Below are 120,446 nucleotides of genomic sequence, written 5' to 3'. Positions count from 1 at the left end.
GATTGTTTCATTCTCAGTTTGTGTGTATATATATAAGAAACTACTAATATGGATTATAACCTCTCATGGGAACCCATTAAGTATTAATTTACTAGGTATCTGATTGATGAATTGGAACTAGTAAAAAATTCTTAGATAATGGGGATGTGCCCATAAATATTCATTTACAATTCGGTAATTTTCCCAGTATTTGAGTATTATCATCATGGAGGATGTTTGGCTCTCTCGAAAATCAAAGCTTGATCTATATAATATAGTAATATACACATAGAAGAGAAATTCTATAAGAACAAGAAGAGGCTAGGGATTTGAGCGCACCCCATTTGTTAAACCAAGCCGTAATAATCAGAAGCACTAATTAAAATGTATATGGTCACCTTATGTTGCAGGACAAATGGCATTGCAGTAAGGGATGAGTATCCAAATTATGAAGATACTCTACCATTATATATAATTATATATATATATATATATATAAAATGACAATGTGCAAAGCTTACCTTCTTGGCTTCTTCCTAGGATCTCATGGAACCTCAATTGAATTTGCCTAAGCGTAAAATGAAAGAAAGAATCTTTGAGAAAGAAAATGCTTTCAAATCTTGAGTGCATAAAAGATAGAAGCATAATTTTTATTCAATCTCAAAGAATAAGTTCTCTCTTTTAAGAACAGCATAACACCTTGAGTACAAAAGAACCCAAGGTTGCAGTAAAGTAGGAATTCTACATCACAACTCTTTTTTCTTGGTCTGTACTTCATCTTTGATCATCTTTCGCAAACTAACTTTAACTTTACACCATCATCAGGGTCATAGACCAATCCCACCACCAAATCAAGATCTAAACCCCAGAAAGAATAAAAAAAAGAAGAAGAAGAAATTACAAAGAGGAAAAAAGAGAGAATATAGAACCAAAATCAATCTCAATTGCACGATTATCATTCATGGGGGTAGAGCCTCATTGTGCAAAGTTGATCTCTTACCAAATAATTATATCTTAAGTCTCTCTTCGTCGTCTCTTAGAGGCCGAGCTTTCTTGATCTTGCAATGAAAATCAGAGAGAAGAGAGGGAGGAAAGAGTGATTCGACTTCTTTTGAAAGATCAAGTTGAAGACTTGTACGTACGTTTTGTGACACTTTTCTTTTCATTGATGCCTTGGGTTTTCTTGGAGCAGGTGGGCACTGTTTGATCACTGGGACTTTGTGATCCAAAGATGTTGGAGTTTTGAAACCATCATCGTCCTCTTCGACCTTGAATTCACCTAGAGATGGCCTTACACTTTCACATTCATCAGAAGGAACCGTAGCCTCGCGCTTTTCTTCTTTCTTTTCTATCTCGAATTCTTCTTTTTCTTCATGAAGCTCGGGCACGTTTGAGGCCATGGCTGCATAACACTTATCTTCATTTATCAACGTGGGTTCCTCGAAAATGCTGAATTTAACACTTTCTTTATCGTCTTTGATGAGAAAGATCTCCGAATTAGACATACCTAGGAATGATGTTTCTTTCAATTCCGAGAACATGTAAGATATACTCTATATAAAACTACAAAGAACAAGTGTGTGTGTGTGTGTGTGAGAGAGAGAGAGAGAGAGAGAGAGAGAGAGAGAGAGAGAGAGAGGGTTTGAAGAGAAGGGTACTTGTTATAGAGATCCTACATACATAAGGAATGGAATATAATGATCAAAACTCTATCTTTTTCTGTTTCTGCTGAGCTTCTTTGGCTATACTTTTGGTGAGAGAGAGAGAGAGAGACAAGTGGAAGCGGTTTTTAACTGTGCTCATGAATAGAGAGATTTAGAGGTTTATGCGCATTGGATCCTTCGCCAAGAGTTTTTGACAGCCACCAAGTCTAACTTCATTGCTTTCTCTCTCTCTCTCTCCCACTCATAGACAGAGAATTTAGAATTTAGGACTAGAAAATCTGGGTTTCGAACTATACTTTTCTTTTCTTTCTTTTCCTGATCTCTACGAACTTTGATGCATCTATGCACGTGGTCTACCTACGTGGGGACCATATTAGTTGGATAAGACTCCGTATTATCATCTCGTGATATTTGACCTGGTTATCCCTGTATTCTTTGTTTATCTTGCAAGCAAGGCCATTAGAAATTGACTTTACCACCACGGGTACACATGGGTGTTAGTCCAAATTCGGTTCTTGGAATTATTTTTAGGGTGATCTAGGCCATATAAATTATATAAAACTTAATAAAGAAATAATTTGAATATATTAATGTTATAAAAAAAAACGTAAATATATAAAATATTACATTTTTTTTTTTTTGTATTAACAAAAAGAATAAGAGAAAAAGACTAATAAAAGATAACATGCAAATTGAAAATATTGATATTCGAATAATAAAGTGACCACAACAGTTTCATAATAAATCTTATACAACAAGTTGTTAGCCTGTTATTAGTGGATAAAACATGTCAATACGAACTTGAATTAGAATTAATAACAGCTTACCACATAAGATTTATTGTGAAATTATTGTGAAAATGTTGTGGATGTAATATTACTCTTATATTTATTGAACTTAAATTCTTATGATTCTCAAGTAAAGGTATTCAACATTCTTATTAGGATAATTAAAAGAGGTTAATTTAGTATATAGTATATATATTTTTAAAATATATATATACATCTCTTTTCAAGTCAGGGTGGTCATAAAACATATTATTTTAAAATGATTATTTATATAATTTTTTTTTTTTTTTTTGCATATGTATTAGGACCACCCTCACATACAAGTAGAGTCCCCAGTGGTCTAAACTTGACATAAATTTTAAAAATGTTTTTGGTTCAATACACTACATGCACTATTTGTCCATCAAATTTTTCCCTCATATATATATATATATGAGGGAAAAACACATCACAAAAAAAAGTTGAAAATTGCATTGTTGTTTTCTTATATTATATTTGTAATTGTTATGATTTTTTTGGATTTAACTAAAAACATATTGAATTGGAGGTATTTGCTCATTTTCCAAATATAAAGGAAGAAATTGGTTATTTAAAAAGTAAGAGAAGAAAATTGTGAACTACTTCCCCCCAAAAATAAAGGCAGTGTTAATTATACACACCAACTTGGAATCACACACATGTACAAAAACAACTAAAATTGTGAGTTGAATACATGATTTCAAGTTGAAAATTGTGTTTTCATCTCATAATTTTAGTTTTTGCACACCTATGTGTACGTACAAGCACGTGTGCAACAAGTTCAATCATTACAAAAAAAAAAAAAAAAAATTCGTGCTAGGGGTGGCAATTTGTGTTAGCAGGTTAGTTTCGTGTTGTGTCAAGTCATAAGTATTCGGGTATATGGATTAACCTAAACCTGGCCTGTTTAGTAAGCATGTCAGTAATCCTCAACCCTAACATGATTTTTTTATTAAACAGGTCGATTTAACATGACATGTTTAACTTATTTAATTAACAAGTTATGTAAATGTCAATACATATGACTCGTTTAATAATTTGTTTGATTTATAGGTCATACCTAACATAAATAACTTGTTATCAATTTTTATATATCTAAAATTAAAATACAATTACTGTAAGCGCACAATTGCACCTAGACCCAAAGACAACTACGGGCTCAGGCCCAATGAGCCTTAAACAATAAAATTTGTAGAGTGTGGGCTTGAAACCTAGATTAGGAGTACTGAGAACTTGATAACAGGTTAAGAGTTACAAACACATGTAAATAACAAAAGATAATTGTAAATTGGCCTCATCGGACGTAAGCCGAGGACTACTTCTGTATTATTTCTATTTCTTACTTAAAAGTTACAATTCTTAGTTACAATTCTTAGTTTCTTTCTTTGTTGCAGATCCCCCTTTCTCTTTGGCCTTCACCCCCCTTAAATACTTCATTCCCTGATACTTTTTGGAAAGTGACTAGAAGTTTTCGCCCTACTGTTCAAGGGTCACTTCCCCATTAATGCGGCCAGGGAGGTAGGTGCAAGGCCTTTAATGCGGAGGTGACAGCCTTTACTCTTGATATTTTCTTTAACACTGGTGCATCTAGAAGGTTCAGGTTGTCCCCCTTTAACCATTAGTCTTTCCAGAGTTGTGCCTTGACCTTCATAATGAAATTTTGAGTTCTCTCGGATTTGTCCGAGGAGAAGCTCGCCCTCGGCTGTATCCCCGGAACCTCGGCGTATGGGCCAATTCGTAGAGTTTAATTCTGGAGCAGGTCGGCCCTCAATGCTACAGTCCAAAAGCCCATATGCCCACTTGGGTCCTTTTACTCCCCACAATTACAACCATAATATATATAGTAATAAACATATAAATACAACCATAAATTAAGCAATTAAAAAAAAAAACTCTATAAGCTAAAAAGGTCAAATGGGTTCGCATGTTAAACACAAACACGTCATGTTTATTAAATAGGTTAGCCGTGTCAACTTGAATATGACTCAAACCTGTTTAGCCTCAATCTATGACCTGTTTATAAACAGGTTAGTTGTGTTGAGTTCGCAGTATATTAGATTTTGTTACGCCTACTTTGTGCTAGCTTCCTATACCTTTTCATGAGGTGTACATCATTGTCATCCTTAATTGCCTTAGAGCATTGGCTTAAGAGTTATTTTTAGAAACATTTTATTGGGAGAATAATAAAACAATAAATGTTGTTGATAACTTTTTATATTTCCCACAAAAATTGTGTCAAAATTTTCTTATTATGATTTATTAACAATTGTTCTAAAGACATCTATTAACACAATCCATTTACAATAGCCAACTGCATTACTGCGCATTATGGGGGAGGGAAGTATGGATCCGTGTATCAATTATTGCGTCTTAATGTAAACATGGTTTTAGGTAAAAGCTTGAAGAAAATAGTTTTACATCCAATGGGAGTAGTTGATATTCTGGCATTAGTAATGGGCATTGTTGAATTTTGTGTACGGCATGGACGAGCTTCACAAGCAATATCATTGTATCTATAATCTATGCCAGCTCAAGACAGCATTGTGTCCTTATTAATGGGCATTGTTGCATTTTGTGTACGGCACTATTGGTGAAGATTGGATTTCACATTTTCACCTTTCTTTTTCATCCCCATCCCCATCCCCATATTATGTTGTTCTCAGCCTTTTCTTATTATAAACCAATTTCTTTCAATTTCTTATATCTCATTAAAAGAGATTTTTGGTATATATACTTACCACTAAATTATAAAGACTTTTGAATCCTAATTTAGCACAAATAATACTTTTTTAACCACTCCGTGAAAAGTTTAGTTTAATTAATTAAACAATCCAATACAATAATGAGGACAATTTGGGTTCTGGATTAGGTGGTAATTAATGAAAGAGGTGGACATTGAATGATTATTAGGTCAAAATCTTGCCAACCAGGAAAATTTGTCAATTTGTTCATTTTTAGTATCATATATACACTACGAGTTAGTTGTTTCATACATCAAGATCGATGCGTGATGTAAATTTAAAAATTTGAGCATTATACCATGCATGAAGAAACTAGCATCTCTGAGTCTGAGCTAGCGTTATCATGATCATGTGGTTGCCATTTTGCTAAGACCATTAATTAACCACCAAAATTCTACACGGTAATAACTGTGACCTATAACTCCATCGTCCTTATTGAAGGACCATCATTAGACTCATGCCATTGGCTCCACGTTATCTCAACATAAAATGCCAATCGGTTGCATTCAATAACCTCAAAAGCTAGCAAGGCCAAACCAACATTTTTATTTTGTTTTGTTTTGTTTTTTGAGTAAAAACGACAGAAAGGCAAACCGACTTTGGTAGCAGTCTTATCTTTCTGATTATTAAGGCCACATGAAATGATCAGCTACTGCCACACAAAGCCATTATTTTTGGGGGTAGAAAAGGGGATTTTCATCAAAATTAAAAAAAAAAAAATACTAAATATACTTTTCAAATTTATTAGGTTAAATTTTTTGCTGAAAATGTGTTAAAGTATACTTATACTTTGAAAAAAAAGAAAAAATATAGAAAAAATGTGAGATTTTAAAATGTTGTACATAAAAACAAAAAAACAAAAAATGACTTTTAGCTTTATGAGAGTAACAATCTTCAGCTGTTTAACACATCTGGTAGTACTAATAGCCAATATATGTTGTATTTGGTCCTTGCTTTACCAAGGTCCTATTTCTTTCTCAATAACTAGCGTCACAAGACTCACAACAATGTTCACACAAGGATAAGACTAAAATATAGTTCATTTGCTGCACTATATATATATATATATATAATATTCCTCAATTAAATAAAAACATACTTTGCTGTACTATATTAGATTCCTCAATTAAATAAATGATTATGCTAATGAGTGCTCTTAGGGTAGTGATTAATAATTTATTTTTAGAAAGTTTTGACACCACTTTTATGGAAAATGAAAAAAGTTATCAAAATATTAATTATTTTTTTTCTTTTCTCATAAAATTTTTCTTTAAATGAATTATTAATCATTATTCTAAGAGTATCCGTTAGCATTTTCTTTAAATAAAAAACATAGTTTGTATTTAATTGTTTTTTAAAAAACATTATTTATATTTTATTGGATCAATACAATAATGTGTTTGGATTTAATCGAGGAACCTACCGTGTTGCATCTAAATTTTACCATTCACACAATATTTTACAACAATCGAGGTGATCCGTAATTGATGGTATATAATATAGTAATATATTTATAGTGGGTGTAAATGCAAACCAATAAAAACCTACATAGTTATTGTTATGAAAGTTTTTGTGAATATATATAGTAAAAAAAACCTTTGGATTAGCAAATTCCTCCACACAAAAAGCGAGTTAAGATCTAATGAAATTCCTTTTCTTGTTTCCTGCTAATATTACATAACTAATACTAATTTCTTAGCATTAGAAAAAAAGAAAAGAAAAATCCAAGTACTATCAGTCCTAAAGCGAGATGATAAATTGACGATAAAAAGGGAAAAATGAGAAAATCCAACTTTGAGTACAAAGCGGTGGACCGGTGTGTTAGAGTGCATGGTTTTCATCATCAAACAGTGAGGAGAATTTTAACTTTTACAAAAACCATCCACGCTTCTATAACTACGTGTGCATCACGATCCAATAATATAGTGCCAGCTCAGCCCCAAGGAATGGTATACTCTTCTATGAGTGGCGGGTGCACCATACCTTAATCTAAGGCACGTGATAATGAATTAACGAACCTTTTTACTTTTGGGATTAAGTACAAATTAAGTAATTTAAATAACGTTGTTTATTGGAGTAGTGTAAAGAGAGAGTACGTAAAGAATAACATTTTTAGGAACAGAAACACACACAAATTCACGCACTCTCTCATGGAGCATCATTGCAACTCATGCACATGCCTCATTATTTTGCCCCCATTGCCAACCATCATGTCTTATGTCTCAAAATCATCTCCCACCCCCCCAATTTCAACTCATACCTCACATTGTGGTTTACTTTCTTATTACCTTCTTTATACATATGGGTGCTATAGATCTTGAATACCCAAGAGTATATACTAATTAATAATTAAAAATAGGGTAAAATACATTTGATATTTTTGAGATTTGGGTTAGTGTTAGTCAGGTCTAAGACATTTTAAAAAATCGACTAACTTGGTTCCTAAACGACGAGAGAGAGAGAGAGAGAGAGAGAGAGAGAGAGAGAGAGAGAGAGAGAGAGAGAGAGAGAGAGAGAGAGAGAGAGAGAGAGAGAGAAGTAACGAGTAACGGTTTCTAATAATGTTGGGTTTAGAGTTTAAGGGGCCATTTGGTAACGTTGTTCTAGTAATATTGTTTGTATTTTTTGAAAATACGTGTGGGTGAAAAAGTGTGCGAAAATACATGTAATGTTATTTAAAAACTGAAAACATATGTTTAAACACATGTACCAAATGACACTTAAATTTGTCAGTTTTGAAATGTTTTGAACTTGATTAACATAAACCCAAACTGCAGGGTGTTGCCTATAGTTTATCATAAAAAATTATTACTTTATATTAATAGTGTCCACACTCACCATGCGTAAAACGCATGGTGTAAACAAAGTGGAGATTTTTTTTTTTTTTTTGGATGTGAAACAATCGGAGAATAAATAGTGTTACTAGATGACAATATCGAGGCTAGATTAAATTTCAATCAGGGAGATTCTTTTTAAAGCAATATGTAACAAGCAAAACATGAAACATGTACATATACGTCTAGAAGTTCATATTCGGAAAACGAATGAAACAATTCACTAACCAAAAGAGCATATTCTTTTACAACCACAAATTTCTGTTGGCTCAAGGAGTTGTCACATTCACATTCATATGTTACCAAGCAGAAGGTAAATTCGAGTCCAATCATTCAGGAGGTAGTACTTTGATTTGTACCCAAATACGTATGAGGCTTACTATATCTCGCAGTCACAAAGGTTATTTATGGTTTATCTTGACCATTCTTGGTGTTGTAAAAACTAAAAACTTGTACTAGATTTCACATACTGTCCTTAATATTCCAAATAAATTCTAGAAAATAATTGCATTATAAAGTGTGAGTGATAAATGTGTGTGTGTGTATATATATATATATATGTGAAGCACGTAGAAGTATATACTGGCCTGGGATCTGGGTCCAGATTCTCTGATCTGTTGCACCATTCGCTAACTTTTAGCAGATGGTTGGTTGGTTGTACAATACAAAAACTTTCTTTGAGTACAGAGGTCATGCTGTCCACTATCTTGTGTCGCCTGCTAGTGACTTATTATGTCAGGAACTCAAATTCACATAAATTTATCATCTTGGTTACTCAGCTTTTTCTTACAATTATCATATATATCTTATACTTTTCTTGAAGATCTTGGTCACGTCCTTGGCTATAAGTCAGGAACCATCATGCTGGGACAATTGAAAATCAACTTGTTCCTTGAAAATTAATGTGGCTGACCCAAACATATCATGAGGATGATATGTGTCTATTTGGGTTTGGCATCCTCTTTTTTAGCCTGATTTATTTGCGCTATCCTCTTTTTATCTCGTTGTTTAATAAATAAATAAATTTGTCTTTTTTGTTGTTGTTGAAATTAAGCTAATTTATTTGTTTAAGGCCACTTTTTGTTTCATCTTTTAGTAATAAGCTAATGGAAAATATGGGATTTCAAGCACACAATTCTGTTCTCTATTGTGACATGTGAGTTTGGATGATATGCACAACTTGAGAGAACAACAATGGATTCAACTCAGCCGATTGGGTTGATTTTTTTTGTTTTTGTTTTGGAAATAACAAGTATTTTTAGGGCGGTTTTTGTCCATGTGAGAACCATTTATATGTGATTAACGAAAATGATAAGGAAGTTAGTAAATTATTATAAAAGTAACAATAATCAAACTTTAGTACCAATTTTTTAGATTGACTAAACCTTCAACGTGTATCTACAGTGAGTTCATTTGTAATACAGAGGTCAAATTTTCAATTGGATGTTAAACATAACCCTTCAAATGTGATATACATCATTGAGTACAAATATAGGTGGAGTTAATTAAAGTTGGTAAGACTATACAAATATGTTTTAATTTTTTTTTCTCTTTTATCACATGTAGTGTGCGTTTGGATGTGAATTAAAATTATATATTATTTCACTATTCAACTTATTTTTGGCACTATTTATGGGTTCCACTGTACTTTTTGGCATTATTTATGGGTTCTACTATACTATTTTAACTAATTTTTACATTTATATACAATACTTTCAGCAAAAAGTTTTCAGTTTCAACAAAATAAAAGGTACTTTCAGTAATAAATTTTCAATTTCAGCAAAATAAGCGGTATCCAAACAGATTCGTAATCTGACTATTATAGGACTATACAACTCATATCAATATCAATGATGTGGATAATCAGTGGACCATGAGTTGTGGGTTGGGTCCAATTCAACCAAATTACTAACAAAATCCCACCATCTGGGCCTTCATGCAACAAAACAACAAACACCTTTGATTTTAGTCAAATTTTATTATCACATATAAGACCCAAACTCTAAGATAAATGCATTGAACTTCTATAGGGCCTTAATAAAATAGGAAAATTACAATTTATCATATGCGATTTGGTCAATCATAATTTAATCCTAAAATTATCAATGGTTTGGTTTGACTCATTAAAGTTTGTATTAACAAGAAATTGACAAGCTTTCAGCTAAATTAACGGACTATATATATAAATTATAATTTTAGTCCCTTGTGGTTTCACTCTATCACAATTTTGTTCTACTAAACTTTTTAGTTACTATATGTTTTTCTACCTAAAGTTTGGATTAAAAAAAAAATCTGTTGTAAAAATTGGTAAAATAATTTGTTTACACAAGATTAAAGAAGAGAGAAGAAAATATGATACAAAAAATTTACGTGGTTCGACAATATGCCTATATCACAGGAGGTGATAGAATAAATTTTTACTATAACTTTAGAGATTACAATAATGACTTGAAGACACTCTCTCATACACCCAAACCCCAAATACACCCTTAGTTCCCTCACAAATAAATAAAGAACTACCTATTGTATTTAGACAAAATTTGCAAGACACTAACTTTCTACACTCTGGTGCGCACACAGCAGAAGTTCTAATTGCTATCTCCGTAGCTCACACACGCAGCTCTCATTTGCACCACCTCTATTTATAGCTCAACTTCAGCCGAAATATCACCATTCATGAAACTTATCAAGTCAACAAAAATGACCAATATTTACTGCCAATGGAGTCATACATTTCGGCTAGCATGTATTTGGTTTGCTCTGGTGTAGTTCCTTGCCCTTCTTGACAATTCATGAATGCCAATGGAGTCATACATTTCGGCTAAAAGGTGAAGCATGTATGCATGTCAAGTATGCAAGACTTCTATTAACAAAGAAGTCAATAAATTCGGCCATGAGTCCATGCAACATTTAATGCAACTCCTTGCATTTCTTCACCCATGCAACTTTCTATGGTTTGTTGGCTAATGTCATTTAATGATTTGTTGGCTAATGTCAAGCCACCAATTTGACAATTCAAGCCATTCCAACAAAATCCTTAAGGTCTTTACTTAAGATTTTGTTACAATATTTTGGGGATCAACTAAATCAATTGAAAGTTTGTGAATTAAATTGTAATATGACAAAATCATAAATAAATAAAATGTAATTTCACCTATTGTCAACTTCATTGGATAAACAATATGAAATTTCTCTTGTTTTGAAATTCATTGGATATCGCCATGAATTAATCCTAATGAAACTCTCCCATGTAAATTCTCCTATTGCCAACTTCATCACTATATAAATAAAATTAATTTCTCCTGTTATCAAATCCATAGGATAAATAAATATGCATTGATCCGTATCAAACTCAATTGCATATCCAAAACGGGTGAAGGACTAACATCTTTTAGATGAAGTATAGGACGGATTTAACGTTTATAGTGTTTGGGAATTCACTAGAAATGAGAATTTAGCAAAGAACATATATTGTTAGTTGGCGGACTTCACAATAACTTACCCAAATATATATAGCTTTCAATTCCTTCCTTTTATTAGCCCATTTCTCTCACACTTTGAGTGAACAACTTTAACATTTTATCTAAGACCACAGGCTCTTGGGAGAGTTCGATCTCTGATGAAAAGCCAAACGTCTCCATGGCTAATCTTAATTTGCCTTACTTGTACCCTGCTTAATTCCTGTTATGGGGCGATTGATGATGATCGAAAGGCAAATTAATATCTCTCTCATATTTATTTTGGTGCTTTTCATTTTATTTATTTATTTGTTTGCATGATTTGGCAAAATTTTGTGAACACAGGTTTACATTGTGTACATGGGGAATCTACCAAAGGGCGAAATCTCTGCATCATCTATTCATGCCAACATTCTACAAGAAGCTATTGGCAGGTTAGTAACTAAAAAGACATTGATTTTGAATGACAATTTAGATTATGAGTATTTTTTGTGTGTGGTAACAATTAGAAGATAGGTACTTGCTTGGGCAGGCGATGAGTGCATTCAAATACCATAACTTTAAAATTGGACATGATAAATGCTGTTTGCTATCATAGTATATTGGACAACCAAATGAAATGTTTCTTCTACTTTTTTTTTCTCTTTTTTTTTTTTAATAAAATTTTTTAAAATTTTAATTTTTGGAGGAACAAACACACACACAAGGGATGGAGAATGATGTTCTATCTCAAAGTCACACTATATTCTCTACTCAAACAAGAAAACAGTACCTTTTTTTTTTCACTGAATAAGTGATGCCATTGTACAGTGATGGAGTGGATTTTTTGCTATATAGCTACACGAAGAGCTTTAACGGGTTTGTGGCTAAGCTAACCATGGAGGAGGCTCAAAAATTAGAAGGTTGTTGAACTATGAATTTCTAGATATTGCTACGGATTGTTCCTTGATTTATCTATCATGAAGTCATATATGAAAGAAGAACGAAATTTGGTACTATAGGCATGGAGGGAATAGTGTCCGTCTTCCCCAACGAAATGAAACAACTCCACATGACAAGGTCTTGGGATTTCATGGACTTCTCCCAAAATGTCAATAGAACAACTTATGAAAGCAACGTTATCATTGGAATGCTTGACATAGGGATTTGGCCAGAGTCGGAGAGTTTCAATGATCAAGGATTTGGTCCACCTCCAAAAAGATGGAAGGGCATTTGTCAAGAATCATCCAGTTTCACTTGCAACAAGTAAACCATTATATCATCATTACATATAAACGTAGGACAACGTTTGGCTATAAACCAACAACTGGAATATGACACATATCTCTCTCATGTGCAGTGCATATGACATATTAAATCACACTTACGGTATTATATACACATGTTATCTTCTTACTATTGTTTGTAATTTTAAGCTACAAATCAAGTTTGACAACCAAATTTGTAGCAAAATTTTGTTCATAATCATATATATATATATATATATATATATATATATATATATATTTGTGTTGGAATATGTGTGTTTCAAATACTTAACTTTTGCTTTGTGTCTCACATTGGTTAGGAATAAACCTTGTTATAAGTTTATAATCCTTTGCATATCTTAAGTAGTAAGTTGGAATACAATGAGCTAGATGTTGGCTTGGGCTTGGGTTTGTCATATCTTTCTTGGCCTCACTTTTTCCTTTTCTTTCTTTTAGCCCAAATTTGATTTCATATGTCCGTTGATGAGTATCTGAGCAGCCCGGATATCAAATCATTGCTAATCTTTAGGATTTATATTGTTGAATCAAAACTTGTTTTTTAATTATCTCTGTATTTTCCAACAATATATATAGAGAGAGAGAGAGAGAGAGAGAGAGAGAGAGAGAGAGAGAGACACACACACACACACACACACACACACATGCGCGCGCACGTGCAAATACTTATAACATATTATGCTATTCATGTATATTTTTTAAAACTTTTTTTAGATGGGTGGTCATGACATGTAAACATGCATGCATTCAGAAATAAACATCTATAATTATTTTAGACATTTTAACTAGAGGTAGAGAAGGAACATGACTTGGAACTCAAAATGAGATGTGTATAATAAATTATTATTTATTGATCTTAAAAGTTTAAATTTAATCACTTAATCATTCCTCCAACAATTTTTATACGTACAGCAAAATCATTGGAGGTCGATATTATCCGAGCCAAGGAATAATAGGTCCAAATGATTTTGCTTCACCAAGAGACTCCAGAGGCCATGAGACCCATACTGCATCAACAACAGCTGGAAATCTAGCCAGTGGGGCAAGCCTATTTGGCCCTGGCTCAGGGACAGCCCGAGGAGGAGTTCCCTCTACTCGCATTGCCATTTATAAGATATGTTATCTTGATGGGTGCTTAGATGCTGACATTCTTGCAGCATTTGATGATGCAATCAGCGATGGAGTGGATATAATCTCTCTTTCCGTTGGAGGGTGTTAACATGTATAGTGTTGTGGGCTTTAGGCCCAAACTAGTTTACTTGTATAGCACTCATATTTACTTGTACTGCACTCATATGCCTACTATATAAAGGCACTCATGTATATTCTTTCTGTGTGAAAATACAATACTATTGAATTCAGTATTTCTAACATGGTATCAGAGCCACTGCTCTGACCTTTTCTTAGCAGTCTTGTCTTTATTGGTGTAACTCCATTCTCAATATTGCTTCCGCTGTCACAACAACTGCCACAGACTTTTGCCGTTGAACCTTCGAGTCTTCCAGACATCATCCTCAGGTTCCGGACCTGTAGCAGCCGCCGTTGGGGAGTTCGAACACTGCAAAGACCACTGCCTTTTTCGGCACCGCCGTAAATATTGCTCTGAAAAATTTTCCGAAGGTACCACGAAGATCGTCTTGCTCCGATCTACCTTTTCGTGAAAACCTCACAGTCATCGGAGCCTCCACGCGCCCTCACGCACCGCTCAAAGTTTCTGCACTGAAGGTCACGCTCCCACGCGCCGAACCGAGCATCCACGCGTCGAACAGAGTCGCCATGCGCCTCCACACGCCGAATAGAGTTGCCACGCACCTCCACGCGCCAGACTGCTCCTGCTGACGTCAGCCCTACACGTCAGCCTGCCACGTCATCGCTGACGTCATCCAGCGCGCTGCTGACGTCACCCGCCACGTCATCGTTGACTGACCGTTGACCGCTGACTGTTGACTTTCTATTGACCGTTGACCAGCCGTTGACCGTTGACTTTTTCACAGAGTTGACTTTTTGCAGCCCAGGTGCTCCTTACCCAATTTTTCGCATAGATTTCATTTTTGCAATCCATTTTTGCATATTTTGCTTCTAAATGAAGAATAAGGACATGTCTTCTTCCTTTTGCAACAATCGTCGCCGACAATCTAGCAAACATTTTTGCAATTTTTGCAAACGTTTTGGTCATAATATTGAGACTTGCTTTTAGCGCAATAAACTAGCTGTTTCAGTTTCTTCTGCCACTATTGCTAACATTGAAAGTGTCCAACCAATGGCTCCCGTCTTTGCACAGTCTAAGTCTTCAGGTCGCACTTTCACCATGACCACAGATGACCTTAAAAACATCATCGCCAATGTCATTCGTATGGTTGGTAATGTATCTTATTCCTCTTCTCTCTCAGCTTTGTCCGGTATGTCTCCTTCCTCTTGGCTTATGGATTCTGCTTGTTGCAATCACATGTGAATTCTGCTTGTTGCAATCACATGACACCTCATTGGTCTTTATTTTCTGAACTTTAACCTGCACCACACCCTCTTACTATTCGCACAGCAAATGGTTCCACAATGTCTGGTCATAATATAGGTTCCGTTTCAACCTCCAACCTCTCCGTTTCTGGGGTCTTTAATGTTCCTGACCTTTCTTACAATTTATTTTCTGTGGGACAATTAGCTGAGTTGGGTTATCGAATCATATTTGATTATTCTAGGTGTATTGTGCAGGATCCAAGGACGGGACAGGAGCTAGGGATCGGTCCCAGAGTTGGGCGTATGTTTCCCGTGGACAACTTTCGTCTTCCACTTGTTGCTCCTGTTTCTATTGCCGCAGCTGCTGCAGTTTCTTCTATTCCTTCTCTTGCTCTTTGGCATGCTCGACTTGGTTACGCATCTTCTTCCCGTGTACAACAATTGGCTTCTAGAGGTTTGCTAGTTTCAGTGTCTATAGAAAATTTTGATTGTGTTTCATGTCAATTAGGAAAATAACTAGCTTTGCCTTTCAATTCTAGTGAATCTATATCCACTGATATCTTTGACCTTATTCATTCTGATGTTTGGGGACCTTCCTCTGTCTCTAGTATTGGTGGATCTCGATATTTTGTTGTCTTTGTTGATGATTACTCTTGCTATAGCTGGATCTTTAATATGAAACATCGTTCTGAATTATTGCAAGTGTATTCTACTTTTGCAAAAATGGTTGAAACTCAATTTTCTAAACGTATCAAAATTTTTCGATCTGATAATGCTCTTGAGTACACTCAATATGCTTTCCAAGCTGTTTTGCATTCCTATGGCACTGTTCATCAACTAACTTTTCCAGGTACCTCTCAGCAAAATGGTAGAGCCGAACAAAAACTTCATCATATTCTTGACACTGTTCGTGCTCTTCTTCACTTTGCCAAAGTTCCTGCTCCTTTTTGGGGCGAAGTTGCTCTTCATGCTGTTCATACTATTAATCGCATTCCCAATCCTGTTATCCAAAATCAAACTCTATATGAGCGCCTTTTTGGGTCACCTCCAGACTATCACCACCTACGCTCATTCGGCTCTGCTTATTTCGTTCTTCTTCAACTACATGAGCATAACAAACTTAAGCCTAGGTCAAGACTTTGTTGTTTTTTTGGTTATGGGAAAACTCAAAAGGGATATCAGTGTTATGATCCTATTTCTCATCGTCTTCGTGTCTCCCGCAATGTCGTCTTTTGGGAACATCGCCTCTTTGTCGAGCTCTCTCACTTCCGTGCTTCTCTATCTTCCTCTTCTGTCTTAGATCTATTTCCAGATGAGACGCAAATTCCTTCTGTAGTTGCTCCTGACCCTCCTATAGCTGATCCTAATCCTCCTGTAGCTGCTCCTGATTCTCCTATTAACTTCTCTGTCCAACCACTAGAAATCCTTGATCCCTTTCCTAGTTCCCCCTTTAATGACCAGGTGGAAGATGAACAGGTCAAAGACGAGCTACCCAACCTTGATCTTGGTTCCCCTGCTCCTGCTCCGCCTGAAGATCATGTACAAGACATTCCACCTCGTCACTCAACCCGAGTAAGGTCCATTCCTGCACATTTACTTAACTATCATTGTTACACTGCCTTTGCTACACTGCACGAGCCTCACACCTATTGTGAAGCTTCCACTGACCCTTTATGGCAGATTGCAATGAAAGAGGAACTTGATGCATTATCTAAAAATCATACTTGGGACTTCGTCACTCTCCCCCTTGGGAAATCTGTGGTTGGTTGTAAGTGGATCTACAAGATTAAGACTCGCTCTGATGGGTCCATTGAGCGCTACAAAGCTCGTCTTGTTGCAAAAGGTTTTACACAGGAGTATGAGATTGATTATGAAGAGACCTTTGCTCCGGTTGCTCATATCTCATCTGTTCGTGCCCTTTTAGCTGTGCTGCTGCCTGTAAATGGGATTTTTTCCAGATGGATGTCAAAAATGCATTCCTTAATGGGGATTTAAGTGAAGAAGTTTATATGCAACCTCCTCTTGGTCTCTCTATTGAATCAAACAAGGTTTGTCACCTTCGACGTGCATTTTATGGCCTTAAACAAGCTCCACGTGCTTGGTTTGCCAAATTCAGCTCTACCATCTCTCGTTTGGGTTGCATGGACAGTCATTATGATTCTGCCTTATTTCTTCGTCGCACTGACAAAGGCATTATTTTACTTCTCCTGTATGTGGATGATATGATCATAACTGGTGATGACCTTAGTGGCATTCAAGAACTCAAGGATTTTCTCAGTTAGCAGTTTGAGATGAAAGATCTTGGACATCTCAGCTACTTCTTGGGTCTTGAAATCACTCATTCTACAGATGGACTTTACATTGCTCAAGCCAAGTATGCCTCTGAACTCTTGTCTAGAGCTGGACTCATTGATAGCAAGACTGTTGACACTCCAGTCGAACTTAATGCGCATCTGACTCCCTCAGGGGGGAAACCATTGTCTAATCCCTCTCTTTACAGACGCTTAGTTGGCAGCCTAGTTTATCTTACTGTTAGTCGTCCAGACATTTACTATGCTGTTCACTTGGTGAGCTAGTATCTGTCTGCTCCAAGATCGACTCACTATGCTGCTGTTCTGCGCATTCTTCGGTACCTAAAGGGCACTCTCTTCCATGGTCTTTTCTACTCTACTCGGTCTCTTCTTGTTCTCCATGCATTTTCTGATGCCGTTTGGGCAGGAGATCCCACTGATCGTAGGTCCACCACTGGTTATTGCTTTCTTCTTGGTTCTTCTCTGATTTCTTGGCGAAGTAAGAAACAAACTCATGTGGCCGGTTCTAGTATTGAAGCAGAATATCGTGCCCTTGCTGATACCACATTTGAGCTTCTTTGGCTACGATGGCTTCTCAAAGACTTAGGTGTGTCTACATCCTCTGCTACTCCTCTTTATTGTGACAACAAGAGTGCCATTCATATTGCTCACAATGATGTCTTCCATGAATGGACTAAACACATCGAGATCGATTGTCATTTTATTCGTTATCATCTTGTCCATGGTGCTCTCAAGCTAATCTCAGTCTCCTCTACAGATCAACTTGCAGATATCTTCACCAAGTCACATCCTAAGGGATGTCTTCGTACTTTGGTTGACAACCTCAAGTTGGTCTCACATCCACCTTGAGTTTGAGGGAGGCTGTTAACATGTATAGTGTTGTGGGCTTTAGGCCCAAACTAGTTTACTTGTATAGCACTCATATTTACTTGTACTGCACTCATATGCTTACTATATAAAAGCACTCATGTATATTCTTTCTGTGTGAAATACAATACCATTGAATTCAGTATTTCTAACAGAGGGTTTCCTAAAGATTATTTTAAGGACTCAATTGCTATAGGAGCTTTCCATGCAATGAAGAATGGCATACTCACATCTAATTCTGTAGGCAATTCTAGTCCTTATCTTGCAACAATCTCCAACGTTTCACCTTGGTCACTATCAGTGGCTGCTAGCACCATAGATGTAAAGTTTGTGGCCAAGGTGAAGTTGGGTAATGGTCAGCTTTATGAGGTGAGTTGGATTCTCTCTCTCCATGTTGATAATTTTTTTTTATTGTTGTCTTCTATACTCAAAATTGTAGGTTGCACGCCTACACCAATGATACTTTTCGAGGTTGGACATTGTCCCTATAATCATACTAATCATTGACATCTAATTACAATGTGATGTTAAGAATACAAATATAACAAATCATAGAAAGTTTGAAGCTTTATCAATGGAGGTTATGAACCGAGAGAGAGATTTGGGAGATTTGTGTAAAATGCTTCATTGAATAGTTGATTACAGGGATCTTTGCTTATATATACAAATGCAGAGAGCGAGAAACTAGGAGAAAATAATTAACTTACAAAACTAACTTCCCAACTAATAGGGGGCCAATCACATAATGACCCCTGTCAACCAAATACAAACTAACTCTTAATATTAAATATAGCTTTAGGCTCTATGTGCTTTAACACTTCCCCTCAAGATGGAGTGTATATATTGAGTATGCCTATATTGGAAAGAAGCTTGAAGAACTGTGCATGCCCAAGTGGCTTTGTGAAAGGGTCTGCTATTTGGTGTTTGGTGGGAAAATGAAAATTTTTTATTGTTGCAAGGATCTTCTCTCTAATGGAATGACAGTTGATCTCTATATGTTTGGTGTTTTCATGGAAGACAGGGTTTGCAGCAATATACAAAGCCGCCTTACTATCACAATAAAAAGAAGCTAAGTGCAATTAATCATACTATTTCACTTGTCATAGTATTTATTGCCCGATTCCTACAACTTTGATTCTTGCATTTCCACTAGGTCAGTGAGTCTTCTAAGAACGCACAAAAACCATAAATTGACCTTCTAGTTTCAGGACATTCTACCTAATCAGGACATCCTACCTAATCAGCATAACAGTAACCTTTTAGGGTGTGTTTGGTTGGGGTGAAAACAGAGTGGATGAAAAATAGGGAGAGAAAAATAGGGTGGAAAATGATATTTTCTACTATTTGGTTGAGAGGGGGGGGGGGAGAAAAAAGTGGTGGGGCCCACAAGTTTTCTCTCCTCCCCCTTAAAAATGCAATCTCTCCAAGTTGGAGTGAAAAGTGAGAATTTTTTTGACAAAACTGCCCCCACTTTTTTTTTCCTTTCTTTTGTTTGATCAGGTGGTGGGTTCTTCTTTTCTTTCTTTTTTTTTTCCTCTTAATTTTTTATTTTTATTATTTTTAAGAAAACACTTTTGGAATTTTTTTTGAAATGTCCACTTTCATCTTTAAGCATTTTTTTAAAGTATAATGTATTATTTTCTCTTTTATTTAAGAGGGATATGATGGTTAATTTATACAAACTTTATTTTCAACCAAATCAAAAAAATTTCCATTCCTTTACTTTTTCACCCTCTCAACCAAATACAACTGAGGAAAACTAAAAACTTTTATATCCTCCCACTTTTCCATCCTTCCTCTATTTTCTATCCTCTCACTTTTCCATCCTCCCAACCAAACAACCCTTAATTGCAAACAGGACAATATAGAAAAGAAAATGCCTTGTCTTGAAGATGAGGAATTTTAAGAGAACCCATGTATTGTCTCAATTCATGAACTGAATAGCTAATGTCATAGCTAATGTCAGATCTTGTTAAGGTCAAATGTAGAAGTTTTCCAACTAATCTTCTATACATGAAAGGATCTAGGACATTATCCCCTTCTGTACAATTGAACTTAGCAAATTGTACCATATGAGTTTGCATATATTTACTACCCAAAAGACCTGCATCCGACAACAACTCCAAAGTATACTTTCTTTAACAAAAAGATATTCCTTTAGAATTTCTAGCAACCTTAAGACCTAAGAAATATTTCAAAGATCCAAGATCCTTGAGTTTAAACTTGTTGTCTACAAACTGTTTGCAACTACAACATCATTACTTGCAATTAAAATATCATCAACATACACAAGATGACAAAAACAATGATGACTGACAACTTCTCAACCTTAATACCTTAATGAACACTGAGTAGTCTGATTTAGATGGTATAAAACCATGTTGAACATTAATGATGGCAACTTGGCAAACCATTGCCTACTAGCTTATTTAAGCGCATACAAAAACTTTGTCATCCTGCACACTTGTTGAGATACTACAAACTTTAATACATTGAGCATACTGAATGACACACACACACACATTATTTAATTATCAATGTTATAGACACAATTTTTTTTTATAAGAAATTTCACAATTGCTAAGTTCGTCGATTGTGGGTGGTGGTCACAACTGACATTCTCCATCATCATTGTTCATTTATTAGGTGGTTGAGTTGAAGTTCACCAATTATATTCATTGATATATCAATTTGTAAGATTTATGTAATGAAATTTGTAATAAATCTAGCATTTTCCTTACTAATATATATTTTTTCTTTGTATGCAGGGACTTTCTATAAACACTTTTGAGCTAGAGAACAAAATGTTCCCTATTATTTATGGTGGAGATGCCCCAAACACTAGTGCAGGTGTTGGCCCGACCCAGTCCAGGTTAATGAAGATTATAATGTTGGTTAGGAATGTATTAAAAAATTTGCTAATGTGTTCTTAATCATAGAAAAAAATGGAAAAAGTTTTCCTTCAAATTGGGTTGAGCTTTGGAGAGAAATCACCTTTGACACAATCCATTAAATAACAATTTATATGAAAATCTATGAATGTTAAATCACATTATTCCTTAACTCATTTAAATAAATCACATGACTACTAAGTAGCTCACGTAATTAAAATACACATGGATAATTTTGAGTTGCCACACAGTGGATTTGAGGAACAGAATAATATCAAAACTATTTAAGTATGTTTACATGTTATTAAAGAGAATTACATAAAGCAGTTCGTGCTAAAAAAAGCACTAGTGTCTTAAAATTGAAATAGCTTTAAGCAAGCTAAGAGCATCCACATTAGTGGAGCCAGAAATTTAACTATTTGACATTACAAAAAACTAATTTATTTATTTTACCTTCTAACTTTACAAAACATCCAATATAAGTGGTTTTATTTTAGTTTTCAATACAATAACATAATATAAACACTATAATAAACAACCATCATAACCACTATTGCAGTGAGTTTGGCCTTTTATTTTTCTTCAGACCTGAACACACTAACACACAAATTTGCCCCCAAAAAAAAAAAAATCACAAAATTCCAATTTGCAAAACCCATAAAACAACCCAACATACAAATCTAAAACTGAAGAGAGCTGAGAGTCATTAAAATAGGCAAAAAAAAAAAAAAAAAAACCAAAGAAGAAGAAAACAGCGTGCAAGGGAAAAAAAAGAAGAAGATGATGATGAGCAAGGGAGAAAGAGAGCATGAAAGTGTAATAAAATAAAAATTTTTGCTTTAGCTTTTTGCTACTGTGCAGATGGCTGTGCATTGTAGCAAGAAACTAAAAAATTTTAGCTATGACACCACTATTGCAGCATGCTTTTTAAGTATTGGTGATGCTAAAACTAACAATATACTGTACTTTTTTAGCACCACTAATGCTAATGCTCTAACGTTGAAACTTGAAATTTTCAAAAAAAATGTCTGCAATTCACTTTAAAGAACTATATATTATAATTAGTCAAACACTCTGAAAAAATAAAGAGCTTTATAATTAAAGCACAAGGGTTAAATCTCTATTTCGTACAACAATTAATACCAAACAAGTATTGATTTTGAAATGCAGATTCTGTTATATCGACACATTGGACAAGAAATTGGCAGAAGGAAAAATTGTTTTTTGTGATATGGAAACATTTGGGGTTGATGGGGGGCAACTGGCTGCCGGTGCAGTTGGTACTATAATGCAAAATACTGGATTCACTGATGTTGCCGACTCTTTCCCATTACCTGCTTCCTGCTTGAGCTTGAAGAAAGTAAGCGAAGTCAAAGACTACTGTAACTCATCTAGGTATAATGAGACTACCCTACAAGTTTTCTCAAATATTGATGTATAATACTCTATACTAATGAGACACATAGCATATACTAAGTTAATTACATCCTTAGTTTTTGAAGTTTTGTTAATTACTACTAATTAATAGAATGCCCACCGCAACTATACAAAAAAGTATTGAGGAAAATGATGAATTGGCCCCATACGTAGCTCTTCCTTTTTTTTAAGGGGGCCTAACCCAATTACAAGGGACATTCTCAAGGTAATTTAAGTAAATCTCTATTTCCTACATAATGTCCCTCCCTTCTTCTTAAGTTTTGATTTTACAAAGTTTTATACAGCCCGATTTAACAGCCCCTGGAGTAGATATTTTGGCTGCTTGGTCAGAGGCTACAACTGTGACAGGAGTAGAAGGAGATACAAGAATAGTTCCATATAATATAATTTCTGGGACTTCAATGTCTTGCCCACATGCAACTGCAGCAGCTGCTTATGTGAAATCGTTTCATCCAACATGGTCCCCTGCTGCAATTAAGTCTGCTCTAATGACAACAGGTAATTAAGTATAAGTGATGCCAAAGGTATAAATTTTCCTAATAAACGTTACAAACTAATGTTTCACCAATCTCAAAGAAATAATTCAGACAGTCATATATTATGTTGTTCAATTTTACCCATTATATATATTAATTGCCACATCAATTTATAAACTTTATGTAATAAAATATATTGTATCTTTATCATTTTCCATTATCAAATTTAAAATCTTCCAGAGGTCATTTTATAATAAAGAGGAAACTAGATTTGCCTTTTCTTTTACTCTTTAGGGAATTTGAAACTACGTGTTTTTAGAGAACTAAATTAAACGACCTATATATATGTATAACTGATACCCTTATGTTGTTTACAGCTTATCCCATGGGTGTTGACAAGAGCACAGATGCTGAGTTTGTTTATGGGACAGGTCATATAAATCCCACAAGGGCCATTAACCCTGGTTTAGTATATCTGTATATGATGCTGGAGAGATTGATTATGTAAATTTCTTGTGTGGTCAAGGCTATAGCAACCATTCTTTAAGACTGGTTGCAGGAGATAACAGCAGTTGCTCTCAAGCCACAAAGAAACCTGCTTCACATCTAAACTATCCTTCCTTCATATTATCTTCCACGTCAAAATCTGTATTCACTCGCATTTTCCCTACGACTGTGACAAATGTTGGGTCACCAGTGTCTACATACAAGGCCATTGTGAATCCACCAACTGGACTGAAAATTGAAGTAATACCAAATGTCCTTTCATTTGAGACTGTTGGGCAAAAGAGATCCTTTATTGTAAGGGTCATAGCAGAGATGGATGAAGGTATAATCTCTGGTTCCTTAATTTGGTTTGATGAGGTGCATCAAGTTCAAGTGAGGAGCCCCGTTGTTGCTCATGTTTCCTCTTAAGAGAATTTTTTTTTTTCATGCATGCTGTTGTTTTTTCACTCAAGAGTGGAAGTGATTAATTATGTTTTATCTAATAAGCAAATTAATAAACATGTTGTTTAGTTATTATTATGTTAAAGAAATAAAATCCTATTTTACAATACATTGAATGTTCCTTTGTCTATCTCTTCCTCTCTCGCATAGTATGGTTTGGGAGAACAATTATGAAATGTTGAAAAGAATAAAAAAAAATTCATTTAATAGATTAATTTTATTTTTAGAGAAATTTTTAGTTTATTTAATTACATGGGATAATTAAATCTGCATGGAATGATGTAATAGGTCTAATTGGAACATATCGTAGGCTTAGGTGTAACTTAATGGACACATCAGCATAGCCATTAATGAAATCATGGTCAATCAAAACTAATCCTAACGTTAGTTTAGGGTGCGTTTGGATATCGTTTATTTTGCTGAAAACTGAAAACACTATATCAAAATAATTTTTAGATATGTGAGTAGTGCCGTGGTATTCATTTTTAATAAAAAAGTTGCTGAAAAAAGAGGTTTGTGGATTCCGTGAACAGTGCACGGATCCACTGGTATGATATAAAGCCACTGAAACGCGCTTTTCCAAAAACAAAAAAAAAACGTAGACTTGGATACCGCATAAACAGATACTTAATTTGTTTTTTGGAGCAAATATAGGCACAAAAGTGTTATATCTTAACGATTTAATTTTAGTGCAAACTTTTGGGGATCAAATATATCAATTCAAAATTTGTGAATTAATTAAATTGTAATAAGACAAAACCATAGGGAAATAAAATGTAATTTCACCCATTGTAAAATTCAATGGATAACACAATGCATTAATCCTAATGAAACTCTCCCATGTAAATTCTCGTATTGCCAACTTGATTGGTTAACTAAAATGTAATTTCTTCTGTACGTTTTTAGACCCCTTAAAACACAATCAAATTAACCTAATTATCTATCCAAGTGATTAACTTAGGTAAATTATGCAGATCTAGGTTAACACATATAAATCATATCATACAAAGCAGTGGAAAAACAAATAACACAATGATATGATGACCTAGGAAAACCAAATCGGTAAAAAACCTAGGAAGGATTTAACCTAGCTATCCTCAAGGTAAAACTGAATCCACTATGAAAGAATTGAAGTTTATACAATAACGACTTAGACCATTAACATCTTATTGTTACCTTGAGTAGAAAACTTATTACCACGACCATGTGACAACTTCGAGTCCACGGACTGCTTCCTTCTTGAATTCCTAGCAAGCACAAGCACAAGCACTCCTGCTTGTATATCTTTAAGCTCTTAAATCTACAACTAAATTGATCACCAAGCTCTTGACATCAATCTAGATATTGATAACCCTAGTATGTGAAGGCAAACACCTCTAGATCTCACAAAATATTCACACACACAACATAAAAAGCATCCATAAAACGTGGCTAGGGTTTTCCTTTTTATACCTAGGGCAAAATATAAAATCCTACGCGTAAAACGGGCTTGGGCTGAGTTGAAAAATTCTGCAGAAAATAATCTGCACGAGCTTCAATCGATCGAGTCTAATTTTCGATCGATCGAGCCAAGCAGATTTACACAGTAAATCCTACAGCAACTCGATTCCAACTTTACATAAAAGACACATACTTTGAGCAAGTCTAAAACAAGACTAAATTTTTTTATCATGGTTTGCCAGCATTACAAATTGAAGTTCTAATACATTTAAACTTAAAGTCTTAGAACCTAACATCTTAAATTATCAATTCATAGGATAACAAAATGCATTAATCCTAATCAAACTCAGTAGCATATCCAAACAAGAGTGAAGGACTAACATCTTTTAAATAAGGTATAGGACAAATTTAACGGTTAGAGTGTTTGATAAATTACATTAATAAAATTATTTGAATTGTTTATCCCTATTTGAAAACTAAATTGATAAAAAAAAAATTTAGACGTAAGAATTAACAAAAGAGGTTAACTAGCTTTATACAATTCTATTTGTTGGCGGGCTTTAAAAATAGCTGTTTGAGAACCCAAAGACTTAAAGCTTAGGCTATGTTTGGTTCTATGTAAAATGTTTTCCAAGTGTAAAATATTTTCAGGTGTTTGGTGGCATTTTAAAAAATACTTTGAAAAATATTTTTTAGTGTTTGGTTATGTTCTTGAAAATACTATAGAAAACACATTTTCTACTTGATACTCACATTTTCTTAGCTTCCAAACAAATATATAATATCATTTCTCAACAGATAAACACAAAAGAAACAAAACAAAACCAAAAAATATATCAAATCTGGTCAAATTGAGAGAGAAGAAGGAAGAGAGAGGTGATTGGGTTCGATCTAGAGGCGGCGGAGGCAAGATCGCACGATGGGTCGCTCGTCTTGCGGTGGTCTGCTCGACATGGGTAGAGAGAAAAAGGGTAGATTGGCGGTGGAGTCGAGCGAGGAAGGAAGAGGGAGGAAGAGAGAAACTGGGTAGATTGGCAGTGGAGTCGAGCTTCACTTGATCGGCGATGAGAGGCATGGCCCAGACGACGATGGAGTTGATCTCAAGTTCTGGTAACTGGCCTTTCTCTCTTTGACAGTGGGCGGCTCTCTCTCTCGGTTCGGTTCTTTTTTTTTTGGAAATGGTTTGAAGGTAAAATAGAAGTGTAATCTATTTTACACTTCAAGCCTTCATAATTTACAGTCAACAAAAATGATTTTCCGTTTGACTTAGTTTTCCAGCCAAACCAAATACCTCTGGTGGTGGAAAATATTTTTCGAATTCTACTTATACCCGAAACAAAGGCAACCTTAATCTCAATTTCATCCTTATAAAGCCCATTTCTTTTCACAACAAGAACATTGCTAGTTCCCGCTTTGGAACTTTTGATTTTTGGCGTGCTTCAACATAGCTTAGAGTACCTGTATCAACTCGTGTAAAATGGCGTAAGGGTCAACTTTTGCCTAACCAATCCTTGAAATCATACACTCCAGCCTATGCATTAATTGTACAAAATGCATTTTAGTCATAGTACTTGCACAAATATACACAAGCCCTATATTTTTGCATTTCAGTTTTTTATTCTTCTTTTCTGTTTTCCGAAAATGAAGGAAGATAATGAATAGTTGTCGTGGTGTGTGAAGAGAGAGAAACAATTAAAAAATCAAGAAAAATTAATATTTAATGAAATATAGGTTAGAAACTTGTAATAGATAATCTGATATGTATGTTTTTTAAAGTGGTTAGATAATATATATATATTGTGCTAAAATAGACATAAATTTGCTAAAGTTCAAAAGAAAGGAAAAGAAGAGCTGAAGACTAAGTCTGGAGATAAAAGACAGAAACAATAGTAAAATGACATCAAAACTGAATAAAGCTAAATGTAAATACGCATTTCACACGTGCTATAACTAACTTAGTAGAATTAGTTAGTTAGTTCTGCTCTTAGTGTATATAACAGAGTATTTGGTATAGATTCATTTCAATGCAATATACAGATATTTTCTCAAATATCTGTCTAGGATTCTATTTGAATTTCTGTTAAGATTCTGTTAAAATTTCAACATGAGATGATGTGAATATTCTTAGCTGTTTGAAAACCAAAAGAAGCAAAGACAGCTTTCAATTCCTTCCTTTAATAAACCAATTTTTCTCTCACGCTTTGAGTGAAAAACTTTAACAATTAACTAAAACACAGGCTCTTGGGGGGAGTTTTCTGATGGAAAGCCAAACGTCTCTGTTTCCATCGCTAATCTTAATTTTTTGCCTTACATGTACTCTGCTTAATTCCTGTTATGGGGCGACTGATGCTGATCGAAAGGCATGTATATCTCTCTCATAGTCATAGGCCTATTAGTATTATTATTCCTATATCTTTTTTAAACTGAAAAACTCATGGGCCAGCATTGTGATCAAAGCAATGACTAGATAGGCAGCCATGCAGGTTGCAATCAACTCATTGATTTTGCGAGAATCAAAAAATTACTTTTGGCTTAGACTAGGGCTTGTGTTTTACTTTGAATGGGCAAAAGCCTATACAAAAAAGTTCCATACGTTTTAGTATTTTATTTTGAGTTTATAGTGGTATGGGGTGATTTGAATTTGAGTGTCCATTTGGTTTGCGTTTTGGATTCAAGTTTTTTTTTTTACCAGTACCTCTTGTACTGTTTATGAGATATGAACAGTGTATTAAGGCAAAGCTACAGTAACCCAGCAGTGAATAGTAACTCAGAATTTTTTTTTTTATTGTTTTCAGTTTTCAGCAAAATAAGCGGTATCCAAACACACTCTGAATGTTTTTATTAAAAACATCAAGAAATATCAATCTATTGAACCACAAGCTCTTGGCCATTCTATAACTATTTTGGTGCCTTTGATTTTATTTATATATTTTGCATGACTTAGCAAAAATTTTTGAACACAGGTTTACATTGTGTACATGGGCGATCTACCAAAGGGCAAAATTTCGGCATCATCTATTCATACCAACATTCTACAAGAAGTTGTGGGCAGGTTATTAGTAAAACAAACATTGATTTTGAACGATAATGGGTACTTGGGCAGACGGTTGTGAGCATTAAAATACCATTACTTTAAAATTGGACATGACATATGCCATTTGCTATCATAGTACGTTAGACAATAATTATAAATTTAAAATAAAATGTTGTGTAATTAAAAAGCAGAAATGCGAATCCAAATAAACACATATGCATTTCTAAAGAGTTCACCAAGCGAAACCATGTACCTAACTTGTCTAATGGAATGCATTGTACAGTGATGGAGTGGATTCTAAGCTACATAGCTATACGAAGAGCTTCAGTGGGTTTGTGGCTAATCTAACCACTGAGGAGGCACAAAAATTAAAAGGTTGGTGAACTATATGTGATTTTCTAGAGATTGTTATCTATCAAGCGTTCCTTGTTTTAGTGTTCATGAAGTTATATATGAAGAAGAACAAAATCTTGGATTATTTATAGGCATGGAGGGAGTAATGTCCGTGTTCCCTAACGAAAATAACCAACTCCACACGACAAGGTCATGGGACTTCATGGGCTTCCCCAAGAATGTGAATAGAACAACTTTTGAGAGTGACATTATCATTGGAATGTTTGATACTGGGATTTGGCCAGAGTCGGAGAGTTTCAATGATCAAGGATTTGGTCCACCTCCAAAAAGATGGAGGGGCATTTGTCAAGAATCGTCTAATTTCACTTGCAACAAGTAAACCACTATATCATTGTGACATATATACATACATGCATGCGCTTTCACACAATTACTTATATCTCAATCTGAACTATGTCCCCAATTGATGAAGTTTGAAGTTTAAATAATTGTGTAGGTTAGGATATTATTTGAGATTGTTTTAGCCTTTGTTTTAATTTCAATTTGTATTTAAATAGGAGTTAGTTCCTATTTTTTAGGATTAAATTGTGATGAGGTTATCACATACTTGACTATTTATGTAAATTGAATGCTTTTTTAAGTAGAAAATGAACTAAAAAAAAGTCTATTACCTCTCTCAAATTCTAGAGGCTAGTCACCTTGAATAGAATAATTTATCACATCACAATCATATTTTTAGCTTTTTAAAATGGGTGATCATGAGATATAAACACACATGCATGCACACAGATGTACTTGATATGATATTATGATAAATTATTATTTGATCGCACAAGTTTAAACTTAATTACTTATCCATTCTTCTAACAATTATAATTCTTACAGCAAAATTATTGGAGCTCGATACTATCGGAGCCAAGGACAATTAATAGGTCAAGATGATTTTGATTCACCAAGAGACTCTGAAGGCCATGGGACCCATACTGCATCAACAGCAGCAGGAAATTTAGTCAGTGGGGCAAGCCTATTAGGGCTTGGCTTAGGGACAGCCCGAGGAGGAGTTCCCTCTGCTCGGATTGCTGTTTACAAGATATGTTGGTCTAGGGGGTGTTCAGATGCTGACATTCTTGCGGCATTTGATGATGCAATCAGCGATGGAGTGGACATAATCTCTCTTTCAGCTGGAGGGGCTCCTAAAGATTATTTTAAGGACTCGATTGCTATAGGAGCCTTCCATGCAATGAAGAATGGTATACTCACATCTAATTCTGCTGGCAATTCTGGTCCTTCTCCTGGATCAGTCACCAATGTTTCACCTTGGTCACTCACAGTGGCTGCTACCACTTCTGATAGAAAGTTTGTGACTAATGTGAAGTTGGGTAACGGTGAGCTTTATGAGGTGAGTTGGATTTCCTTTTTCTTCATGTAGATTAGTGTTTAATGCTGTCTTCTATATTTGAAATTGCTGGTCATATCAATGATACTTTTCTAGGCTAGACTTATCCCTGTTATCATACTAATCAATGACATTTAATCATAGTATGATGAAATACTACAAATTTTAATAAATAATTCTTACAAATTAATATATTATCAATAATCTTTAAAAAAAAAAAAAAACTACAAACAATCGTTTATCAATAATGCTATAGACAATTTTTCTTTTCAAGAAATTTCACAATTCCTAAGTTAGTAAACTACAAGTGGTTAATACAACAGACATTCATAGACCCACCACTTTTTCTCCATCATTGTTGTTCATTTATTAGGTGGTTGAATTTCATCAATCACATTTATTGTGAAATCAATTTATAAGATTTATATAGTATAATTTGTAATAGTTATAGCATTTTTTTTTTTAATAACTGTTTTCTATATACAGGGGATTTCTATAAACACTTTTGACCTAAAGAACAAAATGTTCCCTATTATTTATGGTGGAGACGCCCCAACCATAGGTTCCGACCCATCTGATTCCAGGTTAGTGAAGATATAGAATGCTAGTTATGAATGTACTGAAGTTTTGCTAATATGCTTGTAATAATAGAAAAAAAGAATGGAAAAAGTTTTCCTTCAATCTGGGTTGGAAAGAAATCCCTTATGATCCAATAAAAACTATTTTAACTAGGTTCTTAAAATTGAGAACAGTTGTAGGCGAGCTAATGTTGAAACTTGAAAATTTCTAGAGAAGTGTTAGCAATATAAACTCATAATTTTAAAGCACTAGACATTAAAATTAGCCAAATTCTCAAAAATTAAAGAGCTTTACAGTTAAAACTCTACTTCGAACAAAAACACCAAACGGGGTATTGATTTTGAAATGCAGACTCTGTCTTGCCTACACCATCGACAAGAAATTGGTTGAAGGAAAAATTCTTCTTTGTGATATGGCATTAGATGGGGAGCAGCAACTGGCTACCGGTGCAGTTGGTACTATAATGCAAGATACAGCATTCCCTGATGTTGCCTTCTCTTACCTTTTACCTGCTTCAAGCTTGGGCTTGAAGAAAGTAAGCGAACTCAAAGACTACTATAACTCATCTAGGTATTTTCTTAAGTCACAATAGTGATTTACTAATGAGATTTCCCTATAATTTTTCTAAACTATTGTTGCATACTACTGTGTTCTTATAAGACACTTAGTACTAAATTAATTACATCCATTTTTTTTAATGTTTTGTTGGTTACTAATAGAACACCCACAGCAACTATACAAAAAAGTATTGAGGGAAAGGATAAATTGGCCCCATACGTAGCAACCTTTTCTTCAAGGGGACCTAGTCGAATTACAAGGGACATTCTCAAGGTAATTTTAGTAATTTTCCATTTTGTACATAATCTCCTTCCTTTTTTCTTAATTCTGAATTCACATAATTTTGTATAGCCCGATTTAACAGCACCTGGAGTGGATATTTTGGCTGCATGGTCAGAGGCTACAACTGTGACAGGAGATGAAGGAGATACAAGAATAGTTCCATATAATATAGTCTCTGGGACTTCAATGGCTTGCCCTCATGCAACTGCAGCAGCAGCTTATGTGAAATCGTTTCATCCAACATGGTCCCCTGCTGCAATTAAGTCCGCTCTAATGACAACAGGTAGAGTGATGCTAGGGATAAAAATTAAACTAAATAAATTTTACAAACTAATTTATCACTAATTGCAAAAAAATAACTCAAATATTCATCTATTTATTATGTTGTTGAAATTTACCAGTTACATTGATAGTCACATTAGTTTATAAACTTTATGTAACAAAATATATCGTATTTTTAGCATTTTCCGTTATTAAATTTAGAACCTTTGTGGGATATAAAATCATTAGGGTGTCTAGGCCAAGAAATCATTTTATAGTAAAGAAGAATTGGCTTAATCTTTAATGAATTTGAAACTTTATGCTTAAAGAAGTAGATTAAACAAGCTTGCTTCTCTTTAAAACTCCCAAAATTTATAACGTTGTTGAGATATGTCAATTACATTAATTTCTATATCAGTCTATAAACTTTATGTAACAAAACATATTGTATATTTAACTTTTTTCATTATTAAAGTTGAAATTTTTGAAGTAGATTTTAATTAGCTCAGCTGGTAAAGTCTCCTGTTATCAAATAAGATATCTAAGATTGGATCCTCGCCTACTCCAAAAAATCAATTGGTTTTTTTATTGGACAAATTTGATGATAAAATGCAATCATTATCAAGAGCTGACGTTATAGGTTGAAATTATCTCTAAATAAAAGTTAGAACTTTTGAGGGATATAAATCACTAGGATGACTAGTCCTAAAAGCTGTTTTATAATAAATAAGAAACTAGATTGGCTTAGTCTTTAGTGAATTTGAAACTTAGTGTTTAAAGAAGTTATTTAAACAAACTTGCTTCTCTTTAAGACGTTCAACATTGAAATTTGGAATGTGTACCAAATGTGATTAGAATCTAGTTTTATGAATAACTAATCTTCTTATTCTATTTACAGCTTATCCCATAAGTGTTGACAGGAACACAGATGAGGAGTTTGCTTACGGGGCTGGTCAGATAAATCCTACAAGGGCCATTAACCCCGGTTTAATATATGATGTTGGAGAGATTGATTATGTAGATTTCTTGTGTGGGCAAGGCTATAGTAGTGAGTTTTTAAGACTTGTCACAAGCGAAAACAACAGTTGCCCACAAACCACTAAAAAACTTGCTTCACATCTAAACTATCCTTCCTTTACATTATCTTCCAAGTCAAAATCTGTGAGAACCCACGTATTTCCCAGGACTGTGACAAATGTTGGGTCACCAATGTCCACCTACAAGGCCATTGTAAATGCTCCAGCGGGACTAAAAATTGAAGTAATACCAAATGTGCTTTCATTTAAGTCTCTTGGGCAAAAGAAATCCTTTTTGGTGAAGGTCACAAGACTCAAAACAAAGATGGATCATATTATAATCTCTGGCTCCTTTATTTGGTATGATGGGGTGCATCAAGTGAGGAGCCCTATTATTGCTCAAGTTTACTCTTAAGAGATTTTTATTCATGCATGCTTATTTGGCTTTTCACAAAAGAATGGAGGTGCTTATTTCTGTTAGATCTAATGTGTAAATCAATAAACTTGGTATTTTTCATTGCATTAAAGAAATAAAGTGAAAATATCATTTTGGGGCCACGTTCAATTTAGTGCCTACATTTTAGTAGCAATCAATTTGGTCCATATTATTTACAATTTGCAACCAATTAGGTCACTATTATTTTCAATTTGCAGTCATTTTGGGTCTAAATCTTGGGTTTTTTTAGTTGTTGAGTTCAAGGACATAGGCACTCATGGACATGGGGGCGATATATACATAAGTACTAATTTTAGCAATTTAATTTTATAAAATTACATTTTGCCTCCCTTAACAATATCATTGATTCTTTTAAGAGTAATGTTATAGTCATTAATATTTCTCAACATTTTTTACAAACTGTTGATGTAGCAAATTTTTATTAGTTCGCATCTCGGCGTAACACTTTCACCACTTATTTACTTACCAATAACTACTCACCACCTCAGCAATTTGTAAAAAAAGTTTGTAACTCTAGCATTTTCCTTATTTTAGAGGCCATAAAATAATTATAGGTCTAAAATAAAATATACAACCCCAAAAAATTTGGTTCAATCAACCTATTTTGCCAACAACAAACTCTGACCCTTACCCAACAGCAAATGCATGCAACAAAGACACCAAAAAGAAAAACCATAAGTGGAGTCAAAGGTCAGAGCCACCGCACACAGCCAACAGCAAAGCAGCCCTCCCTAACTCCATGTCCTGGCTCTGTCCCTAGCTGAGTTGATATGTCTGTCTACCAAAGTTGGAGACAGTAAATTTGATTTGTGTCTAAATATTTTATTCACATGATGGCTACTAATTTATTTAGCTCGGCAAATTTCATGTTGTAACTCTCAATATAACAGAGATTCGAACATTTTTAAAATGAATATCTGTGGTTGGATTGGATTGCTTCTTCAACTTAGTGTAACTGTAATCTGTGGAGTACTGTTTGAGGAGAAAAAGAAAATGTGACTTGTAAATAACTGAGGTAATTGATAGGAAGAACAAGAAAGGAAAATTTAGGCTTGGTTTGACCGGTATAAACTTTAAAGCCTTCGTAAGCTCACTTGCTCTATTTAACACCACCACTTGGGCCTTCAAGCAGCAAAACAACTAACACCTTTGGTTTTAGTCAAAATGTAATTGTTTGTTTGTTTAGACCCCTGAACACTCAGATTCGTTTAAGCTAATTAATTAACTAAGTTGATACTTAGGTTTATTATGAGATCTAGGTTAAACACAAACAATCATATCATAAAGTGTGGAAAAATAAAGAAGACAAGCAATATGATTATCCAGGAAAACTAATGAAACCAACCATTTTAAGATAAGAAACTTGAGAATGATTTAGCCTAGCTATCCCCAAGGTGAACAAATTCACTATGAAAGAATGGAAGCTTTACAATAGATTTTCTCCCTAAAATCTAAAGCAACCTCTTGTAGTACTTACTTAGACGACCACGTGCAGCTTCGACTTCATAAACTCTTCTATTTGAAGTTGCAAAACACAAATACCCACGTTTGTGGCTTTGAGATCTCACTCAAAGGTTTAGATCACCATCATTAGTTGATCTATATGCAGCAACTTGTCTCCACCAGTTCTTGATTTTAGATCTAGCATTTGGTAGATGCTTGTTGAATTAGAAGGATACAAAAACCTCACTAATCTTACAAGAGTAACTCACAAGACTTCCAAGAACTTTTGAAACTTAGTTAGGGTTTCCTATTATACGTAGTAGTGTTAGATTGAAACTCTAAACGTTCTTACAGGCTTTGAGCCTAATTTAAATCCTGTAGAATACATCTTTTAATCAAAAAAAGCCTTTCTTTTGATCGGTCAAGCTTCACGAAATCTGTACTCTTCTTTCTGTAGCTTGACTGTTCTTGAATCTTGACTTGAATAAACTTGAGCAATGTCTAACATCTAATCTAGACATGTTTTTGTTCTCAATTTGCCAACATACATAAAATTTAGAATCTAAACATTTAACCTAAATATTTAGAACCTAACAGTATTATCACATGTAAGACCCATGCTCTAAGGTGAATGCATTGAACTTCTATAGTGCCTTAATAAAATAGGAAAATTACATTTTATCATATGTGATTTGGTCAATCATAATTTAATCCTCAAATTATCAATTAGTTTGAATTAAAATTAAATTGTTAAAGTTCCATCTAAATTAACAGATTTTATATATTTTTTTTACCAACTTTAAATTATAACTTAGTCTCTTGTGGTTTGACTTAATCACAATTTTATTCTATAAAATTTTTTAGTTACTATATGTTGTCTAGCTAAAGTTTGGATTAAAAAGAAATCCTTACAGGTTCTAATTTAACAGGTTTCATTTTAGTACAAATTTATGGGGGATGAAATATATTGATTGAAAATTTATGAATTAAAATGAAATATGACAAAATTATAGGAAAAAATAATTTAATTTCATCTATTGTCAATTATGATGCCGAAAATCATCAGTGAATTGTATGGTCCTCACGTGCTCCAAACAAGACTTGCACAATACAAAGGGAAGAAGAAGAACCTACGAAGGGTATCGGTGTGGTACCGGTCAAATACCTTCCGACGGTCAAGTTAGAGAAATTTCTTGTTCACAACTCTAGAGTGCTAGAGCTGGGATGAATTAAGCGTACATTGGTTTGTGAGGGTCTTGGAGTTTTTATAGTAGTATAGGGTTGACATTCGTTTCTTGGCTCAGAAGATCTTTCCTTGTGGGAGAGATCTTCTTTAATTCGCGCATCTTGCGGAATCCTTTCCTTGTAGGAGTCTTTTTTATTAGGATTTATCGTGGGGCACAAGATATTTCCTTATATATTCATACGTGGAGCTCAAGTATACATGCTGGACCCGTCAAGAGTTTCTCTTGCCCCTGTCAGCTTCAAGTTTTCAACTTCTCATTCCGTCTATGTCTTCTAGTTGTCTCATAAATGCACCAAGGATCTTGAGGCACACGCGTCAGCTTTGGAATGGACCCTTCAGCTTTATGGTGTTGTTTAAGGGTACACAAGCAAAATCGTCAAGAATTACCCTTATCAGTCAAATTCATAGGATAAACAAAATGTAATTTCCCCTATTGTGAAATTCTTCTTATTTTTATTTTTTGAGAATAATTTTGTCGTGAATATTATTAAAAAATTGGTAACTCAGCAGTAGCAACTTTATTAGACTCCATCTAAACTATATAAATAAATTAAAAAAAAAAAAAAAGTCTTGCTTTGTTGACTAAAGTATGTGCAACGATGCATTGATTTCTCTCCCAACAAGAGTGAAGGACTAACATCTTTTGGATGAAGTATAGGACGAATTTAACACGTTTAGAGTGTTTCGGAATACACTAGGATTAACAATTTTGGAAAGAAAGATTTAATGAAACAGAGATTGAAGTGGCTCAAAGTTAACTTCCACCATTGGTGCCGCTTTGTGAATAGCCGGTTTTGGACAATTGTGTTTATTGGCGAGCTTAACAATATCTGTTTGAGAACCCAAAGACTTAACACTAGGATTAACAATTTTGGAAAGAAGGATTTAATGAAACAGAGATTGAAGTGGGTCAAAGTTAACTTCCACCATTGGTGTCGCTTTGTGAATAGCCGGTTTTGGACAATTGTGTTTATTGGCGAGCTTAACAATATCTGTTTGAGAACCAAAAGACTTAAACCATAATTTCAACTCCTTCCTTTGCAAAGCCCATTTTTCAGAACAACATTGCTACTTCCAGCTTTGGACTGTGTTTTGTTTTTTGGCATGCTTCACAATAGCTTAGATGTTTGAGAACCCATAGTCAGTTTTCAATTTCTTCCTTTATATATAGCCCATTTCTCTCACACTTTAAGTGAACAACTTTAACAGTTAGCTAAACCATAGGTTCTTGAGAGAATTCCCTGATGGAAAGCCAAATGTCTGCCTTTCCATGGCTGATCTTAATTTGCCTTACCTGCACTCTGCTTAATTCAAGTTATGGGGCAATTGATGCTGATTGAAAGGCATAACATCTCTCTATTAGGCCTATTAGTAATTTAGTTTTATTATCTCTATTTTTTTTCCTTGATCTTTTTTAATCTAATAACTCATGGGCCAGTATTGTGATCAAAACAATTACTAGCTAGGCAGCCAGGTTGCAATCAAAAATTATTTTTGGTCTTGGGGGTTGAAAGTTCAAAAAGCGTGTAAAACATCTTTAAACGTTTAGACCTCCAAATTACAAATTATCAATTCAAGCTTATAGACAAACAATATACGTGCGGAAAATGTAAATAAGCTAACACAGAATTGATAAAGTAATCTAAACCAAATAAAACCATATCCACAGCAGAAATTAAATGGCAAAAATTAGGGGAAGAGAGATGCAAACACAAGGACAACACAACGATGTGTTATCGAAGAGGAAATCGAAACCCTCGGCGTAAAACCTCTCCGCCGCCCTCCAAGCGGTCAATAATCCACTAAAGAATGTAGTTGGGATACATGGACAACAGAAGACCCTCATAGCCTAATCTACCCAGTGTACCTAAGCTCTCCAAGCTCCTACTCCAACGAGGTTGCGCCGAACCTATTTCTTATTTAGCTTACCGGATTTTGTTATAGCCCATAGCATCAACCAATATGAATTGGTCCCTTCCTAACTGCTTCCCAAAGCACCAAACAGCCTTCTCACAGATATGGGTATGGTGAGAAAAGGTTATGGTAATGGACCTCTCAAAGATGTAACAATGGAGAGAAAGAGAGTAGAGGAATTTGAAGAGTTTCTAAGTGAAGATTGTGGATGAGTCAATCTTGTTTTTCTCTAGGGTTTCTCTCTCACAATTTTCTCTAGAAGCTCTCTACATTTCGTGGGTATAAGGAGTATTTATACTGGGGTGAGAAAGAAATGCGAAGAGTCATATTTTCTCGAACAGGGCTGGCTGGCGACTTGGCCTCGTGACTTGATTGAGTCGCAAGTTCAAGCCGCGAGCAAACAGAATGGCCAGACTAGACTTTTTGTCCTGTAGTGCTCCAGCTGGCGTGACTGTTCAACTTCTCAGCACGCTTCACTTGTGTGCATCATCTGGCGGCTTGCAAGCCGCAAGCCACCCGCGAGATCCAACCGTGAGTCCTTGCTTCACTGCACATTCTTGAGCATTTCTTTACACTCTCTCACACACTACCCTTACATGAATCCTACCTAAATACAAGGTTTCTAAGTGCTAAATTACAAGCAAATTGGCACGGAATAAAGCCAACACAATGGTTAATAAATTTCAACCTTACAGGGGTTTACTTTGAACGGGCGAAGCCCATACAAAAAGTACCATACGATTGATTCTGTTTTGTTCAAAAAATCAAAAAGTGACAACCTATTAAACTACAAGCCCCTTGACCTACTAACCATTCCATAAGTATTTGGTGCTTTTCATTTTATTTATATATTTTGCATGATTTGACAAAATTTTGTGAGCACAGGTTTACATCGTGTACTTGGGCGATCTACCAAAAAGCGAAATCTATGCATCATCTATTCATACCAACTGAGGAGGATAAAATTGAGATGGACGATCAGATTTTCCAAAGACAACTTTAGGCGGCTACACTAGGGTGATGGACGAAGAGAGTAGGTAACGTGATGGCATAGTGAGTGAACGGATTAACCTTGTTGGATGGACGGGAAGGTAGATGGACACTAAGGTGGACGGTGGCCAAAGCCACGTGGCATCTACACATGGTTTACTTGATCCTTAAGGAACCTCAAATATGCGCAAGTAACCCTAGTCAATAGAATTTCTATATGGAAAGGATCTCGCCAAATATGCGCATTTATGAGGATCTTCTCTACAAGGAAATGTTCCCCTCCGCCAAGGAACCAAGGTCGGTTCCCCCACTACTATAAAAATCCAAAACCCTCAAAAATCAAGCTATGCATAATTTACCCCAGCTCTGGCACTCTAGAGTTGTGAAGAGTTCTCTAACTTAACCTTCAAAGAGTATTTAGCCGGTATCACATCGGTACTCTTTGTAAGGTCTTCTTCTTTTCCTTTGTTGTGCAGATCTGGTATCAAGTACGTGAGGACCGTGCGACTTACTAACAATTCTTTGGCATCATCACCAACATTCTACAAGAAGTAATTAATAAAATAAAATAAAATAAAAATTGATTTTGAGTGACAATTTAGATTATGGGTGCTTTTTTATATAATATAATTAGGTGATGGGCACTTGGGGCAGGTGGTTGAGTGATTAAAATACCATAACTATAAAATTGGACATGATTAATGATGTTTGCTATCATAGTGCATTGGACAATAAAAAGAAATGTTTTGTCAATTAAAAAGCAGAAATGCGTATCCAAACAAGCAAATATGCATTTCTAAAGAGATCACTATGTGATACCATGGGGGAAATGGGCATTTATACCTAATTTATAAACTATGCAAGAAAATGTCTATTTTGAAACTATTTAGCAAAATGACTCTGTTTTTGAAACTCGATTTTAACAAAATCAAGTTATACATAAAACTCGATATTCTCAAAATCAAGTTTTATATATATTTTTAATTGGAACTCGACATTAGATATGTTGAGTTTCCCTTAAATTTTCATAAAAATTTAAGTGGCAAAAATATGCATGGAACTCGACATTGCTAATGTCGGGTTCCACTTATAACTCGATTTTGTTAAAATCGAGTTTTAAAAATAGGGACATTTTGCTAAACAGTTTCAAAACAAGAGCATTTTGCTACGTAGTTTATAAATTAAGGGCAAATGCCCATTTTTCCCGTGATACCATGTACCTAACTTGTCTAATGGAATGCATTGTATAGTGGAGTGAATTTTTTGCTATATAGCTACAAAAAGAGCTTCGATGGCTTATTGGCAAAGCTAACCAAGGAGGAGACACAAAAATTAGAAGTTTAATTTTTTGAACTATGTTTTTCTAGAGATTGCTACCAATTTTTCCTTGTTTTAGTTATCATGAAGTCATATATGAATAAGAACTAAATTTTGGATTGGTGTTTAAAGTAGTTGGGTTCTGCTGAAAAATCTTGTTTGATTCTTTGATTGACTGTTTGATTCTTTGTGGTTGTAGAACTTACCTAGGAAACATACTCCTACTATGCAATTTTCTCATGGGTTTGGTTGTAGAACTTGTTGTATTTGGCTAAACATTAACATTAACAAACTTATGTTTTTTTTTAGATGGGTAACCCATCCCAAAAAAAATAACTCAGATGTTAGAGCTCAATGGTCATCAAGGGTAACAACTATCTTTTGTGAAGCTTGTGTGAATGAGGTATTTAAGGGTAATCGACCTAATACCCACTTTAGTAAAAAGGGCTGGACAAATATTATAGCAACTTTTGAAAAGAAAACTGGAAAGGAATATCCTATGGTGAAGTATAAGCATAAATGGGATGGATTGAAGAAAGATTGGGTGTTTTGGAATAAATTGAAGGGAAGTGAAACTGGATTGGGATGGGATGCAGCCAAAGGAACAATAGCTGCAATTGATAAGTGGTGAGAGAGGAAACTAATGGTATGTTTTGTATAACCCATTGTGTGTATGTTGTATTAGTAGATAAACCATGCTAATTTGAGTTATTAATGAAAATATTCGAACTTGTAGGAGGTATTTGAAGCTGCAAAATTTTGAGAGAAAGGTTTGGAGAATGTTGACTTATTAGACATTATGTTTAAGGACATTACAGCCACGAGATATTTAGCATGGGCTCCCACTTTAGGTGTGTTACCTAATGATCTTGAGACACCTAAGGAAGGGTTAGGTAATACTTCTGCTAACTCATCTTCTCCCAATGATGATGATGATGTTCATGAAGATGAGACTCATAACCTCACACAACCACCTAACCCAACACAAAACAAAGGAAAGAAGCGAGCTTTACCATCATCCACACAAAGTAAAGGGAAGAAAGGAGGAACAGCATTATAGTTGACACAACAGCTTAGTCACATCTGTGACGTTGTGGAGTTAAGGAACTCAGCTTGTTCAGTGGAGCCAAATAGTACTATTCGTAATGTCATGGAACATGTGTGCACCTTAGATGGCATTGAGAAGGGTTTCAAACTGTACCTCATGGCAACACCTATTTTTCAAAAATGAGAAAAGAAAGAGATGTTGGTCATGATGGAAGAACTATATTTACAACTTCAGTTTCTGCAACAGGAGGCAAGATTTTTAGGAGGGCACTACTTTGGCACTTAGGGTGTTTTATGTTTTATCCTTTGAATAATGTGGCTGTTAGAGTGTTTTAAGTTGTTGGGCTATTAGGGTGTTTAAATTACAAAGATAGAAGCTTGGCTATAATTAAAATATTTTTAGCTTATTTAATTACATGATATAATAAATCCACATGGCATGATTTAATTGGTCCAACTAGCACATATGGTAGGTTTAGCTGTCAACTGTGGTGAGAGGAAAAAAAGAATAACTAAACTATACACAGCTACAGTAACCGTGTATATTTACACGGTTACTATAGCAAATGTGTAAATATACACATTTATACATCCACTAATGTGGGCAGTTTTCGAGCAAAATTGAGTAAAATTTGCAACCTTTTGTATTTTAGAATGACTGGTGTGAATGCTCTAAGAGCAACCGCATCAACTCTTCTAAAAAATTTCGTCTATTTTACACAAAAAACCTACTTTTTCTATTTTACACCATCACTTTTACAAAACACTCACATCAGTTTATCTATTTTACAAGATATTTCAATAAAATATTCATTCTTCATCAATTTTTTATTATTTTTCCTAATGGTCATACTTTTTTTAATTTAAATATATATTTTGAGTAAACTACCAACACTGATGATCAAACTTCTAAAATAGTGTTTCCGGCGACTGCCGCTAGATTAGTGTCTCATCCCACTGTGCTGCTAACACTAGTGGCCAAACCACCAAAATAGTGGCTTCAACGACAGCCGACAGATTAGTGTTTTCGACCATCATTCTGCCATCAATGAAATATTTCGATCTATCGTTTTAGGGTTACGCATTGGAGATATATATATATATATATATATATATATATATATATATATATATATATATAGATAGATATATAATTTACTATTAGTATGATTTTAGTTTTAAAAAAAGGCACTGATTTGAATTAAAAATTTTAATAAAATTCCAAATAAAATCATGCTTTGTTTGACAAAAATAATCTCAATTATAATTCTTTTATAATCAAATTATATTGAGAGATATTTACAAGTAATGAAGCTTCAAGGAAGCTTCCTTTCCCCTCACTTTTAACCCCCACCACAAAACATCTGACCCTCTCTTTTATTTTTTCCTTTTTTATCTCACAAAACCACATCTTTTCTCTACTTCCTCTCCCACGATCTTTTCTTTTCTTTTTTTTTTCTTTTCTTTTTTTTGATCTTTCCTTTGTCGTAGCTGTCAAACACTTGTTTCTCTCTTCTCTAATGGTAGCAGCAAGCTCTCCACGAGCAAAGAAAGCAGCAAGCTCTCCATGGTAGTGGTGACGGCGGCTTTGATTTGAGTTTGGGTTTGGGTTGATGGGTTTTTTGTTGAAAGTTTGATTTTGGGTTCTAAGTTGTTGAGTTTTCCATTGAAGGTTTGATTTTGGGTTTGGTTTGATTTTTCTTTGTTTTTGGTTGATTTTTCTTTGTTGTTGTTGATTTTGTGATTGGAATATCATGGGTTTTGATGGGTTGTGGTGGTGGTGATTGAATGGTGGTTAGGCGATGTTGAGAGTATGTGGGGAAAGAGAGATTGATGAGAGCAGAGGTGAGAGAAAGAATAATAAAATAGTAATATACACATCTACAGTAACCGTGCATATTTGCACGGTTACTGTAGCAAATGTGTATATTTACACAACTATAGCCGGACTAATGCGGAGCAAATTTAAGAAATATTGTATAAATTTTGCATCTTTTTCTATTTTGTACAATTTTGCACCCATTGATGTGAGTGCTCTAATAGATATAGAATATATAATATAGATTAGATTAGGTAAACACTTATTTAAGTATATCTTACTTAATAACTTTTCTCTTGACTAACCAATCCAACCATTACTTCTTCACTTCAATATGGGTTACTTATCAGTCTTATCTCCAAAAGAAAGTGTGGTTGGGTGCTTTCAATTTAAAAATGATTTTAAAAACCTTTAATTATATTAATTTTGGAAGGAATCAAGTTGTAAATGTCTTCACATGTATCACACTATGACAAATATATTTCTTGTGGTTTCTTCAAATATAAGAACAAAAATTGAAAGAGACATGCAAGCAATCAAGACCCAAAAAGAAAAAATAAAAACTTGCACCACAAGATGTGTTGAGCCCAAAAATAAAAAAATAAAAACTTGCACCACAAGATGTTTATCAACACGTTTTAATTTTTAGTTTTTAACTTGAATTTTTGTTTTAAGTAAAGTGGTTTGATCTTTTTATTTTAAAAAATGTCTTACTATAATTTACTCACGTGACAAGTCGTACAAAAGTGATTGTCTTGACGTTTGCTATAATTTTACTTTACAGCAATCAGCAAATAGATAAAGAGAAGACAGAGTCCCAGTCCAGTTATAAGTCAAATAAAATAGCTCAGGGAGGACTCTCAGCCAATTGCAATGGCGAACTCAAGGCTTCGAGGTCTGACTTGGTGGATGAAGTGGGCCAAGAAGGAATGGGCAATCGCAGCCGTTGGCTTCTCTCTCATCGTCTTTCTTTTCACTCTCATCTCCGACTCTTGGAGCCGCCGTGATGACTCCAACCTCAACAACCCATTCGATCTTACTCACACTCACGATCTCGTCGACCTCACCTTGGTGCGCAATGCCAAGAATACAGGCGCCTGTACATGACCCCATCTCTACTTTGTTCCACACTTCTTTACCCCTCTTATTCATTCCAACAATTTTGATTAAAATTCCCTTTTTTTTTTCTTTGTTTTGAATAACAAAATTGCAGTTTGTTTAGATGGGAGTTTGCCAGGGTACCATTTTCAAAAGGGATTCGGATCTGGGTCTAACAATTGGCTGCTTCACGTTGAGGTCTTTTTTTTTTTTTTTTTCTTTCACTTCATTTTAATGTCTCTAATTTTTTTGGATTCATTTCTTACTAATACCCATTTATTCATTTTAAAGTATAGGGTGGAGGTTGGTGCAATACAGTATCATCATGTTCTTCGCGTAAATTTACCCGATTAGGTTCTTCAAAATACATGGAATCTCCAGTCCCCTTTTCCGGGATCTTGGGCCGTGACCCGTCCCAAAACCCCGGTAAATTTTTTTGTTCTCTCGCACTTTTTGATGTACACTCCATAAAATATATCACAACACAATGTCCCTAATTTCACACGTGTGATGTACACATTTTAAAACTTTGAAATGAGTGATGTGACGATGTACAATAACAGTGTGAGAGAATCAATGCTCGTTTTGCTAATCTACTGCACTAATTGACATGATGGTAACAAAATCTTATTATTATGTGTAAAAGGTCCTTATCTTTTCTTTTTTTTTATAAGTTTTTGTGATACCTTTTACCATGACTCTGTATGACTGTATTCTATTTATGTATATACATATGTTACAACTGTAGTCAGGTAATTTTATGTTCATATGTATGAATGAATGAATGATGTCTCCTAATTTCTAATGTTTGGAGCATTGTTCAGATTTCTTTAACTGGAACAAAGTCAAGATACGTTACTGTGATGGTGCATCATTTGCTAGCCACCCTGAAAGTGAGCCAAAGGTAAAAGTGTGATAAAATTTGTGCTCATTGTTTCAGGTTAAAATAATTATTCACTATGAATTTTCCCTTTTTTAGGGGGGATAAGTGAGTTTTTTGGCCCCAAGGAGAGGGGATGGGGAGTTTGAACCACTTACCTCGACTTCATGAGACGTGGTCTCCAGCAAAATTTTCCTCTTGGTTATATCTAACAAAAAAACAAAAAAAAAAAAGAAGTTAGTTTTTGTTAATTATATTTTTTGTTTTTTCATGTTATAGAATGGAAAGTCACTTTTTTTTAGAGGGCAGCTCATCTGGGAAGCACTTATGGATGAACTTTTATCAATTGGAATGTCCAATGCAAAACAGGTAGCCTTCCTTGGTTTTGATATAACTCTCTCTCATCTAATAACATCTAAATATTAACAGTTCTGTTTCTTAAATTAATAGCTTTATGGCATATAGATTTTTTTATGCATTGAAAAAATGAGTTGAAAATTTCAGCTCCCAAAGACTGCACTCTCGTTCTGATGTATTCTGGAACAGTTTGTCAAATACATAGAGTGAATATGATGATTGAATGCCATTTTTCTCTGGGGATTTGTCTTATGCTATCAATATTATATTGTACAATACATATTGAAATCTAAATGCACCACAAACATTTATCTTTTGTAAAGTTCATATGAAATTTTCCCATGTGCATATTTGATTCAGACTAGATGTTCAATATCATTGCAGGCTCTTCTTTCAGGATGCTCAGCTGGAGGCTTGGCAACTCTTATACATTGTGATAGCTTTCGAGAACTTCTGCCAAAGGATACAACTGTCAAGTGTCTTGCTGATGCAGGTTTTTTCCTTGATGAGTATGTTTTGGTGTACACATTATAGTCTTATGCATTGATATTTTTCTCTAATCTGTTATATGAGGTTTTGCTGTTAATTTTGGAGTCCTTTAATACCTTATTTTCTGATCAAATATATATTTTTATAGGTTTGTATAAAATCTCTTCTAATTGCATATTTTATACACATTTGAGGAAGAAGCATGATATATTCTGTCAAGTTAAATTGGTCAAGAAGGAAGCCGTAATATGGTGTAATAAGCATTTAGACAATTATATATATATATATATATATATATATATAGACACTCACCCACCTAGGATTTGTGATGGGGTGACAAGCTACAGCAGGAATTTTTAAACTCATCCAGGCCCAGATTTAGCAACTAGATCTTGTGTCACTTGTATTTTGCTATTTTACTAACTGTTCTGCTTAAGGTATGACTACATAAAAGAAAATTGAGCCGCTTTGTCTTTTCCTCATTTCAGGAAGGATATTCTTGGAAATCGAACCATGAGATCTTTCTATAATGATGTTGTCCACTTGCAGGTTGTGCTCTGCTCTTTATCAATACTAACTGATTTGTATTAATTTATTTATTACTAGTGGTCAAACAACGTGATTCATAGGATCCAACATATGGTGGATTGATGGATGAAACAAATAAAGGAGGTGCTATTTTGATTTATTTGATGTGTCATGTATGACATAGATCTTCAGCTATAATAAATTTTACTTGATCTGCATAGTCCCCTTTTGATTAGGAAATCTTTGCAGACTTTATATGAGCAGTATGTTTGTGATAGTGACAAGCTACACATTTTTAGATTCCCATTCCCAGTCGGCCTTAACTATCTTCTTACTTTTCATTAAAAGTTTTTTTAGTAAACAAATAAAATAAAGAAACAAAAAGGAAGAAGGAAATCAAAAGCTTTCCCTTTTTGAAATGTTAGAATCTCGTGCTTATCTGTCATCATGCTGTCAGGGTGTCGCAAAAAGTTTACACAAGGATTGTGTTGCGAGAATGGAACCAGCTAAGGCAGGTTTTGTTTTCCTTTCATTGGATGTTATTCATGATCAATTTTTAGATTCAGTTTATACTCTGCTGCTCAACCATGATCTCTAACTAGCTGTCTCTCTTATTTGACATGAATGGAAACGGCAGTGTCTCTTCCCTCAAGAAATTATTAAAAACATAAAGACCCCAGTGTTCCTTGTCAACCCAGCTTATGACATTTGGCAGGTTACTTTTTCCTTAATAACATGCTCCATTTGCTGTTTTTCCAGATTGTGACATTCCCATGCATATCTTTTGATACTAATTTGATCATTACCATCTCTAGATTCAAAATATCTTGATACCAGATGCATCAGATCCTCATGGCAACTGGCGGAATTGCAGACTAAGCATTCATAGTTGTAATTCTAGTCAGATTGGCATACTACAAGGTAATTGATATATATCTTAGAAACATTTATCAAAAAGGATCTTGAAACCAATGTATAGTGTGAAAATCAGCTAAATCACATTCATATAACTAATGTTGGAGTATGATATATGTGCCGTAGAGGCAGGTAGTTCTAATTCCCTGTTTTTGAGGGTTATTATTCAATGATCTCATGGCTGAAAATTGGCTAATGTTTTTAGATGTTAATTCTGTAGCATTTTTTCTTTTGGGTGTTCCTTTGTACACTTCTTGTGTACTTCAATTGCAAGCCTTTTGTACATTTAATTGAATTTACTTTACTTTAAAAAATTGCTCATGTTGCTGATCATGATCTGGTATATTTTATTTATGGCTAAAATGCAAAACTAACCCTCTAACTTTCTTCAGATTTCATTTCAGTCCTCTAACTTTACTTTTGTTCATTTCAATCCTCTAAGTTTCAGATTTATTCAATTAAGGCATTTTCGTTTACTTTTGTTAAAAAATTTTGAAAAAAAAAAACCCTAGAAATATTTTTTCAATCATTAATTGAATTTTTTTATTTTAAAAAATTTGAAGAAAAATTTATAAAATTGAAAAATTAACCACAACATATAACAAAATTTGATGAAAAAGCCTTAATTGAATAAACTTGAAAGTTAGAGGACTGAAATGAACAAAAACAAAATTAGAGGATCAGTTTTGCATTTTATCCTTTATTTATTTGTTTTGGATAAGTTATGAACCTGAATGTTTTTACATTTCAAAGGTAATTATTGGTTTTTCTTGGCTCATCTTATTAGTTCATTCTGAACCAGAAAATTCTCAGGATCTATGTGAGACTGTTTACTGGTATATTTACATGGAAACAGAACTTTTGTTTCTCCACTTACAGCGGTTTTTGTTAGATTATTGGTTTATCTTATTAATATTAGTAATATGACCATTTCTGGTCATATACTGGATGACAGTTTCATAATAGATTATTGTTATCAGTCCTATTGCCTCTTATCATTTGGCAGAGAGCAACCTGAGCAGTAGTCTTATGTTTGGATGTGATTTGTTAGAGTGCCACACTGACCAGATTGACTTATTAACTTACTATATACACACAGGTTTCCGCAATTCTCTGCTCAAGGCACTAGGTGAATTCCAGAAAATCAAGGAAGGGGGAATGTTCATAAATTCTTGCTTTATTCATTGCCAGACATGGATGGCCGAAATATGGCATTCAGCCAAATCTCCAAGAATTAACAACATGGTAGGGAAATTTTTATTATCTGAAATGTATTGCGGAGATGGGTCTGGGTTTTTAGTTTATTAGAAGCTTGGTTTATTTCCGATGTCACTGGGTCACCATTCAAGATGTTTTACATGATTACTTGGTAATTAACCAAGCTTGTAATAAACTGAAAACCTCACCCCATCTCCACAATGTAATTCTCAAGCTTTTGTTTTCTATAAAAAAAAAAAATAATAATAATTAACTCTTGAAAGTTCTCTTTCTTATTGGAGGTTATTTTATATGCTCAATGTCCACATCAATGCATGGATGTGATTATGATGTACATACTTACGAGTGTGTAATGCAATGGCTTGAAATATGCCTTTTCTTGCCATCACTGTTCATGGACTTTGTGACTGAAATTGGAATACTTAAATTTCATTCTTAAGGAGTCCATGCACTAGTTAACTTCAATTTGGTTCTCAAGAATTCCATTCGCCTGTAAACTAGTCCCATTTAGTTGATGATTTATGTTACAAAAAAAGCATTATGTTTATAATGGCTCCATCAAGTGGTTCATGTAATAATATTTTACTCTCCACGGAGTTGAACTGTACTGTTTGCTGCCTTGGACATTGAACTTGGCATCATAACCTGCTTTGTAATTGGATTTTTACCATCTTTCCTTATGAAATTAATTATCTGTTTGCTTTTGGATTTTACTGCTCTTGAACAGACAATTGCAGAGTCTGTTGGTGATTGGTTCTTCAATCGAAAAGCAGTGAAGCAAATTGATTGCCCTTATCCATGCAATCCCACGTGCTATCATTTGGATTTCACTCGAGGATGATGGATCTTAGGACCACTTCAGTGTTTCTTATAGGTCATTCTCTACTCCAGATCCCTAAATTCTCGACATGCAGTGTGTACCCAGGTGGAATTCTTCCTCTTTATGTCGAAAGCATGATCCTGGTCCTTGGAAATCGAGATAAAGTGTCTAAAGATACTGATTGTAGTTGATGACATTTCCTGGCCTGAAGAAGGGGGGCGGGGGTAACATTCCTGAATTTGCTGTTGTGTGTTGTGGAGTCCATAGTTAACCCAATCAAGGTCTTTGCTTTCGTTAAGAGTGTGGAAATCCATTGCACCATTGCTCCACAGTAAGTTGAAAACTCTTTTTACTGATCTTACCTGTTGTAATTTTTTTTCATTTGTACTCTTCATCCGTTGTCTACTCTACAGTCCCTTAAACTTTGTGGAGCAAACTAAAAATAAGAAATGCGGTGGCATACAAATTTGACTAGGCTATGAAGAGAGTATTCCATATTTGCTGTTGTGACCTCCTCAGAACTGTCCATTATACATATATTTCTTTTCAGTTGCTTTTCTTTTGCCGGTATAAAGCCATGTTGTACAGTATATTTACGGATTTTTTAGCACAGAGGAATGCATATATTGAAGTCAACTTTGCTATGCCTAGGAAATTTGTAGCAGGATTTGTAGTTCTTTACAATAGTGCTTTGGTTAAAAGCAAAATTCTGATCTTATATATCATGTGACATCACCCTTCTCTGCGACCACTTTATGACAAATAATGACTGATAAAATTGCTCAATGAAGGAATGGTACTGTGTATGTATATATATATAGAGAGAGAGAGAGAGATATTAAAAAGGATCTGTAGCTGTAGTTTCCTTTAATTAAACTTTTATTTGTTAGCCCACCAAGGTTAAATTCAATTTCAACCCATTGATATCATACTTTTATACTCTTATTTTGTTGTGAAAGTTTAATATGTTCTGCTTTTTTCTTTTTTTTGCATGTATCCCATTAGATTATAAAATATTAAAATTTTTAAAAGTTGAAACTATCTGTGTTTGGTAAGCTCTTGGAGCCTAAATATGCCTCCTGTGGGGCAATAACTTTTTGAAAATTAAAAAAAAAAAGACAGACATAAAATAACACGTAGCCAAAAATGGACACACGTTACCATTACAACGAGTTTAGCATAGGCCCAAGCATTGCCCCCATCAAAACAAGTCTTAGAAGATTGATGCCAGAGTAACATGTGGCTTTTGGCAACTGTTAATAGGGATTAAAAAAAAAGAAAAAAGAATAACATAATAGAAAAATCCAGTTAGGTAATTACTCCCAAAATAAAGGAATGACCAAGTGAGTGAAGAACCATTGAGACATGTGTCTTAGAAGATCAATGTAAGAGTAATTCATGTCCTGTGCCAACTGGTAATGACTTAGGGTATGTTTAATTGGAGTGAAAACAGGGAGAATAGAAAATAGAGAGAAGAAAATATGGTGAAAAATGACATTTTTCACTGTTTGGATGAGAGGGGGAGGGGGAGAGAAAAGAGGTGGGGCTTACCAATTTTCTCTTCTCTCCCTTCAAAATACAATCTCTTCAAATTTGAGAGAAAATTGAAGTGAAAAGTGAAAAAAATATTTGGACAAAACTACCCCACCTCTCATTAATGTTTCTTGGTTTTTTTTTTTTTTTTTTTTTTTCTTTTGACTTTTCCAATTTCCGTGTAACGTTGGCTTGCTCTATTATTTTTTTATTTTTTTTTAGTTTCTTTGTAACGTTGGCTTTCTCTTTCTATTTTTTTTATTTTACTTTTCCAGTTTCCTTGTAACGTTGGCTTCTTCTTTTTTCTTTTTTTTTGGGTAATGTTGGCTTCTTTTTTTCTTTTCTTTTTTTTGTTTTGTCAGGGTGGGATCTTCTTCTTTTTCTTCTTTTTTTTTCTTAATTTTTATTTTTATTATTTTTTTAAGAAAACACTTTTGAATGATTTTTTTATGTTATTTTTGGAAATGTCTACTTTCATTTATACACAATTTTTAAAAAAAATATAATATATTACTTTTTGTTTTATTTAAAAGGGACATGATGGTAAATTTATACAAACCTTATTTTCAACCAAATCAAAAAAATTTACATCCTTCCACTTCCACCCTCTCAACCAAATACAAATGAGGAAAACTAAAAATTTTTCCATCCTCCCACTTTTCCATCCTCTCTCTATTTTCTATCCTCTCACTTTTTCATCCTCCCAACCAAACAGACCCTTAAGCTTAGCAAAAAAAAAAAACTGGTAATGACTTAATAATCATCAAAATAACCAAGAAAAAAAATAGGAGTTAAAAATGAAAATCCAATTAGGTAATTGCTCTTAAAATAAAGGAATGAGCAACGATGCATGGAGACATATATACATGTCTTACAAGATTGATGCAAGAGTAACGTGTCCTATGGCAACTATTAACAATCATCAAGCCTCAAATATAAATACAATTCTCGCTTGAGGATAAAAGACAACAAGAACATGGTCAAATTTTGCTTATTTATCCTTAAAATCTCCCCTTTAGTTTAAATTAAGCATTGATTATAGTTTTTTTGTCATGCTAATGCAGGTGAGATTAGATTCAATGCCTTAATTTCTTTTAAACTTAGACGTGTTTGGTTTGGTAATTTACTTATGCCTCTAGTTGTACTACTAATTCAATTTAGAATCGATCAATTTAGTTTAGCCTCGATCTATGTCATCAATTATGTTGTTTAAATTTCACACTTAGTTACCATTAATTTCATTGCTCTTGAATCTTGTTTGCATAATCAATCCTTGGTTTAAGTCCTCTTATTAGTTGAGTTCGTAAAAAAAGAAAGTCCTCTTGGTGTCTTAATTGAGGAATTACCGAAGCCTCAAACCCTCAACACTCTATTAAGGATACATTTTCCACCAAGCTCAAGTCAAATAGTAGCCTCGAGTAGAAATTTTCCCACTGATCAAACATCCAGTTGATTATTCTTCTCTTAGTTACATGCAACATTTTTTCACATTAAGGTGACCTACAAGTATGGGATCCATCATCATATGAGAGGGGTGCATGTAATGATTACACATAATACCACCTCTTTATTTAGGGGTGTGCATTCTACCCGTCAACCTAATTAACTCGATTATCTCAAAGGGAATGTATTGGTTTTTTCACAAGTTGACTTTTCTTCAATAAGATAGAGTTAATTCAAATTGAGGGAATTGGAAAAATGTAGAGGAAGACCTAACATAACATTAGTAGAAATAAAATAATGAAAAATGACTTATCTTGTGGGTTGATTTGGTTTGATTATTTTTGTAATAGCTAGTTGTTATTTTGTGTAATGCACAAGAAGGTTCAACACAAAAATTTTGGGTAAATTGTATTAAACTCCTTTGGGGTTTTAACTTTTAAGGGATGACACTCCCCCAAAATGTTTTGAGAAATGGCACTCCCACCCTCAATGCTTTATAAACGTGATAGATACGTCCCTCCTCATCAACACTACATATTTAATTAACATAATCGGAGACTTTGTAAAAAATAATTGTATCGAATATATTATATAATTTTTTTTAGAGAATATCAAACTTAATTTAATAAGAATTGCTTGGTTTTGGGTTGTCTTATCTAAAAATATGGTGAATTCTAATTATTTTAGACTAACATAATATAACATTATTTGTAACATTAAAAATTAAATTAAAAAATATATATTGAAATAATAATGTGAAAAAAATATGGGCTTTCAAAGGTTACGTAACAACTTTAGAACATGTTAACAAAAAGTTAAACACTTTTATTATATAATATGCTAGTCTTTAATTCACCCAACGCACAGAAAGGTTTGACCAAAAAAATTTATATGTGATACATATTAAATTAATAAACATCAATAAAAATAAAAAGTCAAATTAGATAATCTATAGAAAAGAACATACTAATTTAATTTAGATTTGTTTACAGAAGATTGCACCTAATTTAATATTTTAGCAATTGGGTTGTTTTATCAAAAAGATGGTGGCATGCGTTCTATTTAGTTTAAAAAAATATTTTAAAACTATTTGTAACTTTAACAATCAAATTAAAAATATATATTAGAATAATGTTGTGGAAAAATATGGATTTTCACAAACTTATATGGTAAGATTAGACAAAAAGTCAAAAACTTTTATTATATATATAATTCAAACTCTTTTAATGTGTATTGATAAATAAAGATTCTAATTAGAAAATTTGTAGAAAAAGAACGTACCTAATTTAACTAGAAATTGTTTAACTAGTTAGAGAAAATCAAACATAATTTAATCAAAATTTGTTTAGTTTTAGGTTGTTTTCTCCAAAATTTATCCAAATAGAATGTGAGCTGTAACTCTTAAAATTGACATAGTTTAATATTGTTTATAACTCTAAAAACCAAATTTTATTCACACCTATCTTAGAATAATGATGCAAATTGTGGAAGATGTTAACAAAAGAGCTAAAGACTTTTAATTTATATTATATATAAATGTGAAAGATCAAGTTACACGTGGTGTAACATTCAAAATTTTTTATTGATTAGTATTTTAAAGATTCACAATTGGATTTCATGTCAATAAGATGTTTTTTTCTATTCGATTCATTACTTTATCTTTTATATAATTTTAAAATATAAAATTTTTAAAATTGACACTTTATAGATAAAATAATTATCGATCTCATATCAAATTGAAATGTTGTAAGGATGGCGAACGTAAAGAAAAAAAAATTAATCCAATAGTGATTTTTTCAAAACTCCCATTTAATAACAGGATATATAGTGTAATATTGTTTAAGTTATATTAGACGTAAATTATACTCAACTTTATATAAATATAGATAAATAAAATGATTAATATAAGTGGATATATTGGTTTCAATAAAAGATGACCTCCATTTAAAAAGAAAAGAAAAGAAGAAGTCCTCAAAATTGAAGCATCCCAATGTGTACACACCCAAGTCTTATTTCAAGATTGTGCCCAAAAAAAAAATTGTTCAAAGTTCAAACACATGGCGTTCCCATCATCCAATCCCTTTTTGGTAAAAGAAATATCCTCTTTTACTTCTGATCAAGTTGCAACAGGTTGTCCTTTTATCGTGATAACCACCATCGTCATCCATATATACCAGTTCCAACTGTAGAGGCATTTGATGATGACAGTTTAGATCATATGAAAAGCCAGTATATTCTTTGAATGTTGATTTTGCAGTTCACGTGATGTTTGAGAGATCTAAACCACTATCAACAACCTGTAATAAAATTTAAAGTCTCTGAAATCTGGATGTTTCTGATCTGTGTGTCTAAAAATATACCAACTTTTGAAAATCCAACAATTAGTTACTATTATTTTTCATTAAGTAATCATTGACTATAAACTATAAACCAACCAGAAATTTTTTTTTTTTTTTTTTCCATTTCATCTACCATTTATATTTGTCCCCTAAGAACTCATTTGAGACTGGCCATTAAATTTTTTTTATTTTCCAGCATTAATCATTTGTTTGTATTGTTACTTGCTTTTAAAATATCCAGATATTTGTTTGAAAATCAGACCATGTCACAGTGGCTGAATATATATGTTGTCCAAAATGTCTCTAACTCTCAGCTTTCAAACATGAAATATTTTGGGTATTGAGTTTGAAATAAGAATCTTTTTAACGGCATCTTTAAGATAATTATTAATAAATTATTTTAAAAATTTTGACATTGCTTTTATAAAAAATATACCCTAAAAAATCATTAAAAAAAACAATGGTTAAATATATATCTTGTCTGAAACGTCTCTAACTCTTAGCTTTCAAACATGAAACGGATGGGTATTGAATTTTAAAATAAAGATCTTGTTAATAACTTAACAGTATCCTCTATTAGAACAATTTTTGATAAATTATGTTATGAAATTTAATACTACTTTTATGAAAAATATAAAAAGTCATTAAAAAAAATTAATTATTTTTTATTTCCCCATAAAAAATTTGTAAAAATGTTTCTTAAATCACTGTCCTTAGATCATCTATTAAGTATTTTTTCCCCTTAAATAATAACTGTTTCAAAGACATTGCGGGATTCATTAGACTACTCATTCATCCCCAATTGCACATTCGCACTGTCTTACGTTGCATTTCTTAACTTAAAGATTATGGAACTCGAAACTTCTCTCTATCAGCCTTACGCATAGTGTGTCAGACTCATACCTAAACATATAACGACAGAACTTTGATGGATCATCAACCATGCATGTTCCACGCGAACCCCAGTTAGGGGAACCTATAAAATTGACTCAATAATAAAGGTGATTGACGCTTTGTTTTGTATGGCTAAGAACTCTATAATAAACAAAATTTGTCTACTGCTATGAAAATCTAGGTGGTTTGATATTTTGTAGTAGATTTGGTAACAAATTAAGTGATGCACTAGACAACTGTAAGTCGTTGAGGAGAACTAACCACCATTGATATCACACCAACCATTCCAATCCCAAATAAGTAAGATTCTAAAGCTTGATTTTCCCAGTCTGGTATGATGTTGATATACAGATTGCATAAAGATAAATTATGAATCTTCGGTCACCTCTGATAATAGTTTAAATTTAAAGGACAGGGTCAACGGTTAAGAATATTGTACCTAAAAAGAAAATGTTCAACAGCAAAGAAAGCCTAGAGCAATTTTAGTTTTTTAATTAAATGTAGTGTTTGTTATACACACAATGTTAAAGGGTAGTGATGTTTAGAGGCCAAAACTTAGGTTTTGATGATGTAAATTGAGACTAGAGCAGGGGTGCAGGTTCCACTTGAAGCCTAGAACCTCCTGAACTGGGAAAAAATTTTTATATATAATATTTTTCTTTTGATCCCCTCAAATTAAAATTAAAATTTTTTTGACCCCAATGGAAATAAGTTTGAATATGATCTTCTTAATAATATCTTGACATTTTTAAATACAAAAAGAAGCCCAACAAAAAACCAATTTGATCTAAATTTTGGAAAGAAAACAAAATATTAATCAGCTCAACAACAAAGCCAATTTAGATCTTAACAAATTTGAAGTCAAACAAATGGGAGATGAGTGGATCAATGATTACTTGGTTGTATACATTGAAAGAGATGTAACTTGTAGGTTGATGATAAAGATATCATGCAATGATTTCAAATATGAAAGAGGCAATTGTAAAACTTCATAATATTTGGGTTTTTTTTTTTTTTTTGTGATGTACATATATTTAGATTCTCTTTTGTTTTATATTTTGTAGAATTTATGATTTTTATTGACCTCCAGAAAATAATCCTGATGCCGCAAGTGGACTAAAGAAAGTCGGATGAGAATGTGTGCAAAATTAGGCTTTTGTGTAAAATTAGGGACTAGTGTAAAATGAGGCAGAGAGTGGGTGAAGAGAGAGAAAGAAAGGGAGAGAAAAATAAAAACATGGTTTGATTTTTATTTATTTATTGTGTAGCAAGTGAAAAGAATCGCCAGGTCTAGCAAGGAAACAACCCCGCGTTAAAACTGTGGGTTAAAATACTGAGATTGATGTGTGAGTTTTTTTTTTTAGCCTTTAGCTATATATTTGCTGAAACATTAAAATAGTTACACTGATGTGAATGCTATTATATAATATAAACACCAAAACTCTAAAACTATGGGCCGCCCACATAGGCGGTTATTTGGTTCTTCCTATGTGCTCAAATGCCAACAATATATATGTTGTATTTATCTATCTCCTATTTCTATATTAAAATATTTAGCTCTAAATTATGGTTTAACTCAAGGCATATCAGTGAGTTCTAATTAGCTCAACTGGTAAAGTCTCTAATGGTTAAATAAGAGATTTATGGTTCAATCTCTGCCTACACCAAAAACTGATTGGTATCTTAGTTTAATGATAAAGAGATATCATCAGGAGCATAAAAAAAAAAGTCTAATTCTTCCAAACACAAACTCTATTGTCTCTTCCTTCCTCAACTCTACCTTGATGTCACTGTAGCAGTGGCAAGACACTCCGCATATTCGAATTAATGTTCTTAATTTCATTCCGTGTTTATTTTTTTCTTACATCAATGATCAAACATAAAAAATAAAATAAATAAAATAAAAATTGGTTCTTCAAGGCTTGCATCTGAACTTTGTTAGTCTGTTGAGTTTTCAAACTGGTATAGTGAGATGACTAAGAGTCCGTTTAAGAACAGCTTAGTTAGCTGAAACTGAAAATTTTTTACTGAAAATGTAGAAAAAAAAAAGTTAAAAACTAGTTGAATAATACAATAGAAACCATAAATAATACAAAAAAAATGCAATAGAGCTCATAAATAGTACCAAAAAGAAGTTCAAAACCAGCAAATTGATAGGCTAACTTAAAAAAATAAAAATAAAAAATAAAAATTCAAAGGGTCCACGTGCCACTAAAATTTTATACAAGTCATTCTACATGACACCAACACAACCTATGTGTTGACATGTCAGATTTACTCACCACATCAGCAACCACATTAGTATAGAATCATTTCCAATGCCACGTTAGCATTTACAACTACCCTACCATGTCATTGTCCACATCAATAGAACTTGCCACATCATCATCCACTCGCTCTTGACCCTACTATGTGTCAAACCTGACCCGTGACTAAGGGTGGCAAAATTGGATACAACTAGCAAACCCAACATAACACGATACGAAATTAGCAGGTTATGGGTTAAGGCTTAATGAATTAGTCTCATATTCAAGTTGACACGACTAACTCGTTTAATAAATGGGTTGGGTTAGTGTCCAATCTATAGAATCCATTTGACCTATCTGACCTGTTTAAGTAAATGACATTGTCCTAATATACGCTTCAAACCCTAGATATATAAACTTATTAGTTGTTGTGGTTTATTTTCTTTGACATATTATGATTGACTATTTGTAATATTGAAAAATGTTTTAGTTTTGAATGATTATTTGTGACGCAGTTAATCATTAATTCTAAATTTTATATTAATTTTTTTTTCTTTTCATAATTCATATCAATTTGGTTAATACTATTTTTTTTTTCATTTTGATAAAATTTGATAAACAAGTCAACACAACTAACCCATTTAATAAATGAGTCACGTTAGGGTTAAGAAATCTTAACCCGTTTAATAAGCATGTCGGGTTAGTGTTGACCCATATAATTAGATACTCATAAATTGATATGACACGAACTCGACATGTGAACACAAATTGCCACCCCTACCCGTGACCCATCCATTAACCTGGTCTCACAGATATGATTTGTTACCTATTGCACCATATTGGCCATTCATAAAATCCTAAATCAATGGGTGCAATTTTGAGTTCATAGTCTAGGATTGCATTCTGTCAAACTTCATCATGATCACTAAGACAACTCTGCCCTTGAGTTTCATGCTAAGTTGATAACAATACATCGCAACCCATTTTATTTACTACAGCCAACGTTGAAACCTTAATCCATCGGGCTTTGTCTCGTTCTTCCTATTGTCTTTGTCATCACTTTGGCTATATCCTTTTGATTTACCAATTTTGAATGTTGCAACTATATAATTCTTCAGTCTTCCTTATTTTCACTTTGGACTACTTTCTCTTCCAATCGTATCATTTATATTGTTGATAACTCTTGTTACTCACATAAAATCTATTTCTTCTCCCAATTTATCTGTTAGAGACATATGCCTTGTTATCAAATTGTCTTGTAATCTTTTCTTTGTTGGCCAATTTTGTGAAATTAGACTTATTCTTCACTTTTTGATATCGCAGAAGCCTAAAGAAAGTACATACAATACTCTTTTTTATGGAACAAAAATTGAACTATTAGCTTTTGGTAATGAACCTCGAATTCATGAGGAGTTCTCTCAATCCACAAGGTAATAGGTATGGAATCCACCAAAGAAACAATCGAGAAAAATTCTTGAGTTTTATTAATCGGATCAATAGTCTGACAATCTCTAGAGGCTACATAGCATATAAATACCAAAAAGGTAAAACAATAGGACAATTAGGAAAACGTCCAAAACCACTAATCACGAGATTAGGTGGAAAAATACCGAATTTCCCAGAAACAGAAAATTTGAGTTATATGCAAAATCATAAACTACAAATCTTTAATGGTTGTCCCATAACAAATGGGAATTTATTCTGACTTTTAAGCAAAAGATTATTAAAGATACAAAAAATTACTGTTTTTGGGACCTTAACTAAGGAATTTGCCAAAATTAGGACACATTGTGTAGTCATGCGCTTTGATTCTTTGATTAGAAAACTGTTTCCCTTCAGCCATCCAAATTTCATGCAATTCTAACACTGTCACTCTAATGAGTTCTATTAGCACCCCTTAGTCTTGCGCCATAATTTAAGGAGCTCTCATTGCTCCAAAAAGGCACGTGATGTTTATTCTACATCATTTTTTGAATCAAGATTGTAATATGCAGATCCATGGACAAGTCAACCACTTGGAACAAGCCTTAGGGTTGGGCTTCTATTTAAGCTTTCCTCCCTATTGGTTTATGTGAATATGATAAATTTAATTATTTAACAACATATTTCTAACATTCTCCCTCACATATGAGCTGAAACTACCTTTTAATAGGTGAGACCCAACATATGGGAATTTAAATGGGAGATAAAGTGATGGGAAGTAAAGTGGAGGAGACAGAGATCAAACTTAAGACCTACTACTCTGATACCATGTTAAATTACCAATGGTCCTAAAAGCTTAAACTATTAGAATATGGTAAATATAATCATTTAACCACATACTTCTAACACTCAAATCATTTAAGTTCCTTATGTTTTCAAATTTTTTACTTTGTCTTAAGTCAACTTGGCAAATGAAGCATTTACCTTGTAATAAAAGGTTTTTTTTTTTTTTTTTTTTCAGGTTTGGCTTACTTGCAGTATTTTTTTAACTGGACATGTCCTTTTATTTTAAATATACAATGACAAATGCTAGTGAGTTTCAATCTCCACTTTTTATTTAGTTAGTGGGTAATGTAGCAATATCTCATTAAAACAAAAGGAGATTCCTTTTTTAAAATTACTGCAGATAAAATATTCATTTTGCATTTGGTTGTTTATTCTTTCTTTAACATATCTTAAGGGTGAAGGAGAGTGGATGGTGGTTGTTAAATGTAGTGTAAAATAAAGAATCTGATGTGGGGTGTTTTGAAATGTGAGTACATATAATAGAAAAATGGAGGTTCTTATACTAAAATAGACATAAATTTTGCACAAGCTAATGCAAATGTTCTAAGAGCATTCACATCAATGGAGCTACAAATTTTAATTTTTAGTACCTCAAAAACCTACTTCATCTATACTTTACAAAACACCAAACATCAATGGTTTTATTTTAACAACACTTTAAAATAATATAAACACTATAATAAAATAATATATCCAACACGATAAACAATAACCACAACTGCCACCGCCACAAACACAACCACCCATACACAACCACTGCCACAGCCTCGAAAACCACCGCACAACCACCATCACCCACAACTACAACGCCCAACCATCACAATCCCTCCAAATTACAACCCACCAAACCTAAAACAAAATAACCACCCAAAACCGCCATCACCATCACCCACAAGGGCCACAACCCCTACAAATCAAAACCCCCACCACCCAAAATCCAATCACAAACCTAACAAACCCAGCCACACCGGCCAAAACTCAACCACACTCATCGTCGATCTCATGCAAACCCAACACCACTTTATAAAACAAATGTAAATCATTCAAAAAACTGACCAACTTGGCCAATACTAATCTGAATTAAACTCAAAACCTCACAAAACACCAAAACCACAACATCACAACTAGCATACTATCATTATCATCAAAATACCTAATAATTTCTGCGAAATTCACAACTTTCTGGTGTCAACGAATAGAGAAAGAACCTGATTAGGATGAATCTCATCGATAACAACCACACCAACCAATGCATCAACGTAAGCCAAAATCGAAAGCTCTCACTCCAATAACCATCACGACTCTGCTACGAGATCCAAACCTTGAAGCTCTCGATGATCTACCATTGATGGTGAAGCAAAGAAAATTCAATAAAACTGAGAGTTCATCGGAGGAGTTCAAGTCGGGTTAGGGTGAATCAGCTTGGGGGTTTCAAAGGAGGAAGGAGAGTGAGTGAAAGAATCAAAGAGCTAGGACTGGAGAGAGAGAGAGAGAGAGAGAGAAGACAAAGTATAATAAAAATTTGATAACAACAAGCTATAATAAGTTACTACAAGTAGCAAATTACCAGGGACGGACCCATGTTAGGGCAGAGGGGGCCATGCCCCCCCCCCCCCTCCCCCTCCAATTTTGAAAAAAAAAAATAGCACTATATACAAAAATTTCCCCTAAAAAATATATTTTTGGCCCCCTTTCTTTAAAATCTTTACATTTTAACCCATGAAAACTAAAAAGAAAATTGCAACATCCTTTTGCACATTGCATATTGATCTAAAAATATGAAGCCCGTGAGAACTATGATCAAATGTGTGCAGTGGATACTAATACTTGTTTGTAGGTTTATTTTTATGAATTATTAACTATTTTTAGAAAATATCTTATTAACATTAATGTTGTTGTAGCTTGTGAAATATGTTTGTTTGGTTTATTTTTTGGACTAAATTTTGAAACAATAGAGCTATATAATATGGAAATAACGAAACTTTTACTTGAATTGTTGATGATGGGAAAATTATCTATAATATTTGATTTTTTCAAAGAGAAAAAATTACAAATAATGTGAAACTAATAATGCAACATTGCCTCTAGTGTTGATGTCCCAATTCATAAAAATTTTCAAACAAAATTCCAAAAAATTACCACCGATTAAATTAGTATTCGGTCCAAATTGTGAAAATATGAGATCATAATGTTAATGAATGTAATGAAATTCAACAAAACTTGAGTAGATATTAGTTTTGATTTTTATAAACTTTTTTGGGTTTGTACTTTGCCCCCCCCCCCCCCCCCCAAACTTCAAATTCTGGTTTCGTCCCTACAAATTATTATAGCATGTATGCAAAATATCTTAGCTATAATACCATTGGTGTTGGGTGGTTTTTAGTGCTTGGAGGTATAAAATAGCTTTTTAGCTCTTTTAGCTCCTTTAGTGTGAATGCTCTAAGATGTCATTTCAAATCCAAATATCACTATGTGAATGAAATCTATGAATCTCAAATCATCATGAGTTGTTAAATTTATATCAAGAAATTTATACTTATAACGATTCTTGGAATGCCTTGATTTTAAATCATCACATCCAATTTAGGGATACCGTACGTTTCTAGGAAAATGTAAACTTTATATAGAATGTCATTTACATTTTAATCTATCAATAAACAAGGGAAAAATAGGAAGCAGTTTCACATTTTTTTGCTAAATGAGATCAACTTTATTCAATCCTGGCCACTTCTTCATGATCGTCACGGCGAAAATGGTGGTTGAAAAAAAAAATACCAGTAAGGCAAACATAACTCTCTTTTTAGTCTCTTACGCATACGGGTTAATGGGTATGGGTTTCTCTCTTAGACTCTCTGTCTCTCTCTCTTTATTTGAAGACTAAAAGCAAATGAGAGTCTTTCTCTCTTTGAGACTTTATCTGATTGCTTAGCTTTACCTTATCACTTTATTAATATTTGCCCTTGGTTTTTTACTTTATCCGTTGGTGTTGGTGTTGGTGTTGGTGAGATGCAATTAATTGTCTTTTAGTGTATTATGATTTGTGATTGTGAATTTTTCTAATTGGCTCTAGTGATTGAGGGTCATGGGGCTTGTCTGTTGAGTGGGGGGTAGATGGGGGCATGGGGCCTAGGTGGGATATTTGAATTGGGGGAAGTAAATGCACATGGCTTGTGTGCTAATACAACTAATAAACAATAATTTCATTAACTAATAATTAATTGGGGGAAGCAACTAATAAAAAATGATTAATAATTTAATTAACCAATACATTATAAAAAACAAACAAATTAAATTGTATTAGGCTAAACAACAATTAATAATTTTATAATTAATGAAACAACAATATAACAAATTATAGTTTATAAAGACAAACAAATTAATAAAACAACTAGACAACAATAATTAATAATTTTATTAATATTTCAAATGAACTTATAATTTATTGTTTATTCTTTTACTAGAATTATGGATAAATATTTGATAAGAAAACCACGTAGAAGGTAATTGTAGACTTTATATATTTGCATGTTTTTTTATTATTGTTATTATCAATATACAAAATTTTCTTTTTATTAGATTATGTAATTTATGCTTAGTAAGAAACACCCTGAAAAAAATTCTTGGAGCCACCATTGACTCCCTTTGCCAATCCTCTTTACAAAAAGTGTATTTGTTTCTTGTATCTTTCAATGTCTCTATTTATACAAAGGAACGCCAGATTGCCATATTCGTCCCTCCAATGAGACAATGATAACAGAAACATCGTCATGGTATCGACGTCGTTCCCCTTGTGGAATATCAAGCAACTCATGGAAGTCTATACCTGCAATATCCCAAGCTCATTAGAGTTTGTTTCTCTTTTATCATTATTTCCTGTCTTTTTTTCATTTCTTGTTCACACAAAAAAGAAAAAGGCCTTACCAGCTTTCTTTGCAGCTCGAAACAATACTTCTTCAATGAGATGTTGTGCAGGATCTCCATCTGGAAATGAAGCAATGAAGGATTCAACCCGAGCAACAGCTTCTTCATTGGTGAAGTACTGGTAAAGTCCATCAGAGGATAGTATCAAGAATCTGTCCCTTGGACCAAGTCTATAATGGTAGAGTGAAGGGCAACATGTAATGTAAGGAGAGGTGCCAATATAGTCGATTCTGAACATCTCCAAAAGTGCATCATTCCACTTGGGCTGCAAAGAAACCAGAGGAATTTGTGATCATCAAAACCAAAGCTAGATCCTTCTATTACACAAATATGTGAAGATAGAATTGAATATATAAGACCTTTGCAGATCATTCACATTTCTGACTCAGAACAACCCATAATTGAATAAATTAATGCTAATTGAAGAGGCTTCTAAGCTCAGTACCATCTTTTGACTGGCACAGCTTCGAATTGAGTTCTTATTTAAAAATCCCCAAATTAGAAACCAGGTACATTTGATTAACATATTTCTAATGTAAATGGTATTTGCTTCTAATTTTGATGATCAAAAAGATATTCAAGTTTTTAGATAGTAAACTGCTGCAGAGATTAGACACAACTAGTATTTGCTAAAATATATGTATTTCGCATGCTTGATGAGGTAATCTCCTCACAAATATATAAGCTTAGAAATTAGAATACCTGTTTAAGAAAGCCAGCCCCAAAAGCCCGAGTGACCTTCAAATAACCTTTCACCCGATCATTTTTAACGGCAGAAGCATCATCAGGATGGTCATTTCTGATTCTTTGAACTTCCTGAAAACCAAAAAGGCCTCTCAGTCATGAAAAATCCTATCATCAAATAGAGAGTACAAACACTATGGTGTAATCATAATAAGAGAGGATCATATTACTGACAGACATCTAATTACCTCTTCCTCATCTGCGCTGTGATCCGTAGTGAGCTGAATGGAAATTGAATTTATTAGTCCCCCAAATCCAACACCACCCAATAAGTACTGATTGCTTAAAATTTCCTCATTCATCCGTTTCAAGTCCTGGTGCGTTGTCCTTGGCCCGCGATCAAGTTTATCCTCCTGAGCTAACACAGCCCTACTATCCCCCACATTCATCAAGTAAACATCTTCACCCTTCATCAACATTACCAGAACACATGAACCCATCAGAGCTAACTCAGGTTTGTTGCTCACCATCTCATCTGCTCTCTTCAAATAAGCATCCTCTGTCTTCCTTAAAGCCTCAGAGAGAGCCTTCAACACCTCTGAATGATTAACTCCAGCTAACCCATCTGGATTTGATTGTTTCTTTAACTTCCTATCAAGTTCAAAATCAATTCTGCCCACCCTTCCACTCCTACCTTTAGCACGACTATTCCCCTGCTCTCTCTTTATATTAGAATCCATATCTAAATCCAATTCCCCACTTCCTAAAATTTCATTATCCTTATCAGAATTCCTCGTTTGGGATTGATCACCTTCTGCATCTGTGGACTCAACCTTCTTATTCCAAAGCAACCCCTCAAGCTCATTATGCACAGCAGAATAAAGATTAGTGATCAAAAATTCAGGTGCATCAGGACCATTAAACCCATCATAAATTCCCACAAAGAGCCAACCATGTTCCTCGGAAATCACAACCTGAACTAGATCCTCCCCTGCCTTTCCTTGCAACCATTGAAGATTCTTTCTCTTCATAAAATCCGGACTTACCTCATGATGACCGTCATTACATTTCGTACACACATGTCCACGACCACTCACATCACCAATATTCACACTCACATTCCCATTCTTCTTATCCAAATTCGATTCCTTAACTCCAACACCACTACCTCTTTTAACCATTTTCTTAGTTCGAAACATCCTGGATATTGCTTCCTTAAAATCAACAATGAAACGTTTCTTAGACTTCACTCTACCATTATTTGGAAAAATATTTTGTTGTACCTTTTTTTCATGTCCTTTCTCTATAGGATCCGAATTCAAAGGCCCAGAAACGAACCTTTCCATCGGTCCCGACATGAACCCTCTCTCTCCATGACCCGAACCGGAACCCGCCTCACAAGTGGGGCACCGAGGCACTGGTTGCAGAGGTGTGGAAGCGAATGACGCGGTGCTAGCAAACGATGCGTCACGCTCCACACCAATAGAGGAACCCCACGTGTCCAAGAGCAAAGGTGACAAAGGCGTGGACGTGTTGGCACTCACAGTGGCGCCTGAGATTGTTGGAAACGTAGTCGTTGTGAATGAATAGTCTTCCTCTGAGAATGAGGAGACCGAGAAGCCAGAGAGCCTCGGTTGGTGTTCGGGTTTTGGGTAGCAAAAGGAATGACCAAAGTCCAACACCTCGTCCAGAGGCTCAGGCTGGACCAAAGCGACGTCGTTGTGGTTCTTTGAGAGCTCTCCTGCTTCACCAGCGAAACAGTAATACGCTCTTCCTACACTGTTCCCCATGACAACTCTGTACGCTAATTATATAATGTTACTCTTTCTTGGACTCGTTGTAACTTTGTATTGTAAGTAAGCTCAACCTAGCTAGCTAGCGTTAGATACTTAGATTTCGATGTGTTTTTTCAATGCGTGGTTCTGAGAGAGAAGATGAAGACGATGATGAAGGAGAAGAAGAAGGAGAGCTCAGAAATGAAATCTCTGAATCTCGGACAAGGGCGAGGAAGCGAGAGTGAGAGAGTTGACTTTAGAGATGGGTAAGTAAGTTTGTGTGTACTTTATAGAAACTTTTTTTTTTTTTTTTTTGAGAAACTATTTTAATGTTTTTGAACTATTTTAATGTTAATGTCGGGGTTGACTTTGGATATCTAGAGAGTTTTCGCGTGCTCTTGCAGAGAATAAGAAATTATAGTCGAGTCCTAAAATCTGAGAATCTAATGTCAACTCTTGCAAAAGTTAGGAAAAAACATATTATACGATGATTCTACTATGCATCATTGCTAACGGGGTCTTTTAACGTAATGATTAACCATTTATTTTAGAAAAATTTTGATACTATTTTTATGAAAAAAAAAAAAATTGTCAAATTTTTTTTTTTCCCCCTTTTCTTATAAAACTTTTCTTTAAATAAATTGTTAACTAATACTCTAAAAGCATCCATTAGCATTTCTCTTTTCTAAAAAATAAAAAAAATAATAATAATTGTACTCTTAGGATTTGAGTAATGTTGCTGACCTAATAAGTGATGGATTGATGATGTTAAGACTATTTTAATTTTTTACATGAAATGTATAAATTAAAGTGTCACTGATCAGTAAAATAAAAATAAAAATTAATTGATTATTTTGTAATTTTAATATTGTAAAATTTGTAATACTTTTATTGTTTTTTTAATAAATTTCATAACAAATGAGTTGGCAAGCTTTTACTAATTCTGAATGAGTAATTATATAACCACGTAAACTATTTTATAATATTTTTAAAATTATTAATGTGACAAATTTTTATCAGTTCTCATCGGACCCTCTACTAGCATTATTTTTTTTTAGGTAATTGTGATTGATTTTTTTTTTTTTTTTTTGCGATTATATTAAAAGAAAATACTATGACCACAATTTTTGTCAGAACTTGCACATGTAGCAATTTATTAATGGTGGTTCTTATAAGTCCACCACTCACAACTCAAAACATGAATAAGTTGTAGCAAAGTTGTGGCAAAAATTGTGAACTTAACATTACTCATACTTATCATTAGAATTTAGAAATGAGGAGCTAGCTATCTGGGGTGTTCTTTTTGGCCATGTACACGCTATCTGGAGTTTATTAATACCATGCCTCAGATACTATATGGATGGATTCTAGTTGTTTCGTGCGTGACTAGCGTGGATTAGACGAATGATTATGCGTTTATAGGTTTTTAAATTAATTAAAAAGTAAATCGTTGCGATTGTAATCATGTTGATGCGTGCCTTCAATTATTTTGATTGAGAAAATTATATTTTATATTCTTAAATCTTGTAAATTGGACTTGGTAGATAAGTAATTACATCATCCAGACAATTATTTGCACTCTCTGTAACTTGTGTAAATTACAGTTACATCTTTGATATCAAGAAATTTGTGATTCAATAACATTATTTGGCCTTTCCTCCTCTAGAGAACGGAGTTTGTAACTTTGTATCCTCCAAAATTTTGTGAGAAAAAAACAATACAATTAACTTTTGGTTTGTCCAAAGCAAAAAAAATTGGCACTTGTTGCTTTCATCTCCAAGGGGTTGACAAAAGAGTTCCAACTTCTAATGATACCATAGAAAGTGTGAATGAGGCTAGCCTTTTTATTATAATATATAAATTTATTTGACGTTTAAGTTCAAGTTCAGATTGAAGTTTACGATTTTGTGTATTCCTTTAAACCCTGTTAATAGCAGGTAGCTATCACATTGTTCGACTAATAAATAAAATAATGGCAAAATGGCATACGTGAGAGCCAAAAATATGTGTTTTTACACACACATATATGATGTTGTTATATAAGAATGAATTGTTAGGTAAATACCAATAAAACCCGAAAGTGAATACAAGTGGCAGCATGATATTGATTAACTAATCATTTATGTTGTACAACAGTAGAAATTCTAGCATCAATTATTGTGATTTGGGGCTAGCAGAAGCGCATTTACACAAATAATAAAAATTAAAAATAAAACATCAACAAGAAATAATGACGTTTAATGCAGTTCAACCAACTTCATGCCTATTTCCACGCCAACGAAAATATCCATTTTCAACGATATGGATTACAATGACACAGAAAAAAAAATATTATTATATATAAAATTTAAAAATTTTATGATTCTTTTACTTTAAAAAAAAAAATTGTAACCATCCTAAATTTTTCTAGGCCCAACATAAATAAACTTTGAACAAAATTTGGTAACAAACTTGGTTATAGATTAAGTTACAACTCCGCCTAATATTTTTTTATTGAATGTGAATTTTGACAAATCCATCTTTGTATTACATTTTCTTCTTATATCATCCATTGCAAAATATCAATAAAAACAAAGATCAATAGTTATGTTATCAATCAAACATTTGAATTTGGATTTTTGTAGTTAAAATTATACATAAAAGATAAATTAATAGATCAAATACTAAATAACATCCAATTGGCATGAAATTTAACATATATTTAAAAACATAAAGAAAATATAATTCAACTATTAGATTTTCAAGATATGTAACTATATTAATTTGTTTAGTGAGAGTTATAACCTCAAACTACAACTAAGTTTGTAGTCAAACTTCCTCTAAAAAAAAAGTAACCAAACTTTGATCCTCTTAACATTATATTAGGACTTTAGAAACAAAAAGGAAAAGCCCAAGAAAAATTTTATTGAACTAAAATTTTGAAAGAGATCTAACTATAGCATTGATAATGAGACTATCGTGCAACAATTTCAAAATAAGAAAACTTGTAGAAGAAAATTGTAAGATTTTAAGTATTTGCATTTTTTTTTTGTCAATATATGAAATTCTATTTTTATTAGATTTTGTATAATTTAAGTTTCATAATGACCACCCAATAAAAAATTCCTAGAGCTGCCATTACTCACAATTCACACGAACAATACTCACAAACCTCACCAACATAAACCCACAAACCCAAAGCCTCAATACACCCAATAAATCTCTCACACTCACAAAACAAAAAACTCTCAACACCCAACCATGGGTAATCTTTCAACCCCAAATAATTTACCAACTACTCTTCGAAGAAACCCACCATGTTCTTCTAGAAGTTTTTCACCTCTCCCCACGTGGGAGGAATCTTGGGCAAAAGCCACCAAACCCTTTACAATAATGCCTATTTATAAAACTTCAATTTTATTCCTTGATGGACAGGAAATACTCATTACTTCTTCAATAAGTAATAATTTTCCTCCTATGACAAGGAGAATCATTGCTTCTACGTCAAGTAAACTCAAACCAAAACTAATTAGGAATTTGAGGCAATATTCAACAAGTTATAAAGTTTAAGATATCACAGGGCCAATTGGGAAAGGATAGAAGTGCGAGCAGTTATTCAAGTGTTTATAAGCATGCAAGCAATGCGTGCCATCCTTAAGACCAATCCTGTCAGCTGGACATTCCGGACCAATCGGAGGTACGCCTTGTGCGCCCTCTTGGTTGAACAGGGAGTTGTTGTGCCCCCCACAATCATTCTTATGTCCTCGATGGGTGGCTTGGGGCGCTCATTCTCCCTCCGGGGGCCTTGCTCTTGCGGCTGGTCCGTCTTCTCTTTGATTACGAACCTCTACAATTTCCCTTGCCTGATCAGGGCTTCTATCTACTGCTTCAAATCATAACACTCGGAAGTATCATGGCCATGGTCGCGATGGAAAAATCAATATTTGTCCTTGGACCTCTTGTTGGGATCACCCTTCAGCTTGCCAGGAAATGTTAACAACCCTTCGTCCTTTATCTGCATTAGTACCTGATCGATCGGAACATTCAGTGGAGTGAAATTTGCAAATCTCACCGAGGGGGTCTTGGAGCGTCTATCTTCTCGCCTGTCACCAGTCCTCATAACCTTCCGCCCTTTCTCTTGTCTTACATCTTCTGGTCTTTCTCTTTTTCTAGGCTTTTCTTCTCGCGCAAGTAGTGCGTCTTCTGCATTCATGTATTTGGTAGCCCTGTAAAGCACATCCGACATAGTCTTTGGATTGTTCTTGTATAGAGAAAACAGAACCTTACCCTTCCGTAGTTCGTTAGTGAATGCTGCAACGAGTATCTTGTCATAGGCTTCATCTATCGAGAGGGCTTCCTTGTTGAATCGGGTGATGTAAGACCTTAGCATCTCATCCTCTCGTTGCCTGATGTTCATCAGGCATGCAGTTGACTTCTTATACCTGTGTCCTCCAATAAAGTGTGAGGCAAACTGGGCACTCAACTCCTTCAAAGTACTGATGGAGTTTAGCGTCAACTTGCTAAACCACACCCTTGCAAGACCCCTCAATGTGGTGGGAAAGACCCTACACATGATTTCGTCTGCTATGCCCTGTAGAAGCATAAGGATCTTGAACGTTTCCAAGTGGTCTAACGGGTCCTTTGATCCGTCGTAGGCCTCTATCTACGGCATAAGAAACTTCGGCCGTAGAGGGAATGAAGTGACAAGTGCAATGAAAGGCGAATCCGTCCTGTGCACCAAATCATCGAGATCATTCAATACCCACCCTTTGAGGGTGTTTATCATCAAGTCCATATGTTCTCTCATCATTTGCATATCTATTACCAGGTTCGGCAGGGCGATGTCCATGGCCGTTGACCTGCTCATAACATTGCTGCCTTTTGGCCTTTCTCGATTCTGTCTTATGTCGTTACGCTGAAGGTTGTTCCCTTCCTGTTCCCCCTCCTAGTCCCGAGGCTCAGTGTCCCTTTGGTGCAGTTGTTCCTCCAAGTCATGGTTTTGCTTGGTAAGGCGCTCAACCGCCGCTGCCAATGTCTGAATTTGTTTCTCAAGAACCGCGGTACGTGGTTCGTCTCCTTAAGAGTTGGTGTTGGTTGCCATCGAATGGGTAAGCACCATGCAACCTTTTTGTCTGGAAAACAACAGCACAACTTATCTACTCGAGCTCCTTTCCCACAAATGGCTCCAACTGATGATGCCGAAAATTGTCAGTAGGCTACAAAGTTCTTACATGCCCAAAACAACACCTGCACACACCAAAAAGAAAAAGACCTCAAGAGGATACCGGTGTGGTACCGACCTAATACCCTCCAAAGGTTAAGTCAGAGAGATTGTCACAACTCTAAAGTGTCAGAGCTAGGATGAATTATGCGTACCTGTTTTCTGTAGGTTATGGCCTTTTTATAGTGATGAGGAGCTGACCTTCGTTCCTTGGAGAAGATGAATATTTCCTAGTAGAGAAGATTTTCATAAACGCACGTAATTTAAGGGACCCTTCCCATATAAGGGTTTGGTTAATCGTGGAGCTCAAGTTGTTGCTATTTGAAATTCCCTTGGAGGCCAAGTAAGCCGTGTCACTGCCACGTGGCCTATCTCGACACTGTCGTCATCAGTACCCGTCCGAAGCACTATCCGTTTACTGCAGGTCATCCGTCCACTGAGGGATGATCCGTCCAGCTTAGACCGTCCATCTATTGAAGGTGATTCGTTCACCTTAGATCATCCGTCCATACTTAAGGAGCCTTGTCGTCTCATGTTTTTATCCGTCGCCCTTGTACTGCTACCTATCGTAGGTCTTTGCAAATTCTGACCGTCTACACTAAATATACCCTCTTCAAAATTAAAGATCAATAACTGTGTTATTAATAAATGATTTAGATTGTAAGTTTTTATAATTTAAAATTATGCATAAAATATAAGCTTATAGGTCATATAGTAAATAATATTTGATTGGCACAAAATTTGACATGGGTATTAAGAGCGTAAAGATTCTAAAAAACACGTAATCCAACAATTAGATTTTCAGAATATGTAGTAATGTTCACGATATTAAGTAATGTTGTATCCTTAGGCGCTACAACTAACTTTGTAGTTAAATTTTGTTCATTTTTAAATTAATCATGTAAATTTTTTAAATATAATATATGTCTTATAAACCGCCATGAAGTGGAACAGAGAAAATAGCTTCAATCTAGACTTTGTTCATTGCATGGGCACCAGTCTTGCCCAACTTTGAATGGGATGATTAAAACTCATTCCCAGTAGCAAATGAGACAAAGACGGAATGAGAGCTAAATATTTGCTTTGAATTAGGTTAAGACGGGTTAGGTAAATTGGGGACCTTGACCTGATTATATATATATATATATATAGTATGATTTTTTGTCTCTAAATTTTGAGTTTTTAATATCTTTTTCTGTTGAATTATTGAATTTATAGTATTTATATTTTAAGATTTGAAGTGTTTATGATCTTTAATTATTGTATTGTTATGCTTTGAGATGTTTTTGTACTGTTGAAACCTAATTTTAAATGTTTTATGAGTTATAATTTAATGTATATAATTTAAATCAAATATCAATAAATTATAAAAAATAATTACATATATATATATATATATATATATATTTATGATGATGACTGAATGTATGTCATGCTAGTCAACTGCCTACTTCCCGTATAGCGGGGCTGTGTATTAATTTTCAAGTAGATTAGCGTGAGTTCAACTTTTAAAGTAGTAGATCAAGTTGGATGGCAGGTTGAGTCTTTTTTAAACCGCCATAACCCAACCCAACCCACCAAGATATATATTCATCTCTTTTTACACTTGATCTCATATCAAATTTAAGGTTTTTTTTTTTTTCTTTTTTTGGTTTATTCCATTATTTATGCATTTTAATATGAAAATGAATAATATTTTCCCAACATATTTATAAGCATACATAGTGACATAGATATAGTACCCAACAATTTTTTTAAAGAAAAAAGTTAGAAAGTTCTCATAGTTAAGGACCTATGTATTTTGATATATGGAAACATGAGTCAATTCCTAAATTTTTTTCCAATGATTTATTGATCAAATTAGGGGTGTGCATGGGTCAGGTTGAGGGAATTTTTTTACCCAACCCACCATGTTTGGTCAAAAAAAATTCGACCCAACCCGACTCATCACATATGTCCGACCCAACCCGTCCACATGGGTCGGGTTGGGTCGAGTTGAACCCATGGGTTGGACATTTTTTTATTATTATTAAATTGAATCCATATTTTTTTATTAATTATATAATATATTTAAATATATATTAAAGAAAGTAATAGGATTTTATATTATATATGTTTGTAAGAATTGATGAAGTGCTCTACAGCTGGGTTTTAACTTAAAAAAATATTTATTAAATATATAATATATTTTAAATATATATTAAAATATGGGTGGGTCGGGTCGGGTCGGGTTTGGCCGGATTGTAATTTTATGACCCAAACCCAACTCGACCCGCTACAAAAAAAAAATTTATAGCCCAACCCAACCCACCAAGCCCTAAAAACCGACCCAACCCGGCGGGTTAGGTTAGGTAGGGTCGGGTTTGGCGGGTTAGTGGGTTTTTTGCACACCCCTAGATGAAATATAACTTCTTAAATTTCTCTGTAATTGGTAAAATGATTTTTAAAGTTTAGTATATTATATATAACTAAAGCTAACTCACCCAATTTGCCAAGTCGAAACCGTCAAAATTTTCAACCGACCAGCCGTTTTTAGAGGTTGATGGGTTGGCGGCTATTTCAAAAATTTCCAACCTATTAATGGCAGATTGGTTAAAAAATTTCCCCTTGTCCAATCTAATACATTCATAGTCCTACCGTATAGTACCACTCAAATCCTCTAGAAGTAAGAAGATCCTCAAAGAGGATAGAGATGTTTGAAACTTCATGCTAAGATTAAGAGCTAGATTTTGGAGGAAATGTTTAAATATTTCAAAGAATCAAAGTGGAAACTAATTTTTTAAGGTGGATACATCTTATTCCATTTTTAATCAATTTTTTGAACCAACCTTTCAACAAACCAAAAACATAATCATTCCACTATATATATTATTAACAAGCTAGGAATATTCTCCACAATATAAAAAAACAAAATTATATCATCCATTTCAATTACAAATTCTGATTCTTTGCCATGTGAAAACAACATCCCCTATCCAATATAAAGCACGTAGCTCAACATTCAAAATGTAAAAAAGCACACACTCAATGAGGCTCTATCTTTGAAGTTGGAAAAGCCCCACTGTACTCAAACTCAAAGGTCTCATTGTAGTAAGGATGGCCAGAATTCCCCTTACTTACCTCATAACTGTCTGAAGCAGATATAGATTCAGCATTGGGGTTCAAACCAGCTATCTGCATTATGTTCTCAATCTCTTTGACCACATCACCCATTGCAGGCCTGTTAGCTCCTGATTCTTCAACACACCTCATTACCAGGTCCATGAACTTCTCTAATCCTTTTGGTGATGTTTGCAAACCAATGGCGGGGTCAACAATTTCATGAAGGTTGTATAATACTTTTGTTTTATCCATTGCCATCTGCACCACTCTGACAATGTACTTCCCCCGTTCAATTGGCATTCTTGCAGTTACCAGCTCCAACATTACCACTCCATAGCTATATACATCACTCTTTTCAGTCAACTGTTGGGTCATGTAATACTCAGGATCCAAGTAGCCCTACACCATAATAGAAAATCAACTCTCAGTGCTAGAATTTGATGCAATGCCATGTAATTCAAAATGATCTCAAGGCTTGAATGCACATCCTTAGTCATAGGAAATCATGTGTGCTGTTTGTTAAGAAAAATTTAAATTCCAAACACATGCATATGACTATATGGTCCAACAAGATATGGTAAGAAGCCACCCATGAAGAAAGACTTGGTGATGGGACAATTTTTTGCAAACATCTTGATCCAATTCTTCCATTACCAAATGTAATTAGATTATAAGCTCCTAATGCTTATTTTCTCATAAAAAATCACATGGTAGAGAACACAAATAAATGTTTTGACTGAGTTTATAATAAACCACAGTTGTCCTCCATCATTCTTATTTTCCTGTTCATTTTTATAGAAACGCATTAATTACTGCAGTAGTGGTTAAAAGGATTTTCCACTAACCATTGTGCCCTTCACTTGAGTGGTGATGTGATCCCATTCATCATCACCTATAGGTTTAGAGAGACCAAAATCAGCAACTTTTGCATTTATGCGCTCATCAAGCAGAATGTTGGTTGATTTAATGTCCCTGTGTATAATAGGAGGGTTGGCAAGTTCATGAAGATAGGCCAGTCCTCTTGCTGCACCTAGGGCTACTTTTAGTCTCCTCATCCAATCCAACTTAATTCCTGACTTCCCTGCATAAGCAACAGCTACCTCATTTAATTTTTATGAAGAATTATATCAGCATTCTTTATAGGCTAATTTACATTTTCTGGAAACAAGCAATCAGAAGGTGAGGGAAGCATTATAACACAATGATGGTGAATCCTCTGAGGTTGTCACTGGATGAACACTGCTGAAATATAACAGATTTATTAATTGCATCTTATTGTGTGGTTTGCTTTATTTCTTTTGCAAGTAGATACAAGAAGTATGGCCTCCCTACTGGTGCCTTAATGGTGAGTATGGTATAAATTCTTGTTAGAGTTAGTCTTGTTATTTCTTATATTAGCTTGCTATTATTTACATTAATGCAAGAGTATTCTTGCTATATCACTCTACTATTAATATGTGCTAAGGTTGGGCATGTTTGATGTGTATGCTCTAGCTTGAGAGGGGGTGTTGGAGTTTCCTTGTTATTTCTTTATATTAGCATAGGGGTATTCTTGTAATCTTTCCATATCACTCTAATATGACCATTTTTTACAACTTAACAGCACTAATAAACAGAAGAGTTCCATGATATTTTTTTAATAAAGTAATGCACATGAAGTGTCAAACAGTACTAGAATTCGTATAAAGGAGGTGAGGCATTGGATGGAAGTACCTGAGAGGCTATCCTTCAAAGTACCATTTGGAACATGCTCATATACAAGCATTTGTTCACCTTGATCGAAACAAAAACCAACAAGGCTAACCAGATTCTTATGATGAACCCTTGATAGAAGTTCAATCTCAGTTTTGAACTCATACCCACCCTGCAAAGATTCTTTATGAGCTTGTTTGATGGCAATCGGTTGACCAGTGGGAAGAGTCCCTCGATAAACCTGTAGAAATGTTGACGGATTAGACATTTGGTTTTTATTTTGAGACAGGCATAGTTCAAAAATATTGTGAAAAGCTTAAGAAGCTTTTATTAACAAGAAAGAAGTTAATGGGAGAACAAGGAAAATTTTGGAAAGGAAATTAAGCATTTGAAGTGCCAGAAGAACAAAACAAATTTTATGAATATAAAATATTTCTTGTTATAGAACTTGCAGAATCTTCTGATATATTCTCAAAAATGGAGAAAACTATTAATATACTGACAAGAGTAGTCATAATCAAACCTTCCCATAACCACCAGATCCAATAGAGTTTTCTTCAGAAAACTTGTTGGTGTACTTCTTAAGCTCTTCAAAGGAGAAGCATCTTGCTCCTTTTAATTGAGGAATGCCACCACTGCCACCATTTGGATCCCACTGTGCTACATTTGTATGGAATGAAAGTGATAATATACCCTTAAAATTTAATATTAACAGCTCTGAAGTGCCAAGTTTACATCATAACTATCTTACAAAAAGGATTCAATTGCTCGGAAGCTCTTTCTGCTCTTCTCTTTTGGCGGAAAGCATAGACCCCTACAAGGAGTAATAATAGAAGCAGGACAGTGCCACCAACTGCTGCTCCAATTATAACGCCTATACTCAAAGACTTTTTGGTTTCTGTAGAAACATAAAAAAATGACATGAAAGAGGGAGAGCAAGAGAGAGAGATTGGTCATAATAATATCAAGCTAACATTGCGACAATTTGTGTTTTTAGAGATGCATCACAATAAGACAAATCCAATATTGGAAGTACTACTTTCTATTTAAATGTGAATTTGAAGCTACCTGCATACCAATCATATGGAACAAGATCAGGTAAAAAATAGTAAGGTCCAAAATCATCTGGGGGCACAAAATTCTGATTGCTGAGCACAAACCCAACCTGAGAAAGTCCTGTTCAATTGAAATAACCTTGGCCAGACGGGAAGATTTGTAGTCTTATTTTAATGTCCCCAAAAATGTCTTTGCTTGGGTTACTGAGGGAGACCGAATTTACAGGCAGTTTTTCAAAAGATTTCATAAGATTCGCCTCAAGATCTGTGTAGTAACCTAAGTGTCCCAAGTCTGTGATGGAAGTTGCTCTGAAAACTAGAGTTCCACTGTATGGATGTGCGCATAAACAGTTGGGGCTAGAAACTTGACCCGAACTGCAGGTAATAGGCTGACAGAGCTTTGGTGGAGTCAAGTATGATGGGCCATTATTTGGTTGGGAAACTCCGCAGATGTTCTGTGTCTCGCAAATTGGGTTGCCCGCAAGTCTGCAGATAATAAAGGAAAATTGGCCCAATGATGTTAGACCTTTAAAATCAGTTAAAAAGAAATATCATGGATAGTTGACTTCCAATAAATGATAAAATAGTTATTTCTTCAACAATGCATTTAAAAAATAAACAACCAAAGTAATTGATTATGGCTTACATCAATTTCTTTTTGTACCCTCCAGCGATTTCTGTGTAGCTAGAAATCGAATTGTTCTGTAGATCAATGAGTTGCAATTGGGTGTTGTAGGTGGTGCTAATATTTAAGTTACCATTGAGCCGGTTGTTCTTTAATAATCTATCCCCACGTGTCAAATCAGTCACACAATTTGTTTAGTTGTATGTGTGTGTATAGCTAGACAGATTTCATTGTGTTTGAACCTATGGAAATTATATGTTTGATTCACATTAGAATCAGTGCTGCTTGAGATCAAGCTGATACTCACACAGTCTGTAAATTGGGAAGGCTGAATAAGGAAACAGGAACTTCTCCTTGAAGTTGCGTGTTTTCCATCTCTCTGCCAATAAAAGATTTAAAGGTTGAAATCAAATCAATACTAAAGAATTTAAACCTTTTCCCTGTATAAGAAAGCAAAGATAAAAGAAGCAGAAATATGAACAGAGAGAAATTGAGAGTGAGAGAGAAAGATGATGAACTTTCTGTAAATTGATTGAATGAATTGAATCTGTACACTGTTCAAACTTATATACAAAATACCTAAATCCCCAAATCTGAATGTAACTAACTAAACCAAATTATGAGGGAAACAGTTACTAAACAGTTACTGCACATGTGAACACAAAACTACAACACGTGTGATACAACTACACAAAACTACAACACGTGTGATATAATGAAATTAAGTTAATTGCTAAACTACTTGCAGTTTAGCTACTGAATTAAATTGTAGCTTCAGCCATCACTGTCGTTTGTCCTTCTTCCCTTTCTTCTCATTCTCTATTCTTATATTCTTGACTGCTTGATCTGTGACTATCTGATACTCCCCCTCAAGATGAGACTCATTGTTGTGTATATTCAAAATACTCATCTTGGACATTAAGCACCTCAACTGTTGACTACTAAGTGCTTTGGTAAATAAATCTGCTAGCTGTGCATGTGTAGGAGTAAAGAACAAACGTATCACCTTTTCTTGTACTTTATCTCTAACCAAGTGACAATCCACCTCTATGTGCTTTGTCCTTTCATGAAAGACAGGATTTTCACCAATATAGATTGCTGCCTGGTTATCACAGAAGAGCATACCAGGTTGTGGATGATGGACTTCTAAATCTTTTAGTAGAGCTAGCATCCAAGTCATTTCACAAACTGTCAAAGCCATAGCTCTGTACTCAGCTTCAGCTGAGGATCTAGAAACTATAGATTGTTTCTTAGACTTCCATGAAACCAATGAATCCCCTAAGAACACACAAAACCCTGTAGTGGATCTTCTAGTGTCTATACAAGATGCCCAATCCGCATCTGTGTAAGCTTTCAAATGCAGGTCAGATCTTGAGGATAGAAGAATGCCTTGACCAGGACTCCCTTTAATATACTGCAATACTTTGTAGGCTGCATCAAGGTGTGGTTTTCTAGGTTTAGCCATGAATTGACATAGTTTATTGACTGGATAAGTGATATCTGGTCTTGTTATAGTCAGATATAGCAGCCTTCCAACTAGCCTTCTATAAATTCCAGGATCAGGCAGCAAATCTCCATGATACTTACTTAATTTCAAGTTTTGTTCCATAGGCACTTTGCTGGGTTTACAACCTGACATACCAGCATCTTTAAGAACCCCTAGTGCATATTTTCTTTGGCACAATAAAATCCCCTTTTCTGATCTAGCCACCTCAAGACCAAGAAAATATTTCAGATTGCCAAGATCTTTCAACTTAAACTCATGATTCAAAGCACTCTTGAGGTCTTCAACAGCTTGAACATCATTACTTGCAATAAGGATGTCATCAACATACACCAATAAAGCTATAAAAGTCTCATTACATTTCTTAGTGAACAAAGAGTAGTCAGATTTGGACTGCTTGAATCCATACTTCAAAATAGTTGTTGAAAACTTGGAGTACCACTGTCTTGATGCTTGCTTGAGGCCATACAAAGATTTGTTAAGCTTGCAAACTAAGTTCTCCCCCTTGCTGTGAAAGCCTTGAGGCAAGTGCATATACACCTCTTCATGAAGGTCACCATTAAGAAAAGCATTGTTCACATCAAGTTGAACCAAATGCCAACCTCTCACAGCAGATATAGCAAGCAAAGTTTTGACAGTGGTTAGTTTTGCAACAGGGGAAAATGTATCAGTGAAGTCCAAGCCAGCTTGTTGGGTGAAACCCTTGGCAACAAGCCTAGCTTTATATCTGTCCAAAGAACCATCAGCATTATACTTAACCCTATAAACCCATTTGCACCCAATTGCCCTTTTATGAGAAGGTAAATGAGTAATAGTCCAGGTCTGATTGGCTTCCAAGGCTGCAATTTCAGATGCCATAGCATCCTGCCAGTGGGAATCTTGGACTGCCTCATGGTAAGATGTAGGCTCAGGAATGGTAGAAATAAGGGAACAAAAATGGGCATAATTGGAAGACAATTTAGAGGAATCAAGGTAATTGAATAAGGGGTAGTGTATACCTGGCTTGCTGGCAAGAAGAGAGGAAGTAGGCTTAGCACTGACAATTGAGCTGCACTTATAATCTTGTAAGTAAGAGGGTGGTTTAGACACCCTGGAAGTTTTCCTCAAAGGAGCAGAATGTACAGAATAGGGAGGAATTGCAGATGGAAGAGAAGGAGAGGAATGTAAGGTTGTAGAATCTGCAGAAGCCTCAATAAGAGGTATAGAATCATCCAAAGGGTCAGTAGGACCAGAAGGAACAGTAGAATGATCCAAAGGATCAGTAGGACCAGAAGGAATAGTAGAATTGTCCAAAGGAACAGTAGAAATAGGAAAATTAAGTAGGGAAGCAGGGGGTTGAGCCACTGAAGGGAAAAGATGAGGTAAAGGTATGTTAGAGTGAGGGGACAAAGAATGTGAAGGTGAAATAAAAGGAAACACAGTTTCAAGAAAATGTACATCCCTAGAGATAAAAATTCTTTTGGAGGTCAAATCAAGTAACTTGTAACCTTTGACACCAAAGGGGTAACCAATAAAAACACAGGAAGAGGATCTTGGGTCAAATTTAGTCCTATTGTGAGATAAAGTGGATGCAAAACAAAGACAACCAAAGACCTTCAAATGAGTAAAAATAGGAGGTTTGCCATAGAGCTTTTCAAAAGGAGTTTTATGGTTTAAGATCTTGGAAGGTAACCTATTAATAATATGAACAGCAGTTAGCACACATTCACCCCAATAAGAAATAGGAACATTAGATTGAAACTTCAATGCTCTTGCTATGCTCAAAATGTGCTGGTGTTTCCTCTCCACAACTGAGTTTTGTTGTGGAGTGGCAACACATGAATGTTGGTGAATTATGCCATGGTTAGCATAAAATTCTGTTAAGAAAAATTCAGGAGCATTGTCTGTTCTAATGACCTTAATGTTGGTATGAAATTGTGTGTTAATCATGTTATAAAAAGAAATTAGTAAGGCTCTAGTATCAGCTTTTGATTTCATAAGATAAACCCATGTGGATCTTGTGGCATCATCCACAATAGTAAGAAAATACCTAAAACCATCATGAGTGAACCTAGCAAATGGTCCCCAAACATCACAGTGAATCAAATCAAAAGCATTATCTGAAATATGATTAAAAGAAGGAAATGGAAGTCTTTTCTGTTTTGCAATAGGACAAAGAACACAGTTTTTATTACTATGAAAAGTTTGTACATCAGGGAGATAACTGTGTAAAGCATGAAGCTTATTATCGGAGACATGACCTAGCCTCATGTGCCAAAGATATGGCTTAGTAACAATAGGAATTGACACAGAATCAGACACAGAATTAACAAAGGAATGAAAAACAGACTCAAGAATTGAGGAAGCTGCTGAATCAAATTTGCAAGAGGATGTAGTTTGCAGCAAGTACAAATTGTCATGCAATTCACCCACTCCAATTGTTCTCCAACAAGTAAGGTCCTGTATGAAACATAAATTGGAAAGAAAAACAAGACAACATGACAGGGTTTTGGTTAATTGACTGACTGATATCAAATTAAAACTGAAAGAGGGAACACATAGGACATTTTCAAGAGTCAGAGTTGGAGTAATTTGTATTGTACCTATATGTGTAACCATAACTTTTTCTCCATTTGGTAATTGGACAAAAGTAGAAATTGAACTAGTGATATGTGTAAACAAGGATAAAAAATGGACTATGTGGTCTGTAGCCCCAGTGTCAAGAACCCACACATCATTACCATAAGCATTCTTATTGGCAGGATTAACAGCAAATACTGAATGATGCAAGTCTAAAGAAACAAAATCTGACCAAGTATTACACATTTTACCTGAAAGAGCAGAATTTGCTGAGTGCAGGGCATCATTGGAACCACCTGATGTGGAAGCATGAGAGCTAAGCATTAACATCAATTGCTGGCACTGCTCTGAAGTGAAAGGGAAGGGATTGGCTTGCTGAATATCAGAAGTGCCTTGATCACCTTCAACCAAAACTTGATTTGCCATAGCCACTCTACCTTTCTGTTTGTAGCCAGGAGGAAAACCTATTAGTTTGTAACATTTTTCCATCACATGGCCAACCTTCCCACAATGACTACACATAGGCCTTCCTTTAGTATTATTCCCTTTAAAATTTTTACTGTTATTCCCTGGAAATGAATTCCCTTGATTGAATCCTTGATTCTTCACTACAAGAGCAGTAGATTCAACTGAAGGAGTAACAGCAAAACCCAAGCATCTTTGCCGTTCCTCTTGAATCACCAAAGAAAATGCCTTGTCAATAGAAGGACTAGGCTCCATCATGAGGATTTGAGTTCTGACTTGAGAATAAGAATCATTCAAGCCATTGAGGAATTACATGAGAGCATCTTGATGCTGAAATGCAGTGATTTTATCATTTACACCACAGGTGCACTTACCACATGAGCAACATGGTAAAGGTCTGAAATTCAATAATTGATCCCAAGCAGCTTGAAGATCAGTGAAGAAACCCGTTACTATAGCAGCACCTTGCATCATACTTGAAATTTGCTTCCGAAGCCGAGAGATTCTTGGTCCATTAGCTTCGGGGAAAACGTTTCGAGAGTATTCCATACCTCAAATGCTGTGTCTCTGTAAATCACACTAGCTGTAAGATGAGGAGAAACTGAATTCAAGATCCAGGAAGAGATCATCGAATTGCACTTGGACCAAGCTTGCTTCTCAAGTGGTGTGACTGCCATTGAAGCCTTGACAGAACCATCAACAAAACCTAACTTGCTTTTGGCATCCAGAGCCATTCTCATTGCTCTGGCCCAAGTAGGATAGTTATCTTCAGTTAATGGCTGAGTAACCAGAATCGCACCTGGAGTTTCACCATGATGCAAGAAAAAGGGACTTCGTGGATCTTCCATTGGAGATAACTCTCGCTGAGAAGCTCACTGGAAAGAAGAAGACGAGTCAGTCTGATTATTCGACGCCATTGATGGAGGCTCGAGCTCTGACACCATATAAGAAAGCAAAGATAAAAGAAGCAGAAATATGAACAGAGAGAAATTGAGAGTGAGAGAGAAAGATGATGAACTTTCTGTAAATTGATTGAATGAATTGAATCTGTACACTGTTCAAACTTATATACAAAATACCTAAATCCCCAAAACTGAATGTAACTAAGTAAACCAAATTATAAGGGAAACAGTTACTAAACAGTTACTGCACATGTGAACACAAAACTACAACACGTGTGATACAACTAAATTAAGTTAATTGCTAAACTACAAGTAGTTTAGCTACTGAATTAAATTCTCTTGTAGCTTCAGCCATCATGGTTGTTTGTCCTTCTTCCCTTTCTTCTCATTCTCTATTCTTATATTCTTGACTGCTTGATCTGTGACTGTCTGATACCCTGTTTGAAAGTTTCCTGAATATATTCATACACACATGCAAACCCAAGAGAGAGAGAGAAGAGCACCACCAATTTCACATGCAAGGCCATATGGCCATCCCCAAGCCAAAAGAGAGATGCTTTAGGTTGACAATGAAAACTCTTAATTAAATATACCCTAACAAACACAAATTCTTGCACAAGAAGCATTTTGGTCTGTCTTGCTAACTTAATTGACCTGACCAGATATGGGTCCCACTAAGTCAAAATTACAAGGAGATGGAAGACTGGAGGTGTAAACAACACAAAAAGAATGACCAGAATATATACTATTGATGGTAAGGTATTAACAGAAATCCAACTAAATGTTTCACTTCAATAATCTATCAATTGAAAAGAATCTAGATGCTTTTGCGCAAAGAGTTTAAAACTATTGACGGAGCCAATAGCTTTTTCTGGAAAGGTTCATTCTCAACACTTAACTATTGAACCCAAAGAAATTTAGAAGAAGACCATCAGGCAGCCATCCTTTATACAATATAAGACTAGCAAAATCATGTCCATGAGTTGTGCAGACACCAGATTGATTCCATTCGTGCTATTGATTTTGTTGTACCTGATTGATCATGTTTGATACTGATTGATGCTTTTAGAGATATTTGATTGCTATTTGATTTTAATTCCCCATTACATAATCTCATTATGAGTTTATTTTCTTTTCATGTTTGATGTAACGTGAAAACACTATTTAGAAACAGCCAAAGTTCATTATTATAGATAGTTGATCATGGATTAATGAAATTTGGTTTTGAAGGTTTTTTTCCCCCCAATGCTTGGAGGTGATTCCAAGAAAGCACAGGTGCTGATTCCTAAGCTCCTATCATTTTTGAATGATGTTGACTCCATGCAACTCTTGGTGGTGATTCTTGGATTCAATTTCACAGTTTTCATCACTTGGTGTTGATTCCAAGTAAACCCTAGGTGCCAAATCCTAGGTCCTATCCATTTTTTTATTCTTCTCTTTGTTTCTCAAAGACAAAGTCCCATTTTTAAAGTTCATTGTCCTACATCAAAATAGTAATGGGTATTGTTTGAGAAATATGTGCAGCAGATGATATATGATATAATCAAAATCTACTAATTTGCCATAAATTAGAAATCGCTACACATGAGAACAAAGTAGACCAAGATGTCTTCAGTTCATCCAAACACGCAGCAAGGACTAATGACTGTACTGGCAAGGACACATTGTACTTAAACAAGGGGAACAAAGAATGGTAAATTTGTAAGAGCAGACATCATAAGGTCTAATATAAACGATAATATATTAGACAAAGCAGAATGAGCAACCATAAATATTTCAAGAATGCATTTATACATACATACATACATACATACATACATACATATATATGTATGTATGTATATATGTGTGTGTGTGTGTCTATTGTTATACTCCAAATTGTGCGGATTTGATTAGATTGGATTGGATTGTTTTGAGTGTGGGTTGTGCGGATGTGTGCTAAGTCCCACATCAGATGTTACTAGTGGATCTTGGGTATAAGTGATTGTGAGGATTGTGTAATTTGACTTTTCATTTGAGGTATAAGGTGGGGGGGGGGGGGGATTTTGAGTGTGGGTAGCACGAGGAAAGGGTGAAATTTACAAGGAGGTCAAGAACTCAAGGTTGAAAACCATGGAGGAATTTCAGATCCATCAAAACTATTGTTGCTCATATCCCTACAGATTACACTTATAGTGTAAACAAAATAAACGATAGAAATTATGTTAAATATAGTAACCATAGAAATAGGACTGCGGCAAACAGTATCTATTTTGGAGGTTAAAATTTTTATCATCAGTTATAATGGTCTGACAATGCTCATTAACCCCTGCACCACAATTTAAATTCAATCTCAAGTAATATTAACACAGCTTACAAATAGTTGAGGGAATTCATGCCAGTAAGGTTGGGAATCGGACCAGACAGGTTATTGTTGGACAAGTACCTGAAAACAGAGCACCAAAAGTTCTCTTTGTAAAGTGAAAATTCCCACATAAGATGACATAAATAATTTCATTAAACCAGTATAAATGCTGCATTTGGTGTGTCAGTATTTTTTGCTTACAGTTCACCAACATTTACAAGCTTGTTGAGGTTCGAAGGCATGGGTCCTGTTATTGAATTCCAATCAAAGCGGCTGTAATGAAAACAAGATATTCAGTACAATAACTAGAAAAAGTTCACAGCTAGCAACAATCTTGGTCTGAAATCACTTCATTATGTGAGCTAGATACTCACATCACCTGCAAAGTCTGCACAAATCCAAGGGTACTTGGAATCCTGCCAGTGAGTTTATTGCTTCGAAGAATCCTGCAAGAAACATATACAACGGCAGTAGGAAGGTATGACTAAATTGACTGTGTTTTGCTATGCAATTGAGAATATCAAAATGAAGCTTTTTTCTTAGATTCCATGTCCAAGACCTTCAAGCTGACAGCATTAGAGCAAAAAATGATGCAGAGGCAAAATTCAGAAAATTAAAAACAAAGACGTGAACCAAAGAGAGTCCATTATGCATATATTTTAAACATCATTAATATGCAGTCTTTATTGAAGCTTGCTACCTAGCTGAAAGTAAACCAATAGAACTTACAAATGTATTAGAATCATTGATGAGTTGAAAAGTTCAGGTGGAATGTTTCCTGAGAGCTTATTATTTTCCAGATGACTGTAGATGATGAAAATATTTTAGATCATCGTTGAGTGGAAAACACAAAGTAATCGGCTTGAAACAGAGAATGACATACAAATGCTTTGCATTAAGTAGCATATCAAGACCAGGTGCAGTCGCATTAGAAACTGGTAGGTGTCCTTCAAGCTGGTTATTGGCGAGATCAAGCCAGTAAAGTTGGGAAAGAGAACCAATAGAAGCTGGAATTGGTCCATTGAAGCTATTATTAGTTAGAGATCTGCAATTCATAGCAAATGAAAAGTTCCAGAATTCAGTGTATGTTGGCCTAAAAGTGAAACTGCAATAGATATAGCCTCAAATTGTGATTTAGAAGAAAAAATTGACCCTTTATCCGGAAAATCATTGTCTACTAAATGGAGGAAAACTTAAGAGCTGTAAGTACTTTCATTGCATTTGATATTCCATTCAAACGATAAGAATACTAAGTCAAAAGTCTTACAGAACTCTTAGCAGCTTTAGGTTTCCTATTGTGTCTGGAATTAAGCCAGAGAAACTGCAACCAATCAAGTTTCTAGTGTACAGAAAAAGCAACAGGTTAATTGTAGGGATCTAAAACACAAGTTGAGTATGAGCTAATCCTTTGACAAAAATTGATAATATCTTACAGGTTTACAAGTTTAGTTAAATTCCCAATTGAACTTGGAAGTTGTCCTGTTATGCCAATATTGTAAGATAGATCCCTATACGAAAAAAGCTGATCATCAGGAATGAATTTACAGAAGACTAACTGAAGAAGCGACTAATGAAATACTGCATCAAATAATGGAGTAATTTAATTAATTTAATTATGAAATAAAACAAAATAAAACTTCTGAGTCAGTATTGTTATAACGATAATCCCTTGAAACGGTTGGTCTCTGGGATGCATCTCTCATAAATAAAGAGCGCCTCCCCTGACATGAGAAATTTGCTGCTTCAGATGTAAGCACTGACGGTCTGTTTGGATAGAACTTATTTCTGAAAACTGAAAATTGAAAACACTGTAGCAAAATAATTTTAAAATGTGTGAATAGTACCGCGAGACCCATTTTTAATGAAAAAGTTACTGAAAAGTGAAATTGGTGGGTCTGTGAACAGTGCACGAATGCACGGTTCACAGAAGACTTGGTCAACAACTACGGCTGGAAAAAAAAAAAGCTGAAAACGCAACGCAAAACGTAAACGCCGAATCCAAACCCATCCTGAATCTTAATACATGCGAGTACTGAAAATCTAGAAAAATAGATAGTAGATTTTCAGTACTTGCATGTGTTAATATTTTAATGACAAAAAGCAGTGGCTAAGTGCAAATAGATGACGTACAAAATCTGTAACTCTGACAACTGCCAGATTTCACTAGTTAGCTTCCCTGACAAACCTATGCCTGTTAATATTCTGACATAAAGAACAGTCACGTTAGTATGAAAAACTGGACAGAATTAAAACCTTTAAAAAAAAAAAAAAAGTATTTAAGGGTGCAATTTACATGGAGGTCACACGTGAATTAGTGCAATGAATCAATTCCCAACTGCCACCACAAGGATCAGCTCCCGCCCAAGATGTTGGTGTGTTCTGCAATTCATCCTTGAGAGACAGTAGACCAAGATCTGCACCAGAAATTGTTAGATAGTTTTAATGATTGAATCACCAGAGTAAAAAAAAAAAAAATCAATTAGAATTTTTAGACACAACCATTCAAGGATAAAGTATTATTATTTGTATTGATAAAGTTGCACTCACACATGTACATAGTGGATCTTGAACTTATAATCTCATCCTCCATCTCATTCTAATAGGATGAGGATTTGTCATTTACGTATAATGGCATCCTCCATCTCATTCTAGTAGGATGAGGATTTGTCATTTGAGCTAAAGCTCATATGCAAGTATTATATTGAATATATACATAAAATAAGAAAAAGATTATGTGCCCGTTTGGTTGGGCTTTTAGGGGCTGAAACGCAGCTTTATTTAAAAGCTGGACTTCTTTGAGCGTTTGGTATAATTACACTAGTGTTATTTCTGCAACCCAAATAACAAAAAAGAAAGCACTGTCCAGGAGCTAATTTTCTTGTCAGGGTTGACTATGTATTTCCCAGTTCCAAGTGCTGAGAATTAACCTTACCAAAGCCATTAAATACACCATCATATCATCATTAACCCAAAAAAAAAAAAAGGGCTGAGTAACTTGGATCAAACTTGACTGACAGCACTAATGTCATTCAAACTACTGAATACTACAAAAGAATTGTGCCCCCTAAAGATGAGGTTTCCATACACAATATTACAATATGCAGTTAATGCCTTTAAGGCACAGAGGGTAACTCTCCAGAGCAATGATCTGTAATTTTCACTCTGGAGATCATTGATAATCATTAACAGAAACAGCAATCATCCCTGTATTGTGGAGAAATATGGAAAAAGAATTCCCAAAAACAAACAAAAAACTCGAAAGCTTGTTTTTTTATGTTGTTAAGAGAAAATTCAGCCCAAGTTAATCAAATTATTGTCCAAGGGTCACTTTATTGGATGAGTTCTTCTGTCTGCTCAAATTATTAAATTGTAGAAATTTTGAATCTCAAAACTACAATTTTTTTTTTCATGTTCTCTCAGCAATCTAATAAATTTGGGTCATACTGGAAAAAAAAAACAAAACAAAAGAGGAAGAAGAAGAACAGAAACCAGAATTGTTGATTTATGAATGGCCAAATAACAGGCAAAATGTATTGTTGTTCTCTTATTTGTATGGCAAAGGAGAAACAAGAGGTGCTAAGCAAGAAACCTAATGAAAAACTTGATTAACAAACGATGAAAAGGGACGTAGTAATTAAAGTGGACTTACAGTCATTTGTGGCAGTGTTGACTGTCACTGCAATAACCAAATATTGCATGAAAAGCAGCAGCAGCAGCTGAAACAGCTGAGTGCTTTGATCCATTAAGCTTCAAAACCACAGAATTCTTGGAAGAAATTTTTGCTGCGTAAGAAAATGATTGAAGGGTCTCAAATGAAGCCCATCTGATAACACCAACTAAAAAAAGAAATCAATACAAAGGCAAAAACTCAATAATCAAACCTATGACAGTATCAACTATCAACCTCTTGCTCAGATTTCCAACCAGCTTACTGATATTTTTTTATATAGAGTAGATAACTCTAGCTGCATAATAAATGAAGGACCACATGCCATTATCATATATTTCAGATATTTCTTTTCTTGCCTTCATGGGATGAAAAATTTATAGTAGTTCGATAAGATTCATTTAATGAAAGGGTTGAGTGTGTGAAGTATATTGAGCGTTGGTTTGGATAGCGTCCCGCGGTAGGCATTTGCATTTTTGTGTGGTCTTATGCACTGTTTACGAGACCCATAAGTACAGTTTTGTGAAAAAATTTTATTAAAATTGAGTTTCATGGCATTATTCACACATTTAAAAATTATTTTGTTATAGTTTTTTCAATTTTCAATTTTTAGTTTTCAGTAATAAACGGCATTCAAACAGATCCTGAATTTGTATCGGTAGCCTGTCTTTATTTTGAGCAAGTTCCAAGAAAGAGGCCGTAAATGGCTAATTTGGGTTTGAGGAATAGTATAAAAAAACCACAAAATGTCATTTTCACAGAAAGATTCAAACAAAGTCGGTAGTACGGTGTTGCCCTTGTCCTATTGATTAAGGCAAAAGAGATTGAAGTTAAATATGAGGAAAACGTGATAGTGATTAGACCAAATTGTGAAGTCGTCAACTGTCAAGAGTGGTTGAGTTGGGAAAACTCAATGGGGAATTATTTTAGTGGTCTGACCCTTGACAAACCATTTGTGGGAATTAAACAATTTTTTACAAGTAGAGGGCTATCTGCCATGGAATAATATAATATGGAGTCTTGCTCCCAGATGTTTGTTTTCTATTCATATCAAATCCTGATATTTTTCACAATTATTGACATGTAATGTAACGTTGGAATTGACCCATAATTAAAATAATAAAAAAAATATATATATATATATATATAGGAAGAAGAAAAAAAAAAAGGCACTATGGAGGCAGCATTGTGTGAATAAGCTTTGGTGGGCAAGACTTGTAGGAAAAGGGCCATATCTTGAAGTGATTGACAAAAGTTTTGGTGGGCAAGACTTTTACACATGGTGCAATTCTAAGAGCATTCTTATCAAGAATGCTAAATATTTTAACATTTACCACTTCAAAATCTTGCTTTATCAATTTTAACATACCATTTTACAATTCACCAAACATCAAACATTCTATTTTTTTTACAACTTCATTTAAACCCTCCAAGCCAAATCTACTCAATGTACTTGAATCCTCCAAGTTCCTGCTACCAACGGACTTCTCGGAATCTTGTCTTCACTAGCTTTCGAGATCTCCTAATTCTACCCGATTGCATCCACCACTTAATGACTTCTTCCAATGCTTTTCAAAAGCCCCAAAACTTCTCTCAACACTCAGAATGTGTGAGGTAAGTGTTTGGGTTAAGAACCTCTCAAGGATGTATAGATGGAGAGGTAAGAGTAGAGGAAAACCAAGAGAATTTGTATATACGATTGTGGGTATGACAATCTCTAACTCTCAAGTGTTTTGCTAGGGTTTTCTTTCTGAAAAACATTCCTTACAATTTTGTGGGTAATGAGGGTATATATAGTGTGTGTAAAGAATTTCGTAAAACACTTTTCATTTTTGCCAAACAGAGAGTTTTGCGGGTACTTTGCGAGATGGCCTTTCTCGCAAAGTACTCGTGAAATGACAGGTTGGTATGACTCTTTATCTTCTAGTCTTGTACTTCACACGTGACCTTTTTGCGGGTTGCTTTACTCGTGAGCTAGTCACGAATTTGCACTGATCTTCATTGCATACTTGATTCTTCACCAATCTTTCACACTCATCCCTTACAATTAAAATACAGGGAAATGATTGACTGAATTACAACCAAATTTGACATGGAATTAAAATTAACAAAGGCTAGTTGAAAATCACAACTTTACATAATTGAAAATACATGCATCATTATCGTATTTATTTTACATTATTTACTGCGGAACAAATAGCTGATGAATTAATGATCAAGTTTTCAACTTGTTAGATTATAGAGATAATTTTGTGTAAAAGTTAAAAGAAGGTAAATATTCCTTACTTGAAGGATGATACTTATGTGATAATGACTGACAAAATTAAAATTTATGGGGCACTTATTTTAAATTAGAAAAACCTACAACTTGCTAAAACTATCATATCCACTACCTGTACTTTTGAATGTGTACTTGGCACAATCCGTGCAGCCAATTACTGAGTAGCCAAAGCCAATACAAACAGATTATTCATTTGAGGCTAAAAGGAACTTGCACTCCAAAGAATGACAATGCATGTTATACCTGCATAATTTTAATTGTATGAGTAAAAATTAAAATTTTCCAACCACATTGTCATAAATATGCAAAGTTCCCTTGTCTTCTGTATAATACCTTTTCACTTTCACTTGCTTATTTTTCATTTTGGTTGTCTCACTTCCTAATATCACAAAGGGTTGTTTTCCAAACAATATAAGAGAGCTGAGAGCCCCTTAGGTTTGTTTTGTAATATTTGAAGATTATTTCATTTTCTTGCCTGCCAGGAAAGCTATTTTATGACAGTGAGCTAAAGGTCTGGACTGAATCCTGTCCTGATGATATAGCTCCTCTAGTGACTTGTGATGCTTTGTAATCTTTGATCTTTTATGAAATAAACTTGACCTTTGGATCTGGATTCTCAAAAAAAAAAAAAATCTCAATGGAACAACCCAGAAAACACTAACTGTATTATATACTCCGTGGTTGATTATATAGTCCATGTTCAACCACCACACACAATCATACATTTTTAATATATGCATCTATCAACCTTTTGAAAAAAATTATCAAATTACTCTTCAAATTAAGAAACTTATTTTATGTTGTAAAATTACAAATAATCCTAGCCTGGTCACAGTCACAGATTCCAGTTTACTATTGAAAGTTCAATTAGTGTAGAAACACTAATGTTTGTTTAGATCCCCAATTTTAAATTACAACTTAAGAGATTTTACTCTAACTTAATTAAGTGCAGAACAAGAGTAAAAGATGTGCAGTAAACCGGAACACTACTCTAATACATAAGCAAGTACAATAAGCGATAAATGTAAAGCTTAAAGAGTAGAGAAGAGAAATGCAAACACAAGATAGTACCGAGATGTGTTATTGAAGAGGAAATCGATGTACTCAGCAAAAAACCTCTCTGCAGCCCTCTAAACCGAAATCGATCCACTAGTAAATAAGTTGGAGTATACAAATATCAAAAAGACCCTCTAAGCCTAATCTACGCAATGTACTTGAGCCCTTCAAGCTCTAGCTACCAACAGACTTCTTGTCTTCACTAGTTATAGAGATCTCGCAATTCCGCCCGATTGCATCCGCCACTCAATGGCTTCTTTTAATGCTTCCCATAGGCACCAAAACTTCTCTCAACACTTAGAATGGGTGAGGTAAATGTTTGGGCTAAAAACCTCTCAAGGATATGTAGATAGAGAGGCAAGAGTAAATGGGAACTCTAGAGAAATGATGTAGAGGATTCTAGGTAAACAATCTCTAACTCTCAAGTGTTTGGCTAGGGTTTTATCTCTCAAAATTTTCATGTGAATACTCATTGTTCTTCTTACATTTCGTGGGTAATGAGGGTTTATATAGTATTGGTAAAGGTATGAGAAAAAGCACACTCAAAAGTAATCAGGAAGAAAGTTTCGCAGGTCACTTGCAACTTGGCTTGAGTCGCAAATGACTCACGAAATCCAGTCTATCAAAGACTCTTAAAATTCTAGCATGTGCTTTTCACATGGTCTATTTCGCAGGTTGGTACTCGTGAGCCAGTCGCAAGCTAGTCGCAAAATCATCTTCACAAAATCTTCACCAAAATCCCACACACAACCCTTATATTAAATCCCACAAAAATACAGGAAAATAATTTAATAGAATTACAATCAAATTTAACACGGAATTAAAGCCAACATAAAACATAATTGTAAATCACAACTTTACAACTATGTAATTAATTACATCTCTCATATATATTCCATCTCTCTCTTAACTTCTCAATCGGCAGCTGCCACTAATTTGGAGGAATAAGCATAGAATTAGACTATATATATTTAATACCTCCTCTTTGTCCGTAAATTTCTATGAGTGCGAGAAAATCTTTGGGAGGAATAAGTTTTGGTAGTGAGTGATTACATACATGCAATGCATGGTAGTAAGTAGTAACGGCGACATATATATATATATATATATATATATATATATATATATATATAGAAGATCCTATTGCTTGAAAACCAAACCATTATTGGACTATTATAATTTCTAGTTGTCAACAAACTAGACTGCACACTCACACTTAATTATTCTAGTATTTGTAATCAGGTCATATTAACAGGTGTTCTTAGGGAAATTCTTAATAAATCATATATATTAAGAAAATTTTGACATTATTTTTATGAAAAGAGAAATGTCATGGCTCGCTCAACAACTTTGAGGGCCTTAGGCGAAAATTTTAAGTGGGGCCTTTTTATATTTAAATATTAATCAAATAATATATATTGAATTTTTTATTTAAAATCTATTTTTCTTGCTTTTTGAGATGTAAAATTACTAATTAAGTTTTTGTATTAAAGTTCCTCTAACATTTCTTTTTCAATTGATAATATAACTAATCCACTTAATCTTTCTTGTGACATAGTAGACCTTAAATAAGATTTTATTAATTTTAATTTTGAAAAATTTCTTTCTACAGATGCAACCGTAATAGGTATTATTAGTAATATTCTATAAGCAATATATGCATTTTGAAAAGAATCTAGTCTTTTTAAATAATTAAGTACATTAATTGGAGTATTTTCATCTATTTGCATGACTTCTTTTAAAACTATTAGTTCTGAAAATAAATCTAAGCCATCAATATCATAATAAACATCATGTTTGAGAAAACTTTCGAGATTAAGACAATATTTTTTCAAACTATTATCATCTAGTGCTTTTAGTTTTTTTTAAATTAAATAAAAAACCAAAAATATCCTCATATATTTGAAAATTTCCAAACCTACTTTCAATTGATGAAATAACTTGATCTACTATATATATAAAATAATTAATTCTAAAAGATTTTTCAGCAAATTGTGTTATCTCATCATTGGTATTCTCATCAAATTGTTTCTTTCTATGAATTATATATTTTTCATGAAATATAGACTCTAGTTCCATTTTGGTTGCAATCTCTTTAAATGAAATCATAGCAGATGTAAGTCCATCTTCTCTATATTTTTTAAAAAAGATATGAGACCCTTTAGTTGATCTATGGCAACATCAATATACATGTCTTTTGATTGTAAATTTTTACTAACAGAGTTAACGGCAAATAATATATCATACCAAATAGTCATGCCTAACAAGAATTCAAAGCTTTCAAGCTCATATGTTGCCAAACAATCAGCTTCACTTTTTGTTTTAGGATCTTCACTCGTTTTTGCTAATTGTAACAAAGCATCTCTTATTTCTAAAGCTTGAAATTTTATTACTTTTACACTTTCAATTTGACTTTCCCAATGTGTTTGTGACAATGGTTTAAGAGTTAAACTTGAAACATTATCTTGTAAAAATTTTCATCACTTTGTGGAAGAAGAAAACAATGTATATCTACGATGCACTACTCCAAAAAAAGATATAACTTTAGGACAAGAATTTGCCACATCGCATAGCACAAGGTTCAGATTATGACAACCACATAGTGTGTAAAATCCTTGTTTATATCAATTATTCTTTTTTGTACCCTTTTTTTTTCCTTTCACATGAGACCTATTATCATATCCTTGTCCATGTACATCATTAATATCAAGTTCAAGACTTTTTATTACAATTATAATTTCATTAAAAAGACCTTTCCAAAAGTATCATCTACTTTTAAAAATTCTACAAAATGCTCATCTATTTTATGGGACTAGTTGAAATATACACACATTGTAGTACTAGAGTCATTTATTCTTGATGACTTACATTGGGGGTACAATCAAGTATAATTGAAAAAAAATTTGCTTCCTTAATCTTTCTAATAATTTTACCTTTAATTTTGCTGGGACATATGTGAATCATGTTAAGAACATATGTCATTTAGAATTGGTTAATCCTATGACAAAACGTACTTTACTTGTAATTGGGTAGATCTAGGATGTGTTTAATACTTCAAGGAACAAGAGTTCAAGTCCAAGTATTGAAGTCATGCAAATTTATCGAAAAAACAACTGAAGAAGTGTTGTATTTTAAAACTCAATAGCTAGCTCGACAGATAGCATCTATCAAGGTTTAAAAGGGATCTTCAGCTTGATGCTTAACAGCTGCTCAATAAATAACCTATCTATCAAGATTTATGAAAATCAGTTTTTCAGATCTGATTTCTCGCATATCCATGTGTATGTGTTTAGGTTTTCTTTTCTCACAACCCTAAACATATATAAGGATTATTTTAAGGGTCATCAAAGGTTTCACAAGTGTGAGGCAAAGGTTTTGATCAAGCATATTGTGACCGGAGACATACGCCCTAGTTCATCTTTTTCTTGAAGAAGTTGTTGTGTTTGTACGCCGTAGGGTTTTGTAACCAAAGAGCTTTGTGATCTTCATCGTATTGATGAACTGAAGAACTTTTCAGCCAACATCCTTCTCAAGTTGGTGTGTGTTAACGTTCTTGGATTCGTGCAAAGGAGTTAACCGCGTACTGAGATCCGTGCATCGATTGGTTAGTCACGTCCTTTATGTCAGGTGAGTTAATGAGTGCAAAATACTAAGAATCTAATATTAATAAACTGTAAAAAAAAATTTTAAAAAGCAATCACATATACTCAATAAAAATTATCACATGTTTCTCAAAAAATAAATAAAATAAAAATCACCACATAACAAAAATCACCACATGTTCTATCTTATTAAAAATTAGAAAAAAATAATCATAAGTAGTATTAAATTTAGGTAGGAATTTTAAAAGTGACTAATTACGTTTACTTTAAAAAAATAATTTGACTAATTATCTATATTATATAATAAAAATTGTGTTTAATTTTAAATGTATCTATATATACAAATGAATGTATGTGTTACATGCTTTTAAAAAAATAATAATAATTTGACTAATTTTTTATATTTTTATAATAAAAATTTTGTTTAATTTTAAATGCATCCATGCGTTTGCATGGAGTTACATGCTAGTTCATTATAAAAGACAAAGAAATTAAATTATGTTAGGCTAAACAACAATTAATAATTTTATAATTAATGAAACAACAATATAACAAATTATAATTTATAAAAGACAAACTACGTAGGTAATTTATGTTTCTTAAGGAACATCCTAAGAAAAATTCATGAGCCGCCACTGGGTTCGATCTAGTTTAGTCCATCTTAGTTAGGTTGGGTTTGGTCTAGATTACCGATCTACATTTTTGAGTTTGTGGTTTAGGACTCAAAAATCCATATTCAAGCTAAATTTCTAATTGTAAAAGGGTTATTAAAAAAAATTTTTTATTATTATTTAAAAACAGTCCAAACAGTTATACAGTCATGAGATTTAACGGTAAAAGGGCTACCTATTTAATCAATGAATTAAATTGAACAATGAAATGACAATCAAACCAAACTAACTGTAAGCCAATTTTGAATTTTTAACGTGAAGAAGGCTTCCTTTTACAGATTTTTTTTTTTTTTAAATCAAACAGTTTAGAGCTTTGACCTGACTGACATTTTAGGCTACCGTCACAACTTTTGCATGGTACAATAAGATAATTTAGGCCATTCTTTTAAGTCTCACTAATAGTAAGAAACAGTAACATGACAACAGCCCCATTAATATTCATATAAGCGACACAAACCATTCACGTCTGCTTTTTAGGAACTATTTTATGTTATCATTTTAAAAATTACTTTATCAATTATATCATATCATTTTATAGCACACCTAACATCCTAACTTTTATTTATCTCATCTATTCATTAAAATATTAATTTCACCAACTTTTTCTCTCTCTTCCTCTTCATAAAAAATAATTAAAAATACCTACCCACCGCCATAAAATACAATATAACATTTTACAAGTTGCTACAGTGTCATCATAAAAATAGGATGACACTGTAGCACAATTGCAAATTTCTTTGCAATTGCAAGACTTTGCAAGATTGGGTAATAGGGAGTTCTAGGTCTTTGATGCTAAATATTACCAATATATGGCATTTACAAGACCCAATGTAAATGCTTAACCACACCTAAAATATGTTTACATAAACCATGGCAGCGAGTTCATATCAAAAAACCTTGAGGGAGCTTGAGGGGTAGCGCCGCGGGCCGTAGCAGCATGTCAAGGCGAGGAAGGACTCGAGGCCAAGCATCGCAAGCTCTAATTCGATCGGACTAATCTCCAATGCCTAATGTGCTCTGTTGCTCGAGTTTCAGGCAGAGGCGTCGTCGCACCAATATGCTTGGTCTGTTGGTCGTTGTTGTTGAGGAGGTTTTGTTCTTTGGGTTAGGTTTCTAATTTTAGTTTTTGCTTTACCATTTCATGAATCAGTGGATGAGTATTGGGTTTTGGTTTTTTTTTTTTTAGAATTCATTTGGGTTGGGCCGGTTGGGTATTTAGTTAATAATTATTTTGATTTAAAAATCTAGTTAGGGTTGGTTTTGTTTAGGATTGATGTTGGGCTTTTTTTCCTTGGGTGGGCTTGCTCTGTTATATTTTTTTTTTTTTTTTTTTCAGATTCTCTATTATAATTTTTTTTTTTTTTAGATTTTAGTTTAATATTTTTTATGAGCTTTTTCTTTTTGCTTGAAAGTTGAACAAATAATCCACCAAAATTTAATTTTATTAGCATAAAAAAATTTTGAGGATATTCCTATTTTTTTTAAGGGTAAATAAATCAATAAAATTTAAATTATTATATATATAAAAAAATTCAGGTCACTAAATGTAGCACCACCACTAACTGAACCATCCTTCTTTTCAATTGGTATTGGTCCAATTTTTAACAGACTGACCAACCTGGTCCCGTCCTAAAATCTATTTAAAAACCAAACTAATATCACCTTTAACACACACACACACGCGCACATACACACAATACATATATACTTAAGACTTAAGTCTTTTTTTTTTTTTGGCTAAACTTAAGACTTATAAGTCTTCATCACATTTATCTCCAAAAAGAAAAAAGTATTCATCACATAGTATAATGTTATCCCATATTAAATTATCAATTCAAAATCAAATAATGTATGTTCTTAACGTCATATGTGAGTAAATATTGACCAAAATAAAATAAAATAAAATAAAGAAATAAGAAATAAGTTTTTTAAAATTAAAAAATATATATATCAAAACAATGATTTAGTCACATTTCAGCTGAAATCATCATACTCACTAGAATGATTAACTCTTAAGTACCTCCGAAATATGAAAAATGATGCTCTCTCTTCTCACATTCATAGTAGGGTCTACTTAGTAATTTCATAGTGAGATCTATCCTAAATGTAAGAGGAAGGGGAATAATTTCTCCTTACTCTAAGGCTCTATTTAGGAGTTCATAAGAGAAGGGGACGGAATGAAATGAAATGATCATAAGAGAATGAAAATGAATGGAATGGAATGGAATGTATTTAAGTAAGTGAAAGGAATAGAAAAGAATGGAATGGAATGGAATTAAGTAACATTGATTAGATATTTTAAAATAAAGGAATGGAAAGGAATAAAAATGAATGAAATGTAAGGCTGCGTTTGGTTGAGTGTAAAATATTTTCCTAGTGTAAAATAATTTTAGGTAAAAATATTTTCGGGAAAGGAAAATATTTTTAGATGTCTGGTGGCATTTTAAAAAATACTTTGGAAAATATTTTCAGGTTTTTGGTTGTGATCTTGAAAATATTATAGAAAATACATTTTCTACTTGTTGCTAACATTTTCTCAGATTTTCTCAACTTCCAAACAAATATATAATATCATTTCTCAGTCTACAAACACAAAAGAAACAAAACCCAAAAAAAAAAATCATCAAATTCGGTCAAAAAATTCATCAAATCCGGTGCGATCGGTGCTGTGGTGCGATCGGCGCGGTACTGCGATCGACAAGACCGGTGCCGTGGGGTCAATGGGTCATGGCGCGATGCGCAAGTGCAAGCCCGACGGCGCAAAATCACAATGCTGGGGTGCGACGACGCGATCTGGGTCATTGCGCGATGCGATGCGATCTCACAGTGATGCGCAAGCGCAAGCTTGACGGTGCAAGATCGCGGTGCTGGGGTGCGACGGCGCGATCTGGGTCATGACGCGATCTCGCGCCATCGGTGGGTTGGTCTCTGGGAGCGTGGTGCTATCTAGGCTAGTCTCTCTCTCTCTCTCTCTCTCTCTCTCTCTCTTTGCGCTTCTGAGTCCGAAAATGGTTTGAAGTGAAAATTTTTGCTTCAAACCATTTCTAGGTCAACCCCGTTATTTTTACGATCAAAGGAAATGATTTTCCGGAAAACTCTATTTTTCATGCACAACCAAACACAAGGAAATGTGTAAAAGGATTTCCTGAAACCATTTGAAGTCAAAATAAACGCAGCCTAAGTAATCTTGTTTGAAGGCAACATGGAGTGAATGGAATAGAATCATTTTATGACAATATTACTATTAGATCCCTATTTTAAAATAAATGGTTGAATATATAGAGGTATTTTGGGAGTTTTAGTAAAAAAATCAATTAAATCTAATTTCATTACCTCCCATTCTTCCTAATTTCGAGGAGAATGAAAATTTGAGATTTTAAGGAAATAGAGAGGAATGAATATTCCCTCCTATCCATTTCATTCTCTCCCACTTAAACTCCCAAACAAGGGAATGGACTTTCTATTCCTTCCCGTTAAACTCTCGAATAAGAGAATGGAAGAATATTCTAAAATTATTTTTTTCATTCATTTCCATTTCATTCCATTCCCTCCTTCCAAACGAGGCCTAAGAGTACCTAAGAATTTTTCCACTAAAATTTAGTAGATTGGACTATATTCAAATCCTCTAGATTTTGTAGAGTACTCTACCAATAGATTTCCTTAAATCTTAACCACTCTTTAGTAATTTAATGATCTAGATTCTGTCATGTCAACATTCTATTAATAATATTGTTAAAATAATAAAATAATGTTACAAACAAAACAATTAAGAATATTGTTAGTAGAATACTAACATGGCAGAATCTAGATCATTAAATTATTAAAAAATTGTTAGAATTTAAAGAAATTTATTTGGTAGAGTATTTTCGAAAATCTAGAGGATCTGAATCCGATTGGACTATTATAGGAAAATGGATAAGAGGATGCCAAAACTTAAGCTGATATGGAATTAGGAGATGATTCTGATTCATACAATTTAATTAGTCAGAAGGTAATTTTTTGACCGAAATAAAATGAAATTCAACACTGCGTATATTAGCTTTTGAACCGGGTCAATTCTCTGCGACTCTGCCCCCACACTTAGCTTCTTCTTCTTCTTCTTTTGAGAAAGCCCCCACACTTACCTAGGAAAGACAATATTCAAAGAAAACAATATCAAAAAGTTTATTTATATATAATTTTACTAACGCGTGCCGTAAAGCTCACAATAATATACCATTTTTTTTTAAATATTTATCTCCTGATAAATTTTTTTTTAAAACGGATTTGTTAACGGACTCATATATAAAATAAAAACCACAACCAAACAGAGGGCGTTATACCGTTAAGTTGGTTAGAACCAGAAGGGCAACATGAAAACATTGGCGCATGTTAGAACTTAGAACCGAACAGGCCAAGAAAAGGAGAGAGAGAAAGAGAAAGAAGGCATTAGAGCTCAGAAATTTGAGGGAGAACAAATACCAAAACCAATCCGAAAAAATAGGGGATGGAATAGTAGTCTCCTCCTTTGGTGTCTTTGAACCAACAAACACTTGATCTTTCTTTGGTTTGTTAATTTTTCGTTGTATTCTTTGTTCAAATAGAAAAAATATTTATCAATGTATTCTTTGTGCCCCTCTCTCTTGCCGTGGCTATGGCCAAAACTGTGAAAAACCGCAACAACTTGTTGAGCCACACATTTCTCCTCCCCAAAGGTAATAATAATGTTCCTTCCCTATTCCTTTTTTTTTTTTTTAAGAAAAGAAAATGCTGAGCTTTTTTAATGATTCATGTGTAAAGAAATTAAAATGAAAAAAAAAAAACAAAAATTGAAGAAGGCCTAGGGGTTTTATGCATAAATATATATATATATATATATATATATATATATATATATATATATATATATATATATATTTCCCAGATAATTTCATAGCCCATAATGATAATAATTTGCCTACCTTTTTTTCTCTCAACCAAACATGGAAATCAAATGCTAAATTGGGTCTTCCTTCCTTCTCATCCCCAACCACTCCAGTTACCAAATGAGAGAGTAAGTCTTGAATTTTTTTTTTTTTTTTTTTTTTTTTTGGGGTCAGAGATAATTAGCTAAAATCTTCAAGTTGAATTTGTTTATATGTTTCTCTCTCATGTTTTGGACTTGTATAATTCTTTGCTAGCTTATGGGTGATATTCCTTTATTTATCAATATAAAACCATGCTGTTTTTTTTTTTTTTTTCCATGATGGATTCAATCATTTTTAAAATTAATCCATCATTTTTAAAATCTTACATAAATATTTTTTTGTTATCTTTACCAAATATCAATTGGTCATGTGAAAATTCAATTTTCACAATCTAACACATACTTATGCCAAGACAATGGAATTCCATGTTTGTGTGATCAGTGATGCTTGATATTCATGTTAACTTTGAGCAGGTTTGACAAGCTTGTAGCTGAAGTCATTTGTCACTCAAGCAAGTTTGAAAGGCGGAGTTTCTGAACAATGGGAAAGCATTCTTCATTTTCGATAGATAGAACTGATCCAGGATGTGTGTGGAGTATGCTTCATTTTATTAAGTACCAGCACTGGGGTTATATTAAGAAAAAATTTACACCCAAATGGCGTGGTGGTGGGCGTGTCGTGGGTAATCAATTTTTTTATGCAAAATTCTCTTCGTCTAATTACTGTGGGTTCTTTAGTTGCTTTTAGCAAGACATGTTACTTTGGTGTCATAGTTATCTATATGTGATCTTTAAATCAGATGATAAGTCTTCTATTCATATACTAGTCATGGTCAGACATCAAATAGGAAGCCTCTTTCAGTTCAAATTTGAATCTGATTCTGATATCTGATGGTATTATGCCAAAGATAATTATGTGGACTGAATTCTTATTATTTTGATATGCAAAATGTCCTAGGTGGAAACATCACTGTTATTATCACTCTCTTCAGGATCCCTTTGATGATAAACTGATATGTAATATGGACTTCATTTTCCAAGTTACATATGTTTACAACATCTTTTTCTTCTTTGTAGGAGTTGGAAGCCCAGGGAACGATACAACTGCCTTAAGAGAAGACAAAAGGCATAAGTCTTATAGTGCTGATATGGACAACTCTGTTGTAAGTTGACGCAAAAGGATTTTTGCTAGCATGCATTTGTATATTTTTTTTAAGACCAAATTTTTTATGTGAACCACCTATAGAATTTAAAAAGCGGGGAAGGGCAGGTCTTGGTTCTTGGTCCTGATGATTTAGGATTCTAGTCAGTACATTGAATTTCTTGGTGATCGTTCTGATTTAGATTACTGACAGTAGGTTGAATCTAAAATATAGAAATTAGAATGTACCAATTTCTGATTAGCATCTTTACAATAACAATTTAATAAAGAATTTAGCAAAGTTGGTCTGATTTGAAATTTATCAGGTTGGAGAAAAAATGATACAGTATACTCGAGAACCTAGAAGTTCTGTTAAAACCAGAATAAAAGCACTGATTGCTGAGGAGATATCCAAAAAGAAGGGCCACCATCACCGAACTTCATCCTGTCCTGCTAGGCCACTTTTAAAGCGAAGTGATTCCATTCATCACTTGCAACCTTCAGTATTAGATGGTGGAAGTTCCAAAACTCTTCGCCAAACACATGAATACTCTTCTGCTTCCAGCGCAATGGATCCGCTGCCTCTGGTGTCCCATGAAGGTCCAGTTACCAGCGACAAAAGATTTGAAGGGTGTGGCACCATGTTTACAGGAGAATTCCTGGAGGATAACCAGCTTAATGAGAATCAGAATCAACCAACTGAGAACCACACACTTTTTCAGGAAAAGTTGGACAACACAAAGCCTATGATGGAGCAGAAGTTACCACATTCAAAGGAGCTCACTCCAGATTCTTCACTCCAGACAAAGGATTTTCTGGACACCCTTGACACAAGAAATGTAAAAATGGCATTGAATAAGTGTGAGTCATTCCCTTTACCTGGCTCATCAGGCGAAAGAGGTTCTGTGCCTAGTAAACTGACACACATGCAAGAGGGGATTGGGTCTCATGCAACAGAAAAGGTTAAGTTGCATAGTCAATCACAGAAGTCACTCGATTCCAGATACTCGGGAGAACTTGTCAAAAAGTTGATGCCGTACAAAACTGAGTATGAAGCAGATGGAATTCTGAGATCAAATAAAAATACAGCTGAATTTGCTAATATTTCTTCTCTAGGTTCAGTCCAGCTTCTGAAAACTCGGAGTGAGATACATGAGAATCAAGTGGTTGTCAAGAGTTTCAAGGATATTAGACAGAAGATAAAGCATTTAATTAAGGAGAACAGAAAAGAGAGGCATCGGATTGCTATGGATGCTATCCTTCACAAAATTCCTCATGGCCGTGAGTTTTATAAGGAATGGAAGGAGATTACCCATCAATTGAAGCACCCTGCAATAAATAGAGAAGGAAGAGACAGTCCTGGAATTTATTATTCTTCTCCTTCCCTCAGCAAGGGCCAAACACACCACATGAGAAGAACTTCATCTCTCAAAGAGTCAATGGAAAGATATTCTCAGTTGTATCAGACTAGTTTCAACAGAGAAGCCAAATACCGAACCTCTGAAAGACCAATATTGAGAAAAGAAGAGGCATCTTTTCCTTCAGTAAGTCCTTCATTTAGTGCCCCCAAATCACTGGCAAGGGTTCGTTCTTTACCCATTCTCCAAGCTTATATCTATCAGGGCGAGGACTCTTCTGATGCTTTTTCTTCAGGAAGAATAACTAGCAATACTGCAGATGTCACGGAAAGCAGAGAGCATAGTTTTGTTGAACAGAAAAGCCTAGACCTTCCTATAGATTCAGAAAATCAGTTTCAATTACCTACTCTTGCTGAAAATGAAACTCAAGAAAACTTGGTTGGAGTTGGTGAAACTAATGTAGTTATTGGAGATGAGTTTGAATCAATATCAATTACAAACAATGAGGAAAAAGCTAAAGTGGGTTTTGACAACTTGACAGCAGAGGAAATTGCTTCTCACAATGACGACGAAAAGGATATTGGACCCACAAAGGAACCTATTGCTAAACCGGAAGAACTAACTCTGGTCTCTCTGCCTGACTCCAATTTTCAGGAGAAGATAGCCAGCCATGAAGAGTTTCCTTCATCAGAAGGTATTCCCATTTGTCAATTTTTTTACCTTAACACTTCATTATATCATCTCAATTCAAGTGTGTGTATTCTCATGCATACCATCTCTACCCCAAGTGCATGTATTCTCTCTCAATTTAGATTGGTTAGGTAAAAAAAGAGGAACGCATGATTTTTTTACTTGAAGTGAATTATTGGTTTTATCATGTTAATTATAGGCCAGCATATATTGAAGTTAGAATTTCAGAATTATCTTTTTGAGTGCTTTTTTTCTTAATTACATTATCATGTAGTTGTACAGCAAAAGGCCCTGCCTTTGGATTGAACGGACTTTAAATTCTTGTTGCTGCTGCCAAATTATTTTTACAGATATAAGTTAGTGATTTTTGTGTTTGATGGTTTCCTGATCACTTTCCTATATTAAAGTAAGTACAGTTTTTATCCATTCGTAAAGCTATTTTACTTTGTTCCCTTTAAATTGAGCTAAGAAAATTACCCGCCCCTTTCACCACCTTGTGTGCTTTATCACTGAAATGGATGGTGATTATATGAAAGCAGATTCAGAAGAAGTGAAGGGCAGACTTTACAGTGGACTGGATAATGTGGTCAATCAGCAACATGAGTCTGGCATGACTACCCCTGTAGTGGTTGACAAAGGAGTGGAACTTCAGAAAGTAGAATTTCTGAAAAACCTTATGGAAAATGAAATTCCGCATCTTCAATTGGATGCAAAAGACAAAGCTGACTTTAATTACGTGAGAGATATACTAAAGCTGTCTGGATTCAGTGGAAATGAGGCCCTTGGTACATGGCATTCTGATGACCAGCCACTTGATCCTTTGATGTATGAGGAAGTGGAAGGCTGCCTGCTCCCGGATCCTGATTGTTCTGGAAATGAAGAAGGCGAAAATTGTAGTCACCTGCTTTTGTTTGATCTAATCAACGAGGCACTCATGGAGATTCATGAAAGGTCATACAGCTACTGTCCTGGTCCAGCAGGACACCAAGTTCTCAATGAAGTCTGGTCACTTATAAGATGGCACATGAGCCCAAGACCAGAGGTTCACCAGCCAGTGGATCGTGTTGTGATCAAAGATCTAGCAAAGAGAGATGGATGGATGAATCTCAAATTTGATACTGAAAGTGTGGGGCATGAGTTGGAGGACTTGATTTTCGACGATCTTTTAGAAGAAGTATTCATGGCATGAACGTGGGGCTGGAACAAGTTGCTTCTAAAAGTGCCTTCTTTAACTTGATTTTAGCCATAAAATTTTTGGTTCCTGGTTTTTTCTGTTACTACTTACTCATATTGTTTTACCCAAAACTTCATGAAAAGAATAGGAAAGAAGCCAGGTGACAAAGAAAGTTCTTGTTGTATTAGTACTTTTAGTATAGCTACACTATATTTGAGAGTTCATGAAAGAAAGAAAGAAAGAAATCACATAAATGTTTAGTTTTAGTGTTATCTCCATTTTTAATTCTTATTAAATGAGGGTAAAGTAAAGTGTAATTTTATTAAATGAGGGTAAAGTAAAGTGTAATTTTATTCTCATTAAAATAAAATACTCGTCTAATTTGGGCAAAATCTATGATGGGGCTCACCCTTCCATTCCTTCCTTTTTCCTCTCTTTTAACTCATCCGATTGTTCTTTTCCTTCCTATTACTCTTTCTCCCTTCATAAATTATTTGTAAGTGAAAAATCTATTCTGCATTCTTTGGATTAGGGTTCTAAAAACAAGAAAATAAAATTTAAAATAATATAGTTGAATTAGTTCGCCACAATTTGTTAGTGGAAGAAGCTACTCAATTATATTCTTTGGATTATGGTCCTACAAATAAGAAAATAAAATTTTCAAATATGTCAATTGAATCTTCCCTTGCTAAAATCCCCTATGATACATTTTATTAGTTAATCATCTCTAGTTTATGACACAAGTCATTTATGGCTTTCCCTTCTTTTCCTCTCTTTTTGCTTATCCATCCAACCATTATCTTCCTTTCCATTCTCTCCCTCTTTCACAAATAGTTTATCAAGTATTACCCTTACTCCTACAGGAAAGGGGTTTTCCCTCCCCATCCGCCTCTGCATTGCAACTTGCAAGTGTCCCTTCCCCTACTATACCCATAATGAAGATTCTGACATGGAACGTTATTAGAGCGAGAAACAATAGATTCCATTCCCACAATCGTTAGCTACTCCATACTCATAACATTCTTGTCATCATGGAGCCATTGGGACACCACGTTGAATCAAACTCCGAGTTGAGTTTCCAAGTTGATTCCCCCAGGTTTTCAGGTAGTTCATGGCTTTTGTGACGCCACCAACACCAAAATGGATGGTAGTTCACCACTCAAATGAAAGTATTCACCCTGGGCATAGCTTTTTTGGAGAAACAAGTCCGTCTTATTTCAGACGAAAATAACACTAAGTCAACTTAAAATTTTCTTCCAAAATAAGAGGTAGGAGTTCTAGTTGTATTATGATTTGATCTTCTTATCTTTGTTATTGTTTATAAATTTTGTGGCGGGCAAAAAGTGAATCAGACAAATATGGTTGGTTTTAATCCAATTACTATTCGCTCACACAATTAATTTATAGAGATGGGATGTAAAGTCAATCTTTAAGTACCTGTTATAAAACAAAATGTTAAGGTCAGATTAAAATTATGTGTAGTATTCAACAGGAAATAGCTTAGAAATGGCTAAGTGTTCATCCTCGGGTTTAGTCTAAGGATGATGTTACAATTGGATGATTTTTCTCTCTTTTTCTCTCCCAAACTAGACCTCCCTCTGATCCGGGTGCTTCTTGGCTTTATATAACTTAGCAAAGATGCATATAGATCTTACATTTGAAGGGTCATGATCAGACTTCCTTAATACTTGTCCCATCAAGACCGTACTAGAAGGTTTTTACACTAGGGTATTAGCTGTGTAAACACTATTCATAGTTATTTCTTCGTTAATTCAGCCAGCTAAGTGGTTGCAGTGCATTTAATGCGGAAAGGATGGTCACTTTATCCTTCCTTTTTCTTCTCTTCCATTTTCAATACTAAGTTACCTTTGTCTCCCCTCAGATTGCACCGTGCTCCCTTTGACTTTGTCCCTTGACCTTCCAAGGTTAGGCAGGTGTTCTCAACACCCTCACCAATTATGGTTGTTCAACCTAAGTACGAGTTAAATGTATATTTTTCGAAGATAACCAACATGCGTTTCTCAAGGTTTACCTTCATATGAACTTTATTAGCCATTTGGATCCCCCCCCCCCCCCCCCAACAAATTTATTGAAGATTTTTCCCAGAAATATTTTTCTTTTTTTATGTGTTAATTGTTAGGTAGGACATACTATTGGTAGTTGCGTAATTGATCAGTTTTTCTTAAATTTTAACTTTTATTTTCCGAGATATTGGTTCTCTTTTTCTATATACTTTCCAGCATGTTGACATTTACATTTTCCCAAATTAGTTAATTATTAAAAGTCCTAACAGTTGAACCAATAAACCCGTATACCGATCCTTTGATAGATTGGTGCTTGGTACAATTCAGATAACCATGATCACAATAGGCAACGTCACAGTCCCTCCCATACAGACCAAAGGGCTCCACAGTAAGAGAAATAGGATTCTTAATCTTAGATTTCTTCTCTTTATATTCCAACAAAATTTTCTAAGAAAATTTAGTACAAATACATTGTCCTAAAACAAGTAACGAACCAAAAAATGGATTTAGAGAAAAGGGGAAAGATAAAAGCAGGAAAGCGTCCAGGGAATCAAAGTTACAAAATTTAAGATAGACTTGCCAGAATTTTAAAAATTAAAAGTAAGAGAAGAAGAAAAAGAAGGAACTTGTGACACTTGGTCATTCATCATCCGAATAATTGAACTTAATGGAGTGGGATTGCAAATCAATCTGCCCTCCTCTGTATGTCCCACGCTTCTTCTTGGTCTTTTCATGCCGAAAATCCCTGAGCGAGAGAGAGAGGTTGTTAGGGTGCTTCTCTCATACAATGAAGAACACAATGTAAGCTAAGATATCAAAAAAGTGCAAGATATGCGTTCTCATTCACATTGTAACGCTCATGTGTGATTCTCTCAGCCTGAATCTTCTTCACTCAATTAGAAACATCACATATAATAAAGGAAGCAGCTTTCATCATGTTTTGAAAATTGGCCGCTGAGTTAACAGCTTCTGTTTGTTTCCCAAAAAATTGGCAATGAAGATAATATAGTCAATAGTGTTTAGGCCAGCTTTTACCTCAACAACAGAATGCAAAAAATAACAATATATCCAACTAATATTGACATATATTTCATATTTAAAAATAAAAAAATAATTTTGACATAAATGCCATAATAGCAAAACAAACCTTCCTCTAACTTGCCCAAGAATTTCTTGAGCTTTAGCACCATAGCCATTTTCTGCACCATCCTGCAGAGAATTGACCAACAGTAAAAATCTAATACACGCACAGAAGAAAATACAGACAAAATTGGAGGGAGGGAGAAGGGGGGGGGTGAGGGGAGGGGAGGAATACTTTAAAAAAACACACAAAGTATTAGTATATCACACCTTTGCCCAGTAAGAATTATCTTTTAGCCTCTCATCAGTGAATACCACGTCATCAGCTTTTACCCGCTGAAATGCAGTAATTGTCTTTGGCTGCAACAACAAAACCCATCAACATAAATATCACTAGCAATCTACAGCAGTTAAGAAAACAACATTTTCACAGAAAAAGCTCTGCCCCTTGAGAAACATCCTCATCATCACACACAACATCAACAACAGAAATGAAATACAAACATTAAGAAAGAAAATCTCATCAGCACCAAGTTAAAAAATAACAAGTGTGAGTGGGGAAAGAACAAAAAAAAGAAATTAGAAACAAATATCACACCCACAATTTGGTGCACTGAAAATCTGTCCTAAAAGAACTATCATTGTCACAGCATCCTATGAAACTCCTCCCAACCACCCATGGTAAAAAACCAATTCAAAACCCTTTTTTTGCAGTAAGTACTAATTTGTTGAATGTATTGGTTCCTTTTAAAGAAATATTTGAATAAATCCATCAGGTATTTTAGCGATACTTCTTCATTTGAACTTAGGAGGTAATTTATAAAGAACAAATGGGAAATAGTAGCTCATTTAAAGTAAAACCTAGAATACACGAACACCTCATTTGCGGATACGTACCCGTGTCCTTTTTGAAAAATTTAAAAAAAAAATACAGGACACAGTCAGGACACGAGAACGAGAGGAATCAAATACCATTTCACAAAACAAAGCGAGCATTCATGCTCTAAATAGTAATAGTGCATTTGAAAATTAATAAATATCTTTATTCTTGGTTTGTATTCTACTTTCTAAACATCCATTAATAGTCATGGATTTGCTTTCTATTCTATTATTACTCTTAATTTGATATATATTTAACATTGTATGGAAAATAAATGTTTAATAATACATAGAAAATAAAAATAAAAATATATTTAATAATTATTTAATAGAGGTGTCCCGCTGTAACCATGTCCTTTTTTTACAAAAATTGCCGTGTCACCATGTCATGCCAGTACCCCTACCTTTACCCATGTCTGTGCTTCTTAGAGTAAACATTCTTAACGTTATTCTTTTTCAATGCAGTTCTATGAGAAAAAACTCAAGCAAAAGGATGAAAAAACCCATACGATAAGCCATGCTAGTCGGAAGAGGATGAAAAAGGATGTTATAATTCCTCCATACAAATGCCAAAATCCATCAAGAATTTCAAACATTGAATGAATCAGCTAACTTTTGTGTGGGTCTAACATTCTTTAGTTCAATGTTTGGGTTTGTTACTTAACCCATTTGCTCCTTTAATAAAAATAAGTAATGCATGTAAGAAGGTCAAAACCAATTTCCAGTTCACAGTTTTGACAGTTGAACCTCCATTTAACCAAGTTGTTAGCGTGGACACAGATCGGCATAGGTCCCAAATCACAGTTGAACCAATCTAGTTTTTTAAACTACATCTTCAACAGCTCACTATTAAATAAAAGAAGGTTTCTCATATACAAAAAATTAGATTGGTTATCAAATGGAATTTCCACCCTGATGGGAGTGATCCAAATCTCATGGAGTGCACGAGGTACATACCAATAAAAATAACAATAAAAAGTTTGTTTGCTTAATTTTGTAAAACATGGAGATAGATCTTAGATTGTTTTTGCATTCAAAATCAGTGTGCATATGTCCATAAAAAGCATGTGATTACTGCGTAAAACCGATTGACTAGTTTCTATGGTAATATCACCTTAAAGCCAACTGAACATAAAAATAATTCATACACACAATATACGTTATGAATTTTTCTGATATATACATGCATGTATGTGACCAGAAGTACACCCGAAGTTAAGTAAACAAAGAGCCACCCCAAGAAAAGTTAATATGGCAATTCCCTCAAACTGAATTATGTCATGTTTGAAAAATCAAAAAAGCTAGAAAGGCTCAAGCACTGAATTACTAGGAAGCATGGATACTTCAGTTTCACCGTATCAAATACATATCTGTACCAGATAGGCAGATACCTCTGGTATACTCCTGCATGCACATCCTGGCCTTTTAAAAATAAATAAATAAATAGGTAATATGTTTGGGATACGCCGATGATACTACTTTTCGATAAGAGATAGTCCAAACTTATTAAGATTTTTATTTTTATTTTTTTACATATTGATTTCAAAGTTAAAAACTTATCTAGTTATCTTTTATTTACTCTTTTGGATCTTGGTTTGTATTCTAAACATCATTTAAAGGCCATGAATTCACTATGCTTAACAATATATAAAATATATATATAAATAAAAATATATTTAATAATTAATTAATACACATCCCCACCTTATCTTATCCTAATTTTTCAGGAATTTCCATATCACCATATCCCGTATCGTATTGTACCCATACCCAAGCTTCTTAGCTGAATTAGCATATCACATATTAAAAGCGGTTTTACAGAATTGTCATTTAAAAAAAACTATATATGAAAAAAAATTCTCATGAAGTTGGTGCTAACTAAGTCCAAATTGCTATTGTTACAAATATTTTACAACTTGATAGCCAATTTCAAATGCAGAGACAACAACATTCACCTTAAATAATCCATGAATGAAACATTTACTGTATGATATTGAATAAAAAGTTTTTGAAGACACTCTTTTCTCCCTCCCCCTCCCCTTCTTTTTGGATAAGTACTCTGAAGACACTATTCTCTTCTTATTATCTATCACAATATTTAAAGTAAAATTCATCTTAATTGTCCAATGGATTATAAATCACTGATCGCATTCCCTCATTTAAAGAATGATGGGTCCCAACTTACTCTAATTTGTGGTATTTTAGATGAAAATGCTACACCATATGATGAGAGAAGCTGAAAGCAACATAGGTAGATATGGTTAAAAAAGATCTGATAAATATGAAGGTGAAAATGTACAATTGTACATAGGATAAAATATTAAAAACCGATATAGTGGCTGACCTCAAATAGTTTTAAAAAAAAGGATCTATAAAATCAACTTGAAATAATTGGGATTTAGGTTTTATTTAGTTTGGTTTATTATATATTATATAACTGAACTGACACATAAAGGAACTAATGTGAGCTACAGGAATATCATTCAAGCAACAACTCATAACTTTACAACATATATAAATGACAGGACTCTAAAAGTATGCACATGCATATTGTTTACGGTAGAAATTTAATACAATGGATAGTCCCACATGCAAACCAGAGAAAGCCATATATTAGACTAAGATGGTACCTACAACAAAAGACATGTAATGATAGTATTTTGGCAACTGATCAAATACATGGCTGCATTTGATAAATCGAAGGATTTGGATTTTAATTTTGAAGTTGGTGCAAGTGTTGATTAAGAAGGTAGTTAGAATTGTACCTCAACTGAACCATTACGTTGCTTCTTATTTTTATGAAAGGCAGATTTCTCCTCATTTTTCTCAGTGTTTCCATTTGCCTGCCCATCAAGATTTTTGCTACATGGCTTTTGAAAATCCTTTGAACTAACTTGAACACTTTCACGTTGACTTGCCTCATCACTTCCTTGGGATACATTCACCTTTGCAGGATGCTCACTTCTCTCAGATTCTTCAACGGCATTTTTGTCAAGAGCCTGGAAATCATGTTCTTCTGAAGCCAATCTTTTCCGTTTTTTGGAACCTTTCTTCTCATTAGCTACAACCTCATGTGATGCATCAAATTCATTTTTTTCAGAATTGTTTCCATTTACATCTTCTGTCTCAAGATCCTTTGAATTTCCACCAAAAACACTTTCAGAAACCAAACCATCCTTCCGTTTCTTCTTACTTTTTGATTTGACACCAATCTCTTCTGAAGATACCAGTTCTTTATATTTTTCTTCAATTGCTCCAGGCACTGATCCAGATTCCAACTTGCTTTTCTTTTTCTTTCTCTCCTTTCTTTTCATATCAGGTTCCTCTGCAAGTGATTCAGGCAGAATATGATCAGCAGGTTCCTTTGATATTTCTGTGTTGACCTGTTCAATTCCTTGACCAAGAGAATCAGAAATCTTCTTGCTTTTCTTCTTGTCTTTAGATCTTACATTTAGTTCCAGGGCTGCATCATTTGTTATCATCTCATTGGAGTTTTTAGAATCCGGAATTTCACCTGTGGCTCCAGACTGATTGACAACAGCATAGTTATCACTCTTGCTACCTTTTTTCTTTTTCTTACTTCGAGTTTCCAAATGCACAGAAGAATCACATTCTCCCTCTCTTTTACTAGAGTCATCTGCCTTTGTATCTGATATTTAACAGAACTAGAATGAGTTAAATCAAGATTTTTCCATTTAAGCACATCCAGCATTCACTAAGAGAGAGAGAGAGAAAAGCAGGGGCAGGGGCGAATTGGACGAAAGTGATAACTAACAATAACATCTTTTTTTTTATTGGTAAGTTACACAAGCACTCGGTGGATCACCCACAACATCGACCTCCACCTTGCCCTTAGAAGGGAAGGAGGTACCATTTGAGCTGATGTCATTGGCAATAACTCCCACTAACATCATTAAATTTCTGAAAACAATGTATTAAAGAAATGTCGGCTTACTTTGCACATTTTGGTTGATTACTCCTGTATTCCTGCAAAATACACAATGCTCAATAAACAAGAGCATAGAAACTGGAATTCAATGTCTAAATTAACAATGGCACAATAGAAAAGGCACAAAGTGTGAAAGGTAGATTTGGCAGCTGACAGGTAGAAAGACCATCCTGTACATTGGATTCCATTCAAGAGATCATCAATGATATCATCCAGACATTGAATGAAACAATATAAGTATCTGAGTGAGTCCTTTGACATCATGAAAACTAAGAAATCCACCATAAATATATTTGCTAGAGGCATTATAATGATTATATTTTATTATAGACTAATGCTTGTATTAACATGCATATATATGATGTGTGTTTATATATAATCAAACATATAGGAATGAAGAATTTTCTCATCATACCGCGTCTCCATATACTTGTAGCAAATATCCTCCAAATCCAATGTGGAACACTTCAAAACATCTTTCTGCAATAAGAACATTGACAAGTGGAATTCAGGTCAAACTACAAAGATATGCTCTCCAAGAATGAACTGAAAATATTTTACGCAACATAATTGGAAAGAAACAACTAAACTACACATAAACACATTACTAAGGACTTCGATGTCATGGTCTGCTCAAAAAACCCCTTTGCATGGATCAGTCCTACTTCATAATATCAAGTGCAAGTCAATCATAAAACAAATTTCTTTGATATGCTAAAACCAGTCAAGAATGTTGAGAACAATTGGTCATGGAGGATAAATGGAGAAAAGAATTAGAAATGAAAATAACCAAAAACAATTAGTGAATAATTAAAGATGTCATATAAGATATAAGGCAAGGTGCCAACAAGGACATGGGCCCCATGTCAAATAATTATACATTTGAGACTTGTGAGTGTGTTTATGTGCATGTATATAAATGTACATACAAATTATAAATACTTAAAAGGGAGAAAAAAAAAAAGGGTACAACCTAGTACACAAGCATAAAAAGGAATTGCCCGAATTTAAGGGGATAAAAATTAAACACAAAAGTTTGCATTTGTATAAGCAGTTGGAAAACTGTGTTTTAAGTTTAAAATGAGTGCTTGTAAAAAAGCTACAAAGACTTGTGATTGCAAAACAAAGTTTTGGGTTTTAAAGAACGCTCTTTTAATCTCCCAAAATGCCTAACCAAACTGACCCCAAATATGTCTCTGCAAGAAAATAATATGAAACTAAACACAGCCATCATTTCTATAACCATACCCCATCATAGTATAATTTATATACAGGGCTTTCCAAAGGCCATCACATCACAACAACAAAATAGCTCAGACAACCGGTTATGACCCTCTTCACTTCTGCTACTGATTTATATCCAACTTAAGTCATTGAGGCCAATCCATATCTAACTTAATTGGTTCAGTCTCAGTCACACCCCGTTTGATACGTGAGTGACGGATTTTCACAAACTTTTTCACTCGCACGTATTCCCAAAAAAATTGAAAACTTTTGTTTAAACAGACGGACCAAACGGGCCATAGATTTTCCAGCACTTTTTTTGTTTTAGTTAGGGCATGTGTGGTTTATGTCTTATGAACCTGTTTTGTAATAACATTTTCCACTTGCCCTGCTACGATTTTGAGCTCTATATTAAAAATTTTATGCATCTAAAAAAAAAAACCTGGAGTTGAGCTTCAGATAGGAACTTCTTGAGGGTCTTGGAGAAGCCATTGCAGTCCAAGAAGTGAGCAACGGCCTGTAGGAGAAGGGGCTTGTGGTCGGTGCTGGGTTTCTTCATGTTCATGTTTAGCACAACTTGGCGAGGCTTCAGGGCTAGAAGGATAGGGTCCACTGCTTCCAATTCTCCTCTTCTTCTTAGGGTATTGGGCATCCAATGGAGAGCAGAACGAACTTCTCCGCTGCGCCTGCGCCCGCCCCTATTGACCACTGGAAAGGTAGGTAATGGGCTGATTCACTTTAGGAATTGCGGGGTTTTGTTTAGGGTTTGTAAAAGTAAAACTCTTAAGCCTCCCTCACCTATAGTGCTATAATTTAATGGGCGGTTTTTTTTTTTTTTTTTTTTTTTTAAGAAACATGGCGGTTTGTAGGATTTTTTTTTTCCTTCAAAATAACACTTACTATCAAACTATTACGTTAGTTACCAATGTTTTCAAACTATTTAAGAAACTAACCTCTCAAGTCTGTTAGAGTCGATTTCAATAAAGCAAATCGAGTGTGAGAGAGTCGAGTTCAACAAAACTTGAGTATTGGATACACGATTTGTATGGAAATCAAGTCCTTAAGACTCGAGTTCCCTAAAGCAGATCCAGCAAGAACACAGCAACCCAACAAGCAACAAAAAATGCAGCAGCAATGCAACCCAAAAAATGTAGCAACGTAGACTAGAAAACATTGCAACGCAACCCACAAAAATGCAGCAACACAACAGCAACGGTTTGGATTCTCTCTCTCTCTCTCTCTCTCTCTCTCTCAACCAGATTTGTAGAAACCCTAGCCTTTGGGTTTTGGGTATTTTCTAAATTTTCATTTGGGTAGTTGGGTAGAAAGAAAACCATATTCTCTCACTCTCTCTCTCTCTAAACCAGATTTGTAGAAACAAAGCCTTTGAGTTTTAGGTATTTTCAGAATTTTGATTTGGATCTTTGAGTTTTGGGTATTTTCTAAATATTTGATTTAGTGTCAAGAAAGAAAAAAGAAGGAACTGGAAGGGAAAAGTATCCCGTAGGAACTTGAACTCGAGTTCCTAAAACTTGAGTTCAACATAAAAATCGAGTTTAATATACTCTATTTGCTACAGTGAATTCGAGTTTTTCTAACTTGAGATGTTAGATTCCTAAATAGTTTGAAAACGTTGCTAACTAACGAAATTGTTTGAGAAAGGTTGTTATTTTGAAGAAAAAAAATCCTTGGTTTGGATTAGTTTAGGGTTTGTATTCCTTTTAAGATTTAATCATGTGACTACTTAATTAAAAAATACACTTTCATCTTATGAGAAAAAATTTACGTGGCAAAATTTTAAAATGAGAACCTAAGAAATAACATCTAAGTACTGTATTTAAGTTTTTCTCCATTATTAAATACTAATCACACAAAAAAGTATTGAGTATTAGATATGATTTAATCTTAATTTAATTAATTTACTACAATCATCATATCATTATTGTAGATGATAAGTCCAGGAGTACATATCTTTATATATATATTGGGCCAGGAGCCCAATCCGAGGACATTAAATAGTCCGAAAATGGGTAAACATCTTCATAAGAATCCATGTTGGTAAATGAAGAGGCACAACCTGATCATGATCATCCTAGAAGATGGCCCGAGGAGGAACACTTCCTCGACTGGGCGAAGCTGAGGTCCGAGGGTATAGCCTGATATCAAGAGCAACATTCCAGACAGTTCCACTGATAAGGATAAGTATCAAGAAGTGACAGGACAGGGGGAAGGCCATGAAATATCTAAAAGGAAAGCTGCTACCACCGCATTGAATGCTCTATAGCTAACTCTCTAGCCGCATTAATGAGGAAGTGATACCTGAGCAGCAGTGTTTAGCCTTACAACTACTTCAAAAGGCTTCGAGAATGGGTTGATGGAACAAGTATCCAAACCAACAATATGATCTATATGTGGAAGATAAAGAGAGAAGGAAGGATAGTATAAAATGGGGAGGAGACACTCAAGCAAAGGGATCAGGAGAGAGAGAGAAATAATGTAGACTAAGGAACAATATTTGAATATGCTATTAAGTGAAAGAGAATCATATAAAAAAGAGTTAGCCTCCTTGGATTGAGTCCAAGGACAATTTATCTTATACAAACTTGTTTCTATTGTGATCTTGGCCCATTATAATTGGTATATAAACTCATTAGAACCTAGATTTCAAACTCACTCTCTACAAATTAATTGTATTGGGTTATTTGGACCTATTCCCTCACTATTTTGGGCTTAGGTACAAAACGTGTCCCTACAGCTATAATTTAACAAAAAAAAAAAATTTAGAAAAGCATAAAACTATAAATGCGTGGTATACTTCAAAATATGAGTTAACACTAATAATATATAAATTGTAGAGATTTTGCAAGATGAAATCTAAAATATAATCGAATATACATAATAAGCATAAAATTGTGTGGATTTCGATTAACTCAAATATTGTATAATCAAGTGTTATCTAATAAATATTTTAACTCTTTTGAGAATGTATCTTAAATGAGCACAACGTTTAACAAATTTATTTATTTGTCTATGATGCATATGAATATTTTGCAAACATAATTTTGACAGGTTTTTGTAAATATATTTCAATAATTATTTGTTTCTTCTTCTTTGATTGCATATGAAGATTCCAATCTAAAAAATTCCTAACGTCAATATAAAAAATGCAACTAAACAAAAATTCAAATAAACATTAGGATTCCAATTATCTTTCATGCAGTCCTACTCTCTTATATTCAATGACGATAATCACATTCAAAATTTCAAAAATAGAAAACTATAATAATAAATTGAAACACAAAATACTATACTATCCATTGAAGATTTGAAATAATCTTTAAACTACCACAAATAAATATGCGATATAAGAAAAATTAAATAAAATATTCTTTTTTTATCCAATAATATATTATTTTTAAAATCTCATTTTCAATAGCTTTCCACAAGTCTATATAAATAAAACGGAACCCTCTGAAACTCTCACAATTTTATACGTCAGCACAATATTCAAATAAAATTATCATTTTATTTAAATAAAATTATTTTTGTTTAGTCCAAACTTAACAAGGAGTAAAACTCTATCTCTCTAATAAGTCTAACTTAAACTCAAACTCATCATTATCATTTTTTTAAAAACAAAATTATTTTTGTTTAATCTAAACTTAATAAGGAGTGAAACTCTATCTCTCTAACAAGTCCAACTTAAACTCAAACTCAAATGTTGATAATTTATTCCAAATTTGCAAGGTTAATCATGAATACTATAAAACCAATGCAAACCCCAATATTTTTTTTAAAGCTGATAGAGGTATGAGCTCTTCTTATGTTATTTTCTTCTCCTCTACTTTGTTAAAAAAATTATTTTATGGTTTTTCATGTATTTTTTAAAAATTAATTTTCGTACATGAACCACCAAACTCTCTTTAGCCTTTTTTACAAGATAAAAAAGCTTGCAATAATTGAAATTATTCTTTTGAATGTAACCCATCTTTCTCTTATATCTTTCTATTGTTTAGTCATATTTTTTTTCAATAATTTATAAGCAGTGAATCATCTAATTCATTAATAATTTTTAGTCTTTCAAAAGTTTTAATATCTAAATTTGAGTTTTTTTTTTTTTTTTTTGCAGTAATTGAAACCGTTTGACAAATTTTTTATAAGTCATTGCACATTCAAATAATGGCTTCTTCATCAAATTGTAACACAAATTGAAGTCATACAAGAGCAACCCATGCAATGGTGTAATTTCTTATAAAATTATTTTAGTTTACCTCACAAATAAGTAGGTTCTCGTGCATAGCACATGTGAGCGACTAGTATAATTTTATTTTAATGATAAATCCATAAAAATGAGATTGCACTATTGAAGATTACTAGATTATGATCTGAGATATTTTCTAATAAATAATAATAATTCCTTAGATTAAATTTTAATAGGTTTTTTTAAAAGAAAAATTAGAAAGGGATAATGATAAGTTGATGAATAATAATCATAACCTAAAAAATAAAACTACGCAAAAAAAAAAATTAATGAATTTTGTAGGGAAAAAGTAATGAATAATTT

The 120,446-nt window shown here is 34.1% G+C and overlaps 7 protein-coding genes and 2 pseudogenes across 7 annotated transcripts; 4 read left to right on the top strand and 5 right to left on the bottom strand.

Annotated features, from left to right (window-relative positions):
* The first annotated feature begins 11,643 nt into the window (after window positions 1-11,643).
* On the top strand, window positions 11,644-24,099 carry LOC142610441 (cucumisin-like; annotated as a pseudogene).
* A 4,451-nt stretch (window positions 24,100-28,550) lies between these two features.
* On the top strand, window positions 28,551-33,602 carry LOC142611242 (cucumisin-like). Its single transcript, XM_075783300.1, has 9 exons — window positions 28,551-28,631; window positions 28,909-28,981; window positions 29,092-29,335; window positions 29,846-30,359; window positions 30,843-30,940; window positions 31,287-31,505; window positions 31,655-31,766; window positions 31,845-32,058; window positions 32,935-33,602. The coding sequence occupies exons 1-9, from the start codon at window positions 28,551-28,553 to the stop codon at window positions 33,465-33,467; spliced, it is 2,088 nt and encodes a 695-aa protein (XP_075639415.1). The 3' UTR covers window positions 33,468-33,602.
* A 10,471-nt stretch (window positions 33,603-44,073) lies between these two features.
* On the top strand, window positions 44,074-50,164 carry LOC142610533 (pectin acetylesterase 5-like). The gene is made up of 12 exons (XM_075782352.1): window positions 44,074-44,384; window positions 44,499-44,581; window positions 44,680-44,809; window positions 45,208-45,287; window positions 45,543-45,632; window positions 46,005-46,129; window positions 46,598-46,658; window positions 47,095-47,148; window positions 47,275-47,352; window positions 47,453-47,558; window positions 48,652-48,797; window positions 49,498-50,164. The coding sequence occupies exons 1-12, from the start codon at window positions 44,159-44,161 to the stop codon at window positions 49,609-49,611; spliced, it is 1,293 nt and encodes a 430-aa protein (XP_075638467.1). The 5' UTR covers window positions 44,074-44,158; the 3' UTR covers window positions 49,612-50,164.
* Window positions 50,165-63,906: 13,742 nt separating this feature from the next.
* LOC142611212 (putative protein phosphatase 2C 4) lies at window positions 63,907-66,925 on the bottom strand. The gene is made up of 4 exons (XM_075783260.1): window positions 65,167-66,925; window positions 64,937-65,050; window positions 64,235-64,499; window positions 63,907-64,136 (listed from the first exon to the last, which is right to left on the bottom strand). The coding sequence occupies exons 1-4, from the start codon at window positions 66,706-66,708 to the stop codon at window positions 64,009-64,011; spliced, it is 2,049 nt and encodes a 682-aa protein (XP_075639375.1). The 5' UTR covers window positions 66,709-66,925; the 3' UTR covers window positions 63,907-64,008.
* A 3,684-nt stretch (window positions 66,926-70,609) lies between these two features.
* Window positions 70,610-71,245, bottom strand: LOC142610440 (uncharacterized). The gene has a single exon (XM_075782251.1). The coding sequence runs from the start codon at window positions 71,243-71,245 to the stop codon at window positions 70,610-70,612; it is 636 nt and encodes a 211-aa protein (XP_075638366.1).
* Window positions 71,246-74,745: 3,500 nt separating this feature from the next.
* Window positions 74,746-90,151, bottom strand: LOC142609324 (leucine-rich repeat receptor protein kinase HPCA1-like; annotated as a pseudogene).
* Window positions 81,537-83,320, bottom strand: LOC142609325 (uncharacterized). Its single transcript, XM_075780896.1, has 2 exons — window positions 82,682-83,320; window positions 81,537-82,310 (listed from the first exon to the last, which is right to left on the bottom strand). Exons 1-2 carry the CDS (start codon window positions 83,151-83,153, stop codon window positions 82,276-82,278), a joined length of 507 nt encoding a protein of 168 aa, XP_075637011.1. The 5' UTR covers window positions 83,154-83,320; the 3' UTR covers window positions 81,537-82,275.
* A 13,691-nt stretch (window positions 90,152-103,842) lies between the features above and the next one.
* Window positions 103,843-106,741, top strand: LOC142610439 (uncharacterized). The gene is made up of 2 exons (XM_075782249.1): window positions 103,843-105,556; window positions 106,092-106,741. The coding sequence occupies exons 1-2, from the start codon at window positions 103,843-103,845 to the stop codon at window positions 106,739-106,741; spliced, it is 2,364 nt and encodes a 787-aa protein (XP_075638364.1).
* Window positions 106,742-109,139: 2,398 nt separating this feature from the next.
* LOC142610379 (uncharacterized) lies at window positions 109,140-116,700 on the bottom strand. Its single transcript, XM_075782188.1, has 7 exons — window positions 116,325-116,700; window positions 115,074-115,138; window positions 114,665-114,696; window positions 113,475-114,358; window positions 110,101-110,190; window positions 109,898-109,959; window positions 109,140-109,495 (listed from the first exon to the last, which is right to left on the bottom strand). The coding sequence occupies exons 1-7, from the start codon at window positions 116,532-116,534 to the stop codon at window positions 109,390-109,392; spliced, it is 1,449 nt and encodes a 482-aa protein (XP_075638303.1). The 5' UTR covers window positions 116,535-116,700; the 3' UTR covers window positions 109,140-109,389.
* Between the last annotated feature and the right edge of the window lie 3,746 nt (window positions 116,701-120,446).

This window comes from Castanea sativa, chromosome 9 (genome assembly GCF_040712315.1).
Source record: "Castanea sativa cultivar Marrone di Chiusa Pesio chromosome 9, ASM4071231v1".
NCBI classification, from domain to species: domain Eukaryota; kingdom Viridiplantae; phylum Streptophyta; class Magnoliopsida; order Fagales; family Fagaceae; genus Castanea; species Castanea sativa.
This window is presented reverse-complemented; position numbering and strand designations above follow the sequence as displayed.

What these genes read in the sequence shown, in the direction of transcription:
- LOC142610379 (XM_075782188.1), bottom strand. Translation starts at nt 116,534, where the DNA reads ATGCCCAATACCCTAAGAAGAAGAGGAGAATTGGAAGCAGTGGACCCT. An exon ending in TATCTGAAGCTCAACTCCAG is followed by an intron (nt 115,139 to 116,324) that starts GTTTTTTTTTTT and finishes TTCTTATTGCAG; the next exon opens with AAAGATGTTTTGAAGTGTTC. An exon ending in TACAAGTATATGGAGACGCG is followed by an intron (nt 114,697 to 115,073) that starts GTATGATGAGAA and finishes TGTATTTTGCAG; the next exon opens with GAATACAGGAGTAATCAACC.
- LOC142609325 (XM_075780896.1), bottom strand. Translation starts at nt 83,153, where the DNA reads ATGATGGAGCCTAGTCCTTCTATTGACAAGGCATTTTCTTTGGTGATT. An exon ending in AGCAAATTCTGCTCTTTCAG is followed by an intron (nt 82,311 to 82,681) that starts GTAAAATGTGTA and finishes TGTTTCATACAG; the next exon opens with GACCTTACTTGTTGGAGAAC.
- LOC142611212 (XM_075783260.1), bottom strand. Translation starts at nt 66,708, where the DNA reads ATGGGGAACAGTGTAGGAAGAGCGTATTACTGTTTCGCTGGTGAAGCA. An exon ending in GGGCTGGCTTTCTTAAACAG is followed by an intron (nt 64,500 to 64,936) that starts GTATTCTAATTT and finishes GTTTCTTTGCAG; the next exon opens with CCCAAGTGGAATGATGCACT. An exon ending in TCGAGCTGCAAAGAAAGCTG is followed by an intron (nt 64,137 to 64,234) that starts GTAAGGCCTTTT and finishes GGGATATTGCAG; the next exon opens with GTATAGACTTCCATGAGTTG.
- LOC142611242 (XM_075783300.1), top strand. Translation starts at nt 28,551, where the DNA reads ATGGGCGATCTACCAAAGGGCAAAATTTCGGCATCATCTATTCATACC. An exon ending in GGAGGCACAAAAATTAAAAG is followed by an intron (nt 28,982 to 29,091) that starts GTTGGTGAACTA and finishes GATTATTTATAG; the next exon opens with GCATGGAGGGAGTAATGTCC. An exon ending in TCCGACCCATCTGATTCCAG is followed by an intron (nt 30,941 to 31,286) that starts GTTAGTGAAGAT and finishes TTTGAAATGCAG; the next exon opens with ACTCTGTCTTGCCTACACCA.
- LOC142610439 (XM_075782249.1), top strand. Translation starts at nt 103,843, where the DNA reads ATGATACAGTATACTCGAGAACCTAGAAGTTCTGTTAAAACCAGAATA. An exon ending in AGAGTTTCCTTCATCAGAAG is followed by an intron (nt 105,557 to 106,091) that starts GTATTCCCATTT and finishes ATATGAAAGCAG; the next exon opens with ATTCAGAAGAAGTGAAGGGC.
- LOC142610440 (XM_075782251.1), bottom strand. Translation starts at nt 71,245, where the DNA reads ATGTGTAGGGTCTTTCCCACCACATTGAGGGGTCTTGCAAGGGTGTGG.
- LOC142610533 (XM_075782352.1), top strand. Translation starts at nt 44,159, where the DNA reads ATGGCGAACTCAAGGCTTCGAGGTCTGACTTGGTGGATGAAGTGGGCC. An exon ending in ATGATGTTGTCCACTTGCAG is followed by an intron (nt 46,659 to 47,094) that starts GTTGTGCTCTGC and finishes TCATGCTGTCAG; the next exon opens with GGTGTCGCAAAAAGTTTACA. An exon ending in TCAGATTGGCATACTACAAG is followed by an intron (nt 47,559 to 48,651) that starts GTAATTGATATA and finishes ATATACACACAG; the next exon opens with GTTTCCGCAATTCTCTGCTC.